The following is a 142,338-nucleotide window of genomic DNA, read 5'->3' as shown; positions in this document are numbered from 1 at the left end:
GAAATACACAGGGCACAGTATAATATTGGTAGTGTGGGACCTGCGGATAGGGTGTAACCGTGACATGGTGACAGAGGGGGAAATACACAGGGCACAGTATAATATTGGTAGTGTGGGACCTGCGGATAGGGTGTAACCGTGACATGGTGACAGAGGGGGAAATACACAGGGCACAGTATAATATTGGTAGTGTGGGACCTGCGGATAGGGTGTAACCGTGACATGGTGACAGAGGGGGAAATACACAGGGCACAGTATAATATTGGTAGTGTGGGACCTGCGGATAGGGTGTAACCGTGACATGGTGACAGAGGGGGAAATACACAGGGCACAGTATAATATTGGTAGTGTGGGACCTGCGGATAGGGTGTAACCGTGACATGGTGACAGAGGGGGAAATACACAGGGCACAGTATAATATTGGTAGTGTGGGACCTGCGGATAGGGTGTAACCGTGACATGGTGACAGAGGGGGAAATACACAGGGCACAGTATAATATTGGTAGTGTGGGACCTGCGGATAGGGTGTAACCGTGACATGGTGACAGAGGGGGAAATACACAGGGCACAGTATAATATTGGTAGTGTGGGACCTGCGGATAGGGTGTAACCGTGACATGGTGACAGAGGGGGAAATACACAGGGCACAGTATAATATTGGTAGTGTGGGACCTGCGGATAGGGTGTAACCGTGACATGGTGACAGAGGGGGAAATACACAGGCACAGTATAATATTGGTAGTGTGGGACCTGCGGATAGGGTGTAACCGTGACATGGTGACAGAGGGGGAAATACACAGGGCACAGTATAATATTGGTAGTGTGGGACCTGCGGATAGGGTGTAACCGTGACATGGTGACAGAGGGGGAAATACACAGGGCACAGTATAATATTGGTAGTGTGGGACCTGCGGATAGGGAGTAACCGTGACATGGTGACAGAGGGGGAAATACACAGGGCACAGTATAATATTGGTAGTGTGGGACCTGCGGATAGGGTGTAACCGTGACATGGTGACAGAGGGGGAAATACACAGGGCACAGTATAATATTGGTAGTGTGGGACCTGCGGATAGGGTGTAACCGTGACATGGTGACAGAGGGGGAAATACACAGGGCACAGTATAATATTGGTAGTGTGGGACCTGCGGATAGGGTGTAACCGTGACATGGTGACAGAGGGGGAAATACACAGGCACAGTATAATATTGGTAGTGTGGGACCTGCGGATAGGGTGTAACCGTGACATGGTGACAGAGGGGGAAATACACAGGGCACAGTATAATATTGGTAGTGTGGGACCTGCGGATAGGGTGTAACCGTGACATGGTGACAGAGGGGGAAATACACATGGCACAGTATAATATTGGTAGTGTGGGACCTGCGGATAGGGTGTAACCGTGACATGGTGACAGAGGGGGAAATACACAGGGCACAGTATAATATTGGTAGTGTGGGACCTGCGGATAGGGTGTAACCGTGACATGGTGACAGAGGGGGAAATACACAGGCACAGTATAATATTGGTAGTGTGGGACCTGCGGATAGGGTGTAACCGTGACATGGTGACAGAGGGGGAAATACACAGGCACAGTATAATATTGGTAGTGTGGGACCTGCGGATAGGGTGTAACCGTGACATGGTGACAGAGGGGGAAATACACAGGACACAGTATAATATTGGTAGTGTGGGACCTGCGGATAGGGTGTAACCGTGACATGGTGACAGAGGGGGAAATACACAGGACACAGTATAATATTGGTAGTGTGGGACCTGCGGATAGGGAGTAACCGTGACATGGTGACAGAGGGGGAAATACACAGGACACAGTATAATATTGGTAGTGTGGGACCTGCGGATAGGGAGTAACCGTGACATGGTGACAGAGGGGGAAATACACAGGGCACAGTATAATATTGGTAGTGTGGGACCTGCGGATAGGGTGTAACCGTGACATGGTGACAGAGGGGGAAATACACAGGACACAGTATAATATTGGTAGTGTGGGACCTGCGGATAGGGAGTAACCGTGACATGGTGACAGAGGGGGAAATACACAGGCACAGTATAATATTGGTAGTGTGGGACCTGCGGATAGGGTGTAACCGTGACATGGTGACAGAGGGGGAAATACACAGGGCACAGTATAATATTGGTAGTGTGGGACCTGCGGATAGGGTGTAACCGTGACATGGTGACAGAGGGGGAAATACACAGGACACAGTATAATATTGGTAGTGTGGGACCTGCGGATAGGATGTAACCGTGACATGGTGACAGAGGGGAAATACACAGGGCACAGTATAATATTGGTAGTGTGGGACCTGCGGATAGGGTGTAACCGTGACATGGTGACAGAGGGGGAATACACAGGGCACAGTATAATATTGGTAGTGTGGGACCTGCGGATAGGGTGTAACCGTGACATGGTGACAGAGGGGGAAATACACAGGCACAGTATAATATTGGTAGTGTGGGACCTGCGGATAGGGTATAACCGTGACATGGTGACAAAGGGGGAAATACACAGGGCACAGTATAATATTGGTAGTGTGGGACCTGCGGATAGGGTGTAACCGTGACATGGTGACAGAGGGAGAAATACACAGGGCACAGTATAATATTGGTAGTGTGGGACCTGCGGATAGGGTGTAACCGTGACATGGTGACAGAGGGGGAAATACACAGGGCACAGTATAATATTGGTAGTGTGGGACCTGCGGATAGGGTGTAACCGTGACATGGTGACAGAGGGGGAAATACACAGGCACAGTATAATATTGGTAGTGTGGGACCTGCGGATAGGGTGTAACCGTGACATGGTGACAGAGGGGGAAATACACAGGACACAGTATAATATTGGTAGTGTGGGACCTGCGGATAGGGTGTAACCGTGACATGGTGACAGAGGGGGAAATACACAGGGCACAGTATAATATTGGTAGTGTGGGACCTGCGGATAGGGTGTAACCGTGACATGGTGACAGAGGGGGAAATACACAGGCACAGTATAATATTGGTAGTGTGGGACCTGCGGATAGGGTGTAACCGTGACATGGTGACAGAGGGGGAAATACACAGGGCACAGTATAATATTGGTAGTGTGGGACCTGCGGATAGGGTGTAACCGTGACATGGTGACAGAGGGGGAAATACACAGGACACAGTATAATATTGGTAGTGTGGGACCTGCGGATAGGGTGTAACCGTGACATGGTGACAGAGGGGGAAATACACAGGGCACAGTATAATATTGGTAGTGTGGGACCTGCGGATAGGGTGTAACCGTGACATGGTGACAGAGGGGGAATACACAGGGCACAGTATAATATTGGTAGTGTGGGACCTGCGGATAGGGTGTAACCGTGACATGGTGACAGAGGGGGAAATACACAGGGCACAGTATAATATTGGTAGTGTGGGACCTGCGGATAGGGTGTAACCGTGACATGGTGACAGAGGGGGAAATACACAGGGCACAGTATAATATTGGTAGTGTGGGACCTGCGGATAGGGTGTAACCGTGACATGGTGACAGAGGGGAAATACACAGGGCACAGTATAATATTGGTAGTGTGGGACCTGCGGATAGGGTGTAACCGTGACATGGTGACAGAGGGGGAAATACACAGGGCACAGTATAATATTGGTAGTGTGGGACCTGCGGATAGGGAGTAACCGTGACATGGTGACAGAGGGGGAAATACACAGGCACAGTATAATATTGGTAGTGTGGACCTGCGGATAGGGTGTAACCGTGACATGGTGACAGAGGGGGAAATACACAGGGCACAGTATAATATTGGTAGTGTGGGACCTGCGGATAGGGTGTAACCGTGACATGGTGACAGAGGGGGAAATACACAGGGCACAGTATAATATTGGTAGTGTGGGACCTGCGGATAGGGTGTAACCGTGACATGGTGACAGAGGGGGAAATACACAGGGCACAGTATAATATTGGTAGTGTGGGACCTGCGGATAGGGTGTAACCGTGACATGGTGACAGAGGGGGAAATACACAGGACACAGTATAATATTGGTAGTGTGGGACCTGCGGATAGGGTGTAACCGTGACATGGTGACAGAGGGGGAAATACACAGGACACAGTATAATATTGGTAGTGTGGGACCTGCGGATAGGGTGTAACCGTGACATGGTGACAGAGGGGGAAATACACAGGACACAGTATAATATTGGTAGTGTGGGACCTGCGGATAGGGTGTAACCGTGAGATGGTGACAGAGGGGGAAATACACAGGGCACAGTATAATATTGGTAGTGTGGGACCTGCGGATAGTGTGTAACCGTGACATGGTGACAGAGGGGGAAATACACAGGGCACAGTATAATATTGGTAGTGTGGGACCTGCGGATAGGGTGTAACCGTGACATGGTGACAGAGGGGGAAATACACAGGCACAGTATAATATTGGTAGTGTGGGACCTGCGGATAGGGTGTAACCGTGACATGGTGACAGAGGGGGAAATACACAGGGCACAGTATAATATTGGTAGTGTGGGACCTGCGGATAGGGTGTAACCGTGACATGGTGACAGAGGGGGAAATACACAGGCACAGTATAATATTGGTAGTGTGGGACCTGCGGATAGGGTGTAACCGTGACATGGTGACAGAGGGGGAAATACACAGGACACAGTATAATATTGGTAGTGTGGGACCTGCGGATAGGGTGTAACCGTGACATGGTGACAGAGGGGGAAATACACAGGGCACAGTATAATATTGGTAGTGTGGGACCTGCGGATAGGGTGTAACCGTGACATGGTGACAGAGGGGGAAATACACAGGGCACAGTATAATATTGGTAGTGTGGGACCTGCGGATAGGGAGTAACCGTGACATGGTGACAGAGGGGGAAATACACAGGGCACAGTATAATATTGGTAGTGTGGGACCTGCGGATAGGGTGTAACCGTGACATGGTGACAGAGGGGGAAATACACAGGGCACAGTATAATATTGGTAGTGTGGGACCTGCGGATAGGGTGTAACCGTGACATGGTGACAGAGGGAGAAATACACAGGCACAGTATAATATTGGTAGTGTGGGACCTGCGGATAGGGTGTAACCGTGACATGGTGACAGAGGGGGAAATACACAGGCACAGTATAATATTGGTAGTGTGGGACCTGCGGATAGGGTGTAACCGTGACATGGTGACAGAGGGGAAATACACAGGCACAGTATAATATTGGTAGTGTGGGACCTGCGGATAGGGTGTAACCGTGACATGGTGACAGAGGGGGAAATACACAGGGCACAGTATAATATTGGTAGTGTGGGACCTGCGGATAGGGTGTAACCGTGACATGGTGACAGAGGGGGTAATACACAGGCACAGTATAATATTGGTAGTGTGGGACCTGCGGATAGGGTGTAACCGTGACATGGTGACAGAGGGGAAATACACAGGAAATACACAGCACAGTATAATATTGGTAGTGTGGGACCTGCGGATAGGGTGTAACCGTGACATGGTGACAGAGGGGGAAATACACAGGGCACAGTATAATATTGGTAGTGTGGGACCTGCGGATAGGGTGTAACCGTGACATGGTGACAGAGGGGGAAATACACAGGGCACAGTATAATATTGGTAGTGTGGGACCTGCGGATAGGGTGTAACCGTGACATGGTGACAGAGGGGGAAATACACAGGGCACAGTATAATATTGGTAGTGTGGGACCTGCGGATAGGGAGTAACCGTGACATGGTGACAGAGGGGGAAATACACAGGGCACAGTATAATATTGGTAGTGTGGGACCTGCGGATAGGGTGTAACCGTGACATGGTGACAGAGGGGGAAATACACAGGCACAGTATAATATTGGTAGTGTGGGACCTGCGGATAGGGTGTAACCGTGACATGGTGACAGAGGGGAAATACACAGGCACAGTATAATATTGGTAGTGTGGGACCTGCGGATAGGGTGTAACCGTGACATGGTGACAGAGGGGGAAATACACAGGACACAGTATAATATTGGTAGTGTGGGACCTGCGGATAGGATGTAACCGTGACATGGTGACAGAGGGGGAAATACACAGGCACAGTATAATATTGGTAGTGTGGGACCTGCGGATAGGGTGTAACCGTGACATGGTGACAGAGGGGGAAATACACAGGGCACAGTATAATATTGGTAGTGTGGGACCTGCGGATAGGGTGTAACCGTGACATGGTGACAGAGGGGGAAATACACAGGCACAGTATAATATTGGTAGTGTGGGACCTGCGGATAGGGTGTAACCGTGACATGGTGACAGAGGGGAAATACACAGGGCACAGTATAATATTGGTAGTGTGGGACCTGCGGATAGGGAGTAACCGTGACATGGTGACAGAGGGGGAAATACACAGGGCACAGTATAATATTGGTAGTGTGGGACCTGCGGATAGGGTGTAACCGTGACATGGTGACAGAGGGGGAAATACACAGGGCACAGTATAATATTGGTAGTGTGGGACCTGCGGATAGGGTGTAACCGTGACATGGTGACAGAGGGGGAAATACACAGGCACAGTATAATATTGGTAGTGTGGGACCTGCGGATAGGGTGTAACCGTGACATGGTGACAGAGGGGGAAATACACAGGCACAGTATAATATTGGTAGTGTGGGACCTGCGGATAGGGAGTAACCGTGACATGGTGACAGAGGGGAAATACACAGGCACAGTATAATATTGGTAGTGTGGGACCTGCGGATAGGGTGTAACCGTGACATGGTGACAGAGGGGGAAATACACAGGCACAGTATAATATTGGTAGTGTGGGACCTGCGGATAGGGTGTAACCGTGACATGGTGACAGAGGGGGAAATACACAGGCACAGTATAATATTGGTAGTGTGGGACCTGCGGATAGGGTGTAACCGTGACATGGTGACAGAGGGGGAAATACACAGGGCACAGTATAATATTGGTAGTGTGGGACCTGCGGATAGGGTGTAACCGTGACATGGTGACAGAGGGGAAATACACAGGGCACAGTATAATATTGGTAGTGTGGGACCTGCGGATAGGGTGTAACCGTGACATGGTGACAGAGGGGGAAATACACAGGGCACAGTATAATATTGGTAGTGTGGGACCTGCGGATAGGGTGTAACCGTGACATGGTGACAGAGGGGGAAATACACAGGCACAGTATAATATTGGTAGTGTGGGACCTGCGGATAGGGTGTAACCGTGACATGGTGACAGAGGGGAAATACACAGGGCACAGTATAATATTGGTAGTGTGGGACCTGCGGATAGGGTGTAACCGTGACATGGTGACAGAGGGGGAAATACACAGGGCACAGTATAATATTGGTAGTGTGGGACCTGCGGATAGGGTGTAACCGTGACATGGTGACAGAGGGGGAAATACACAGGCACAGTATAATATTGGTAGTGTGGGACCTGCGGATAGGGTGTAACCGTGACATGGTGACAGAGGGGGAAATACACAGGCACAGTATAATATTGGTAGTGTGGGACCTGCGGATAGGGTGTAACCGTGACATGGTGACAGAGGGGGAAATACACAGGGCACAGTATAATATTGGTAGTGTGGGACCTGCGGATAGGGTGTAACCGTGACATGGTGACAGAGGGGGAAATACACAGGCACAGTATAATATTGGTAGTGTGGGACCTGCGGATAGGGTTGTAACCGTGACATGGTGACAGAGGGGAAATACACAGGCACAGTATAATATTGGTAGTGTGGGACCTGCGGATAGGGTGTAACCGTGACATGGTGACAGAGGGGGAAATACACAGGCACAGTATAATATTGGTAGTGTGGGACCTGCGGATAGGGTGTAACCGTGACATGGTGACAGAGGGGGAAATACACAGGGCACAGTATAATATTGGTAGTGTGGACCTGCGGATAGGGTGTAACCGTGACATGGTGACAGAGGGGAAATACACAGGGCACAGTATAATATTGGTAGTGTGGGACCTGCGGATAGGGTGTAACCGTGACATGGTGACAGAGGGGAAATACACAGGACACAGTATAATATTGGTAGTGTGGGACCTGCGGATAGGGTGTAACCGTGACATGGTGACAGAGGGGAAATACACAGGGCACAGTATAATATTGGTAGTGTGGGACCTGCGGATAGGGTGTAACCGTGACATGGTGACAGAGGGGGAAATACACAGGGCACAGTATAATATTGGTAGTGTGGGACCTGCGGATAGGGTGTAACCGTGACATGGTGACAGAGGGGGAAATACACAGGCACAGTATAATATTGGTAGTGTGGGACCTGCGGATAGGGTGTAACCGTGACATGGTGACAGAGGGGGAAATACACAGGCACAGTATAATATTGGTAGTGTGGGACCTGCGGATAGGGTGTAACCGTGACATGGTGACAGAGGGGGAAATACACAGGGCACAGTATAATATTGGTAGTGTGGGACCTGCGGATAGGGTGTAACCGTGACATGGTGACAGAGGGGGAAATACACAGGCACAGTATAATATTGGTAGTGTGGGACCTGCGGATAGGGTGTAACCGTGACATGGTGACAGAGGGGGAAATACACAGGGCACAGTATAATATTGGTAGTGTGGGACCTGCGGATAGGGAGTAACCGTGACATGGTGACAGAGGGGAAATACACAGGCACAGTATAATATGGTAGTGTGGGACCTGCGGATAGGGTGTAACCGTGACATGGTGACAGAGGGGGAAATACACAGGGCACAGTATAATATTGGTAGTGTGGGACCTGCGGATAGGGTGTAACCGTGACATGGTGACAGAGGGGGAAATACACAGGGCACAGTATAATATTGGTAGTGTGGGACCTGCGGATAGGGAGTAACCGTGACATGGTGACAGAGGGGGAAATACACAGGCACAGTATAATATTGGTTGTGTGGGACCTGCGGATAGGGTGTAACCGTGACATGGTGACAGAGGGGAAATACACAGGGCACAGTATAATATTGGTAGTGTGGGACCTGCGGATAGGGTGTAACCGTGACATGGTGACAGAGGGGGAAATACACAGGGCACAGTATAATATTGGTAGTGTGGGACCTGCGGATAGGGTGTAACCGTGACATGGTGACAGAGGGGAAATACACAGGCACAGTATAATATTGGTAGTGTGGGACCTGCGGATAGGGTGTAACCGTGACATGGTGACAGAGGGGGAAATACACAGGGCACAGTATAATATTGGTAGTGTGGGACCTGCGGATAGGGTGTAACCGTGACATGGTGACAGAGGGGGAAATACACAGGGCACAGTATAATATTGGTAGTGTGGGACCTGCGGATAGGGTGTAACCGTGACATGGTGACAGAGGGGGAAATACACAGGACACAGTATAATATTGGTAGTGTGGGACCTGCGGATAGGGAGTAACCGTGACATGGTGACAGAGGGGAAATACACAGGGCACAGTATAATATTGGTAGTGTGGGACCTGCGGATAGGGTGTAACCGTGACATGGTGACAGAGGGGGAAATACACAGGACACAGTATAATATTGGTAGTGTGGGACCTGCGGATAGGGAGTAACCGTGACATGGTGACAGAGGGGAAATACACAGGCACAGTATAATATTGGTAGTGTGGGACCTGCGGATAGGGTGTAACCGTGACATGGTGACAGAGGGGGAAATACACAGGGCACAGTATAATATTGGTAGTGTGGGACCTGCGGATAGGGTGTAACCGTGACATGGTGACAGAGGGGGAAATACACAGGCACAGTATAATATTGGTAGTGTGGGACCTGCGGATAGGGAGTAACCGTGACATGGTGACAGAGGGGAAATACACAGGGCACAGTATAATATTGGTAGTGTGGGACCTGCGGATAGGGAGTAACCGTGACATGGTGACAGAGGGGGAAATACACAGGGCACAGTATAATATTGGTAGTGTGGGACCTGCGGATAGGGTGTAACCGTGACATGGTGACAGAGGGGGAAATACACAGGGCACAGTATAATATTGGTAGTGTGGGACCTGCGGATAGGGTGTAACCGTGACATGGTGACAGAGGGGAAATACACAGGCACAGTATAATATTGGTAGTGTGGGACCTGCGGATAGGGTGTAACCGTGACATGGTGACAGAGGGGGAAATACACAGGCACAGTATAATATTGGTAGTGTGGGACCTGCGGATAGGGTGTAACCGTGACATGGTGACAGAGGGGAAATACACAGGGCACAGTATAATATTGGTAGTGTGGGACCTGCGGATAGGGTGTAACCGTGACATGGTGACAGAGGGGAAATACACAGGGCACAGTATAATATTGGTAGTGTGGGACCTGCGGATAGGGTGTAACCGTGACATGGTGACAGAGGGGAAATACACAGGGCACAGTATAATATTGGTAGTGTGGGACCTGCGGATAGGGTAGTAACCGTGACATGGTGACAGAGGGGGAAATACACAGGGCACAGTATAATATTGGTAGTGTGGGACCTGCGGATAGGGTGTAACCGTGACATGGTGACAGAGGGGAAATACACAGGCACAGTATAATATTGGTAGTGTGGGACCTGCGGATAGGGTGTAACCGTGACATGGTCACAGAGGGGAAATACACAGGGCACAGTATAATATTGGTAGTGTGGGACCTGCGGATAGGGTGTAACCGTGACATGGTGACAGAGGGGGAAATACACAGGGCACAGTATAATATTGGTAGTGTGGGACCTGCGGATAGGTATAACCGTGACATGGTGACAGAGGGGGAAATACACAGGCACAGTATAATATTGGTAGTGTGGGACCTGCGGATAGGGTGTAACCGTGACATGGTGACAGAGGGGAAATACACAGGGCACAGTATAATATTGGTAGTGTGGGACCTGCGGATAGGGTGTAACCGTGACATGGTGACAGAGGGGGAAATACACAGGGCACAGTATAATATTGGTAGTGTGGGACCTGCGGATAGGGTGTAACCGTGACATGGTGACAGAGGGGGAAATACACAGGCACAGTATAATATTGGTAGTGTGGGACCTGCGGATAGGGTGTAACCGTGACATGGTGACAGAGGGGAAATACACAGGCACAGTATAATATTGGTAGTGTGGGACCTGCGGATAGGGTGTAACCGTGACATGGTGACAGAGGGGGAAATACACAGGGCACAGTATAATATTGGTAGTGTGGGACCTGCGGATAGGGTGTAACCGTGACATGGTGACAGAGGGGGAAATACACAGGCACAGTATAATATTGGTAGTGTGGGACCTGCGGATAGGGTGTAACCGTGACATGGTGACAGAGGGGAAATACACAGGCACAGTATAATATTGGTAGTGTGGGACCTGCGGATAGGGTGTAACCGTGACATGGTGACAGAGGGGGAAATACACAGGGCACAGTATAATATTGGTAGTGTGGGACCTGCGGATAGGGTGTAACCGTGACATGGTGACAGAGGGGAAATACACAGGACACAGTATAATATTGGTAGTGTGGGACCTGCGGATAGGGTGTAACCGTGACATGGTGACAGAGGGGGAAATACACAGGGCACAGTATAATATTGGTAGTGTGGGACCTGCGGATAGGGTGTAACCGTGACATGGTGACAGAGGGGAAATACACAGGCACAGTATAATATTGGTAGTGTGGGACCTGCGGATAGGGTGTAACCGTGACATGGTGACAGAGGGGAAATACACAGGGCACAGTATAATATTGGTAGTGTGGGACCTGCGGATAGGGAGTAACCGTGACATGGTGACAGAGGGGGAAATACACAGGGCACAGTATAATATTGGTAGTGTGGGACCTGCGGATAGGGAGTAACCGTGACATGGTGACAGAGGGGAAATACACAGGGCACAGTATAATATTGGTAGTGTGGGACCTGCGGATAGGGTGTAACCGTGACATGGTGACAGAGGGGGAAATACACAGGGCACAGTATAATATTGGTAGTGTGGGACCTGCGGATAGGGTGTAACCGTGACATGGTGACAGAGGGGGAAATACACAGGACACAGTATAATATTGGTAGTGTGGGACCTGCGGATAGGGTGTAACCGTGACATGGTGACAGAGGGGGAAATACACAGGACACAGTATAATATTGGTAGTGTGGGACCTGCGGATAGGGTGTAACCGTGACATGGTGACAGAGGGGGAAATACACAGGGCACAGTATAATATTGGTAGTGTGGGACCTGCGGATAGGGTGTAACCGTGACATGGTGACAGAGGGGAAATACACAGGACACAGTATAATATTGGTAGTGTGGGACCTGCGGATAGGGTGTAACCGTGACATGGTGACAGAGGGGAAATACACAGGCACAGTATAATATTGGTAGTGTGGGACCTGCGGATAGGGTGTAACCGTGACATGGTGACAGAGGGGGAAATACACAGGACACAGTATAATATTGGTAGTGTGGGACCTGCGGATAGGGTGTAACCGTGACATGGTGACAGAGGGGGAAATACACAGGGCACAGTATAATATTGGTAGTGTGGGACCTGCGGATAGGGTGTAACCGTGACATGGTGACAGAGGGGGAAATACACAGGCACAGTATAATATTGGTAGTGTGGGACCTGCGGATAGGGTGTAACCGTGACATGGTGACAGAGGGGGAAATACACAGGGCACAGTATAATATTGGTAGTGTGGGACCTGCGGATAGGGTGTAACCGTGACATGGTGACAGAGGGGGAAATACACAGGGCACAGTATAATATTGGTAGTGTGGGACCTGCGGATAGGGTGTAACCGTGACATGGTGACAGAGGGGGAAATACACAGGGCACAGTATAATATTGGTAGTGTGGGACCTGCGGATAGGGAGTAACCGTGACATGGTGACAGAGGGGAAATACACAGGGCACAGTATAATATTGGTAGTGTGGGACCTGCGGATAGGGTGTAACCGTGACATGGTGACAGAGGGGAAATACACAGGTACAGTATAATATTGGTAGTGTGGGACCTGCGGATAGGGTGTAACCGTGACATGGTGACAGAGGGGGAATACACAGGGCACAGTATAATATTGGTAGTGTGGGACCTGCGGATAGGGTGTAACCGTGACATGGTGACAGAGGGGGAAATACACAGGGCACAGTATAATATTGGTAGTGTGGGACCTGCGGATAGGGTGTAACCGTGACATGGTGACAGAGGGGGAAATACACAGGCACAGTATAATATTGGTAGTGTGGGACCTGCGGATAGGGTGTAACCGTGACATGGTGACAGAGGGGAAATACACAGGACACAGTATAATATTGGTAGTGTGGGACCTGCGGATAGGGTGTAACCGTGACATGGTGACAGAGGGGGAAATACACAGGGCACAGTATAATATTGGTAGTGTGGGACCTGCGGATAGGGTGTAACCGTGACATGGTGACAGAGGGGGAAATACACAGGACACAGTATAATATTGGTAGTGTGGGACCTGCGGATAGGGAGTAACCGTGACATGGTGACAGAGGGGGAAATACACAGGGCACAGTATAATATTGGTAGTGTGGGACCTGCGGATAGGGTGTAACCGTGACATGGTGACAGAGGGGGAAATACACAGGGCACAGTATAATATTGGTAGTGTGGGACCTGCGGATAGGGTGTAACCGTGACATGGTGACAGAGGGGGAAATACACAGGGCACAGTATAATATTGGTAGTGTGGGACCTGCGGATAGGGTGTAACCGTGACATGGTGACAGAGGGGGAAATACACAGGGCACAGTATAATATTGGTAGTGTGGACCTGCGGATAGGGAGTAACCGTGACATGGTGACAGAGGGGGAAATACACAGGGCACAGTATAATATTGGTAGTGTGGGACCTGCGGATAGGGTGTAACCGTGACATGGTGACAGAGGGGGAAATACACAGGGCACAGTATAATATTGGTAGTGTGGGACCTGCGGATAGGGTGTAACCGTGACATGGTGACAGAGGGGGAAATACACAGGCACAGTATAATATTGGTAGTGTGGGACCTGCGGATAGGGTGTAACCGTGACATGGTGACAGAGGGGAAATACACAGGGCACAGTATAATATTGGTAGTGTGGGACCTGCGGATAGGGTGTAACCGTGACATGGTGACAGAGGGGGAATACACAGGGCACAGTATAATATTGGTAGTGTGGGACCTGCGGATAGAGAGTAACTGTGACATGGTGACAGAGGGGGAAATACACAGGCACAGTATAATATTGGTAGTGTGGGACCTGCGGATAGGGAGTAACCGTGACATGGTGACAGAGGGGAAATACACAGGCACAGTATAATATTGGTAGTGTGGGACCTGCGGATAGGGTGTAACCGTGACATGGTGACAGATGGGGAAATACACAGGCACAGTATAATATTGGTAGTGTGGGACCTGCGGATAGGGTGTAACCGTGACATGGTGACAGAGGGGGAAATACACAGGACACAGTATAATATTGGTAGTGTGGGACCTGCGGATAGGGTGTAACCGTGACATGGTGACAGAGGGGAAATACACAGGGCACAGTATAATATTGGTAGTGTGGGACCTGCGGATAGGGAGTAACCGTGACATGGTGACAGAGGGGGAAATACACAGGGCACAGTATAATATTGGTAGTGTGGGACCTGCGGATAGTGTGTAACCGTGACATGGTGACAGAGGGGAAATACACAGGACACAGTATAATATTGGTAGTGTGGGACCTGCGGATAGGGTGTAACCGTGACATGGTGACAGAGGGGGAAATACACAGGCACAGTATAATATTGGTAGTGTGGGACCTGCGGATAGGGTGTAACCGTGACATGGTGACAGAGGGGATAATATTGGTAGTGTGGGACCTGCGGATAGGGTGTAACCGTGACATGGTGACAGAGGGGGAAATACACAGGGCACAGTATAATATTGGTAGTGTGGGACCTGCGGATAGGGTGTAACCGTGACATGGTGACAGAGGGGGAAATACACAGGGCACAGTATAATATTGGTAGTGTGGGACCTGCGGATAGGGTGTAACCGTGACATGGTGACAGAGGGGGAAATACACAGGCACAGTATAATATTGGTAGTGTGGGACCTGCGGATAGGGTGTAACCGTGACATGGTGACAGAGGGGGAAATACACAGGGCACAGTATAATATTGGTAGTGTGGGACCTGCGGATAGGGTGTAACCGTGACATGGTGACAGAGGGGGAAATACACAGGGCACAGTATAATATTGGTAGTGTGGGACCTGCGGATAGGGTGTAACCGTGACATGGTGACAGAGGGGGAAATACACAGGGCACAGTATAATATTGGTAGTGTGGGACCTGCGGATAGGGTGTAACCGTGACATGGTGACAGAGGGGGAAATACACAGGACACAGTATAATATTGGTAGTGTGGGACCTGCGGATAGGGTGTAACCGTGACATGGTGACAGAGGGGGAAATACACAGGGCACAGTATAATATTGGTAGTGTGGGACCTGCGGATAGGGTGTAACCGTGACATGGTGACAGAGGGGGAAATACACAGGGCACAGTATAATATTGGTAGTGTGGGACCTGCGGATAGGGTGTAACCGTGACATGGTGACAGAGGGGGAAATACACAGGCACAGTATAATATTGGTAGTGTGGGACCTGCGGATAGGGTGTAACCGTGACATGGTGACAGAGGGGGAAATACACAGGGCACAGTATAATATTGGTAGTGTGGGACCTGCGGATAGGGTGTAACCGTGACATGGTGACAGAGGGGGAAATACACAGGGCACAGTATAATATTGGTAGTGTGGGACCTGCGGATAGGGTGTAACCGTGACATGGTGACAGAGGGGGAAATACACAGGGACACAGTATAATATTGGTAGTGTGGGACCTGCGGATAGGGTGTAACCGTGACATGGTGACAGAGGGGGAAATACACAGGGCACAGTATAATATTGGTAGTGTGGGACCTGCGGATAGGGTGTAACCGTGACATGGTGACAGAGGGGGAAATACACAGGGCACAGTATAATATTGGTAGTGTGGGACCTGCGGATAGGGTGTAACCGTGACATGGTGACAGAGGGGGAAATACACAGGGCACAGTATAATATTGGTAGTGTGGGACCTGCGGATAGGGTGTAACCGTGACATGGTGACAGAGGGGGAAATACACAGGGCACAGTATAATATTGGTAGTGTGGGACCTGCGGATAGGGTGTAACCGTGACATGGTGACAGAGGGGGAATACACAGGCACAGTATAATATTGGTAGTGTGGGACCTGCGGATAGGGTGTAACCGTGACATGGTGACAGAGGGGGAAATACACAGGCACAGTATAATATTGGTAGTGTGGGACCTGCGGATAGGGTGTAACCGTGACATGGTGACAGAGGGGGAAATACACAGGGCACAGTATAATATTGGTAGTGTGGGACCTGCGGATAGGGAGTAACCGTGACATGGTGACAGAGGGGGAAATACACAGGCACAGTATAATATTGGTAGTGTGGGACCTGCGGATAGGGTGTAACCGTGACATGGTGACAGAGGGGGAAATACACAGGGCACAGTATAATATTGGTAGTGTGGGACCTGCGGATAGGGTGTAACCGTGACATGGTGACAGAGGGGAAATACACAGGCACAGTATAATATTGGTAGTGTGGGACCTGCGGATAGGGTGTAACCGTGACATGGTGACAGAGGGGGAAATACACAGGGCACAGTATAATATTGGTAGTGTGGGACCTGCGGATAGGGTGTAACCGTGACATGGTGACAGAGGGGGAAATACACAGGGCACAGTATAATATTGGTAGTGTGGGACCTGCGGATAGGGAGTAACCGTGACATGGTGACAGAGGGGGAAATACACAGGGCACAGTATAATATTGGTAGTGTGGGACCTGCGGATAGGGTGTAACCGTGACATGGTGACAGAGGGGGAAATACACAGGGCACAGTATAATATTGGTAGTGTGGGACCTGCGGATAGGGTGTAACCGTGACATGGTGACAGAGGGGGAAATACACAGGGCACAGTATAATATTGGTAGTGTGGGACCTGCGGATAGGGTGTAACCGTGACATGGTGACAGAGGGGGGAAATACACAGGGCACAGTATAATATTGGTAGTGTGGGACCTGCGGATAGGGTGTAACCGTGACATGGTGACAGAGGGGGAAATACACAGGGCACAGTATAATATTGGTAGTGTGGGACCTGCGGATAGGGTGTAACCGTGACATGGTGACAGAGGGGGAAATACACAGGCACAGTATAATATTGGTAGTGTGGGACCTGCGGATAGGGTGTAACCGTGACATGGTGACAGAGGGGGAAATACACAGGCACAGTATAATATTGGTAGTGTGGGACCTGCGGATAGGGTGTAACCGTGACATGGTGACAGAGGGGGAAATACACAGGCACAGTATAATATTGGTAGTGTGGGACCTGCGGATAGGGTGTAACCGTGACATGGTGACAGAGGGGGAAATACACAGGGCACAGTATAATATTGGTAGTGTGGGACCTGCGGATAGGGTGTAACCGTGACATGGTGACAGAGGGGGAAATACACAGGACACAGTATAATATTGGTAGTGTGGGACCTGCGGATAGGGTGTAACCGTGACATGGTGACAGAGGGGGTGAAATACACAGGGCACAGTATAATATTTGGTAGTGTGGGACCTGCGATAGGGGGTAACCGTGACATGGTGACAGAGGGGGAAATACACAGGGCACAGTATAATATTGTAGTGTGGGGACCTGCGGATAGGGTGTAACCGTGACATGGTGACAGAGGGGGAAATACACAGGGCACAGTATAATATTGGTAGTGTGGGACCTGCGGATAGGGTGTAACCGTGACATGGTGACAGAGGGGGAAATACACAGGCACAGTATATATTGGTAGTGTGGGACCTGCGGATAGGGTGTAACCGTGACATGGTGACAGAGGGGGAAATACACAGGGCACAGTATAATATTGGTAGTGTGGGACCTGCGGATAGGGTGTAACCGTGACATGGTGACAGAGGGGGAAATACACAGGGCACAGTATAATATTGGTAGTGTGGGACCTGCGGATAGGGAGTAACCGTGACATGGTGACAGAGGGGGAAATACACAGGCACAGTATAATATTGGTAGTGTGGGACCTGCGGATAGGGTGTAACCGTGACATGGTGACAGAGGGGAAATACACAGGGCACAGTATAATATTGGTAGTGTGGGACCTGCGGATAGGGTGTAACCGTGACATGGTGACAGAGGGGGAAATACACAGGACACAGTATAATATTGGTAGTGTGGGACCTGCGGATAGGATGTAACCGTGACATGGTGACAGAGGGGGAAATACACAGGGCACAGTATAATATTGGTAGTGTGGGACCTGCGGATAGGGTGTAACCGTGACATGGTGACAGAGGGGGAGATACACAGGGCACAGTATAATATTGGTAGTGTGGGACCTGCGGATAGGGAGTAACCGTGACATGGTGACAGAGGGGAAATACACAGGGCACAGTATAATATTGGTAGTGTGGGACCTGCGGATAGGGTGTAACCGTGACATGGTGACAGAGGGGGAAATACACAGGCACAGTATAATATTGGTAGTGTGGGACCTGCGGATAGGGTGTAACCGTGACATGGTGACAGAGGGGGAAATACACAGGCACAGTATAATATTGGTAGTGTGGGACCTGCGGATAGGGTGTAACCGTGACATGGTGACAGAGGGGGAGATACACAGGGCACAGTATAATATTGGTAGTGTGGGGACCTGCGGATAGGGTGTAACCGTGACATGGTGACAGAGGGGGAAATACACAGGGCACAGTATAATATTGGTAGTGTGGGACCTGCGGATAGGGTGTAACCGTGACATGGTGACAGAGGGGGAAATACACAGGGCACAGTATAATATTGGTAGTGTGGGACCTGCGGATAGGGTGTAACCGTGACATGGTGACAGAGGGGGAAATACACAGGACACAGTATAATATTGGTAAGTGTGGGACCTGCGGATAGGGTGTAACCGTGACATGGTGACAAAGGGGGAAATACACAGGGCACAGTATAATATTGGTAGTGTGGGACCTGCGGATAGGGTGTAACCGTGACATGGTGACAGAGGGGGAAATACACAGGCACAGTATAATATTGGTAGTGTGGGACCTGCGGATAGGGAGTAACCGTGACATGGTGACAGAGGGGGAAATACACAGGCACAGTATAATATTGGTAGTGTGGGACCTGCGGATAGGGTGTAACCGTGACATGGTGACAGAGGGGGAAATACACAGGGCACAGTATAATATTGGTAGTGTGGGACCTGCGGATAGGGTGTAACCGTGACATGGTGACAGAGGGGGAAATACACAGGACACAGTATAATATTGGTAGTGTGGGACCTGCGGATAGGGTGTAACCGTGACATGGTGACAGAGGGGGAAATACACAGGGCACAGTATAATATTGGTAGTGTGGGACCTGCGGATAGGGTGTAACCGTGACATGGTGACAGAGGGGGAAATACACAGGGCACAGTATAATATTGGTAGTGTGGGACCTGCGGATAGGGTGTAACCGTGACATGGTGACAGAGGGGGAGATACACAGGGCACAGTATAATATTGGTAGTGTGGGACCTGCGGATAGGGTGTAACCGTGACATGGTGACAGAGGGGGAAATACACAGGCACAGTATAATATTGGTAGTGTGGGACCTGCGGATAGGGTGTAACCGTGACATGGTGACAGAGGGGGAAATACACAGGACACAGTATAATATTGGTAGTGTGGGACCTGCGGATAGGGTGTAACCGTGACATGGTGACAGAGGGGGAAATACACAGGACACAGTATAATATTGGTAGTGTGGGACCTGCGGATAGGGTGTAACCGTGACATGGTGACAGAGGGGGAAATACACAGGGCACAGTATAATATTGGTAGTGTGGGACCTGCGGATAGGGTGTAACCGTGACATGGTGACAGAGGGGGAAATACACAGGGCACAGTATAATATTGGTAGTGTGGGACCTGCGGATAGGGTGTAACCGTGACATGGTGACAGAGGGGGAAATACACAGGGCACAGTATAATATTGGTAGTGTGGGACCTGCGGATAGGGTGTAACCGTGACATGGTGACAGAGGGGGAAATACACAGGGCACAGTATAATATTGGTAGTGTGGACCTGCGGATAGGGTGTAACCGTGACATGGTGACAGAGGGGGAAATACACAGGGCACAGTATAATATTGGTAGTGTGGGACCTGCGGATAGGGTGTAACCGTGACATGGTGACAGAGGGGGAAATACACAGGCACAGTATAATATTGGTAGTGTGGGACCTGCGGATAGGGTGTAACCGTGACATGGTGACAGAGGGGGAAATACACAGGCACAGTATAATATTGGTAGTGTGGGACCTGCGGATAGGGTGTAACCGTGACATGGTGACAGAGGGGGAAATACACAGGGCACAGTATAATATTGGTAGTGTGGACCTGCGGATAGGGTGTAACCGTGACATGGTGACAGAGGGGGAAATACACAGGGCACAGTATAATATTGGTAGTGTGGGACCTGCGGATAGGGTGTAACCGTGACATGGTGACAGAGGGGGAAATACACAGGACACAGTATAATATTGGTAGTGTGGGACCTGCGGATAGGGTGTAACCGTGACATGGTGACAGAGGGGGAAATACACAGGACACAGTATAATATTGGTAGTGTGGGACCTGCGGATAGGGTGTAACCGTGACATGGTGACAGAGGGGGAAATACACAGGACACAGTATAATATTGGTAGTGTGGGACCTGCGGATAGGGTGTAACCGTGACATGGTGACAGAGGGGGGAAATACACAGGCACAGTATAATATTGGTAGTGTGGGACCTGCGGATAGGGTGTAACCGTGACATGGTGACAGAGGGGGAAATACACAGGGCACAGTATAATATTGGTAGTGTGGGACCTGCGGATAGGGAGTAACCGTGACATGGTGACAGAGGGGGAAATACACAGGCACAGTATAATATTGGTAGTGTGGGACCTGCGGATAGGGAGTAACCGTGACATGGTGACAGAGGGGGAAATACACAGGCACAGTATAATATTGGTAGTGTGGGACCTGCGGATAGGGAGTAACCGTGACATGGTGACAGAGGGGGAAATACACAGGCACAGTATAATATTGGTAGTGTGGGACCTGCGGATAGGGAGTAACCGTGACATGGTGACAGAGGGGAGATACACAGGCACAGTATAATATTGGTAGTGTGGGACCTGCGGATAGGGTGTAACCGTGACATGGTGACAGAGGGGGAAATACACAGGGCACAGTATAATATTGGTAGTGTGGGACCTGCGGATAGGGAGTAACCGTGACATGGTGACAGAGGGGGAAATACACAGGCACAGTATAATATTGGTAGTGTGGGACCTGCGGATAGGGTGTAACCGTGACATGGTGACAGAGGGGGAAATACACAGGGCACAGTATAATATTGGTAGTGTGGGACCTGCGGATAGGGTGTAACCGTGACATGGTGACAGAGGGGGAAATACACAGGGCACAGTATAATATTGGTAGTGTGGGACCTGCGGATAGGGTGTAACCGTGACATGGTGACAGAGGGGGAAATACACAGGCACAGTATAATATTGGTAGTGTGGGACCTGCGGATAGGGTGTAACCGTGACATGGTGACAGAGGGGGAAATACACAGGGCACAGTATAATATTGGTAGTGTGGGACCTGCGGATAGGGTGTAACCGTGACATGGTGACAGAGGGGGAAATACACAGGCACAGTATAATATTGGTAGTGTGGGACCTGCGGATAGGGTGTAACCGTGACATGGTGACAGAGGGGAAATACACAGGGCACAGTATAATATTGGTAGTGTGGGACCTGCGGATAGGGTGTAACCGTGACATGGTGACAGAGGGGAAATACACAGGACACAGTATAATATTGGTAGTGTGGGACCTGCGGATAGGGAGTAACCGTGACATGGTGACAGAGGGGGAAATACACAGGGCACAGTATAATATTGGTAGTGTGGGACCTGCGGATAGGGTGTAACCGTGACATGGTGACAGAGGGGGAAATACACAGGGCACAGTATAATATTGGTAGTGTGGGACCTGCGGATAGTGTGTAACCGTGACATGGTGACAGAGGGGGAAATACACAGGGCACAGTATAATATTGGTAGTGTGGACCTGCGGATAGGGTGTAACCGTGACATGGTGACAGAGGGGAAATACACAGGGCACAGTATAATATTGGTAGTGTGGGACCTGCGGATAGGGAGTAACCGTGACATGGTGACAGAGGGGGAAATACACAGGCACAGTATAATATTGGTAGTGTGGGACCTGCGGATAGGGTGTAACCGTGACATGGTGACAGAGGGGAAATACACAGGGCACAGTATAATATTGGTAGTGTGGGACCTGCGGATAGGGTGTAACCGTGACATGGTGACAGAGGGGGAAATACACAGGGCACAGTATAATATTGGTAGTGTGGGACCTGCGGATAGGGAGTAACCGTGACATGGTGACAGAGGGGGAAATACACAGGCACAGTATAATATTGGTAGTGTGGGACCTGCGGATAGGGTGTAACCGTGACATGGTGACAGAGGGGGAAATACACAGGGCACAGTATAATATTGGTAGTGTGGGACCTGCGGATAGGGTGTAACCGTGACATGGTGACAGAGGGGGAAATACACAGGGCACAGTATAATATTGGTAGTGTGGGACCTGCGGATAGGGTGTAACCGTGACATGGTGACAGAGGGGGAAATACACAGGACACAGTATAATATTGGTAGTGTGGGACCTGCGGATAGGGTGTAACCGTGACATGGTGACAGAGGGGGAAATACACAGGGCACAGTATAATATTGGTAGTGTGGGACCTGCGGATAGGGTGTAACCGTGACATGGTGACAGAGGGGGAAATACACAGGACACAGTATAATATTGGTAGTGTGGGACCTGCGGATAGGGTGTAACCGTGACATGGTGACAGAGGGAGAAATATACACAGGCACAGTATAATATTGGTAGTGTGGGACCTGCGGATAGGGTGTAACCGTGACATGGTGACAGAGGGGGAAATACACAGGCACAGTATAATATTGGTAGTGTGGGACCTGCGGATAGGGTGTAACCGTGACATGGTGACAGAGGGGGAAATACACAGGCACAGTATAATATTGGTAGTGTGGGACCTGCGGATAGGGTGTAACCGTGACATGGTGACAGAGGGGGAAATACACAGGCACAGTATAATATTGGTAGTGTGGGACCTGCGGATAGGGTGTAACCGTGACATGGTGACAGAGGGGGAAATACACAGGCACAGTATAATATTGGTAGTGTGGGACCTGCGGATAGGGTGTAACCGTGACATGGTGACAGAGGGGGAAATACACAGGGCACAGTATAATATTGGTAGTGTGGGACCTGCGGATAGGGAGTAACCGTGACATGGTGACAGAGGGGGAAATACACAGGGCACAGTATAATATTGGTAGTGTGGGACCTGCGGATAGGGAGTAACCGTGACATGGTGACAGAGGGGGAAATACACAGGCACAGTATAATATTGGTAGTGTGGGACCTGCGGATAGGGTGTAACCGTGACATGGTGACAGAGGGGGAAATACACAGGCACAGTATAATATTGGTAGTGTGGGACCTGCGGATAGGGTGTAACCGTGACATGGTGACAGAGGGGGAAATACACAGGGCACAGTATAATATTGGTAGTGTGGGACCTGCGGATAGGGTGTAACCGTGACATGGTGACAGAGGGGGAAATACACAGGCACAGTATAATATTGGTAGTGTGGGACCTGCGGATAGGGTGTAACCGTGACATGGTGACAGAGGGGAAATACACAGGGCACAGTATAATATTGGTAGTGTGGGACCTGCGGATAGGGAGTAACCGTGACATGGTGACAGAGGGGGAAATACACAGGGCACAGTATAATATTGGTAGTGTGGGACCTGCGGATAGGGTGTAACCGTGACATGGTGACAGAGGGGGAAATACACAGGGCACAGTATAATATTGGTAGTGTGGGACCTGCGGATAGGGTGTAACCGTGACATGGTGACAGAGGGGGAAATACACAGGGCACAGTATAATATTGGTAGTGTGGGACCTGCGGATAGGGTGTAACCGTGACATGGTGACAGAGGGGGAAATACACAGGCACAGTATAATATTGGTAGTGTGGGACCTGCGGATAGGGTTGGGTTTGATGAAAGAGAATTGGAAGATGTGTTTTGGATGTGACTCCGATTACAGTCTCTGTGGAGTTGGTACATGATTGCTGAGCTTGTCTCCTGTTCACAGGTAATATTGAAGTACGTACGTATATTATATATTTCTATATGTGACACGACTTTTTCAGCTGCCCAGGTGGAGACCCCTACAGATCCTCTTCGTGATGAAGGCGCCCCCTCTGCTCTAGGTAACCTAACTCTGCATGCACCCCACGTGGCTCCTATTTACAGCAACAAACGCCCGGTTTGGTTAACAAAATGTTCATTGTTCTGGTAACGGAACATATTATTTTATATCTATTATTATTTTCCTTTCATTTGTATGCAGAGATTTCTATGTTTCTAGCCTGCATTTGGGATAAGACATATAGAGTCTTCTGCTTCTGTTGCGGGGTGGAGGTTCTGTTGGGGGGGATTTAGATTCTGTTCGGGGGGTGGAGGTTCTGTTCGGGGGGATGGAGATTCTGTTCGGGGGTGGAGGTTCTGTTTGGGAGGATGGAGGTTCTGTTCGGGGTGTGGAGGTTCTGTTCGGGGGGATGGAGGTTCTGTTTGGGGGATGGAGGTTCTGTTCAGGGGGATGGAGGTTCTTGTCGGGGGGATGGAGGTTCTGTTCGGGGGGTGGAGGTTCTGTCCAGGGGGGTGGAGGTTCTGTTTGGGGGGATGGAGGTTCTCTGTTTGGGGGGATGGAGGTTCTGTTCGGGGGAGTGGATGTTCTCTTCGGGAGTGGAGGTTCTGTTCGGGGGATGGAGGTTCTGTTCAGGGGGATGGAGGTTCTGTTCGGGGGGATGGAGGTTCTGTTCGGGGGGATGGAGGTTCTGTTCGGGGGGATGGAGGTTCTGTTCGGGGGGATGGAGGTTCTGTTCGGGGGGATGGAGGTTCTGTTCGGGGGGATGGAGGTTCTTTTCGATGGATGGAGGTTCTGTTTGGGGGATGGAGGTTCTGTTTGGGGGGATGGAGGTTCTGTTTGGGGGGGGTAGAGGTTCTGTTGGGCGGGGTAGAGGTTCTGTTGGGCGGGGTAGAGGTTCTGGGTGGCGGGGTAGAGGTTCTGTTGGGCGGGGTAGAGGTTCTGTTGGTCGAGGTAGAGGTTCTGTTGGTCGGGGTAGAGGTTCTATTCGGGGGGATGGAGGTTCTGTTCGGGGGGATGGAGGTTCTGTTCGGGGGGTGGAGGTTCTGTTCGGGGGGGGGGAAATGTTCTGTTCGGGGGGGTGGAGGTTCTGTTGGGGGGGTGGAGGTTCTGTTGAGGGGTGGAGATTCTGTTGGGGGTGGAGGTTCTGTTGGGGGGTGGAGGTTCTGTTCGGGGGGATGGAGGTTCTTTTCGATGGATGGAGGTTCTGTTGGGGGGGGGTGGAGGTTCTGTTCGGGGGGGATCGAGGTTCTGTTCGGGGGGATTTAGATTCTGTTCGGGGGTGGAGGTTCTGTTCGGGGGGATGGAGATTCTGTTCGGGGGTGGAGGTTCTGTTTGGGGGGATGGAGGTTCTGTTCGGGGTGTGGAGGTTCTGTTCGGGGGGATGGAGGTTCTGTTTGGGGGATGGAGGTTCTGTTCAGGGGGATGGAGGTTCTTGTCGGGGGGATGGAGGTTCTGTTCGGGGGGTGGAGGTTCTGTCCAGGGGGGTGGAGGTTCTGTTTGGGGGGATGGAGGTTCTCTGTTTGGGGGGATGGAGGTTCTGTTCGGGGGAGTGGATGTTCTCTTCGGGAGTGGAGGTTCTGTTCGGGGGATGGAGGTTCTGTTCAGGGGGATGGAGGTTCTGTTCGGGGGGATGGAGGTTCTGTTCGGGGGGATGGAGGTTCTGTTCGGGGGGATGGAGGTTCTGTTCGGGGGGATGGAGGTTCTGTTCGGGGGGATGGAGGTTCTTTTCGATGGATGGAGGTTCTGTTTGGGGGATGGAGGTTCTGTTTGGGGGGGTGGAGGTTCTGTTTGGGGGGGTGGAGGTTCTGTTGGGCGGGGTAGAGGTTCTGTTGGGCGGGGTAGAGGTTCTGGGTGGCGGGGTAGAGGTTCTGTTGGGCGGGGTAGAGGTTCTGTTGGTCGAGGTAGAGGTTCTGTTGGTCGGGGTAGAGGTTCTATTCGGGGGGATGGAGGTTCTGTTCGGGGGGATGGAGGTTCTGTTCGGGGGGTGGAGGTTCTGTTCGGGGGGGGGGGAAATGTTCTGTTCGGGGGGGTGGAGGTTCTGTTGGGGGGGTGGAGGTTCTGTTGGGGGGTGGAGATTCTGTTGGGGGTGGAGGTTCTGTTGGGGGGTGGAGGTTCTGTTCGGGGGGATGGAGGTTCTTTTCGATGGATGGAGGTTCTGTTTGGGGGGTGGAGGTTCTGTTCGGGGGTGGAGGTTCTGTTCGGGGGTGGAGGTTCTGTTGGGGGGGTGGAGGTTCTGTTCGGGGGTGGAGGTGGTGCTGTGACACATTGCACACAGATGAGTTTCTCCATCACCGCTGGGAAAGACAGAGGGAGGAATGGAGACGAGAGACGAGAGAGCGGGAGACGAGTCCTATCTGTGAGGCTGTTACACGGAGAGTGACACCCACTGGCCTCGGATAGGGCAATCAGGCCCCCACCCCAGCGGCTTGTGCTGAGGGGGTTCAGACAACTTGTAGAACGGGGGGTGGGGGAGGGTACCTACTGGCAGCTTGTTTGGCGGGGGAGGGTACTTACTGGCAGCTTGTTTGGCGGGGGGAGGGTACTTACTGACAGATTGTTTGGCGGGGGGAGGGTACTTACTGGCAGCTTGTTTGGCGGGGGGAGGGTACTTACTGGCAGCTTGTTTGGCGGGGGGAGGGTACTTACTGGCAGCTTGTTTGGCGGGGTGAGGGTACTGACTGGCAGCTTGTTTGGCGGGCGGGGAGGGTACTTACTGGCAGCTTGTTTGGCGGGGGGGAGGGTACTTACTGGTTGCTTGTTTGGCGGGGGAGGGTACTTACTGGCAGCTTGTTTGGTGGGGGGGGAGGGTACTTACTGGCAGCTTGTTTGGCGGGGGAGGGTACTTAATGGCAGCTTGTTTGGTGGGGGGAGGGTACTTACTGGTTGCTTGTTTGGCGGGGGAGGGTACTTACTGGCAGCTTGTTTGGCGGGGGAGGGTACTTACTGGCAGCGTGTTTGGCGGGGGGAGGATACTTACTGGCAGCTTGTTTGGCGGGGTGAGGGTACTGACTGGCAGCTTGTTTGGCGGGCGGGGAGGATACTTACTGGCAGCTTGTTTGGCGGGGGGGAGGGTACTTACTGGTTGCTTGTTTGGCGGGGGAGGGTACTTACTGGCAGCTTGTTTGGTGGGGGGGGAGGGTACTTACTGGCAGCTTGTTTGGCGGGGGAGGGTACTTAATGGCAGCTTGTTTGGTGGGGGGAGGGTACTTACTGGTTGCTTGTTTGGCGGGGGAGGGTACTTACTGGCAGCTTGTTTGGCGGGGGAGGGTACTTACTGGAAGCTTGTTTGGCGGGGGAGGGTACTTACTGGCAGCTTGTTTGGCGGGGGGAGGGTACTTACTGGCAGTTTGTTTGGTGGGGGGAGGGTACTTACTGGCAGCTTGTTTGGCGGGGGGAGGGTACTTACTGGCAGCTTGTTTGGCGGGGGGAGGGTACTTACTGGCAGCTTGTTTGGCGGGGGGAGGGTACTTACTGGCAGCTTGTTTGGCGGGGGGGAGGGTACTTACTGGAAGCTTGTTTGGCGGGGGGAGGGTACTTACTGGCAGCTTGTTTGGCGGGAGGAGGGTACTTACTGGAAGCTTGTTTGGCGGGGGAGGGTACTTACTGGCAGCTTGTTTGGCGGGGGGAGGGTACTTACTGGTTGCTTGTTTGTCGGGGGGGAGGGTACTTACTGGCAGCTTGTTTGGCGGGGGAGGGTACTTACTGGAAGCTTGTTTGTCGGGAGGGAGGGTACTTACTGGCAGCTTGGTTGGCGGGGAGGGTACTTACTGGCAGCTTGTTTGGCGGGGGGAGGGTACTTACTGGCAGCTTGTTTGGCGGGGGAGGGTACTTACTGGCAGCTTGTTTGGCGGGGGGAGGGTACTTACTGGCAGCTTGTTTGGCGGGGGGAGGGTACTTACTGGCAGCTTGTTTGGTGGGGGGAGGGTACTTACTGGCAGCTTGTTTGGCGGGGGAGGGTACTTACTGGCAGCTTATTTGGCGGGGGGAGGGTACTTACTGGCAGCTTGTTTGGCGGGGGGAGGGTACTTACTGGCAGCTTGTTTGGCGGGGGGAGGGGTACTTACTGGCAGCTTGTTTGGCGGGGGAGGGTACTTACTGGCAGCTTGTTTGGTGGGGGAGGGTACTTACTGGCAGCTTGTTTGGCAGGGGGAGGGTACTTACTGGCAGCTTGTTTGGCGGGGGGAGGGTACTTACTGGCAGCTTTTTTGGCGGGGGAGGGTACTTACTGGCAGCTTGTTTGGCGGGGGAGGGTATTTACTGGCAGCTTGTTTGGCGGGGGGAGGCTACTTACTGGCAGCTTGTTTGGCGGGGGGAGGCTACTTACTGGCAGCTTGTTTGGCGGGGGAGGGTACTTACTGGCAGCTTGTTTGGCGGGGGAGGGTACTTACTGGTTGCTTGTTTGGCGGGGGAGGGTACTTACTGGCAGCTTGTTTGGCGGGGGAGGGTACTTACTGGCAGCTTGTTTGACGGGGGGAGGGTACTTACTGGCAGCTTGTTTGGCGGGGGGAGGGTACTTACTGGCAGCTTGTTTGGCGGGGGAGGGTACTTACTGGCAGCTTGTTTGGTGGGGGAGGGTACTTACTGGCAGCTTGTTTGGCGGGGGAGGGTACTTACTGGCAGCTTGTTTGGCGGGGAGGGTACTTACTGGCAGCTTGTTTGGCGGGGGAGGGTACTTACTGGCAGCTTGTTTGGCGGGGGGAGGGTACTTACTGGCAGCATGTTTGGCGGGGGAGGGTACTTACTGGCAGCTTGTTTGGCGGGGGGAGTGTACTTACTGGCAGCTTGTTTGGCGGGGGGTAGGGTACTTACTGGCAGCTTGTTTGGTGGGGGAGGGTACTTACTGGCAGCTTGTTTGGTGGGGGGAGGGTACTTACTGGCAGCTTGTTTGGCGGGGGAGGGTACTTACTGGCAGCTTGTTTGGCGGGGGAGGGTACTTACTGGCAGCTTGTTTGGCGGGGGAGGGTACTTACTGGCAGCTTGTTTGGCGGGGGGAGGGTACTTACTGGCAGCTTGTTTGGTGGGGTGAGGGTACTTACTGGCAACTTGTTTGGCGGGGGGGGTACTTACTGGCAGCTTGTTTGGAGGGGGGAGGGTACTTACTGGCAGCTTGTTTGGCGGGGGAGGGTACTTACTGGCAGCTTGTTTGGCGGGGGGAGGGTACTTACTGGCAGCTTGTTTGGCGGGGGAGGGTACTTACTGGCAGCTTGTTTGGCGGGGGGAGGGTACTTACTGGCAGCTTGTTTGGCGGGGGGAGGGTACTTACTGGCACCTTGTTTGGCGGGGAGGAGGGGTACTTACTGGCAGCTTGTTTGGGGGGGGGGAGGGTACTTCCTGGCAGCTTGTTGGCGGGGGAGGGTACTTACTGGCACCTTGTTTGGCGGGGGAGGGTACTTACTGGCAGCTTGTTTGGCGGGGGGGTACTTACTGGCAGCTTGTTTGGCGGGGGGAGGGTACTTACTGGCAGCTTGTTTGGCGGGGGAGGAGGGTACTTACTGGCAGCTTGTTTGGCGGCGGGAGGGTACTTACTGGCAGCTTGTTTGGCGGGGGGAGGGTACAACCTGGCAGCTTGTTTGGCAGGGGAGGGTACTTACTGGCAGCTTGTTTGGCGGGGAAGGGTACTTACTGGCAGCTTGTTTGGCGGGGGGGGGGTACTTACTGGCAGCTTGTTTGGCGGGGGAGGGTACTTACTGGCAGCTTGTTTGGCGGGGGGAGGGTACTTACTGGCAGCTTGTTTGGCGGGGGAGGGTACTTACTGGCAGCTTGTTTAGCGGGGGGAGGGGTACTTACTGGCAGCTTGTTTGGCGGGGGAGGGTACTTACTGGCAGCTTGTTTGGTGGGGGAGGGTACTTACTGGCAGCTTGTTTGGCGGGGGGAGGGTACTTACTGGCAGCTTGTTTGGCGGGGGAGGGTACTTACTGGCAGCTTGTTTGGCGGGGGGAGGGTACTTACTGGCAGCTTGTTTGGCGGGGGGGAGGGTACTTACTGGCAGCTTGTTTGGCAGGGGAGGGTACTTACTGGCAGCTTGTTTGGCGGGGGAGGGTACTTACTGGTTGCTTGTTTGGCGTGGGAGGGTACTTACTGGCAGATTGTTTGGCGGGGGAGGGTACTTACTGGCAGCTTGTTTGACGGGGGGAGGGTACTTACTGGCAGCTTGTTTGGCGGGGGGAGGGTACTTACTGGCAGCTTGTTTGGCGGGGGAGGGTACTTACTGGCAGCTTGTTTGGCGGGGGAGGGTACTTACTGGCAGCTTGTTTGGCGGGGGGAGGGTACTTACTGACAGATTGTTTGGCGGGGGAGGGTACTTACTGGCAGCTTGTTTGGCGGGGGGAGGGTACTTACTGGCAGCTTGTTTGGCGGGGGGAGGGTACTTACTGGCAGCTTGTTTGGCGGGGTGAGGGTACTGACTGGCAGCTTGTTTGGCGGGCGGGGAGGGTACTAACTGGCAGCTTGTTTGGCGGGGGGGAGGGTACTTACTGGTTGCTTGTTTGGCGGGGGAGGGTACTTACTGGCAGCTTGTTTGGTGGGGGGAGGGTACTTACTGGCAGCTTGTTTGGCGGGGGAGGGTACTTAATGGCAGCTTGTTTGGTGGGGGGAGGGTACTTACTGGTTGCTTGTTTGTCGGGGGAGGGTACTTACTGGCAGCTTGTTTGGCGGGGGAGGGTACTTACTGGCAGCTTGTTTGGCGGGGTGACGGTACTGACTGGCAGCTTGTTTGGCGGGCGGGGAGGGTACTTACTGGCAGCTTGTTTGGCGGGGGGGAGGGTACTTACTGGTTGCTTGTTTGGCGGGGGAGGGTACTTACTGGCAGCTTGTTTGGTGGGGGGGGAGGGTACTTACTGGCAGCTTGTTTGGCGGGGGAGGGTACTTAATGGAAGCTTGTTTGGTGGGGGGAGGGTACTTACTGGTTGCTTGTTTGGCGGGGGAGGGTACTTACTGGCAGCTTGTTTGGCGGGGGAGGGTACTTACTGGAAGCTTGTTTGGCGGGGGAGGGTACTTACTGGCAGCTTGTTTGGCGGGGGGAGGGTACTTACTGGCAGCTTGTTTGGTGGGGGGAGGGTACTTACTGGCAGCTTGTTTGGCGGGGGGAGGGTACTTACTGGCAGCTTGTTTGGCGGGGGGAGGGTACTTACTGGCAGCTTGTTTGGCGGGGGGAGGGTACTTACTGGCAGCTTGTTTGGCGGGGGGAGGGTACTTACTGGAAGCTTGTTTGGCGGGGGGAGGGTACTTACTGGCAGCTTGTTTGGCGGGAGGAGGGTACTTACTGGAAGCTTGTTTGGCGGGGGAGGGTACTTACTGGCAGCTTGTTTGGTGGGGGGAGGGTACTTACTGGTTGCTTGTTTGTCGGGGGGGAGGGTACTTACTGGCAGCTTGTTTGGCGGGGGAGGGTACTTACTGGAAGCTTGTTTGTCGGGAGGGAGGGTACTTACTGGCAGCTTGGTTGGCGGGGAGGGTACTTACTGGCAGCTTGTTTGGCGGGGGGAGGGTACTTACTGGCAGCTTGTTTGGCGGGGGAGGGTACTTACTGGCAGCTTGTTTGGCGGGGGGAGGGTACTTACTGGCAGCTTGTTTGGCGGGGGGAGGGTACTTACTGGCAGCTTGTTTGGTGGGGGGAGGGTACTTACTGGCAGCTTGTTTGGCGGGGGAGGGTACTTACTGGCAGCTTGTTTGGCGGGGGGAGGGTACTTACTGGCAGCTTGTTTGGCGGGGGAGGGTACTTACTGGCAGCTTGTTTGGCGGGGGGAGGGGTACTTACTGGCAGCTTGTTTGGCGGGGGAGGGTACTTACTGGCAGCTTGTTTGGTGGGGGAGGGTACTTACTGGCAGCTTGTTTGGCGGGGGGAGGGTACTTACTGGCAGCTTGTTTGGCGGGGGGAGGCTACTTACTGGCAGCTTGTTTGGCGGGGGAGGGTACTTACTGGCAGCTTGTTTGGCGGGGGGAGGGTACTTACTGGCAGCTTGTTTGGCGGGGGAGGGTACTTACTGGCAGCTTGTTTGGCGGGGGAGGGTACTTACTGGTTGCTTGTTTGGCGGGGGAGGGACTTACTGGCAGCTTGTTTGGCGGGGGAGGGTACTTACTGGCAGCTTGTTTGACGGGGGGAGGGTACTTACTGGCAGCTTGTTTGGCGGGGGGAGGGTACTTACTGGCAGCTTGTTTGGCGGGGGAGGGTACTTACTGGCAGCTTGTTTGGTGGGGGAGGGTACTTACTGGCAGCTTGTTTGGCGGGGGAGGGTACTTACTGGCAGCTTGTTTGGCGGGGGAGGGTACTTACTGGCAGCTTGTTTGGCGGGGGAGGGTACTTACTGGCAGCTTGTTTGGCGAGGGGAGGGTACTTACTGGCAGCATGTTTGGCGGGGGAGGGTACTTACTGGCAGCTTGTTTGGCGGGGGGGAGTGTGCTTACTGGCAGCTTGTTTGGCGGGGGGTAGGGTACTTACTGGCAGCTTGTTTGGTGGGGGAGGGTACTTACTGGCAGCTTGTTTGGCGGGGGGAGGGTACTTACTGGCAGCTTGTTTGGCGGGGGAGGGTACTTACTGGCAGCTTGGTTGGCGGGGGAGGGTACTTACTGGCAGCTTGTTTGGCGGGGGAGGGTACTTACTGGCAGCTTGTTTGGCGGGGGGAGGGTACTTACTGGCAGCTTGTTTGGTGGGGTGAAGGTACTTACTGGCAACTTGTTTGGCAGGGGGGGGTACTTACTGGCAGCTTGTTTGGCGGGGGGAGGGTACTTACTGGCAGCTTGTTTGGCGGGGGAGGGTACTTACTGGCAGCTTGTTTGGCGGGGGGAGGGTACTTACTGGCAGCTTGTTTGGCGGGGGGAGGGTACTTACTGGCAGCTTGTTTGGCGGGGGGAGGGTACTTACTGGCAGCTTGTTTGGCGGGGGGAGGGTACTTACTGGCACCTTGTTTGGCGGGGAGGAGGGGTACTTACTGGCAGCTTGTTTGGCGGGGGGGAGGGTACTTCCTGGCAGCTTGTTGGCGGGGGAGGGTACTTACTGGCAGCTTGTTTGGCGGGGGAGGGTACTTACTGGCAGCTTGTTTGGCGGGGGGGGTACTTACTGGCAGCTTGTTTGGCGGGGGGAGGGTACTTACTGGCAGCTTGTTTGGCGGGGGAGGAGGGTACTTACTGGCAGCTTGTTTGGCGGCGGGAGGGTACTTACTGGCAGCTTGTTTGGCGGGGGGAGGGTACAACCTGGCAGCTTGTTTGGCAGGGGAGGGTACTTACTGGCAGCTTGTTTGGTGGGGAAGGGTACTTACTGGCAGCTTGTTTGGCGGGGGAGGGTACTTACTGGCAGCTTGTTTGGCGGGGGGAGGGTACTTACTGGCAGCTTGTTTGGCGGGGGAGGGTACTTACTGGCAGCTTGTTTAGCGGGGGGAGGGGTACTTACTGGCAGCTTGTTTGGCGGGGAGGGTACTTACTGGCAGCTTGTTTGGTGGGGGAGGGTACTTACTGGCAGCTTGTTTGGCGGGGGGAGGGTACTTACTGGCAGCTTGTTTGGCGGGGGGAGGGTACTTACTGGCAGCTTGTTTGGCGGGGGGAGGGTACTTACTGGCAGCTTGTTTGGCGGGGGGGAGGGTACTTACTGGCAGCTTGTTTGGCGGGGGAGGGTACTTACTGGCAGCTTGTTTGGCGGGGGAGGGTACTTACTGGTTGCTTGTTTGGCGTGGGAGGGTACTTACTGGCAGCTTGTTTGGCGGGGGGAGGGTACTTACTGGCAGCTTGTTTGGCGGGGGGAGGGTACTTACTGGCAGCTTGTTTGGCGGGGGAGGGTACTTACTGGCAGCTTGTTTGGCGGGGGAGGGTACTTACTGGCAGCTTGTTTAGCGGGGGGAGGGGTACTTACTGGCAGCTTGTTTGGCGGGGGAGGGTACTTACTGGCAGCTTGTTTGGTGGGGGAGGGTACTTACTGGCAGCTTGTTTGGCGGGGGGAGGGTACTTACTGGCAGCTTGTTTGGCGGGGGGAGGGTACTTACTGGCAGCTTGTTTGGCGGGGGGAGGGTACTTACTGGCAGCTTGTTTGGCGGGGGGAGGGTACTTACTGGCAGCTTGTTTGGCGGGGGAGGGTACTTACTGGCAGCTTGTTTGGCGGGGGAGGGTACTTACTGGTTGCTTGTTTGGCGTGGGAGGGTACTTACTGGCAGCTTGTTTGGCGGGGGAGGGTACTTACTGGCAGCTTGTTTGACGGGGGGAGGGTACTTACTGGCAGCTTGTTTGGCGGGGGGATGGTACTTACTGGCAGCTTGTTTGGCGGGGGAGGGTACTTACTGGCAGCTTGTTTGGCGGGGGAGGGTACTTACTGGCAGCTTGTTTGGCGGGGGGAGGGTACTTACTGACAGATTGTTTGTCGGGGGAGGGTACTTACTGGCAACTTGTTTGGCGGGGGGAGGGTACTTACTGGCAGCTTGTTTGGCGGGGGGAGGGTACTTACTGGCAGCTTGTTTGGCGGGGTGAGGGTACTGACTGGCAGCTTGTTTGGCGGGCGGGGAGGGTACTTACTGGCAGCTTGTTTGGCGGGGGGGAGGGTACTTACTGGTTGCTTGTTTGGCAGGGGAGGGTACTTACTGGCAGCTTGTTTGGTGGGGGGGGAGGGTACTTACTGGCAGCTTGTTTGGCGGGGGAGGGTACTTACTGGCAGCTTGTTTGGCGGGGTGAGGGTACTGACTGGCAGCTTGTTTGGCGGGCGGGGAGGGTACTTACTGGCAGCTTGTTTGCGGGGGGGAGGGTACTTACTGGTTGCTTGTTTGGCGGGGGAGGGTACTTACTGGCAGCTTGTTTGGTGGGGGGGGAGGGTACTTACTGGCAGCTTGTTTGGCGGGGAGGGTACTTAATGGAAGCTTGTTTGGTGGGGGGAGGGTACTTACTGGTTGCTTGTTTGGCGGGGGAGGGTACTTACTGGCAGCTTGTTTGTCGGGGGAGGGTACTTACTGGAAGCTTGTTTGGCGGGGGAGGGTACTTACTGGCAGCTTGTTTGGCGGGGGGAGGGTACTTACTGGCAGCTTGTTTGGTGGGGGGAGGGTACTTACTGGCAGCTTGTTTGGCGGGGGGAGGGTACTTACTGGCAGCTTGTTTGGCGGGGGGAGGGTACTTACTGGCAGCTTGTTTGGCGGGGGGAGGGTACTTACTGGCAGCTTGTTTGGCGGGGGGAGGGTACTTACTGGAAGCTTGTTTGGCGGGGGGAGGGTACTTACTGGCAGCTTGTTTGGCGGGAGGAGGGTACTTACTGGAAGCTTGTTTGGCGGGGGAGGGTACTTACTGGCAGCTTGTTTGGCGGGGGGAGGGTACTTACTGGTTGCTTGTTTGTCGGGGGGGAGGGTACTTACTGGCAGCTTGTTTGGCGGGGGAGGGAACTTACTGGAAGCTTGTTTGTCGGGAGGGAGGGTACTTACTGACAGCTTGGTTGGCGGGGAGGGTACTTACTGGCAGCTTGTTTGGCGGGGGGAGGGTACTTACTGGCAGCTTGTTTGGCGGGGGAGGGTACTTACTGGCAGCTTGTTTGGCGGGGGGAGGGTACTTACTGGCAGCTTGTTTGGCGGGGGGAGGGTACTTACTGGCAGCTTGTTTGGTGGGGGGAGGGTACTTACTGGCAGCTTGTTTGGCGGGGGAGGGTACTTACTGGCAGCTTGTTTGGCGGGGGGAGGGTACTTACTGGCAGCTTGTTTGGCGGGGGGAGGGTACTTACTGGCAGCTTGTTTGGCGGGGGGAGGGGTACTTACTGGCAGCTTGTTTGGCGGGGGAGGGTACTTACTGGCAGCTTGTTTGGTGGGGGAGGGTACTTACTGGCAGCTTGTTTGGCGGGCGGGGAGGGTACTTACTGGCAGCTTGTTTGGCGGGGGGGAGGGTACTTACTGGTTGCTTGTTTGGCGGGGGAGGGTACTTACTGGCAGCTTGTTTGGTGGGGGGGGGAGGGTACTTACTGGCAGCTTGTTTGGCGGGGGAGGGTACTTAATGGCAGCTTGTTTGGTGGGGGGAGGGTACTTACTGGTTGCTTGTTTGGCGGGGGAGGGTACTTACTGGCAGCTTGTTTGGCGGGGGAGGGTACTTACTGGCAGCTTGTTTGGCGGGGTGAGGGTACTGACTGGCAGCTTGTTTGGCGGGCGGGGAGGGTACTTACTGGCAGCTTGTTTGGCGGGGGGGAGGGTACTTACTGGTTGCTTGTTTGGCGGGGGAGGGTACTTACTGGCAGCTTGTTTGGTGGGGGGGGAGGGTACTTACTGGCAGCTTGTTTGGCGGGGAGGGTACTTAATGGAAGCTTGTTTGGTGGGGGGAGGGTACTTACTGGTTGCTTGTTTGGCGGGGGAGGGTACTTACTGGCAGCTTGTTTGGCGGGGGAGGGTACTTACTGGAAGCTTGTTTGGCGGGGGAGGGTACTTACTGGCAGCTTGTTTGGCGGGGGGAGGGTACTTACTGGCAGCTTGTTTGGTGGGGGGAGGGTACTTACTGGCAGCTTGTTTGGCGGGGGGAGGGTACTTACTGGCAGCTTGTTTGGCGGGGGGAGGGTACTTACTGGCAGCTTGTTTGGCGGGGGGAGGGTACTTACTGGCAGCTTGTTTGGCGGGGGGAGGGTACTTACTGGAAGCTTGTTTGGCGGGGGGAGGGTACTTACTGGCAGCTTGTTTGGCGGGAGGAGGGTACTTACTGGAAGCTTGTTTGGCGGGGGAGGGTACTTACTGGCAGCTTGTTTGGCGGGGGGAGGGTACTTACTGGTTGCTTGTTTGTCGGGGGGGAGGGTACTTACTGGCAGCTTGTTTGGCGGGGGAGGGTACTTGCTGGAAGCTTGTTTGTCGGGAGGGAGGGTACTTACTGGCAGCTTGGTTGGCGGGGAGGGTACTTACTGGCAGCTTGTTTGGCGGGGGGAGGGTACTTACTGGCAGCTTGTTTGGCGGGGGAGGGTACTTACTGGCAGCTTGTTTGGCGGGGGGAGGGTACTTACTGGCAGCTTGTTTGGCGGGGGGAGGGTACTTACTGGCAGCTTGTTTGGTGGGGGGAGGGTACTTACTGGCAGCTTGTTTGGCGGGGGAGGGTACTTACTGGCAGCTTGTTTGGCGGGGGGAGGGTACTTACTGGCAGCTTGTTTGGCGGGGGGAGGGTACTTACTGGCAGCTTGTTTGGCGGGGGGAGGGGTACTTACTGGCAGCTTGTTTGGCGGGGGAGGGTACTTACTGGCAGCTTGTTTGGTGGGGGAGGGTACTTACTGGCAGCTTGTTTGGCGGGGGAGGGTACTTACTGGCAGCTTGTTTGGCGGGGGGAGGGTACTTACTGGCAGCTTGTTTGGCGGGGGAGGGTACTTACTGGCAGCTTGTTTGGCGGGGGAGGGTACTTACTGGCAGCTTGTTTGGCGGGGGGAGGGTACTTACTGGCAGCTTGTTTGGTGGGGGAGGGTACTTACTGGCAGCTTGTTTGGCGGTGGGGAGGGTACTTACTGGCAGATTGTTTGGCGGGGGGAGGGTACTTACTGGCAGCTTGTTTGGCGGGGGAGGAGGGTACTTACTGGCAGCTTGTTTGGTGGGGGGAGGGTACTTACTGGCAGCTTGTTTGGCGGGGGGATGGTACTTACTGGCAGCTTGTTTGGCAGGGGAGGGTACTTACTGGCAGCTTGTTTGGCGGGGGAGGGTACTTACTGGCAGCTTGTTTGGCGGGGGGGGGTACTTACTGGCAGCTTGTTTGGTGGGGGAGGGTACTTACTGGCAGCTTGTTTGGCGAGGGGGGAGGGTACTTACTGGCAGATTGTTTGGCGGGGGGAGGGTACTTACTGGCAGCTTGTTTGGCGGGGGAGGAGGGTACTTACTGGCAGCTTGTTTGGCGGGGGAGGGTACTTACTGGCAGCTTGTTTGGCGGGGGGAGGGGAAAATAACTGGCAGCTTGTTTGGCGGGGGAGGGTACTTACTGGCAGCTTGTTTGGCGGGGGAGGGTACTTACTGGCTGCTTGTTTGGCGGGGGGAGGGTACTTACTGGCAGCTTGTTTGGCGGGGGGAGGGTACTTACTGGCAGCTTGTTTGGCGGGGGGAGGGTACTTACTGGCAGCTTGTTTGGCGGGGGGAGGGTACTTACTGGCAGCTTGTTTGGTGGGGGAGGGTACTTACTGGCAGCTTGTTTGGCGGGGGGAGGGTACTTACTGGCAGCTTGTTTGGCGGGGGGAGGGTACTTACTGGCAGCTTGTTTGGCGGGGGAGGGTACTTACTGGTTGCTTGTTTGGTGGGGGAGGGTACTTACTGGCAGCTTGTTTGGCGGGGGGAGGGTACTTACTGGTTGCTTGTTTGGTGGGGGAGGGTACTTACTGGCAGCTTGTTTGGCGGGGGGAGGGTACTTACTGGCAGCTTGTTTGGCGGGGGGAGGGTACTTACTGGCAGCTTGTTTGGCGGGGGGAGGGTACTTACTGGCAGCTTGTTTGGCGGGGGGAGGGTACTTACTGGCAGCTTGTTTGGCGGGGGGAGGGTACTTACTGGCAGCTTGTTTGGCGGGGGAGGGTACTTACTGGCAGCTTGTTTGGCGGGGGGAGGGGAAAATAACTGGCAGCTTGTTTGGCGGGGGAGGGTACTTACTGGCAGCTTGTTTGGCGGGGGGAGGGTACTTACTGGCAGCTTGTTTGGCGGGGGGGTACTTACTGGCATCTTGTTTGGCGAGGGAGGGTACCTACTGGCAGCTTGTTTGGCGGGGGGAGGGTACTTACTGGCAGCTTGTTTGGCGGGGGAGGGTACTTACTGGCAGCTTGTTTGGCGGGGGGAGGGTACTTACTGGCAGCTTGTTTGGTGGGGGAGGGTACTTACTGGCAGCTTGTTTGGCGGGGGAGGGTACTTACTGGCAGCTTGTTTGGCGGGGGGAGGGTACTTACTGGTTGCTTGTTTGGCGGGGGGAGGGGTACATACTGGCAGCTTGTTTGGCGGGGAGGGTACTTACTGGCAGCTTGTTTGGCGGGGGAGGGTACTTACTGGCAGCTTGTTTGGCGGGGGGAGGGTACTTACTGGCAGCTTGTTTGGCGGGGGGAGGGTACTTACTGGCAGCTTGTTTGGCGGGGGAGGGTACTTACTGGCTGCTTGTTTGGCGGGGGGAGGGTACTTACTGGCAGCTTGTTTGGCGGGGGGAGGGTACTTACTGGCAGCTTGTTTGGCGGGGGGAGGGTACTTACTGGCAGCTTGTTTGGCGGGGGGAGGGTACTTACTGGCAGCTTGTTTGGCGGGGGAGGGTACTTACTGGCAGCTTGTTTGGCGGGGGGAGGGTACTTACTGGCAGCTTGTTTGGCAGGGGGGAGGGTACTTACTGGCAGCTTGTTTGGCGGGGGGAGGGTACTTACTGGCAGCTTGTTTGGCGGGGGGAGGGTACTTACTGGCAGCTTGTTTGGCGGGGGGAGGGTACTTATTGGCAGCTTGTTTTGCGGGGGGAGGGTACTTACTGGCAGCTTGTTTGGCGGGGGGAGGGTACTTACTGGTTGCTTGTTTGGCGGAGGGAGGGTACTTACTGGCAGCTTGTTTGGCGGGGGGAGGGTACTTACTGGCAGCTTGTTTGGCGGGGGGAGGGTACTTACTGGCAGCTTGTTTGGCGGGGGAGGGTACTTACTGGCTGCTTGTTTGGCGGGGGGAGGGTACTTACTGGCAGCTTGTTTGGCGGGGGGAGGGTACTTACTGGCAGCTTGTTTGGCGGGGGGAGGGTACTTACTGGCAGCTTGTTTGGCGGGGGGAGGGTACTTACTGGCAGCTTGTTTGGCGGGGGAGGGTACTTACTGGCAGCTTGTTTGGCGGGGGGAGGGTACTTACTGGCAGCTTGTTTGGCAGGGGGGAGGGTACTTACTGGCAGCTTGTTTGGCGGGGGGAGGGTACTTACTGGCAGCTTGTTTGGCGGGGGGAGGGTACTTACTGGCAGCTTGTTTGGCGGGGGGAGGGTACTTATTGGCAGCTTGTTTTGCGGGGGGAGGGTACTTACTGGCAGCTTGTTTGGCGGGGGGAGGGTACTTACTGGTTGCTTGTTTGGCGGAGGGAGGGTACTTACTGGCAGCTTGTTTGGCGGGGGAGGAGGGTACTTACTGGCAGCTTGTTTGGCGGGGGAGGGTACTTACTGGCAGCTTGTTTGGCGGGGAGGGTACTTACTGGCAGCTTGTTTGGCGGGGGAGGGTACTTACTGGCAGCTTGTTTGGCGGGGGGGAGGGTACTTACTGGCAGCTTGTTTGGCGGGGGGAGGGTACTTACTGGCAGCTTGTTTGGCGAGGGGAGGGTACTTACTGGCAGCTTGTTTGGCGGGGGAGGGTACTTACTGGCAGCTTGTTTGGCGGGGGGAGGGTACTTACTGGCAGCTTGTTTGGCGAGGGGAGGGTACTTACTGGCAGCTTGTTTGGCGGGGGAGGGTACTTACTGGCAGCTTGTTTGGCGGGGGGAGGGGTACTTACTGGCAGCTTGTTTGGCGGGGGAGGGTACTTACTGGCAGCTTGTTTGGCGGGGGGAGGGGAAAATAACTGGCAGCTTGTTTGGCGGGGGGAGGGTACTTACTGGCAGCTTGTTTGGCGGGGGAGGGTACTTACTGGCAGCTTGTTTGGCGGGGGGGAGGGTACTTACTGGCAGCTTGTTTGGCGGGGGGAGGGTACTTACTGGCAGCTTGTTTGGCGAGGGGAGGGTACTTACTGGCAGCTTGTTTGGCGGGGGAGGGTACTTACTGGCAGCTTGTTTGGCGGGGGGAGGGGTACTTACTGGCAGCTTGTTTGGCGGGGGAGGGTACTTACTGGCAGCTTGTTTGGCGGGGGGAGGGTACTTTCTGGCAGCTTGTTTGGCGGGGGGAGAGTACTTACTGGCAGCTTGTTTGGCGGGGGGAGGGTACTTACTGGCAGCTTGTTTGGCGGGGGGAGGGGAAAATAACTGGCAGCTTGTTTGGCGGGGGGAGGGTACTTACTGGCAGCTTGTTTGGCGGGGGAGGGTACTTACTGGCAGCTTGTTTGGCGGGGGGAGGGTACTTACTAGCAGCTTGTTTGGCGGGGGAGGGTACTTTCTGGCAGCTTGTTTGGCGGGGGGAGGGTACTTACTGGCAGCTTGTTTGGCGGGGGGAGGGTACTTACTGGTTGCTTGTTTGGCGGGGGGAGGGTACTTACTGGCAGCTTGTTTGCGGGGGGAGGGTACTTACTGGCAGCTTGGTTGGCGGGGGAGGGTACTTACTGGCAGCTTGTTTGGCGGGGGGAGGGTACTTACTGGCAGCTTGTTTGGCGGGGGGAGGGTACTTACTGGCAGCTTGTTTGGCGGGGGGAGGGTACTTACTGGCAGCTTGTTTGGCGGGGGGAGGGTACTTACTGGCAGCTTGTTTGGCGGGGGGAGGATACGTACTGGCAGCTTGTTTGGCGGGGGAGGGTACTTACTGGCAGCTTGTTTGGCGGGGGGAGGGTACTTACTGGCAGCTTGTTTGGCGGGGGGAGGGTACTTACTGGCAGCTTGTTTGGCAGGGGGAGGGTACTTACTGGCAGCTTGTTTGGCGGGTGGGAGGGTACTTACTGGCAGCTTGTTTGGCGGGGGAGGGTACTTACTAGCAGCTTGTTTGGCGGGGGGAGGTTACTTACTGGCAGCTTGTTTGGCGGGGGGAGGGTACTTACTGGCAGCTTGTTTGGCGGGGGGAGGGTACTTACTGGCAGCTTGTTTGGCGGGGGAGGGTACTTACTGGCAGCTTGTTTGGCGGGGGAGGGTACTTACTGGCAGCTTGTTTGGCGGGGGAGGCTACTTACTGGCAGCTTGTTTGGTGGGGGAGGGTACTTACTGGCAGCTTGTTTGGCGGGGGCAGGGTACTTACTGGCAGCTTGTTTGGCGGGGGGAGGGTACTTACTGGCAGCTTGTTTGGCGGGGGAGGGTACTTACTGGCAGCTTGTTTGGCGGGGGGGGGGGTACTTACTGGCAGCTTGTTTGGCGGGGGGAGGGTTCTTACCGGCTGCTTGTTTTGCGGGGGGAGGGTACTTACTGGCAGCTTGTTTGGCGGGGGAGGGTACTTACTGGCAGCTTGTTTGGCGGGGGAGGGTAATTACTGGCAGCTTGTTTGGCGGGGGGGAGGGTACTTACTGGCAGCGTGTTTGGCGGGGGAGGGTACTTACTGGCAGCTTGTTTGGCGGGGGGAGGGTACTTACTGGCAGCTTGTTTGGCGGGGGAGGCTACTTACTGGCAGCTTGTTTGGCGGGGGGAGGGTACTTACTGGCAGCTTGTTTGGCGGGGGGAGGGTACTTACTGGCAGCTTGTTTGGCGGGGGAGGGTACTTACTGGCAGCTTGTTTGGCGGGGGAGGGTACTTACTGGCAGCTTGTTTGGCGGGGGGAGGGTACTTACTGGCCACTTGTTTGGCGGGGGAGGGGTACTTACTGGCAGCTTGTTTGGCGGGGAGGCTACTTACTGGCAGCTTGTTTGGTGGTTGAGGGTACTTACTGGCAGCTTGTTTGGCGGGGGGAGGGTACTTACTGGCAGCTTGTTTGGTGGGGGAGGGTACTTACTGGCAGCTTGTTTGGTGGGGGAGGGTACTTACTGGCAGCTTGTTTGGTGGGGGGAGGGTACTTACTGGCAGCTCTTTTGGCGGGGGGAGGGTTCTTATTGGCAGCTTATTTGGCGGGGAGGGTACTTACTGGCAGCTTGTTTGGCGGGGGGGGGGGTACTTACTGGTAGCTTGTTTGGCGGGGGGAGGGTACTTACTGGCAGCTTGTTTGGCGGGGGGAGGGTACTTACTGGCAGCTTGTTTGGTGGGGGGAGGGTACTTACTGGCAGCTTGTTTGGCGGGGGAGGGTACTTACTGGCAGCTTGTTTGGCGGGGGAGGCTACTTACTGGCAGCTTGTTTGGTGGGGGGAGGGTACTTACTGGCAGCTTGTTTGGTGGGGGGAGGGTACTTACTGGCAGCTTGTTTGGTGGGGGGAGGGTACTTACTGGCAGCTTGTTTGTCGGGGGGAGGGTACTTACTGGCAGCTTGTTTGGCGGGGGGAGGGTACTTACTGGCAGCTTGTTTGGCGGGGGGAGGGTACTTACTGGCAGCTTGTTTGGCGGGGGAGGCTACTTACTGGCAGCTTGTTTGGTGGGGGAGGGTACTTACTGGCAGCTTGTTTGGCGGGGGAGGCTACTTACTGGCAGCTTGTTTGGCGGGGGAGGCTACTTACTGGCAGCTTGTTTGGCGGGGGAGGCTACTTACTGGCAGCTTGTTTGGCGGGGAGGGTACTTACTGGCAGCTTGTTTGGCGGGGGGAGGGTACTTACTGGCAGCTTGTTTGGCGGGGGAGGGTACTTACTGGCAGCTTGTTTGGCGGGGGGAGGGTACTTACTGGCAGCTTGTTTGGCGGGGGAGGCTACTTACTGGCAGCTTGTTTGGCGGGGGAGGGTACTTACTGGTAGCTTGTTTGGCGGGGGGAGGGTACTTACTGGCAGCTTGTTTGGCGGGGGGAGGGTACTTACTGGCAGCTTGTTTGGCGGGGGAGGGTACTTACTGGCAGCTTGTTTGGCGGGGGGAGGGTACTTACTGGCAGCTTGTTTGGCGGGGGGAGGGTACTTACCGGCTGCTTGTTTTGCGGGGGGAGGGTACTTACTGGCAGCTTGTTTGGCGGGGGAGGGTACTTACTGGCAGCTTGTTTGGCGGGGGAGGGTAATTACTGGCAGCTTGTTTGGCGGGGGGGAGGGTACTTACTGGCAGCGTGTTTGGCGGGGGAGGGTACTTACTGGCAGCTTGTTTGGCGGGGGGAGGGTACTTACTGGCAGCTTGTTTGGCGGGGGAGGCTACTTACTGGCAGCTTGTTTGGCGGGGGAGGGTACTTACTGGCAGCTTGTTTGGCGGGGGAGGGGTACTTACTGGCAGCTTGTTTGGCGGGGGGAGGGTACTTACTGGCAGCTTGTTTGGCGGGGGAGGGTACTTACTGGCCGCTTGTTTGGCGGGGGAGGCTACTTACTGGCAGCTTGTTTGGTGGTTGAGGGTACTTACTGGCAGCTTGTTTGGCGGGGGGAGGGTACTTACTGGCAGCTTGTTTGGTGGGGGGAGGGTACTTACTGGCAGCTTGTTTGGCGGGGGAGGGTACTTACTGGCAGCTTGTTTGGCGGGGTGAGGGTACTTACTGGCAGCTTGTTTGGTGGTGGAGGGTACTTACTGGCAGCTTGTTTGGTGGGGGAGGGTACTTACTGGCAGCTTGTTTGGCGGGGGGAGGGGTACTTACTGGCAGACTGTTTGGCGGGGGAGGGTACTTACTGGCAGCTTGTTTGGCGGGGGAGGGTACTTGCTGGCAGCTTGTTTGGCGGGGGGAGGGTACTTACTGGCAGCTTGTATGGTGGGGGAGGGTACTTACTGGCAGCTTGTTTGGCGGGGGGAGGGGTACTTACTGGCAGACTGTTTGGCGGGGGAGGGTACTTACTGGAAGCTTGTTTGGCGGGGGAGGGTACTTACTGGCTGCTTGTTTGGCGGGGGAGGGTACTTACTGGCAGCTTGTTTGGCGGGGGAGGGTACTTACTGGCAGCTTGTTTGGCGGGGGGAGGGTACTTACTGGCAGCTTGTTTGGTGGGGGGAGAGTACTTACTAGCAGCTTGTTTGGCGGGGGGAGGGTACTTACTGGCAGCTTGTTTGGTGGGGGAGGGTACTTACTGGCAGCTTGTTTGGCGGGGGGGAGGGTACTTACTGGCAGCTCTTTTGGCGGGGGGAGGGTACTTATTGGCAGCTTATTTGGCGGGGGGAGGGTACTTACTGGCAGCTTGTTTGGCGGGGGGAGGGTACTTACTGGTAGCTTGTTTGGCGGGGGGAGGGTACTTACTGGCAGCTTGTTTGGCGGGGGGAGGGTACTTACTGGCAGCTTGTTTGGTGGGGGGAGGGTACTTACTGGCAGCTTGTTTGGCGGGGGGGAGGGTACTTACTGGCAGCTTGTTTGGTGGGGGGAGGGTACTTACTGGCAGCTTGTTTGGCGGGGGGAGGGTACTTACTGGCAGCTTGTTTGGTGGGGGGAGGGTACTTACTGGCAGCTTGTTTGGCGGGGGGAGGGTACTTACTGGCAGCTTGTTTGGCGGGGGGAGGGTACTTACTGGCAGCTTGTTTGGCGGGGGGGAGGGTACTTACTGGCAGCTTGTTTGGCGGGGGAGGGTACTTACTGGCAGCATGTTTGGCGGGTGGAGAGTACTTACTGGCAGCTTGTTTGGCGGGGGGAGGGTACTTACTGGCAGCTTGTTTGGCGGGGGGAGGGTACTTACTGGCAGCTTGTTTGGCGGGGGGAGGGGTACTTACTGGCAGCTTGTTTGGTGTGGGAGGGTACTTACTGGCAGCTTGTTTGGCGGGGGGAGGGTACTTACTGGCAGCTTGTTTGGCGGGGGGAGGGTAATTACTGGCAGCTTGTTTGGTGGGGGGAGGGTACTTACTGGCAGCTTGTTTGGCGGGGGGAGGGTACTTACTGGCAGCTTGTTTGGTGGGGGGGGTACTTACTGGCAGCTTGTTTGGCGGGGGGAGGGTACTTACTGGCAGCTTGTTTGGTGGGGGGAGGGTACTTACTGGCAGCTTGTTTGGCGGGGGGAGGGTACTTACTGGCAGCTTGTTTGGCGGGGGGAGGGTACTTACTGGCAGCTTGTTTGGCGGGGGGGAGGGTACTTACTGGCAGCTTGTTTGGCGGGGGGGAGGGTACTTACTGGCAGCTTGTTTGGCGGGGGAGGGTACTTACTGGCAGCTTGTTTGGCAGGGGGAGGGTACTTACTGGCAGTGTGTTTGGCGGGGGTAGGGTACTTACTGGCAGCTTGTTTGGCGGGGGGTACTTACTGGCAGCTTGTTTGGCGGGGGGAGGGTACTTACTGGAAGCTTGTTTGGCGGGGGGAGGGTACTTACTGGCAGCTTGTTTGGCGGGGGAGGGTAGTTACTGACTCTTGTTTGGCGGGGGGGTACTTACTGGCAGCTTGTTTGGCGGGGGAGGGTACTTACTGGCAGCTTGTTTGGCGGGGGGAGGGTACTTACTGGCAGCTTGTTTCGTGGGGGAGGGTACTTACTGGCAGCTTGTTTGGCGGGGGAGGGTACTTACTGGCAGCTTGTTGGGCGGGGGGAGGGTACTTACTGGCAGCTTGTTTGGCGGGGGGAGGGTACTTACTGGCAGCTTGTTTGGCGGGGGGAGGGTACTTACTGGCAGCTTGTTTTTTACCGGGGTGGGGAGGGGTACTTACTGGCAGCTTGTTTGGCAGGGGGAGGGTACTTACTGGCAGCTTGTTTGGTGGGGGGAGGGTACTTTCTGGCAGCTTGTTTGGCGGGGGGGGGTACTTACTGGCAGCTTGTTTGGCGGGGAGGGAGGGTACTTACTGGCAGCTTGTTTGGTGGGGGGAGGGTACTTTCTGGCAGCTTGTTTGGCGGGGGAGGGTACTTTCTGGCAGCGTGTTTGGCGGGGGAGGGTACTTACTGGCAGCTTGTTTGGCGGGGGGAGGGTACTTACTGGCAGCTTGTTTGGCGGGGGGATGGTACTTACTGGCAGCTTGTTTGGCAGGGGGAGGGTACTTACTGGCAGCTTGTTTGGCAGGGGGAGGGTACTTACTGGCAGCTTGTTTGGTGGGGGAGGGTACTTACTGGCAGCTTGTTTGGCATGGGGAGGGTACTTACTGGCAGCTTGTTTGGCGGGGGGGAGGGTACTTACTGGCAGCTTGTTTGGCGGGGGGAGGGTACTTACTGGCAGCTTGTTTGGCGGGGGATGGTACTTACTGGCAGCTTGTTTGGCGGGGGAGGCTACTTACTGGCAGCTTGTTTGGTGGGGGAGGGTACTTACTGGCAGCTTGTTTGGCGGGGGCAGGGTACTTACTGGCAGCTTGTTTGGCGGGGGGAGGGTACTTACTGGCAGCTTGTTTGGCGGGGGAGGGTACTTACTGGCAGCTTGTTTGGCGGGGGGAGGGTACTTACTGGCAGCTTGTTTGGCGGGGGGAGGGTACTTACCGGCTGCTTGTTTTGCGGGGGGAGGGTACTTACTGGCAGCTTGTTTGGCGGGGGAGGGTACTTACTGGCAGCTTGTTTGGCGGGGGAGGGTAATTACTGGCAGCTTGTTTGGCGGGGGGAGGGTACTTACTGGCAGCGTGTTTGGCGGGGGAGGGTACTTACTGGCAGCTTGTTTGGCGGGGGGGAGGGTACTTACTGGCAGCTTGTTTGGCGGGGGAGGGTAATTACTGGCAGCTTGTTTGGCGGGGGGAGGGTACTTACTGGCAGCGTGTTTGGCGGGGGAGGGTACTTACTGGCAGCTTGTTTGGCGGGGGGGAGGGTACTTACTGGCAGCTTGTTTGGCGGGGGAGGCTACTTACTGGCAGCTTGTTTGGCGGGGGAGGGTACTTACTGGCAGCTTGTTTGGCGGGGGAGGGGTACTTACTGGCAGCTTGTTTGGCGGGGGGAGGGTACTTACTGGCAGCTTGTTTGGCGGGGGGAGGGTACTTACTGGCCGCTTGTTTGGCGGGGGGAGGCTACTTACTGGCAGCTTGTTTGGTGGTTGAGGGTACTTACTGGCAGCTTGTTTGGCGGGGGGAGGGTACTTACTGGCAGCTTGTTTGGTGGGGGGAGGGTACTTACTGGCAGCTTGTTTGGCGGGGGAGGGTTCTTACTGGCAGCTTGTTTGGCGGGGGAGGGTACTTACTGGCAGCTTGTTTGGTGTGGGAGGGTACTTACTGGCAGCTTGTTTGGTGGGGGAGGGTACTTACTGGCAGCTTGTTTGGCGGGGGGAGGGGTACTTACTGGCAGACTGTTTGGCGGGGGAGGGTACTTACTGGCAGCTTGTTTGGCCTGGGAGGGTACTTACTGGCAGCTTGTTTGGCGGGGAGGGTACTTACTGGCAGCTTGTTTGGCGGGGGAGGGTACTTACTGGCAGCTTGTTTGGCGGGGGGAGGCTACTTACTGGCAGCTTGTTTGGTGGGGGAGGGTACTTACTGGCAGCTTGTTTGGCGGGGGGAGGGTACTTACTGGCAGCTTGTTTGGCGGGGGGGAGGGTACTTACTGGCTGCTTGTTTGGCGGGGGATTGTACTTACTGGCAGCTTGTTTGGCGGGGGAGGGTACTTACTGGCAGCTTGTTTGGCGGGGGGAGGGTACTTACTGGCAGCTTGTTTGGCGGGGGGGAGGGTACTTACTGGCTGCTTGTTTGGCGGGGGAGGGTACTTACTGGCAGCTTGTTTGGCGGGGGAGGGTACTTACTGGCAGCTTGTTTGGCGGGGGTGGGTACTTACTGGCAGCGTGTTTGGCGGGGGAGGGTACTTACTGGCAGCTTGTTTGGCGGGGGAGGGTACTTACTGGCAGCTTGTTTGGCGGGGGAGGCTACTTACTGGCAGCTTGTTTGGCGGGGGAGGGTACTTACTGGCAGCTTGTTTGGCGGGGGGAGGGGTACTTACTGGCAGCTTGTTTGGCGGGGGGAGGGTACTTACTGGCAGCTTGTTTGGCGGGGGGAGGGTACTTACTGGCCGCTTGTTTGGCGGGGGAGGCTACTTACTGGCAGCTTGTTTGGTGGTTGAGGGTACTTACTGGCAGCTTGTTTGGCGGGGGGGAGTGTACTTACTGGCAGCTTGTTTGGCGGGGGGAGGGTACTTACTGGCAGCTTGTTTGGCGGGGGGAGGGTTCTTACTGGCAGCTTGTTTGGTGGGGGAGGGTACTTACTGGCAGCTTGTTTGGTGGGGGAGGGTACTTACTGGCAGCTTGTTTGGCGGGGGAGGGTACTTACTGGCAGCTTGTTTGGCGGGGGGAGGGTTCTTACTGGCAGCTTGTTTGGTGGGGGAGGGTACTTACTGGCAGCTTGTTTGGTGGGGGAGGGTACTTACTGGCAGCTTGTTTGGCGGGGGAGGGTACTTACTGGCAGCTTGTTTGGCGGGGGGAGGGTTCTTACTGGCAGCTTGTTTGGTGGGGGAGGGTACTTACTGGCAGCTTGTTTGGTGGGGGAGGGTACTTACTGGCAGCTTGTTTGGCGGGGGAGGGGTACTTACTGGCAGACTGTTTGGCTGGGGAGGGTACTTACTGGAAGCTTGTTTGGCGGGTAAGGGTACTTACTGGCAGCTTGTTTGGCGGGGGAGGGTACTTACTGGCAGCTTGTTTGGCGGGGGGGGAGGGTACTTACTGGCAGCTTGTTTGGCGGGGGGAGGGTACTTACTGGCAGCTTGTTTGGTGGGGGAGGGTACTTACTGGCATCTTGTTTGGCGGGGGGGAGGGTACTTACTGGCAGCTCTTTTGGCGGGGGGAGGGTACTTATTGGCAGCTTATTTGGCGGGGGGAGGGTACTTACTGGCAGCTTGTTGGCGGGGGGAGGGTACTTACTGGCAGCTTGTTTGGCGGGGGGAGGGTACTTACTGGCAGCTTGTTTGGCGGGGGGAGGGTACTTACTGGCAGCTTGTTTGGCGGGGGGAGGGTACTTACTGGCAGCTTGTTTGGTGGGGGGAGGGTACTTACTGGCAGCTTGTTTGGTGGGGGGAGGGTACTTACTGGCAGCTTGTTTGGCGGGGGGAGGGTACTTACTGGCAGCTTGTTTGGCGGGGGGAGGGTACTTACTGGCAGCTTGTTTGGCGGGGGGAGGGTACTTTCTGGCAGCTTGTTTGGCGGGGGAGGGTACTTTCTGGCAGCGTGTTTGGCGGGGGGAGGGTACTTACTGGCAGCATGTTTGGCGGGGGGGAGGGTACTTACTGGCAGCTTGTTTGGCGGGGGAGGGTACTTACTGGCAGCTTGTTTGGCAGGGGGAGGGTACTTACTGGCAGCGTGTTTGGCGGGGGTAGGGTACTTACTGGCAGCTTGTTTGGCGGGGGTAGGGTACTTACTGGCAGCTTGTTTGGCGGGGGGAGGGTACTTACTGGAAGCTTGTTTGGCGGGGGGGAGGGTACTTACTGGCAGCTTGTTTGGCGGGGGAGGGTACTTACTGGCAGCTTGTTTGGCAGGGGGAGGGTACTTACTGGCAGCGTGTTTGGCGGGGGTAGGGTACTTACTGGCAGCTTGTTTGGCGGGGGTAGGGTACTTACTGGCAGCTTGTTTGGCGGGGGGAGGGTACTTACTGGAAGCTTGTTTGGCGGGGGGGAGGGTACTTACTGGCAGCTTGTTTGGCGGGGGGAGGGTACTTACTGGCAGCTTGTTTGGCGGGGGGAGGGTACTTACTGGCAGCTTGTTTTTTACCGGGGTGGGGAGGGATACTTACTGGCAGCTTGTTTGGCGGGGGGAGGTTACTTACTGGCAGCTTGTTTGGCGGGGGGAGGGTACTTTCTGGCAGCTTGTTTGGCAGGGGGGGGGTACTTACTGGCAGCTTGTTTGGCGGGGAGGGAGGGTACTTACTGGCAGCTTGTTTGGCGGGGGGAGGGTACTTTCTGGCAGCTTGTTTGGCGGGGGAGGGTACTTTCTGGCAGCGTGTTTGGTGGGGGAGGGTACTTACTGGCAGCTTGTTTGGCGGGGGGAGGTTACTTACTGGCAGCTTGTTTGGCGGGGGGAGGGTACTTACTGGCAGCTTGTTTGGCAGGGGGAGGGTACTTACTGGCAGCTTGTTTGGCAGGGGGAGGGTACTTACTGGCAGCTTGTTTGGTGGGGGAGGGTACTTACTGGCAGCTTGTTTGGCGGGGGGGAGGGTACTTACTGGCAGCTTGTTTGGCGGGGGAGGGTACTTACTGGCAGCTTGTTTGGCAGGGGGAGGGTACTTACTGGCAGCTTGTTTGGCGGGGGTAGGGTACTTACTGGCAGCTTGTTTGGCGGGGGTAGGGTACTTACTGGCAGCTTGTTTGGCGGGGGGAGGGTACTTACTGGAAGCTTGTTTGGCGGGGGTAGGGTACTTACTGGCAGCTTGTTTGGCGGGGGGAGGGTACTTACTGGCAGCTTGTTTCGTGGGGGAGGGTACTTACTGGCAGCTTGTTTGGCGGGGGAGGGTACTTACTGGCAGCTTGTTGGGCGGGGGGAGGGTACTTACTGGCAGCTTGTTTGGCGGGGGGAGGGTACTTACTGGCAGCTTGTTTGGCGGGGGGAGGGTACTTACTGGCAGCTTGTTTTTTACCGGGGTGGGGAGGGGTACTTACTGGCAGCTTGTTTGGCAGGGGGAGGGTACTTACTGGCAGCTTGTTTGGTGGGGGGAGGGTACTTTCTGGCAGCTTGTTTGGCGGGGGGGGTACTTACTGGCAGCTTGTTTGGCGGGGAGGGAGGGTACTTACTGGCAGCTTGTTTGGCGTGGGGAGGGTACTTTCTGGCAGCTTGTTTGGCGGGGGAGGGTACTTTCTGGCAGCGTGTTTGGCGGGGGAGGGTACTTACTGGCAGCTTGTTTGGCGGGGGGAGGGTACTTACTGGCAGCTTGTTTGGCGGGGGGATGGTACTTACTGGCAGCTTGTTTGGCAGGGGGAGGGTACTTACTGGCAGCTTGTTTGGCAGGGGAGGGTACTTACTGGCAGCTTGTTTGGTGGGGGAGGGTACTTACTGGCAGCTTGTTTGGCATGGGGAGGGTACTTACTGGCAGCTTGTTTGGCGGGGGGGAGGGTACTTACTGGCAGCTTGTTTGGCGGGGGGAGGGTACTTACTGGCAGCTTGTTTGGCGGGGGAGGGTACTTACTGGCAGCTTGTTTGGCGGGGGAGGGTACTTACTGGCAGCTCTTTTGGCGGGGGAGGGTACTTACTGGCAGCTTGTTTGGCGGGGGCAGGGTACTTACTGGCAGCTTGTTTGGCGGGGGAGGGTACTTACTGGCAGCTTGTTTGGTGGGGGAGGGTACTTACTGGCAGCTTGTTTGGCGGGGGAGGGTACTTACTGGCAGCTCTTTTGGCGGGGGAGGGTACTTACTGGCAGCTTGTTTGGCGGGGGCAGGGTACTTACTGGCAGCTTGTTTGGCGGGGGAGGGTACTTACTGGCAGCTTGTTTGGCGGGGGAGGGTACTTACTGGCAGCTTGTTTGGCGGGGGGGAGGATACGTACTGGCAGCTTGTTTGGCGGGGGAGGGTACTTACCGGCTGCTTGTTTTGCGGGGGGAGGGTACTTACTGGCAGCTTGTTTGGCGGGGGAGGGTACTTACTGGCAGCTTGTTTGGCGGGGGAGGGTAATTACTGGCAGCTTGTTTGGCGGGGGGGAGGGTACTTACTGGCAGCGTGTTTGGCGGGGGAGGGTACTTACTGGCAGCTTGTTTGGCGGGGGGGAGGGTACTTACTGGCAGCTTGTTTGGCGGGGGAGGCTACTTACTGGCAGCTTGTTTGGCGGGGGAGGGTACTTACTGGCAGCTTGTTTGGCGGGGGAGGGGTACTTACTGGCAGCTTGTTTGGCGGGGGAGGGTACTTACTGGCAGCTTGTTTGGCGGGGGGAGGGTACTTACTGGCCGCTTGTTTGGCGGGGGGAGGCTACTTACTGGCAGCTTGTTTGGTGGTTGAGGGTACTTACTGGCAGCTTGTTTGGCGGGGGGAGGGTACTTACTGGCAGCTTGTTTGGTGGGGGGAGGGTACTTACTGGCAGCTTGTTTGGCGGGGGAGGGTTCTTACTGGCAGCTTGTTTGGCGGGGGAGGGTACTTACTGGCAGCTTGTTTGGTGGGGGAGGGTACTTACTGGCAGCTTGTTTGGTGGGGGAGGGTACTTACTGGCAGCTTGTTTGGCGGGGGGAGGGGTACTTACTGGCAGACTGTTTGGCGGGGGAGGGTACTTACTGGCAGCTTGTTTGGCGGGGGAGGGTACTTACTGGCAGCTTGTTTGGCGGGGAGGGTACTTACTGGCAGCTTGTTTGGCGGGGGAGGGTACTTACTGGCAGCTTGTTTGGCGGGGGGAGGCTACTTACTGGCAGCTTGTTTGGTGGGGGAGGGTACTTACTGGCAGCTTGTTTGGCGGGGGGAGGGTACTTACTGGCAGCTTGTTTGGCGGGGGATTGTACTTACTGGCAGCTTGTTTGGCGGGGGAGGGTACTTACTGGCAGCTTGTTTGGCGGGGGGAGGGTACTTACTGGCAGCTTGTTTGGCGGGGGGGAGGGTACTTACTGGCTGCTTGTTTGGCGGGGGAGGGTACTTACTGGCAGCTTGTTTGGCGGGGGAGGGTACTTACTGGCAGCTTGTTTGGCGGGGGAGGGTACTTACTGGCAGCTTGTTTGGCGGGGGTGGGTACTTACTGGCAGCGTGTTTGGCGGGGGAGGGTACTTACTGGCAGCTTGTTTGGCGGGGGAGGGTACTTACTGGCAGCTTGTTTGGCGGGGGGAGGCTACTTACTGGCAGCTTGTTTGGCGGGGGAGGGTACTTACTGGCAGCTTGTTTGGCGGGGGGAGGGGTACTTACTGGCAGCTTGTTTGGCGGGGGGAGGGTACTTACTGGCAGCTTGTTTGGCGGGGGGAGGGTACTTACTGGCCGCTTGTTTGGCGGGGGAGGCTACTTACTGGCAGCTTGTTTGGTGGTTGAGGGTACTTACTGGCAGCTTGTTTGGCGGGGGGGAGGGTACTTACTGGCAGCTTGTTTGGCGGGGGGAGGGTACTTACTGGCAGCTTGTTTGGCGGGGGAGGGTACTTACTGGCAGCTTGTTTGGCGGGGGGAGGGTACTTACTGGCAGCTTGTTTGGCGGGGGAGGGTACTTACTGGCAGCTTGTTTGGCGGGGGGAGGGTTCTTACTGGCAGCTTGTTTGGTGGGGGAGGGTACTTACTGGCAGCTTGTTTGGTGGGGGAGGGTACTTACTGGCAGCTTGTTTGGCGGGGGAGGGTACTTACTGGCAGCTTGTTTGGCGGGGGGAGGGTTCTTACTGGCAGCTTGTTTGGTGGGGGAGGGTACTTACTGGCAGCTTGTTTGGTGGGGGAGGGTACTTACTGGCAGCTTGTTTGGTGGGGGAGGGTACTTACTGGCAGCTTGTTTGGTGGGGGAGGGTACTTACTGGCAGCTTGTTTGGCGGGGGAGGGGTACTTACTGGCAGACTGTTTGGCTGGGGAGGGTACTTACTGGAAGCTTGTTTGGCGGGTGAGGGTACTTACTGGCAGCTTGTTTGGCGGGGGAGGGTACTTACTGGCAGCTTGTTTGGCGGGGGGGGAGGGTACTTACTGGCAGCTTGTTTGGCGGGGGGAGGGTACTTACTGGCAGCTTGTTTGGTGGGGGAGGGTACTTACTGGCATCTTGTTTGGCGGGGGGGAGGGTACTTACTGGCAGCTCTTTTGGCGGGGGGAGGGTACTTATTGGCAGCTTATTTGGCGGGGGGAGGGTACTTACTGGCAGCTTGTTGGCGGGGGGAGGGTACTTACTGGCAGCTTGTTTGGCGGGGGGAGGGTACTTACTGGCAGCTTGTTTGGCGGGGGGAGGGTACTTACTGGCAGCTTGTTTGGTGGGGGGAGGGTACTTACTGGCAGCTTGTTTGGTGGGGGGAGGGTACTTACTGGCAGCTTGTTTGGCGGGGGGAGGGTACTTACTGGCAGCTTGTTTGGCGGGGGGAGGGTACTTACTGGCAGCTTGTTTGGCGGGGGGAGGGTACTTTCTGGCAGCTTGTTTGGCGGGGGAGGGTACTTTCTGGCAGCGTGTTTGGCGGGGGGAGGGTACTTACTGGCAGCATGTTTGGCGGGGGGGAGGGTACTTACTGGCAGCTTGTTTGGCGGGGGAGGGTACTTACTGGCAGCTTGTTTGGCAGGGGGAGGGTACTTACTGGCAGCGTGTTGGCGGGGGTAGGGTACTTACTGGCAGCTTGTTTGGCGGGGGTAGGGTACTTACTGGCAGCTTGTTTGGCGGGGGGAGGGTACTTACTGGAAGCTTGTTTGGCGGGGGGGAGGGTACTTACTGGCAGCTTGTTTGGCGGGGGAGGGTACTTACTGGCAGCTTGTTTGGTGGGGGAGGGTACTTACTGGCAGCTTGTTTGGCGGGGGAGGGTACTTACTGGCAGCTTGTTGGGCGGGGGGAGGGTACTTACTGGCAGCTTGTTTGGCGGGGGGGAGGGTACTTACTGGCAGCTTGTTTTTTACCGGGGTGGGGAGGGGTACTTACTGGCAGCTTGTTTGGCGGGGGGAGGTTACTTACTGGCAGCTTGTTTGGCGGGGGGAGGGTACTTTCTGGCAGCTTGTTTGGCAGGGGGGGGTACTTACTGGCAGCTTGTTTGGCGGGGAGGGAGGGTACTTACTGGCAGCTTGTTTGGCGGGGGGAGGGTACTTTCTGGCAGCTTGTTTGGCGGGGGAGGGTACTTTCTGGCAGCGTGTTTGGTGGGGGAGGGTACTTACTGGCAGCTTGTTTGGCGGGGGAGGGTACTTACTGGCAGCTTGTTTGGCGGGGGGAGGGTACTTACTGGCAGCTTGTTTGGCAGGGGGAGGGTACTTACTGGCAGCTTGTTTGGCAGGGGGAGGGTACTTACTGGCAGCTTGTTTGGTGGGGGAGGGTACTTACTGGCAGCTTGTTTGGCAGGGGGAGGGTACTTACTGGCAGCTTGTTTGGTGGGGGAGGGTACTTACTGGTTGCTTGTTTGGTGGGGGGAGGGTACTTACTGGCAGCTTGTTTGGTGGGGGGAGGGTACTTACTGGCAGCTTGTTTGGTGGGGGAGGGTACTTACTGGCAGCTTGTTTGGCGGGGGAGGGTACTTACTGGCAGCTTGTTTGGTGGGGGAGGGTACTTACTGGCAGCTTGTTTGGTGGGGGAGGGTACTTACTGGCAGCTTGTTTGGCGGGGGGAGGGTACTTACTGGCATCTTGTTTGGCGGGGGGAGGGTACTTAATGGCAGATTGTTTGGCGGGGGGAAGGTACTTACTGGCAGATTGTTTGGCGGGGGAGGGTACTTTCTGGCAGCTTGTTTGGCGGGGGAGGGTACTTACTGGCAGCTTGTTTGGCGGGGGGGAGGGTACTTACTGGCAGATTGTTTGGCGGTGGGGAGGGTACTTATTGGCAGCTTGTTTGGCGGGGGGAGGGTACTTACTGGCAGCTTGTTTGGCGAGGGGATGGTACTTACTGGCAGATTGTTTGGCGGGGAGGGTACTTACTGGCAGCTTGTTTGGCGGGGGGAGGGTACTTACTGGCAGATTGTTTGGCGGGGGGAGGGTACTTACTGGCAGATTGTTTGGCAGGGGAGGGTACTTACTGGCAGCTTGTTTGGTGGGGGGGAGGGTACTTACTGGCAGCTTGTTTGGCGGGGGAGGGTACTTACTGGCAGCTTGTTTGGCGGGGGGTTGGTTCTTACTGGCAGATTGTTTGGTGGGGGGGAGGGTACTTACTGGCAGCTTGTTTGGCGGGGGGAGGGTACTTACTGGCAGCTTGTTTGGCGGGGGGGTGGGTACTTAATGGCAGATTGTTTGGCGGGGGGAGGGTACTTACTGGCAGCTTGTTTGGCGGGGGGAGGGTACTTACTGGCAGCTTGTTTGGCGGGGGGAGGGTACTTACTGGCAGCTTGTTTGGCGGGGGATTGTACTTACTGGCAGCTTGTTTGGCGGGGGAGGGTACTTACTGGCAGCTTGTTTGGCGGGGGGAGGGTACTTACTGGCAGCTTGTTTGGCGGGGGGGAGGGTACTTACTGGCTGCTTGTTTGGCGGGGGAGGGTACTTACTGGCAGCTTGTTTGGCGGGGGAGGGTACTTACTGGCAGCTTGTTTGGCGGGGGAGGGTACTTACTGGCAGCTTGTTTGGCGGGGGTGGGTACTTACTGGCAGCGTGTTTGGCGGGGGAGGGTACTTACTGGCAGCTTGTTTGGCGGGGGAGGGTACTTACTGGCAGCTTGTTTGGCGGGGGGAGGCTACTTACTGGCAGCTTGTTTGGCGGGGGAGGGTACTTACTGGCAGCTTGTTTGGCGGGGGGAGGGGTACTTACTGGCAGCTTGTTTGGCGGGGGGAGGGTACTTACTGGCAGCTTGTTTGGCGGGGGGAGGGTACTTACTGGCCGCTTGTTTGGCGGGGGAGGCTACTTACTGGCAGCTTGTTTGGTGGTTGAGGGTACTTACTGGCAGCTTGTTTGGCGGGGGGGAGGGTACTTACTGGCAGCTTGTTTGGCGGGGGGAGGGTACTTACTGGCAGCTTGTTTGGCGGGGGAGGGTACTTACTGGCAGCTTGTTTGGCGGGGGGAGGGTACTTACTGGCAGCTTGTTTGGCGGGGGAGGGTACTTACTGGCAGCTTGTTTGGCGGGGGGAGGGTTCTTACTGGCAGCTTGTTTGGTGGGGGAGGGTACTTACTGGCAGCTTGTTTGGTGGGGGAGGGTACTTACTGGCAGCTTGTTTGGCGGGGGAGGGTACTTACTGGCAGCTTGTTTGGCGGGGGGAGGGTTCTTACTGGCAGCTTGTTTGGTGGGGGAGGGTACTTACTGGCAGCTTGTTTGGTGGGGGAGGGTACTTACTGGCAGCTTGTTTGGTGGGGGAGGGTACTTACTGGCAGCTTGTTTGGTGGGGGAGGGTACTTACTGGCAGCTTGTTTGGCGGGGGAGGGGTACTTACTGGCAGACTGTTTGGCTGGGGAGGGTACTTACTGGAAGCTTGTTTGGCGGGTGAGGGTACTTACTGGCAGCTTGTTTGGCGGGGGAGGGTACTTACTGGCAGCTTGTTTGGCGGGGGGGGAGGGTACTTACTGGCAGCTTGTTTGGCGGGGGGAGGGTACTTACTGGCAGCTTGTTTGGTGGGGGAGGGTACTTACTGGCATCTTGTTTGGCGGGGGGGAGGGTACTTACTGGCAGCTCTTTTGGCGGGGGGAGGGTACTTATTGGCAGCTTATTTGGCGGGGGGAGGGTACTTACTGGCAGCTTGTTGGCGGGGGGAGGGTACTTACTGGCAGCTTGTTTGGCGGGGGGAGGGTACTTACTGGCAGCTTGTTTGGCGGGGGGAGGGTACTTACTGGCAGCTTGTTTGGTGGGGGGAGGGTACTTACTGGCAGCTTGTTTGGTGGGGGGAGGGTACTTACTGGCAGCTTGTTTGGCGGGGGGAGGGTACTTACTGGCAGCTTGTTTGGCGGGGGGAGGGTACTTACTGGCAGCTTGTTTGGCGGGGGGAGGGTACTTTCTGGCAGCTTGTTTGGCGGGGGAGGGTACTTTCTGGCAGCGTGTTTGGCGGGGGGAGGGTACTTACTGGCAGCATGTTTGGCGGGGGGGAGGGTACTTACTGGCAGCTTGTTTGGCGGGGGAGGGTACTTACTGGCAGCTTGTTTGGCAGGGGGAGGGTACTTACTGGCAGCGTGTTGGCGGGGGTAGGGTACTTACTGGCAGCTTGTTTGGCGGGGGTAGGGTACTTACTGGCAGCTTGTTTGGCGGGGGGAGGGTACTTACTGGAAGCTTGTTTGGCGGGGGGGAGGGTACTTACTGGCAGCTTGTTTGGCGGGGGAGGGTACTTACTGGCAGCTTGTTTGGTGGGGGAGGGTACTTACTGGCAGCTTGTTTGGCGGGGGAGGGTACTTACTGGCAGCTTGTTGGGCGGGGGGAGGGTACTTACTGGCAGCTTGTTTGGCGGGGGGGAGGGTACTTACTGGCAGCTTGTTTTTTACCGGGGTGGGGAGGGGTACTTACTGGCAGCTTGTTTGGCGGGGGGAGGTTACTTACTGGCAGCTTGTTTGGCGGGGGGAGGGTACTTTCTGGCAGCTTGTTTGGCAGGGGGGGGTACTTACTGGCAGCTTGTTTGGCGGGGAGGGAGGGTACTTACTGGCAGCTTGTTTGGCGGGGGGAGGGTACTTTCTGGCAGCTTGTTTGGCGGGGGAGGGTACTTTCTGGCAGCGTGTTTGGTGGGGGAGGGTACTTACTGGCAGCTTGTTTGGCGGGGGAGGGTACTTACTGGCAGCTTGTTTGGCGGGGGGAGGGTACTTACTGGCAGCTTGTTTGGCAGGGGGAGGGTACTTACTGGCAGCTTGTTTGGCAGGGGGAGGGTACTTACTGGCAGCTTGTTTGGTGGGGGAGGGTACTTACTGGCAGCTTGTTTGGCAGGGGGAGGGTACTTACTGGCAGCTTGTTTGGTGGGGGAGGGTACTTACTGGTTGCTTGTTTGGTGGGGGGAGGGTACTTACTGGCAGCTTGTTTGGTGGGGGGAGGGTACTTACTGGCAGCTTGTTTGGTGGGGGAGGGTACTTACTGGCAGCTTGTTTGGCGGGGGAGGGTACTTACTGGCAGCTTGTTTGGTGGGGGAGGGTACTTACTGGCAGCTTGTTTGGTGGGGGAGGGTACTTACTGGCAGCTTGTTTGGCGGGGGGAGGGTACTTACTGGCATCTTGTTTGGCGGGGGGAGGGTACTTAATGGCAGATTGTTTGGCGGGGGGAAGGTACTTACTGGCAGATTGTTTGGCGGGGGAGGGTACTTTCTGGCAGCTTGTTTGGCGGGGGAGGGTACTTACTGGCAGCTTGTTTGGCGGGGGGGAGGGTACTTACTGGCAGATTGTTTGGCGGTGGGGAGGGTACTTATTGGCAGCTTGTTTGGCGGGGGGAGGGTACTTACTGGCAGCTTGTTTGGCGAGGGGATGGTACTTACTGGCAGATTGTTTGGCGGGGAGGGTACTTACTGGCAGCTTGTTTGGCGGGGGGAGGGTACTTACTGGCAGATTGTTTGGCGGGGGGAGGGTACTTACTGGCAGATTGTTTGGCAGGGGAGGGTACTTACTGGCAGCTTGTTTGGTGGGGGGGAGGGTACTTACTGGCAGCTTGTTTGGCGGGGGAGGGTACTTACTGGCAGCTTGTTTGGCGGGGGGTTGGTTCTTACTGGCAGATTGTTTGGTGGGGGGGAGGGTACTTACTGGCAGCTTGTTTGGCGGGGGGAGGGTACTTACTGGCAGCTTGTTTGGCGGGGGGGTGGGTACTTAATGGCAGATTGTTTGGCGGGGGGAGGGTACTTACTGGCAGCTTGTTTGGCGGGGGGAGGGTACTTACTGGCAGCTTGTTTGGCGGGGGGAGGGTACTTACTGGCAGATTGTTTGGCGGGGGGGAGGGTACTTACTGGCAGCTTGTTTGGCGGGGGGAGGGTACTTACTGGCAGATTGTTTGGCGGGGGAGGGTACTTACTGGCAGATTGTTTGGCGGGGGGAGGGTACTTACTGGCAGATTGTTTGGCGGGGGGAGGGTACTTACTGGCAGATTGTTTGGCGGGGGAGGGTACTTACTGGCAGCTTGTTTGGCGGGGGGGTACTTACTGGCAGCTTGTTTGGCGGGGGGAGGGTACTTACTGGCAGCTTGTTTGGTGGCGGGGAGGGTACTTACTGGCAGCTTGTTTGGCGGGGGGAGGGTACTTACTGGCAGCTTGTTTGGCGGGGGGTTGGTACTTTCTGGTTGCTTGTTTGGCGGGGGTGGGTACTTACTGGCAGCTTGTTTGGCGGGGAGGGTACTTACTGGCAGCTTGTTTGGCGGGGAGGGTACTTACTGGCAGCGTGTTTGGTGGGGGAGGGTACTTACTGGCAGCTTGTTTGGTGGGGGGAGGGTACTTACTGGTAGCTTGTTTGGCGGGGGGAGGGTACTTACTGGTTGCTTGTTTGGTGGGGGGAGGGTACTTACTGGCAGCTTGTTTGGTGGGGGAGGGTACTTACTGGCAGCTTGTTTGGCGGGGGAGGGTACTTACTGGCAGCTTGTTTGGCGGGGGGAGGGTACTTACTGGCAGCTTGTTTGGCGGGGGGAGGGTACTTACTGGCAGCTTGTTTGGCGGGGGGGAGGGTACTTACTGGCAGCTTGTTTGCCGGGGGGGGAGGCTACTTACTGGCAGCTTGTTTGGCGGGGGGAGGGTACTTACTGGCAGCTTGTTTGGCGGGGGGAGGGTACTTACTGGCAGCTTGTTTGGCGGGGGAGGGTACTTACTGGCAGCTTGTTTGGCGGGGGAGGGTACTTTCTGGTTGCTTGTTTGGCGGGGGGAGGGTACTTACTGGCAGCTTGTTTGGCGGGGGGAGGGTACTTACTGGCAGCTTGTTTGGCGGGGGGAGGGTACTTACTGGCAGCTTGTTTGGCTGGGGGAGGGTACTTACTGGCAGCTTGTTTGGCGGGGGGATGGTACTTACTGGCAGCTTGTTTGGCGGGGGAGGGTACTTACTGGCAGCTTGTTTGGTGGGGTAGGGTACTTACTGGCAGCCTGTTTGGCGGGGGAGGGTACTTACTGGCAGCTTGTTTGGCGGGGGGAGGGTACTTACTGGCAGCTTGTTTGGCGGGGGAGGGTACTTACTGGCAGCTTGTTTGGCGGGGGAGGGTACTTACTGGCAGCTTGTTTGGCGGGGGAGGGTACTTACTGGCAGCTTGTTTGGCGGGGGGAGGGGTACTTACTGGCAGCTTGTTTGGCGGGCGAAGGGGTACTTACTGGCAGCTTGTTTGGCGGGCGGGTAGCGTACTTACTGGCAGCTTGTTTGGCGGGGCGGGGAGGGTACTTACTGGCAGCTTGTTTGGCGGGCGGGGAGGGTACTTACTGGCAGCTTGTTTGGCGGGGGGAGGGTACTTACTGGCAGCTTGTTTGGCGGGGGAGGGTACTTACTGGCAGCTTGTTTGGCGGGGGAGGGTACTTACTGGCAGCTTGTTTGGCGGGGGGAGGGTACTTACTGGCAGCTTGTTTGGCGGGGGGGAGGGTACTTACTGGCAGATTGTTTGGCGGGGGGGAGGGTACTTACTGGCAGCTTGTTTGGCGGGGGGAGGGTACTTACTGGCAGCTTGTTTGGCGGGGGAGGGTACTTACTGGCAGATTGTTTGGCGGGGGGAGGGTACTTACTGGCAGATTGTTTGGCGGGGAGGGTACTTACTGGCAGATTGTTTGGCGGGGGAGGGTACTTACTGGCAGCTTGTTTGGCGGGGGGGGTACTTACTGGCAGCTTGTTTGGCGGGGGGAGGGTACTTACTGGCAGCTTGTTTGGTGGCGGGGAGGGTACTTACTGGCAGCTTGTTTGGCGGGGGGAGGGTACTTACTGGCAGCTTGTTTGGCGGGGGGTTGGTACTTTCTGGTTGCTTGTTTGGCGGGGGAGGGTACTTACTGGCAGCTTGTTTGGCGGGGGAGGGTACTTACTGGCAGCTTGTTTGGCGGGGGAGGGTACTTACTGGCAGCGTGTTTGGTGGGGGAGGGTACTTACTGGCAGCTTGTTTGGTGGGGGGAGGGTACTTACTGGTAGCTTGTTTGGCGGGGGGAGGGTACTTACTGGTTGCTTGTTTGGTGGGGGGAGGGTACTTACTGGTAGCTTGTTTGGCGGGGGGAGGGTACTTACTGGCAGCTTGTTTGGTGGGGGAGGGTACTTACTGGCAGCTTGTTTGGCGGGGAGGGAGGGTACTTACTGGCAGCTTGTTTGGCGGGGGGAGGGTACTTTCTGGCAGCTTGTTTGGCGGGGGAGGGTACTTTCTGGCAGCGTGTTTGGTGGGGGAGGGTACTTACTGGCAGCTTGTTTGGCGGGGGAGGGTACTTACTGGCAGCTTGTTTGGCGGGGGGAGGGTACTTACTGGCAGCTTGTTTGGCAGGGGGAGGGTACTTACTGGCAGCTTGTTTGGCAGGGGGAGGGTACTTACTGGCAGCTTGTTTGGTGGGGGAGGGTACTTACTGGCAGCTTGTTTGGCAGGGGGAGGGTACTTACTGGCAGCTTGTTTGGTGGGGGAGGGTACTTACTGGTTGCTTGTTTGGTGGGGGGAGGGTACTTACTGGCAGCTTGTTTGGTGGGGGGAGGGTACTTACTGGCAGCTTGTTTGGTGGGGGAGGGTACTTACTGGCAGCTTGTTTGGCGGGGGAGGGTACTTACTGGCAGCTTGTTTGGTGGGGGAGGGTACTTACTGGCAGCTTGTTTGGTGGGGGAGGGTACTTACTGGCAGCTTGTTTGGCGGGGGGAGGGTACTTACTGGCATCTTGTTTGGCGGGGGGAGGGTACTTAATGGCAGATTGTTTGGCGGGGGGAAGGTACTTACTGGCAGATTGTTTGGCGGGGGAGGGTACTTTCTGGCAGCTTGTTTGGCGGGGGAGGGTACTTACTGGCAGCTTGTTTGGCGGGGGGGAGGGTACTTACTGGCAGATTGTTTGGCGGTGGGGAGGGTACTTATTGGCAGCTTGTTTGGCGGGGGGAGGGTACTTACTGGCAGCTTGTTTGGCGAGGGGATGGTACTTACTGGCAGATTGTTTGGCGGGGAGGGTACTTACTGGCAGCTTGTTTGGCGGGGGGAGGGTACTTACTGGCAGATTGTTTGGCGGGGGGAGGGTACTTACTGGCAGATTGTTTGGCAGGGGAGGGTACTTACTGGCAGCTTGTTTGGTGGGGGGGAGGGTACTTACTGGCAGCTTGTTTGGCGGGGGAGGGTACTTACTGGCAGCTTGTTTGGCGGGGGGTTGGTTCTTACTGGCAGATTGTTTGGTGGGGGGGAGGGTACTTACTGGCAGCTTGTTTGGCGGGGGGAGGGTACTTACTGGCAGCTTGTTTGGCGGGGGGGTGGGTACTTAATGGCAGATTGTTTGGCGGGGGGAGGGTACTTACTGGCAGCTTGTTTGGCGGGGGGAGGGTACTTACTGGCAGCTTGTTTGGCGGGGGGAGGGTACTTACTGGCAGATTGTTTGGCGGGGGGGAGGGTACTTACTGGCAGCTTGTTTGGCGGGGGGAGGGTACTTACTGGCAGATTGTTTGGCGGGGGAGGGTACTTACTGGCAGATTGTTTGGCGGGGGGAGGGTACTTACTGGCAGATTGTTTGGCGGGGGGAGGGTACTTACTGGCAGATTGTTTGGCGGGGGAGGGTACTTACTGGCAGCTTGTTTGGCGGGGGGGTACTTACTGGCAGCTTGTTTGGCGGGGGGAGGGTACTTACTGGCAGCTTGTTTGGTGGCGGGGAGGGTACTTACTGGCAGCTTGTTTGGCGGGGGAGGGTACTTACTGGCAGCTTGTTTGGCGGGGGGTTGGTACTTTCTGGTTGCTTGTTTGGCGGGGGTGGGTACTTACTGGCAGCTTGTTTGGCGGGGGAGGGTACTTACTGGCAGCTTGTTTGGCGGGGAGGGTACTTACTGGCAGCGTGTTTGGTGGGGGAGGGTACTTACTGGCAGCTTGTTTGGTGGGGGGAGGGTACTTACTGGTAGCTTGTTTGGCGGGGGGAGGGTACTTACTGGTTGCTTGTTTGGTGGGGGGAGGGTACTTACTGGCAGCTTGTTTGGTGGGGGAGGGTACTTACTGGCAGCTTGTTTGGCGGGGGAGGGTACTTACTGGCAGCTTGTTTGGCGGGGGGAGGGTACTTACTGGCAGCTTGTTTGGCGGGGGGAGGGTACTTACTGGCAGCTTGTTTGGCGGGGGGGAGGGTACTTACTGGCAGCTTGTTTGCCGGGGGGGGAGGCTACTTACTGGCAGCTTGTTTGGCGGGGGGAGGGTACTTACTGGCAGCTTGTTTGGCGGGGGGAGGGTACTTACTGGCAGCTTGTTTGGCGGGGGAGGGTACTTACTGGCAGCTTGTTTGGCGGGGGAGGGTACTTTCTGGTTGCTTGTTTGGCGGGGGGAGGGTACTTACTGGCAGCTTGTTTGGCGGGGGGAGGGTACTTACTGGCAGCTTGTTTGGCGGGGGGAGGGTACTTACTGGCAGCTTGTTTGGCTGGGGGAGGGTACTTACTGGCAGCTTGTTTGGCGGGGGGATGGTACTTACTGGCAGCTTGTTTGGCGGGGGAGGGTACTTACTGGCAGCTTGTTTGGTGGGGTAGGGTACTTACTGGCAGCCTGTTTGGCGGGGGAGGGTACTTACTGGCAGCTTGTTTGGCGGGGGGAGGGTACTTACTGGCAGCTTGTTTGGCGGGGGAGGGTACTTACTGGCAGCTTGTTTGGCGGGGGAGGGTACTTACTGGCAGCTTGTTTGGCGGGGGAGGGTACTTACTGGCAGCTTGTTTGGCGGGGGGAGGGGTACTTACTGGCAGCTTGTTTGGCGGGCGAAGGGGTACTTACTGGCAGCTTGTTTGGCGGGCGGGTAGCGTACTTACTGGCAGCTTGTTTGGCGGGGCGGGGAGGGTACTTACTGGCAGCTTGTTTGGCGGGCGGGGAGGGTACTTACTGGCAGCTTGTTTGGCGGGGGGAGGGTACTTACTGGCAGCTTGTTTGGCGGGGGAGGGTACTTACTGGCAGCTTGTTTGGCGGGGGAGGGTACTTACTGGCAGCTTGTTTGGCGGGGGGAGGGTACTTACTGGCAGCTTGTTTGGCGGGGGGGAGGGTACTTACTGGCAGATTGTTTGGCGGGGGGGAGGGTACTTACTGGCAGCTTGTTTGGCGGGGGGAGGGTACTTACTGGCAGCTTGTTTGGCGGGGGAGGGTACTTACTGGCAGATTGTTTGGCGGGGGGAGGGTACTTACTGGCAGATTGTTTGGCGGGGAGGGTACTTACTGGCAGATTGTTTGGCGGGGGAGGGTACTTACTGGCAGCTTGTTTGGCGGGGGGGGTACTTACTGGCAGCTTGTTTGGCGGGGGGAGGGTACTTACTGGCAGCTTGTTTGGTGGCGGGGAGGGTACTTACTGGCAGCTTGTTTGGCGGGGGGAGGGTACTTACTGGCAGCTTGTTTGGCGGGGGGTTGGTACTTTCTGGTTGCTTGTTTGGCGGGGGAGGGTACTTACTGGCAGCTTGTTTGGCGGGGGAGGGTACTTACTGGCAGCTTGTTTGGCGGGGGAGGGTACTTACTGGCAGCGTGTTTGGTGGGGGAGGGTACTTACTGGCAGCTTGTTTGGTGGGGGGAGGGTACTTACTGGTAGCTTGTTTGGCGGGGGGAGGGTACTTACTGGTTGCTTGTTTGGTGGGGGGAGGGTACTTACTGGTAGCTTGTTTGGCGGGGGGAGGGTACTTACTGGCAGCTTGTTTGGTGGGGGAGGGTACTTACTGGCAGCTTGTTTGGCGGGGGAGGGTACTTACTGGCAGCTTGTTTGGCGGGGGGAGGGTACTTACTGGCAGCTTGTTTGGCGGGGGGAGGGTACTTACTGGCAGCATGTTTGGCGGGGGGAGGGTACTTACTGGCAGTTTGTTTGCCGGGGGGGGAGGCTACTTACTGGCAGCTTGTTTGGCGGGGGGAGGGTACTTACTGGCAGCTTGTTTGGCGGGGGGAGGGTACTTACTGGCAGCTTGTTTGGCGGGGGGGGTACTTACTGGCAGCTTGTTTGGCGGGGGAGGGTACTTTCTGGTTGCTTGTTTGGCGGGGGGAGGGTACTTACTGGCAGCTTGTTTGGCGGGGGGAGGGTACTTACTGGCAGCTTGTTTGGCGGGGGGAGGGTACTTACTGGCAGCTTGTTTGGCTGGGGGAGGGTTCTTACTGGCAGCTTGTTTGGCGGGGGGGATGGTACTTACTGGCAGCTTGTTTGGCGGGGGAGGGTACTTACTGGCAGCTTGTTTGGTGGGGTAGGGTACTTACTGGCAGCTTGTTTGGCGGGGGAGGGTACTTACTGGCAGCTTGTTTGGCGGGGGAGGGTACTTACTGGCAGCTTGTTTGGCGGGGGAGGGTACTTACTGGCAGCTTGTTTGGTGGGGGAGGGTACTTACTGGCAGCTTGTTTGGCGGGGGAGGGTACTTACTGGCAGCTTGTTTGGCGGGGGGAGGGGTACTTACTGGCAGCTTGTTTGGCGGGCGAAGGGGTACTTACTGGCAGCTTGTTTGGCGGGCGGGTAGCGTACTTACTGGCAGCTTGTTTGGCGGGGGCGGGGAGGGTACTTACTGGCAGCTTGTTTGGAGGGCGGGGAGGGTACTTACTGGCAGCTTGTTTGGCGGGGGGAGGGTACTTACTGGCAGCTTGTTTGGCGGGGGAGGGTACTTACTGGCAGCTTGTTTGGCGGGGGAGGGTACTTACTGGCAGCTTGTTTGGCGGGGGAGGGGTACTTACTGGCAGCTTGTTTGGCGGGGGAGGGTACTTACTGGCAGCTTGTTTGGCGGGGGGAGGGTACTTACTGGCAGCTTGTTTGGCGGGGAGGGTACTTACTGGCAGCTTGTTTGGCGGGGGGGAGTGTACTTACTGGCAGCTTGTTTGGCGGGGGAGGGTACTTACTGGCAGCTTGTTTGGTGGGGGGAGGGTACTTACTGGCAGCTTGTGACTTACTGGCAGCTTGTTTGGCGGGGGGAGGGTACTTACTGTCAGCTTGTTTGGCGGGGGGGAGAGTACTTACTGGCAGCTTGTTTGGCGGGGGGAGGGTACTTACTGGCAGCTTGTTTGGTGGGAGGAGGGTACTTACAGGCAGCTTGTTTGGCGGGGGAGGGTACTTACTGGCAGCTTGTTTGGCGGGGGGAGGGTACTTACTGGCAGCTTGTTTGGCAGGGGGAGGGTACTTACTGACAGCTTGTTTGGCGGGGGGAGGGTGCTTACTGGCAGCTTGTTTGGCAGGGAGGGTACTTACTGGCAGCTTTTTTGGCAGGGGGGGGGTACTTACTGGCAGCTTGTTTGGTGGGGGAGGAGGGGTACTTACTGGCAGCTTGTTTGGCGGGGGGAGGGGTACTTACTGGCAGCTTGTTTGGCGGGGGAGGGTACTTACTGGAATCTTGTTTGGCGGGGGGAGGGTACTTACTGGCAGCTTGTTTGGCGGGGGGAGGGTACTCACTGGCAGCTTGTTTGGCGGGCGGGGAGGGTACTTACTGGCAGCTTGTTTGGCGGGGGGAGGGTACTTACTGGCAGCTTGTTTGGCGGGGGAGGGTACTTACTGGCAGCTTGTTTGGCGGGGGAGGGTACTTACTTGCAGCTTGTTTGGCGGGTGAGGGTACTTACTGGCAGCTTGTTTGGCGGGGGAGGGTACTTACTGGCAGCTTGTTTGGCAGGGAGGGTACTTACTGGCAGCTTGTTTGGCGGGGGAGGGTACTTACTGGCAGCTTGTTTGGCGGGGGAGGGTACTTACTGGCAGCTTGTTTGGCGGGGGGAGGGGTACTTACTGGCAGCTTGTTTGGCGGGGGGAGGGTACTTACTGGCAGCTTGTTTGGCGGGGGAGGGTACTTACTGGCAGCTTGTTTGGCGGGGGGAGGGTACTTACTGGCAGCTTGTTTGGCGGGGGGGAGGGTACTTACTGGCAGCTTGTTTGGCGGGGGAGGGTACTTACTGGCAGCTTGTTTGGCGGGGGGGAGGGTACTTATTGGCAGCTTGTTTGGCGGGGGGAGGGTACTTGTTGGCAGCTTGTTTGGCGGGGGGGGGTACTTACTGGCAGCTTGTTTGGCGGGGGGAGCGTACTTACTGGCAGCTTGTTTGGCGGGGGAGGGTACTTACTGGCAGCTTGTTTGGCGGGGGAGGGTACTTACTGGCAGCTTGTTTGGCGGGGGGAGAGTACTTACTGGCAGCTTGTTTGGCGGGGGAGGGTACTTACTGGCAGCTTGTTTGGCGGGGGGAGGGTACTTAATGGCAGCTTGTTTGGCGGGGGGGAGGGTACTTACTGGCAGCTTGTTTGGCAGGGGAGGGTACTTACTGGCAGCTTGTTTGGCGGGGGGAGGGTACTTACTGGCAGCTTGTTTGGCGGGGGGCGGGTACTTATTGGCAGCTTGTTTGGCGGGGGGAGGGTACTTATTGCCAGCTTGTTTGGCGGGGGTAGGGTATTTGTTGGCAGCTTGTTTGGCGGGGGGTACTTACTGGCAGCTTGTTTGGCGGGGGGAGGGTTCTTACTGGCAGCTTGTTTGGCGGGGGAGGGTACTTATTGGCAGTTTGTTTGGCGGGGGAGGGTACTTATTGGCAGCTTGTTTGGCGGGGGGAGGGTACTTGTTGGCAGCTTGTTTGGCGGGGGTACTTACTGGCAGCTTGTTTGGCGGGGGGAGGGTACTTACTGGCAGCTTGTTTGGCGGGGGGAGGGTACTTACTGGCAGCTTGTTTGGCGGGGGAGGGTACTTACTGGCAGCTTGTTTGGCGGGGGGAGGGTACTTACTGGCAGCTTGTTTGGCGGGGGAGGGTACTTACTGGCAGCTTGTTTGGCGGGGGAGGGTACTTACTGGCAGCTTGTTTGGCGGGGGAGGGTACTTATTGGCAGCTTGTTTGGCGGGGGAGGGGTACTTACTGGCAGCTTGTTTGGCGGGGGGAGGGTACTTACTGGCAGCTTGTTTGGCGGGGGAGGGTACTTACTGGCAGCTTGTTTGGCGGGGGGAGAGTACTTACTGGCAGCTTCTTTGGCGGGGGGAGGGTACTTACTGGCAGCTTGTTTGGCGGGGGGAGGGTACTTACTGGCAGCTTGTTTGGCGGGGGGAGGGTACTTACTGGCAGCTTGTTTGGTGGGGGAGGGTACTTACTGGCAGCTTGTTTGGCGGGGGGAGGGTACTTACTGGCAGCTTGTTTGGCGGGGGAGGGTACTAATTGGCAGCTTGTTTGGCGGGGGAGGGTACTTATTGGCAGCTTGTTTGGCGGGGGGGTACTTGTTGGCAGCTTGTTTGGCGGGGGGTACTTACTGGCAGCTTGTTTGGCGGGGGGAGGGTACTTACTGGCAGCTTGTTTGGCGGGGGAGGGTACTTACTGGCAGCTTGTTTGGCGGGGGGAGGGTACTTATTGGCAGCTTGTTTGGCGGGGGGTACTTACTGGCAGCTTGTTTGGCGGGGGGAGGGTACTTACTGGCAGCTTGTTTGGCGGGGGAGGGTACTTACTGGCAGCTTGTTTGGTGGGGGAGGGTACTTACTGGCAGCTTGTTTGGCGGGGGAGGGTACTTACTGGCAGCTTGTTTGGCGGGGGGAGGGTACTTACTGGCAGCTTGTTTGGCGGGGGGAGGGTATTTACTGGCAGCTTGTTTGGCGGGGACAGGGTACTTACTAGCAGCTTGTTTGGCGGGGGGAGGGTACTTACTGGCAGCTTGTTTGGCGGGGGAGGGTACTTACTGGCAGCTTGTTTGGCGGGGGAGGGTACTCACTGGCAGCTTGTTTGGCGGGGGAGGGTACTTACTGGCAGCTTGTTTGGCGGGGGGAGGGTACTTACTGGTTGCTTGTTTGGCGGGGGGAGGGTACTTACTGGTTGCTTGTTTGGCGGGGGAGGGTACTTACTGGCAGCTTGTTTGGCGGGGGGTACTTACTGGCAGCTTGTTTGGGGGAGGGTACTTACTGGCAGCTTGTTTGGCGGGGGGAGGGTACTTACTGGTTGCTTGTTTGGCGGGGGGAGGTTACTTACTGGCAGCTTGTTTGGCGGGGGGAGGGTACTTACTGGCAGCTTGTTTGGCGGGCTGGAGGGTACTTACTGGTTGCTTGTTTGGCGGGGGGAGGGTACTTACTGGTTGCTTGTTTGGCGGGGGGGAGCGTACTGACTGGCAGCTTGTTTGGCGGGGGGAGGGTACTTACTGGCAGCTTGTTTGGCGGGGGGAGGGTACTTACTGGCAGCTTGTTTGGCGGGGGAGGGTACTTACTGGCAGCTTGTTTGGCGGGGGAGGGTACTTACTGGCAGCTTGTTTGGCGGGGGGAGGGTACTTACTGGCAGCTTGTTTTGTGGGGGAGGAGGGGTACTTACTGGCAGCTTGTTTGGCGGGGGAGGGGTACTTACTGGTTGCTTGTTTGGCGGGGGGAGGGTACTTACTGGCAGCTTGTTTGGCGGGGGAGGGTACTTACTGGCAGCTTTTTTGGCAGGGGAGGGTACTTACTGGCAGCTTGTTTGGCGGGGGGAGGGGTACTTACTGGCAGCTTGTTTGGCGGGGGAGGGTACTTACTGGCAGCTTGTTTAGCGGGGGAGGGGTACTTACTGGCAGCTTGTTTGGCGGGGGAGGGTACTTACTGGCAGCTTGTTTGGCGGGGGGAGGGGTACTTACTGGCAGCTTGTTTGGTGGGGGGAGGGTACTTACTGGCAGCTTGTTTGGCAGGGGGGAGGGGTACTTACTGGCAGCTTGTTTGGCGGGGGGAGGGTACTTACTGGCAGCTTGTTTGGCGGGGGAGGGTACTTACTGGCAGCTTGTTTGGCGGGGGGAGGGTACTTACTGGCAGCTTGTTTGGCGGGGGGAGGGTACTTACTGGCAGCTTGTTTGGCGGGGGGAGGGTACTTACTGGCATCTTGTTTGGCGGGGGGGAGGGTACTTACTGGCAGCTTGTTTGGCGGGGGGAGGGTACTTACTGGCAGCTTGTTTGGCGGGGGAGGGTACTTACTGGCAGCTTTTTTGGCAGGGGAGGGTACTTACTGGCAGCTTGTTTGGCGGGGGGAGGGGTACTTACTGGCAGCTTGTTTGGCGGGGGAGGGTACTTACTGGCAGCTTGTTTGGCGGGGGAGGGGTACTTACTGGCAGCTTGTTTGGCGGGGGAGGGTACTTACTGGCAGCTTGTTTGGCGGGGGGAGGGGTACTTACTGGCAGCTTGTTTGGTGGGGGGAGGGTACTTACTGGCAGCTTGTTTGGCAGGGGGAGGGGTACTTACTGGCAGCTTGTTTGGCGGGGGGAGGGTACTTACTGGCAGCTTGTTTGGCGGGGGAGGGTACTTACTGGCAGCTTGTTTGGCGGGGGGAGGGTACTTACTGGCAGCTTGTTTGGCGGGGGGAGGGTACTTACTGGCAGCTTGTTTGGCGGGGGGGAGGGTACTTACTGGCAGCTTGTTTGGCGGGGGGGAGGGTACTTACTGGCAGCTTGTTTGGCGGGGGGAGGGTACTTACTGGCAGCTTGTTTGGTGGGGGGAGGGTACTTACTGGCAGCTTGTTTGGCGGGCGGGGAGGGTACTTACTGGCAGCTTGTTTGGCGGGGGGAGGGTACTTACTGGCAGCTTGTTTGGCGGGGGAGGGTACATACTGGCAGCTTGTTTGGCGGGGGAGGGTACTTACTGGCAGCTTGTTTGGCGGGGGAGGGTACTTACTGGCAGCTTGTTTGGCGGGGGGGAGGGTACTTACTGGCAGCTTGTTTGGCGGGGGGAGGGTACTTATTGGCAGCTTGTTTGGCGGGGGGAGGGTACTTATTGGCAGCTTGTTTGGCGGGGGGAGGGTACTTGTTGGCAGCTTGTTTGGCGGGGGGTACTTACTGGCAGCTTGTTTGGCGGGGGGTACTTACTGGCAGCTTGTTTGGCGGGGGGAGGGTACTTACTGGCAGCTTGTTTGGCAGGGGAGGGTACTTACTGGCAGCTTGTTTGGCGGTGGGAGGGTACTTACTGGCAGCTTGTTTGGCGGGGGGAGGGTACTTACTGGCAGCTTGTTTGGCGGGGGGGAGGGTACTTACTGGCAGCTTGTTTGGCGGGGGGGAGGGTACTTACTGGCAGCTTGTTTGGCGGGGGGAGGGTACTTATTGGCAGCTTGTTTGGCGGGGGGAGGGGTACTTACTGGCAGCTTGTTTGGCGGGGGGAGGGTACTTACTGGCAGCTTGTTTGGCGGGGGAGGGTACTTACTGGCAGCTTGTTTGGCGGGGGGAGAGTACTTACTGGCAGCTTGTTTGGCGGGGGGAGGGTACTTACTGGCAGCTTGTTTGGCGGGGGGAGGGTACTTACTGGCAGCTTGTTTGGCGGGGGGAGGGTACTTACTGGCAGCTTGTTTGGCGGGGGGAGGGTACTTACTGGCAGCTTGTTTGGCGGGGGAGGGTACTTACTGGCAGCTTGTTTGGCGGGGGGAGGGTACTTACTGGCAGCTTGTTTGGCGGGGGGAGGGTACTTATTGGCAGCTTGTTTGGCGGGGGGAGGGTACTTATTGGCAGCTTGTTTGGCGGGGGGAGGGTACTTGTTGGCAGCTTGTTTGGCGGGGGGTACTTACTGGCAGCTTGTTTGGCGGGGGAGGGTACTTACTGGCAGCTTGTTTGGCGGGGGAGGGTACTTACTGGCAGCTTGTTTGGCGGGGGGAGGGTACTTATTGGCAGCTTGTTTGGCGGGGGGTACTTACTGGCAGCTTGTTTGGCGGTTGGAGGGTACTTACTGGCAGCTTGTTTGGCGGGGTAGGGTACTTACTGGCAGCTTGTTTGGTGGGGGAGTGTACTTACTGGCAGCTTGTTTGGCGGAGGAGGGTACTTACTGGCAGCTTGTTTGGCGGGGGGAGGGTACTTACTGGCAGCTTGTTTGGCGGGGGGAGGGTATTTACTGGCAGCTTGTTTGGCGGGGGCAGGGTACTTACTGGCAGCTTGTTTGGCGGGGGGAGGGTACTTACTGGCAGCTTGTTTGGCGGGGGAGGGTACTTACTGGCAGCTTGTTTGGCGGGGGGAGGGTACTTACTGGCAGCTTGTTTGGCGGGGGAGGGTACTTACTGGCAGCTTGTTTGGCGGGGGGAGGGTACTTACTGGTTGCTTGTTTGGCGGGGGAGGGTACTTACTGGTTGCTTGTTTGGCGGGGGAGGGTACTTACTGGCAGCTTGTTTGGCGGGGGAGGGTACTTACTGGTTGCTTGTTTGGCGGGGGAGGGTACTTACTTTCAGCTTGTTTGGCGGGGGAGGGGTACTTACTGGCAGCTTGTTTGGTGGGGGGAGGGTACTTACTGGCAGCTTGTTTGGCGGGGGGGAGGGGTACTTACTGGCAGCTTGTTTGGCGGGGGAGGGTACTTACTGGCAGCTTGTTTGGCGGGGGAAGGTACTTACTGGCAGCTTGTTTGGCGGGGGGAGGGTACTTACTGGCAGCTTGTTTGGTGGGGGGAGGGGTACTTACTGGCAGCTTGTTTGGCGGGCGGAGGGGTACTTACTGGCAGCTCGTTTGGCGGGTGGGTAGGGTACTTACTGGCAGCTTGTTTGGCGGGGGCGGGGAGGGTACTTACTGGCAGCTTGTTTGGCGGGCGGGGAGGGTACTTACTGGCAGCTTGTTTGGCGGGGGGAGGGTACTTACTGGCAGCTTGTTTGGCGGGGGGAGGGTACATACTGGCAGCTTGTTTGGCGAGGGAGGGTACTTACTGGCAGCTTGTTTGGCGGGGGAGGGTACTTACTGGCAGCTTGTTTGGCGGGGGAGGGGTACTTACTGGCAGCTTGTTTGGCGAGGGAGGGTACTTACTGGCAGCTTGTTTGGCGGGGGAGGGTACTTACTGGCAGCTTGTTTGGTGGGGAGGGTACTTACTGGCAGCTTGTTTGGCGGGGGGAGTGTACTTACTGGCAGCTTGTTTGGCGGGGGAGGGTACTTACTGGCAGCTTGTTTGGTGGGGGGAGGGTACTTACTGGCAGCTTGTTTGGCGGGGGGGAGGGTACTTACTGGCAGCTTGTTTGGCGGGGGGAGGGTAGTTACTGGCAGCTTGTTTGGCGGGGGGAGAGTACTTACTGGCAGCTTGTTTGGCGGGGGGAGGGTACTTACTGGCAGCTTGTTTGGTGGGAGGAGGGTACTTACAGGCAGCTTGTTTGGCGGGGGAGGGTACTTACTGGCAGCTTGTTTGGCGGGGGGAGGGTACTTACTGGCAGCTTGTTTGGCAGGGGGAGGGTACTTACTGACAGCTTGTTTGGCGGGGGGAGGGTGCTTACTGGCAGCTTGTTTGGCAGGGAGGGTACTTACTGGCAGCTTTTTTGGCGGGGGGAGGGTACTTACTGGCAGCTTGTTTGGTGGGGGAGGAGGGGTACTTACTGGCAGCTTGTTTGGCGGGGGGAGGGGTACTTACTGGCAGCTTGTTTGGCGGGGGGAGGGTACTTACTGGCAGCTTGTTTGGCGGGGGGAGGGTACTTACTGGCAGCTTGTTTGGCGGGGGGAGGGTACTTACTGGCAGCTTGTTTGGCGGGCGGGGAGGGTACTTACTGGCAGCTTGTTTGGCGGGGGGAGGGTACTTACTGGCAGCTTGTTTGGCGGGGGAGGGTACTTACTGGCAGCTTGTTTGGCGGGGGAGGGTACTTACTTGCAGCTTGTTTGGCGGGTGAGGGTACTTACTGGCAGCTTGTTTGGCGGGGGAGGGTACTTACTGGCAGCTTGTTTGGCGGGGAGGGTACTTACTGGCAGCTTGTTTGGCGGGGGAGGGTACTTACTGGCAGCTTGTTTGGCGAGGGAGGGTACTTACTGGCAGCTTGTTTGGCGGGGGGAGGGGTACTTACTGGCAGCTTGTTTGGCGGGGGGAGGGTACTTACTGGCAGCTTGTTTGGCGGGGGAGGGTACTTACTGGCAGCTTGTTTGGCGGGGGGAGAGTACTTACTGGCAGCTTGTTTGGCGGGGGGAGGGTACTTACTGGCAGCTTGTTTGGCGGGGGAGGGTACTTACTGGCAGCTTGTTTGGCGGGGGGAGGGTACTTACTGGCAGTTTGTTTGGCGGGGGAGGGTACTTACTGGCAGCTTGTTTGGCGGGGGGGAGGGTACTTACTGGCAGCTTGTTTGGCGGGGGGAGGGTACTTATTGGCAGCTTGTTTGGCGGGGGGAGGGTACTTATTGGCAGCTTGTTTGGCGGGGGAGGGTACTTGTTGGCAGCTTGTTTGGCGGGGGGTACTTACTGGCAGCTTGTTTGGCGGGGGGTACTTACTGGCAGCTTGTTTGGCGGGGGGAGGGTACTTACTGGCAGCTTGTTTGGCAGGGGAGGGTACTTACTGGCAGCTTGTTTGGCGGGGGGAGGGTACTTACTGGCAGCTTGTTTGGCGGGGGGAGGGTACTTACTGGCAGCTTGTTTGGCGGGGGAGGGTACTTACTGGCAGCTTGTTTGGCGGGGGGAGGGGTACTTACTGGCAGCTTGTTTGGCGGGGGGAGGGTACTTATTGGCAGCTTGTTTGGCGGGGGGAGGGGTACTTACTGGCAGCTTGTTTGGCGGGGGAGGGTACTTACTGGCAGCTTGTTTGGCGGGGGAGGGTACTTACTGGTTGCTTGTTTGGCGGGGGAGGGTACTTACTGGCAGCTTGTTTGGCGGGGGAGGGGTACTTACTGGCAGCTTGTTTGGTGGGGGGAGGGTACTTACTGGCAGCTTGTTTGGCGGTGGAGGGTACTTACTGGCAGCTTGTTTGGCGGGGGGAGGGTACTTATTGGCAGCTTGTTTGGCGGGGGGTACTTACTGGCAGCTTGTTTGGCGGTTGGAGGGTACTTACTGGCAGCTTGTTTGGCGGGGGAGGGTACTTACTGGCAGCTTGTTTGGTGGGGGAGTGTACTTACTGGCAGCTTGTTTGGCGGAGGAGGGTACTTACTGGCAGCTTGTTTGGCGGGGGGAGGGTACTTACTGGCAGCTTGTTTGGCGGGGGGAGGGTATTTACTGGCAGCTTGTTTGGCGGGGGCAGGGTACTTACTGGCAGCTTGTTTGGCGGGGGGAGGGTACTTACTGGCAGCTTGTTTGGCGGGGAGGGTACTTACTGGCAGCTTGTTTGGCGGGGGGAGGGTACTTTCTGGCAGCTTGTTTGGCGGGGGAGGGTACTTACTGGCAGCTTGTTTGGCGGGGGGAGGGTACTTACTGGTTGCTTGTTTGGCGGGGGGAGGGTACTTACTGGTTGCTTGTTTGGCGGGGGAGGGTACTTACTGGCAGCTTGTTTGGCGGGGGAGGGTACTTACTGGTTGCTTGTTTGGCGGGGGAGGGTACTTACTGGCAGCTTGTTTGGCGGGGGAGGGGTACTTACTGGCAGCTTGTTTGGTGGGGGGAGGGTACTTACTGGCAGCTTGTTTGGCGGGGGGGAGGGGTACTTACTGGCAGCTTGTTTGGCGGGGGAGGGTACTTACTGGCAGCTTGTTTGGCGGGGGAGGGTACTTACTGGCAGCTTGTTTGGCGGGGGAGGGTACTTACTGGCAGCTTGTTTGGCGGGGGGAGGGTACTTACTGGCAGCTTGTTTGGTGGGGGAGGGTACTTACTGGCAGCTTGTTTGGCGGGGGAGGGTACTTACTGGCAGCTTGTTTGGCGGGGGGAGGGTACTTACTGGCAGCTTGTTTGGTGGGGGGAGGGTACTTACTGGCAGCTTGTTTGGTGGGGGAGGGTACTTACTGGCAGCTTGTTTGGCGGGGGGAGGGTACTTACTGGCAGCTTGTTTGGTATCCTACATGATCAGCTTCTTCGCCAACATGTTAGCAGGCTCGGGGCCGCTGGCCCGTCACTCGCCCCCTGATGGTGGCCCTCGTGTTAATGGCCGTGCCCCGTATGGGAGGATACCGAGTGGCTCGGTATATAAGTGCGACGGACGTCTGTGCCCTGCGTGCAGCATACACTGTGTCACACGTACACATGGTGTGCAGAATAACGCCATGAGCAGGCACTTCCATCACCTGGGAATGTGGGGGGGGGGGTGTGTGCCCCCCCCCAGCCGTGTAAGTAATGCCGTGTGCTTAATCAGGGGTTACCCAACTGCCGAGGTGCTCTCTGTCAGAGAAGTCCGTGCTAATCCTTACTCTCTCTCCGAGCAGCATCCCCTCCCCCACAAGGGAGCAGCTTCTGCTGGCCACCCCCCTTCCACAGACCTGCGGGCAGCAGCAGAGGTGGGTACCGAGTATTACTGTATCTGGGGCTTTCCGAGGATTTGCAGTGGGTGTGTTGATGGGATTAGTGGGGGCCTGTCCTGTTTTAGCGCCACTTTCTCTGTCACGGAGTAAGACGTCCCCAGGTGTGCGTCCGGGAATGGATTACAGACTGTGCCACATTATTCATGGCCTCACTGGGGGCGGAAGTGTTATCTGTAGTACAGAACGAGCACAGTGCTTTAAATAGCAAAACGTGCAGGGCGTCAGTGAGCCCAGAAGCTTGCAATTTATTTTTGAAGCATTCAAAATAGAGAGACGACTGCAAACACCGTGTTAACTACGTCAGCGGTATCGTACCCCAATAATTTATCCAGCCCCCCACGCAGGGACAAAACCAGCCACAGTGTTTCAGGGGGGCCCCCTCCCCCCACCCTGGGGACCCCCCACCCTGGGGACAACCCTGGGGACCCCCGCACCCTTCGCATATTGAACTTTGAATCTGATTTTGAGGAACAAGAGAAATTCGATTTCATGGGGCACAGAGGCAACATAACAAGGAACCTCTTTCTCTGTGTACAGACACAGAGAGTGCAGCGAGGTGCCTAGTCCGGAACCTTCTCCAGCCTGTGTACAGACACAGAGAGTGCAGCGAGGTGCTTAGTCCGGAACCTTCTCCAGCCTGTGTACAGACACAGAGTGTGCAGCGAGGTGCCTAGTCTGGAACCTTCTCCAGCCTGTGTACAGACAGAGAGTGCAGCGAGGTGCCTAGTCCGGAACCTTCTCCAGCCTGTGTACAGACACAGAGTGTGCAGCGAGGTGCCTAGTCTGGAACCTTCTCCAGCCTGTGTACAGACAGAGAGTGCAGCGAGGTGCCTAGTCCGGAACCTTCTCCAGCCTGTGTACAGACACAGAGTGTGCACCGAGGTGCCTAGTCCAGAACCTTCTCCAGCCTGTGTACAGACACAGAGAGTGCAGCGAGGTGCCTAGTCCGGAACCTTCTCCAGCCTGTGTACAGACACAGAGAGTGCAGCGAGGTGCCTAGTCCGGAACCTTCTCCAGCCTGTGTACAGACACAGAGAGTGCAGCGAGGTGCCTAGTCCGGAACCTTCTCCAGCCTGTGTACAGACACAGAGTGTGCAGCGAGGTGCCTAGTCCGGAACCTTCTCCAGCCTGTGTACAGACACAGAGTGTGCAGCGAGGTGCCTAGTCCGGAACCTTCTCCAGCCTGTGTACAGACACAGAGAGTGCAGCGACGTACCTAGTCTGGAACCTTCTCCAGCCTGTGTACAGACACAGAGAGTGCAGCGAGGTGCTTAGTCCGGAACCTTCTCCAGCCTGTGTACAGACACAGAGTGCGCAGCGAGGTGCCTAGTCCGGAACCTTCTCCAGTCTGTGTACAGACACAGAGAGTGCAGCGACGTACCTAGTCTGGAACTTTCTCCAGCCTGTGTACAGACACAGAGAGTGCAGCGAGGTGCTTAGTCCGGAACCTTCTCCAGCCTGTGTACAGACACAGAGTATGCAGCGAAGTGCCTAGTCCGGAACCTTCTCCAGCCTGTGTACAGACACAGAGTGTGCACCTTCTCCAGCCTGTGTTTGGTACATCACACACAGGGACATGACACCATATTCCAGGGACATGACACCATATTCCGGGGACATGACACCATATTCTTTGACATGTCACCATATTCCAGGGATTTTACACCATATCCCACGGACATGACACCGTATCCCGGGGACGTGACACCATATTCCGGGGACGTGACACCATATTCCGGGGACATGACACCATATTCTAGGGACATGACACCATATTCCGGGGACGTGACACCATATTCCGGGGACATGACACCGTATTCCGGGGCATGACACCGTATTCCAGGGACATGACACCATATGCCACGGACATGACACCATATCCCAGGGACATGACACCATATCCCAGGGACATGACACCATATTCCAGGGACATGACACCATATTCCGGGGACATGACACCATATTCCGGGGACATGACACTGTATTCCGGGGACATAACACCATATTCCGGGGACATGACACCATATCCCAGGGACATGACACCATATTCTTTGACATGTCACCATATTCCAGGGATTTTACACCATATTCCGGGCCATGACACCATATTTCAGGGACATGACACCATATCCCAGGGACATGACACCATATTCCAGGGATTTTACACCATATTCCGGGCCATGACACCATATTTCAGGGACATGACACCATATTCCGGGGACATGACACCATATTCCGGGGACGTGACACCATATTCCGGGGACATGACACCATGTTTCGGGGACATGACACCATATTCCGGGGACATGATACCAATTCCCAGGGACATGACACCATATCCCAGGGACATGACACCGTATCCCAGGATGACACCATATCCCAGGGACATGACACCATATTCCGGGGACATGACACCATATTCCGGGGACATGACACCATATTCCGGGGACATGATACCAATTCCCAGGGACATGACACCGTATCCCAGGGACATTATACCGTATCCCAGGATGACACCATATCCCAGGGAAATGACACCATATTCCGGGGACATGACACCATATTCCGGGGACATGACACCATATTCCGGGGACATGACACCATATTCCGGGGACATGACACCATATTCCGGGGACATGACACCATATTCCGGGGACATGATACCATATCCCGGGGACATGACACCATATCCCGGGGACATGACACCATATTCCGGGGACATGACACCATATTCCGGGGACGTGACACCATATTCCGGGGATGTGACACCATATTCCGGGGACGTAACACCATATCCCGAGGACGTGACACCATATCCCGGGGACGTGACACCATATTCCGGGGACATGACACCATATTCCGGGGACATGACACCATATTCCGGGGACATGATACCATATCCCGGGGACATGACACCATATCCCGGGGACATGACACCATATTCCGGGGACATGATACCAATTCCCAGGGACATGACACCGTATCCCAGGGACATGACACCGTATCCCAGGATGACACCATATTCCAGGATGACACCATATTCCAGGGACGTGACACCATATCCCAGGGACATGACACCATATTCCAGGGACGTGACACCATATTCCGGGGACATGACACCATATTCCGGGGACATGACACCATATCCCATGGACATGACACCGTATTCCGGGGACATGACACCATATTCCAGGGACATGACACCATATCCCGGGGACATGACACCATATCCCAGGATGACACCATATCCCAGGGACATGACACCATATCCCAGGATGACACCGTATCCCAGGATGACGACACCGTATTCCAGGGACATGACACCATATCCCGGGGACATGACACCATATCCCGGGGACATGACACCATATCCCGGGGACATGACACCATATCCCGGGGACATGACACCATATCCCGGGACATGACACCATATTCCGTGGACATGACACCATATTCCGGGGACATGATACCATATCCCGGGGACATGACACCATATCCCGGGGACATGACACCATATTCCGGGGACATGACACCATATTCCGGGGACATGATACCAATTCCCAGGGACATGACACCGTATCCCAGGGACATGACACCGTATCCCAAGATGACACCATATCCCAGGGACATGACACCATATTCCAGGGACATGACACCATATTCCAGGATGACACCATATCCCAGGGACATGACACCATATTCCGGGGACATGACACCATATTCCAGGGACGTGACACCATATCCCGGGGACATGACACCATATTCCGGGGACGTGACACCATATTCCAGGATGACACCATATCCCAGGGACATGACACCATATTCCAGGGACGTGACACCATATCCCGGGGACATGACACCATATTCCGGGGACGTGACACCATATTCCGGGACATGACACCATATCCCAGGGACATGACACCGTATTCCGGGGACATGACACCGTATTCCGGGGACATGACACCATATTCCGGGACATGACACCATATTCCGGGGACATGACACCATATTCCGAGGACATGACACCATATTCCGGGGACGTGACACCATATTCCAGGGACGTGACACCATATCCCAGGGACGTGACACCATATCCCGGGGACATGACACCATATTCCAGGGACATCACACCATATTCCGGGGACATGACACCGTATTCCGGGGACATGACACCGTATTCCAGGACATGACACCATATTCCGGGACATTACACCATATTCCAGGACATGACACCATATTCCTGGGACATGACTCCATATTCCAGGGGACATGACACCGTATTCCCAGGACATGACACCGTATTCCGGGGACATGACACCATATTCCAGGGACATGACACCATATCCCGGGGACATGACACTATATTCCGGGGACATCACACCATATTCCGGGGACATGACACCGTATTCCGGGGACATGACACCGTATTCCAGGACATGACACCATATTCCGGGACATGACACCATATTCCGGGGACATGACACCATATTCCGGGGACATGACACCATATTCCGGGGACATGACACCATATCCCGGGGACATGACACCATATCCCGGGGACAAGACACCATATTCCGGAGACATGACACCATATCCCGGGGACATGACACCATATCCCGGGGACAAGACACCATATTCCGGAGACATGACACCATATCCCGGGGACATGACACCATATCCCACGGACATGACACCATATTCTGGGGACATGACACCATATTCTGGCGACATGACACCGTATTCCGGGGACATGACACCGTATTCCGGGGACATGGCACCATATCCCACGGACATGACACCATATTCCGGGGACATGACACCATATCCCGGGGACATGACACCATATCCCACGGACATGACTCCATATTCCGGGGACATGACACCATATTCCGGAGACATGACACCATATTCCGGGGACATGACACCATATTCCGGGGACATGACACCATATTCCGGGGACATGACACCATATTCCGGGACATGACACCATATTCCGGGGACATGACACCATATTCCGGGACATGACACCATATTCCGGAGACATGACACCATATTCCGGGACATGACACATATCCCAGGGACATGACACCGTATTCCGGGGACATGACACCGTATTCCGGGGACATGACACCATATTCCCTGACATGACACCATATTCCGGGGGCATGACACCATATTCCGGGGACATGACACCATATCCCGGGGACATGACACCATATCCCGGGGACAAGACACCATATTCCGGGGACATGACACCATATCCCGGGGACATGACACCATATCCCACGGACATGACACCATATTCTGGGGACATGACACCATATTCTGGCGACATGACACCGTATTCCGGGGACATGACACCGTATTCCGGGGACATGACACCATATCCCACGGACATGACACCATATTCCAGGGACATGACACCATATTCCGGGGACATGGCACCATATTCGGGGGACATGACACCATATTCCGGGGACATGACACCATATTCCGGGGACATGACACCATATTCCGGGGACATGACACCATATTCCGGGACATGACACCATATTCCGGGGACATGACACCATATTCCGGGGACATGACACCATATTCCGGGGACATGACACCATATTCCGGGACATGACACCATATTCCGGGGACATGACACCATATTCCGGGACATGACACCATATTCCGGGACATGACACGTATCCCGGGGACATGACACCGTATCCCGGGACATGACACCATATTCCGGGGACATGACACCATATTCCGGGGACATGACACCATATTCCGGGGACATGACACCATATCCCACGGACATGACACCATATCCAACAGACATGACACCATATCCCACGGACATGACACCATATCCCACGGACATGACACCATATCCCGGGGACATGACACCATATTCCGGGGACATGACACCATATTCCGGGGACATGACACCATATTCCGGGGACATGACACCATATTCCGGGGACATGACACCATATTCCGGGGACATGACACCATATTCCGGGGACATGACACCATATCCCACGGACATGACACCATATCCCACGGACATGACACCATATCCCAGGGACATGACACCATATCCCAGGGACATGACACCATATCCCAGGGACATGACACCATATTCCAGGGACATGACACCATATTCCGAGGACATGACACCATATCCCACGGACATGACACCATATTCCGAGGACATGACACCATATTCCGGGGACATGACACCATATCCCAGTGCTGTTACTTGGAGGTTATTTGGCCTGTGTGAATCCATCTTAGAGAGGCGCTTGCAGGCGAGCGGTCAGTCTGTTCCTAAACACCTGCCCCGTGTAAGTGGCTTCCTCGGACAGATTGCAACTCACAACGTTACTGGCTTACTTATTTGTAACTTGTTAAAACGGTCTCATCTCCAAAAGACATTATAACAAGATTGTACAAACCCTCCAGAGATTTTGTATACCAAGAAAATGTGAATTGTGTGAACCGTTATTTAAATAAAGTGAACAATCTGCGCGTGTCACTTGCGTCACTCGTGTCACTCTCCTCAGGTTATGTTCTTGCCCTTTACTGACTGATGAGAATGTTCCGTGACATATCCGTGTGGTTTGCAGGGTTACACCTGCGGGTATACTGGCGTCCTTTCCGTGCTTAATCCTTTATTTGTTGACGTTGCCACTTATTGTATCATATATCCTCGTATTCCTATGTCTGTGTGATATTCTCATCCCTTAAGGTTGGAGGAAAGGAGATTTCACCAGCAACAAAGGAAAGGGTTCTTTACAGTAAGGGCAATTAGGATTCATTACCCATGGAGACTGTAATGGCAGATACAATAGATTTGTTCAAAAAAAGGTTGGCGTCTTTTTAGATGGGAAAGGTATACAGGGATATACCAAAAAAGTATACATGGGAAGGATGTTGATCCAGGGATTAATCCAATTGCCAATTCTTGGAGTCAGGAAGGAATTTATTTTTCCCCTTATGAGATATCATTAGATGATATGACTCTGGGGTTTTGTGTTTGCCTTCCTCTGGATCAATAAGTAAGTACAGATATAGGATAAAGTATCTGTTGTCTAAATTTAGCGTAGGTTGAACTTGATGGACGTACGTCTTTTTTCAGGCTCATCTACTATGTAATATGTAACTATATGTAACTATGTAACTATATGTAACTATATGTAACTATGTACCTATAAGCTGCAGAACGAGCAGAAATTGCACTCGGGATAGTAGTGTAAAATAAAGCAAGTGTTTTCTTATCTGCTTCAACCTCAGGGAGAAGATGGAGGCGCAGACGTTCTCGCCCACAGCCCCTCTCTCAAGCGGAGGTCAAAGTGGAACAAAAGCCCGAGAAGCGCCATCTCAAGCTGGAGCCCGAGGAGTGGGAGGACCAGCCGTCGCACAGGGCCCCCGGTCACTGCACGGCTCCGGCCAAATGGAAGAACTCTTCTTCAGTGGCTCGTCTCAAGCTGGAGCCCGAGGGATGGGAGGAGCAGCCGTCGCACAGGGCCCCCCATCACCGCACGGCTCCGGCCAAATGGAAGAACTCTTCTTCAGTGGCTCGTCTCAAGAGGAAGCGCCACCTGGCGCTCCACATCCTGCGGATAGAGAGGTTACTCCGGCGGGTGGACCACCGCCAGGAGCTGCTGCTGCAGAAGGCTGGTATTAGTCTGGATAAGAAGCCGGCTGGCACGTGAGGCAGCCTCATTGCTAAACACCATCCTCCTTTTACTCTGCAGGAAGGTCCGGCTGTGATAACTCGCTGCCAGGCAATGTCCCTGTGATGATAGCTTCCACAGGCTTATTAATATTACACAAAAATAACTGGGTTTGAACTGAACGAGGCTTAAGATATAATAAAGTGATTTTATTCCTTAGGATAGGTGAACACACGAGATAATACAGTAACAAACAAGAGGTACACTTACTTAGGGGTTGGGGAATGAGAAGTATGATGTAGCATTTCTCTCAGCAATCAGGTAATCATTCAGGTGATATCAGGTAACCATATCAGCAAACGAAGACAAAGGATAGAGGGTGGACAGCTAGTTTATAAACCTTTTGTCCCTCTATCTGTAACATTAAGTACCTGTGATTGGTTTTCAATTACCTCCAGCCAATCTTTAACATGGGAACACATTTCAACACATGCCCCCTGCTAGCTGGCACAGGCGCAGTAGAACTCTGGGGTCTCATTTTTGTAGCCCCACATATGCAAATGGAATGCCAGCCGGTCTACCCATTTGGAGTTCTGGCAGGAAAACCTTTGTTGGAAGGTGTTAAATTGAACACTTAAAAACTGCTCTGGTCTGAGCCTTCTCCGCCCACAGGTAAATAGTGGGGGTGACAAAACCCTTTGAACAATACTTAAGTCCTAGACATTGGGTCGCCTCTAGGGCCATCTGCTATCCTGGTATGCAAAAGAATTTCCTCTGGGTCTTTGTCCATACCTTGGGACACAGTATTAAACATAAAACATAAACGTATTAAAATATCCGGTTCCGTTGGGTCTAGCAGGTCCAAACTTCCCAGTTCTCATTGCCAGAACTGGGACACCATATGGTCCAAACAGCGACTTGCTACGACCTTTGGAGCCGGAGATACACAAATGCACAGTAAATCATTTTTCATTTTAATACAGAAATCTCCGCTAAAAGAAATCTCAGCTTTTCACTAAATCTCCATTGAAAACAACGGGCTTCGCCGCCATAGACTCTCAATGGCAAACAGCCGCCGCTGGCGGCTATGGGAATCCCCGCCATAGACTTTCAACGGGGCGATGCCGCCGTTGAAGTCAATGGGAGTTTTCCGCCGTAGCCGGTCAATGGGGTTTGGCTGCCATTGAAGTCTATGGGAAAAATCCAGAACTTTCAAGGGGGTCCATACTCCGTCGGGTTGGTCCAAGCGGGTCAAGGATGGTTCTGCAGCGATGCCGGAGCAGTGGCTACAGATACCCCAAACCCTGATCCGCTGGGCCCTCCGGAACCGGAGCTATGGAATACCAAAATACAACATTTCACACTTAGTCATTTTCCGGAGCCGTTTCTGCCGCCACCGGCAAAGCCTATGGCGCGACCCGCTCTATCTGGTTCGACCCTTATCGGGGGTCCAGGATTCAGGGACCCGGTTGTGGTCGAGTGGGGGGAAGCCTAGGAACTAGGGGCAAAAAGAATTTTATTTCTCGGTGCCCTAGAACTGTTTATTCCCACGCTAATTGACGTTGAATTTGACTCAAGTGATTTTAACTCTTTTAAAGGACATTGTATCCGCTTTGCGGTTTGCGGTCTGGACGGCAGCCAACTCGTTCTTCGAAAGGGTACCTCGAGGAATCTCCATTGAAGTCAATGGGCCCATTGACTTTCAATGGGAAACCGCCGCTCTCCCTCTCGGACGCCACCTGCTGGTCTTTACAGGAAACAGGACTAAAACAGCACAATCTTCCATTGGAATGCATTGAGCCCTAATGGCGGCCAATGGGGACCTGCAAAATGGTGCCTGAAAAGGCGGGAAAACTACACAAAGAGCTATAATCATTAAAGGACTATTAACCCTTGTGCTCCCGGATGGATTCTAGTGTGTGTGTGATGCAGACACTGATTAAACCAGACATTACAATGGAACAGGGGAACAGGGGAAAATACATTTACATGTTATAACAAGGGTTAAATCACAGTTCTGGGCCTCAGCCTAGTTAACCCCTTGTCTCCCTGGTGAGGTCAGGGGATGGCCAAATGGGGTCAACCCCTTTAATACCGGGCCACCCCCTTTCTCCCTCTACAGTCCGCCAGAGATCTTTCCAGTTATCCAGCCGTGCACCAACATTAGTATTACAGTACGTGAGCGCTCTTATTAATAACTCTACAGCCAGGGTCACAGCCCCACACCCCTCTATTACTAACTCTACAGCCAGGGTAACAGTCCCACACCCCTCTATTACTAACTCTACAGCCAGGGTCACAGTCCCACATCCCTCTATTACTAACTCTACAGCCAGGGTCACAGCCCCACACCCCTCTATTACTAACTCTACAGCCAGGGTCACAGTCCCACACCCCTCTATTACTAACTCTACAGCCAGGGTCACAGTCCCACACCCCTCTATTACTAACTCTACAGCCAGGGTCACAGTCCCACACCCCTCTATTAATAACTCTACAGCCAGGGACACAGTCCCACACCCCTCTATTAATAACTCTACAGCCAGGGTCACAGTCCCACACCCCTCTATTACTAACTCTACAGCCAGGGTCACAGTCCCACACCCCTCTATTAATAACTCTACAGCCAGGGTCACAGTCCCACACCCCTCTATTAATAACTCTACAGCCAGGGTCACAGTCCCACACCCCTCTATTACTAACTCTACAGCCAGGGTCACATTCCCACACCCCTCTATTACTAACTCTACAGCCAGGGTCACAGTCCCACACCCCTCTATTAATAACTCTACAGCCAGGGTCACAGTCCCACACCCCTCTATTACTAACTCTACAGCCAGGATCACAGTCCCACACCCCTCTATTAATAACTCTACAGCCAGGGTCACAGCCCCACACCCCTCTATTAATAACGCTACAGCCAGGGTCACAGCCCCACACCCCTCTATTACTAACTCTACAGCCAGGGTCACAGTCCCACACCCCTCTATTACTAACTCTACAGCCAGGGTCACAGCCCCACACCCCTCTATTAATAACTCTACAGCCAGGGACACAATCCCACACCCCTCTATTAATAACTCTACAGCCAGGGTCACAGTCCCACACCCCTCTATTACTAACTCTACAGCCAGGGTCACAGTCCCACACCCCTCTATTAATAACTCTACAGCCAGGGTCACAGTCCCACACCCCTCTATTAATAACTCTACAGCCAGGGTCACAGTCCCACACCCCTCTATTACTAACTCTACTGCCAGGGTCACAGTCCCACACCCCTCTATTACTAACTCTACAGCCAGGGTCACAGTCCCACACCCCTCTATTACTAACTCTACAGCCAGGGTCACAGTCCCACACCCCTCTATTACTAACTCTACAGCCAGGGTCACAGTCCCACACCCCTCTATTAATAACTCTACAGCCAGGGTCACAGCCCCACACCCCTCTATTAATAACTCTACAGCCAGGGTCACAGTCCCACACCCCTCTATTACTAACTCTACAGCCAGGGTCACAGTCCCACACCCCTCTATTACTAACTCTACAGCCAGGGTCACAGTCCCACACCCCTCTATTAATAACTCTACAGCCAGGGTCACAGTCCCACACCCCTCTATTAATAACTCTACAGCCAGGGTCACAGTCCCACACCCCTCTATTAATAACTCTACAGCCAGGGTCACAGTCCCACACCCCTCTATTACTAACTCTACAGCCAGGGTCACAGTCCCACACCCCTCTATTACTAACTCTACAGCCAGGGACACAGCCCCACACCCCTCTAATAATAACTCTACAGCCAGAGTCACAGCCCCACACCCCTCTATTACTAACTCTACAGCCATGGTCACAGTCCCACACCCCTCTATTAATAACTCTACAGCCAGGGTCACAATCCCACACCCCTCTATTACTAACTCTACAGCCAGGGTCACAGTCCCACACCCCTCTATTACTAACTCTACAGCCAGGGTCACAGTCCCACACCCCTCTATTACTAACTCTACAGCCAGGGTCACAGTCCCACACCCCTCTATTAATAACTCTACAGCCAGGGTCACAGCCCCACACCTCTCTATTACTAACTCTACAGCCAGGGTCACAGCCCCACACCCCTCTATTAATAACTCTACAGCCAGGGTCACAGTCCCACACCCCTCTATTAATAACTCTACAGCCAGGGTCACAGCCCCACACCCCTCTATTACTAACTCTACAGCCAGGGTCACAGCCCCACACCCCTCTATTACTAACTCTACAGCCAGGGTCACAGTCCCACACCCCTCTATTACTAACTCTACAGCCAGGGTCACATTCCCACACCCCTCTATTACTAACTCTACAGCCAGGGTCACAGTCCCACACCCCTCTATTACTAACTCTACAGCCAGGGTCACAGTCCCACACCCCTCTATTAATAGCTCTACAGCCAGGGTCACAGTCCCACACCCCTCTATTAATAACTCTACAGCCAGGGTCACAGTCCCACACCCCTCTATTACTAACTCTACAGCCAGGGTCACATTCCCACACCCCTCTATTACTAACTCTACAGCCAGGGTCACAGTCCCACACCCCTCTATTACTAACTCTACAGCCAGGGTCACAGTCCCACACCCCTCTATTAATAACTCTACAGCCAGGGTCACAGTCCCACACCCCTCTATTAATAACTCTACAGCCAGGGTCACAGTCCCACACCCCTCTATTACTAACTCTACAGCAAGGGTCACAGTCCCACACCCCTCTATTAATAACTCTACAGCCAGGGTCACAGTCCCACACCCCTCTATTAGTAACTCTACAGCCAGGGTCACAGTCCCACACCCCTCTATTACTAACTCTACAGCCAGGGTCACATTCCCACACCCCTCTATTACTAACTCTACAGCCAGGGTCACAGTCCCACACCCCTCTATTACTAACTCTACAGCCAGGGTCACAGTCCCACACCCCTCTATTAATAACTCTACAGCCAGGGTCACAGTCCCACACCCCTCTATTAATAACTCTACAGCCAGGGTCACAGTCCCACACCCCTCTATTAATAACTCTACAGCCAGGGTCACAGTCCCACACCCCTCTATTACTAACTCTACAGCCAGGGTCACAGTCCCACACCCCTCTATTACTAACTCTACAGCCAGGGACACAGCCCCACACCCCTCTAATAATAACTCTACAGCCAGAGTCACAGCCCCACACCCCTCTATTACTAACTCTACAGCCATGGTCACAGTCCCACACCCCTCTATTAATAACTCTACAGCCAGGGTCACAATCCCACACCCCTCTATTACTAACTCTACAGCCAGGGTCACAGTCCCACACCCCTCTATTACTAACTCTACAGCCAGGGTCACAGTCCCACACCCCTCTATTACTAACTCTACAGCCAGGGTCACAGCCCCACACCCCTCTATTACTAACTCTACAGCCAGGGTCACAGCCCCACACCCCTCTAATAATAACTCTACAGCCAGGGTCACAATCCCACACCCCTCTATTACTAACTCTACAGCCAGGGTCACAGTCCCACACCCCTCTATTACTAACTCTACAGCCAGGGTCACAATCCCACACCCCTCTATTACTAACTCTACAGCCAGGGTCACAGTCCCACACCCCTCTATTAATAACTTTACAGCCAGGGTCACAGTCCCACACCCCTCTATTACTAACTCTACAGCCAGGGTCACAGTCCCACACCCCTCTATTAATAACTATACAGCCAGGGTCACAGTCCCACACCCCTCTATTAATAACTCTACAGCCAGGGACACAGTCCCACACCCCTCTATTAATAACTCTACAGCCAGGGTCACAGTCCCACACCCCTCTATTACTAACTCTACAGCCAGAGTCACAGCCCCACACCCCTCTATTAATAACTCTACAGCCAGGGTCACAGTCCCACACCCCTCTATTAATAACTCTACAGCCAGGGTCACAGCCCCACACCCCTCTATTACTAACTCTACAGCCAGGGTCACAGTCCCACACCCCTCTATTAATAACTCTACAGCCAGGGTCACAGTCCCACACCCCTCTATTACTAACTCTACAGCCAGAGTCACAGTCCCACACCCCTCTATTAATAACTCTACAGCCAGGGTCACAATCCCACACCCCTCTATTACTAACTCTACAGCCAGGGTCACAGTCCCACACCCCTCTATTAATAACTCTACAGCCAGGGTCACAGTACCACACCCCTCTATTACTAACTCTACAGCCAGGGTCACAGTCCCACACCCCTCTATTAATAACTATACAGCCAGGGTCACAGTCCCACACCCCTCTATTAATAACTCTACAGCCAGGGTCACAGTCCCACACCCCTCTATTAATAACTCTACAGCCAGGGTCACAGTCCCACACCCCTCTATTAATAACTCTAAAGCCAGAGTCACAGTCCCACACCCCTCTATTAATAACTCTACAGCCAGGGTCACAATCACACCCCTCTATTACTAACTCTACAGCCAGGGTCACAGTCCCACACCCCTCTATTAATATCTCTACAGCCAGGGTCACAGTCCCACACCCCTTTATTAATAACTCTACAGCCAGGGTCACAGCCCCACACCCCTCTATTAATAACTCTACAGCCAGGGTCACAGTCCCACACCCCTCTATTAATAACGCTACAGCCAGGGTCACAGCCCCACACCCCACTATTAATAACTCTACAGCCAGGGTCACAGTCCCACACCCCTCTATTACTAACTCTACAGCCAGGGACACAGTCCCACACCCCTCTATTACTAACTCTACAGCCATGGTCACAGTCCCACACCCCTCTATTACTAACTCTACAGCCAGGGTCACAGTCCCACACCCCTCTATTAGTAACTCTACAGCCAGGGTCACAGTCCCACACCCCTCTATTACTAACTCTACAGCCATGGTCACAGTCCCACACCCCTCTATTAGTAACTCTACAGCCAGGGTCACAGTCCCACACCCCTCTATTAATAACTCTACAGCCATGGTCACAGTCCCACACCCCTCTATTAATAACTCTACAGCCAGGGTCACAGTCCCACACCCCTCTATTAATAACTCTACAGCCAGGGTCACAGTCCCACACCCCTCTATTAATAACTCTACAGCCAGGGTCACAGTCCCACACCCCTCTATTAATAACTCTACAGCCAGGGTCACAATCCTACACCCCTCTATTAATAACTCTACAGCCAGGGTCACAGCCCCACACCCCTCTATTAATAACTCTACAGCCAGGGTCACAGTCCCACACCCCTCTATTACTAACTCTACAGCCAGGGTCACAGTCCCACACCCCTCTATTACTAACTCTACAGCCAGGGTCACAGTCCCACACCCCTCTATTACTAACTCTACAGCCAGGGTCACAGTCCCACACCTCTCTATTAATAACTCTACAGCCAGGGTCACAGTCCCACACCCCTCTATTAATAACTCTACAGCCAGGGTCACAGCCCCACACCCCTCTATTAATAACTCTACAGCCAGGGTCACAATCCCACACCCCTCTATTAATAACTCTACAGCCAGGGTCACAGTCCCACACCCCTCTATTACTAACTCTACAGCCAGGGTCACAGTCCCACACCCCTCTATTAATAACTCTACAGCCAGGGTCACAACCCCACACCCCTCTATTAATAACTCTACTGCCAGGGTCACAATCCCACACCCCTCTATTAATAACTCTACAGCCAGGGTCACAGTCCCACACCCCTCTATTAATAACTCTACAGCCAGGGTCACAACCCCACACCCCTCTATTAATAACTCTACTGCCAGGGTCACAGTCCCACACCCCTCTATTACTAACTCTACAGCCAGGGTCACAGTCCCACACCCCTCTATTAATAACTCTACAGCCAGGGTCACAGTCCCACACCCCTCTATTATTAACTTTACAGCCAGGGTCACAGCCCCACACCCCTCTATTACTAACTCTACAGCCAGGGTCACAGCCCCACACCACTCTATTACTAACTCTACAGCCAGGGTCACAGTCCCACACCCCTCTATTAATAACTCTACAGCCAGGGTCACAATCCCACACCCCTCTATTAATAACTCTACAGCCAGGGTCACAGTCCCACACCCCTCTATTAATAACTCTACAGCCAGGGTCACAGTCCCACACCCCTCTATTACTAACTCTACAGCCAGGGTCACAGCCCCACACCCCTCTATTACTAACTCTACAGCCAGGGTCACAATCCCACACCCCTCTATTACTAACTCTACAGCCACGGTCACAGTCCCACACCTCTCTATTAATAACTCTACAGCCAGGGTCACAGTCCCACACCCCTCTATTACTAACTCTACAGCCAGGGTCACACTCCCACACCCCTCTATTACTAACTCTACAGCCAGGGTCACAGCCCCACACCCCTCTATTAATAACTCTACAGCCAGAGTCACAATCCCACACCCCTCTATTAATAACTCTACAGCCAGAGTCACAATCCCACACCCCTCTATTAATAACTCTACAGCCAGGGTCACAGTCCCACACCCCTCTATTACTAACTCTACAGCCAGGGTCACAGTCCCACACCCCTCTATTAATAACTCTACAGCCAGGGTCACAGTCCCACACCCCTCTATTACTAACTCTACAGCCAGGGTCACAGTCCCACACCCCTCTATTAATAACTCTACAGCCAGGGTCACTGTCCCACACCCCTCTATTAATAACTCTACAGCCAGGGTCACAGTCCCACACCCCTCTATTACTAACTCTACAGCCAGGGTCACAGTCCCACACCCCTCTATTACTAACTCTACAGCCAGGGTCACAGTCCCACACCCCTCTATTAACAACTCTACAGCCAGAGTCACAGTCCCACACCCCTCTATTACTAACTCTACAGCCAGGGTCACAGTCCCACACCCCTCTATTACTAACTCTACAGCCAGGGTCACAGTCCCACACCCCTCTATTAATAACTCTACAGCCAGGGTCACAACCCCACACCCCTCTATTAATAACTCTACTGCCAGGGTCACAGTCCCACACCCCTCTATTAATAACTCTACAGCCAGGGTCACAATCCCACACCCCTCTATTAATAACTCTACAGCCAGGGTCACAGTCCCACACCCCTCTATTAATAACTCTACAGCCAGGGTCACAGTCCCACACCCCTCTATTAATAACTTTACAGCCAGGGTCACAGTCCCACACCCCTCTATTAATAACTCTACAGCCAGGGTCACAGTCCCACACCCCTCTATTAATAACTCTACAGCCAGGGTCACAGTCCCACACCCCTCTATTAATAACTCTACAGCCAGAGTCACAGCCCCACACCCCTCTATTAATAACTCTACAGCCAGGGACACAGTCCCACACCCCTCTATTACTAACTCTACAGCCAGGGTCACAGTCCCACACCCCTCTATTACTAACTCTACAGCCAGGGTCAAAGTCCCACACCCCTCTATTAGTAACTCTACAGCCAGGGTCACAGTCCCACACCCCTCTATTAATAACTCTACAGCCAGGGTCACAGTCCCACACCCCTCTATTAATAACTCTACAGCCAGGGTCACAGTCCCACACCCCTCTATTAATAACTTTACAGCCAGGGTCACAGTCCCACACCCCTCTATTAATAACTCTACAGCCAGGGTCACAGTCCCACACCCCTCTATTAATAACTCTGCAGCCAGGGTCACAGTCCCACACCCCTTTATTAATAACTCTACAGCCAGGGTCACAGTCCCACACCCCTCTATTAATAACTCTACAGCCAGGGTCACAATCCCACACCCCTCTATTAATAACTCTACAGCCAGGGTCACAGTCCCACACCCCTCTATTACTAACTCTACAGCCAGGGTCACAGTCCCACACCCCTCTATTAATAACTCTACAGCCAGGGTCACTGTCCCACACCCCTCTATTAATAACTCTACAGCCAGGGTTACAGTCCCACACCCCTCTATTAATAACTCTACAGCCAGAGTCACAGTCCCACACCCCTCTATTAATAACTCTACAGCCAGAGTCACAATCCCACACCCCTCTATTAATAACTCTACAGCCAGGGTCACAGTCCCACACCCCTCTATTAATAACTCTACAGCCAGGGTCACAGTCCCACACCCCTCTATTAATAACTTTACAGCCAGGGTCACAGTCCCACACCCCTCTATTAATAACTCTACAGCCAGGGTCACAGTCCCACACCCCTCTATTAATAACTCTACAGCCAGGGTCACAGTCCCACACCCCTCTATTAATAACTCTACAGCCAGAGTCACAGCCCCACACCCCTCTATTAATAACTCTACAGCCAGGGACACAGTCCCACACCCCTCTATTACTAACTCTACAGCCAGGGTCACAGTCCCACACCCCTCTATTAATAACTCTACAGCCAGGGTCACAGTCCCACACCCCTCTATTAATAACTCTACAGCCAGGGACACAGTCCCACACCCCTCTATTAATAACTCTACAGCCAGGGTCACAGTCCCACACCCCTCTATTAATAACTCTACAGCCAGGGTCACAGTCCCACACCCCTCTATTAATAACTCTACAGCCAGGGTCACAGCCCCACACCCCTCTATTACTAACTCTACAGCCAGGGTCACAGCCCCACACCCCTCTATTACTAACTCTACAGCCAGGGTCACAGTCCCACACCCCTCTATTACTAACTCTACAGCCAGGGTCACAGTCCCACACCCCTCTATTACTAACTCTACAGCCAGAGTCACAGTCCCACACCCCTCTATTACTAACTCTACAGCCAGGGTCACAGTCCCACACCCCTCTATTAATAACTCTACAGCCAGGGTCACAGTCCCACACCCCTCTATTAATAACTCTACAGCCAGGGTCACAATCCCACACCCCTCTACAGTATTAATAACTCTACAGCCAGGGTCACAGTCCCACACCCCTCTATTACTAACTCTACAGCCAGGGTCAAAGTCCCACACCCCTCTATTAGTAACTCTACAGCCAGGGTCACAGTCCCACACCCCTCTATTAATAACTCTACAGCCAGGGTCACAGTCCCACACCCCTCTATTAATAACTCTACAGCCAGGGTCACAGTCCCACACCCCTCTATTAATAACTCTACAGCCAGGGTCACAATCCCACACCCCTCTATTAATAACTCTACAGCCAGGGTCACAGCCCCACACCCCTCTATTAATAACTCTACAGCCAGGGTCACAACCCCACACCCCTCTATTAATAACTCTACAGCCAGAGTCACAATCCCACACCCCTCTATTACTAACTCTACAGCCAGGGTCACAGTCCCACACCCCTCTATTAATAACTCTACAGCCAGGGTCACAGTCCCACATCCCTCTATTAATAACTTTACAGCCAGGGTCACAGTCCCACACCCCTCTATTAATAACTCTACAGCCAGGGTCACAGTCCCACACCCCTCTATTAATAACTCTACAGCCAGGGTCACAGTCCCACACCCCTCTATTAATAACTCTACAGCCAGGGTCACAGTCCCACACCCCTCTATTAATAACTCTACAGCCAGGGTCACAATCCCACACCCCTCTATTAATAACTCTACAGCCAGGGTCACAGTCCCACACCCCTCTATTACTAACTCTACAGCCAGGGTCACAGTCCCACACCCCTCTATTAATAACTCTACAGCCAGGGTCACTGTCCCACACCCCTCTATTAATAACTCTACAGCCAGGGTTACAGTCCCACACCCCTCTATTAATAACTCTACAGCCAGAGTCACAGTCCCACACCCCTCTATTAATAACTCTACAGCCAGGGTCACAGTCCCACACCCCTCTATTAATAACTCTACAGCCAGGGTTACAGTCCCACACCCCTCTATTAATAACTCTACAGCCAGGGTCACAGTCCCACACCCCTCTATTAATAACTCTACAGCCAGGGTCACAGTCCCACACCCCTCTATTAATAACTCTACAGCCAGGGTCACAGTCCCACACCCCTCTATTAATAACTTTACAGCCAGGGTCACAGTCCCACACCCCTCTATTACTAACTCTACAGCCAGGGTCACAGTCCCACACCCCTCTATTAATAACTCTACAGCCAGGGTTACAGTCCCACACCCCTCTATTAATAACTCTACAGCCAGGGTCACAGTCCCACACCCCTCTATTAATAACTCTACAGCCAGGGACACAGTCCCACACCCCTCTATTACTAACTCTACAGCCAGGGTCACAGCCCCACACCCCTCTATTACTAACTCTACAGCCAGGGTCACAGTCCCACACCCCTCTATTACTAACTCTACAGCCAGGGTCACAGTCCCACACCCCTCTATTACTAACTCTACAGCCAGGGTCACAGCCCCACACCCCTCTATTACTAACTCTACAGCCAGGGTCACAGTCCCACACCCCTCTATTAATAACTCTACAGCCAGGGTCACAGTCCCACACCCCTCTATTACTAACTCTACAGCCAGGGTCACAGTCCCACACCCCTCTATTACTAACTCTACAGCCAGGGTCACAGCCCCACACCCCTCTATTACTAACTCTACAGCCAGGGTCACAGCCCCACACCCCTCTATTAATAACTCTACAGCCAGGGTCACAGCCCCACACCCCTCTATTACTAACTCTACAGCCAGGGTCACAGCCCCACACCCCTCTATTAATAACTCTACAGCCAGGGTCACAGTCCCACACCCCTCTATTAATAACTCTACAGCCAGGGTCACAGCCCCACACCCCTCTATTAATAACTCTACAGCCAGGGTCACAGTCCCACACCCCTCTATTAATAACTCTACAGCCAGGGTCACAGTCCCACACCCCTCTATTACTAACTCTACAGCCAGTGTCACAGTCCCACACCCCTCTATTACTAACTCTACAGCCAGGGTCACAGTCCCACACCCCTCTATTACTAACTCTACAGCCAGGGTCACAGCCCCACGCCCCTCTATTAATAACTCTACAGTCAGGGTCACAGTCCCACACCCCTCTATTAGTAACTCTACAGCCAGGGTCACAGTCCCACACCCCTCTATTACTAACTCTACAGCCAGGGTCACAGCCCCACACCCCTCTATTACTAACTCTACAGCCAGGGTCACAGTCCCACACCCCTCTATTACTAACTCTACAGCCAGGGTCACAGTCCCACACCCCTCTATTAATAACTCTACAGCCAGGGTCACAGTCCCACACCCCTCTATTATTAACTCTACAGCCAGGGTCACAGTCCCACACCCCTCTATTACTAACTCTACAGCCAGGGTCACAGTCCCACACCCCTCTATTAATAACTCTACAGCCAGGGTCACAGCCCCACACCCCTCTATTAATAACTCTACAGCCAGGGTCACAGTCCCACACCCCTCTATTACTAACTCTACAGCCAGTGTCACAGTCCCACACCCCTCTATTACTAACTCTACAGCCAGGGTCACAGTCCCACACCCCTCTATTAATAACTCTACAGCCAGGGTCACAGTCCCACACCCCTCTATTAATAACTCTACAGCCAGGGTCACAGTCCCACACCCCTCTATTACTAACTCTACAGCCAGGGTCACAGTCCCACACCCCTCTATTAATAACTCTACAGCCAGGGTCACAGTCCCACACCCCTCTATTACTAACTCTACAGCCAGGGTCACAGTCCCACACCCCTCTATTACTAACTCTACAGCCAGGGTCACAGTCCCACACCCCTCTATTAATAACTCTACAGCCAGGGTCACAGTCCCACACCCCTCTATTATTAACTCTACAGCCAGGGTCACAGTCCCACACCCCTCTATTACTAACTCTACAGCCAGGGTCACAGTCCCACACCCCTCTATTACTAACTCTACAGCCAGGGTCACAGTCCCACACCCCTCTATTAATAACTCTACAGCCAGGGTCACAGTCCCACACCCCTCTATTACTAACTACAGCCAGGGTCACAGTCCCACACCCCTCTATTAATAACTCTACAGCCAGGGTCACAGTCCCACACCCCTCTATTAATAACTCTACAGCCAGGGTCACAGTCCCACACCCCTCTATTATTAACTCTACAGCCAGGGTCACAGTCCCACACCCCTCTATTACTAACTCTACAGCCAGGGTCACAGCCCCACACCCCTCTATTAATAACTCTACAGCCAGGGTCACAGTCCCACACCCCTCTATTAATAACTCTACAGCCAGGGTCACAGTCCCACACCCCTCTATTAATAACTCTACAGCCAGGGTCACAGTCCCACACCCCTCTATTACTAACTCTACAGCCAGGGTCACAGTCCCACACCCCTCTATTACTAACTCTACAGCCAGGGTCACAGTCCCACACCCCTCTATTACTAACTCTACAGCCAGGGTCACAGTCCCACACCCCTCTATTACTAACTCTACAGCCAGGGTCACAGTCCCACACCCCTCTATTACTAACTCTACAGCCAGAGTCACAGTCCCACACCCCTCTATTACTAACTCTACAGCCAGGGTCACAGTCCCACACCCCTCTATTAATAACTCTACAGCCAGGGTCACAATCCTACACCCCTCTATTACTAACTCTACAGCCAGGGTCACAGCCCCACACCCCTCTATTAATAACTCTACAGCCAGGGTCACAGTCCCACACCCCTCTATTAATAACTCTACAGCCAGGGTCACAGCCCCACACCCCTCTATTAATAACTCTACAGTCAGGGTCACAGTCCCACACCCCTCTATTACTAACTCTACAGCCAGTGTCACAGTCCCACACCCCTCTATTACTAACTCTACAGCCAGGGTCACAGTCCCACACCCCTCTATTAATAACTCTACAGCCAGGGTCACAGTCCCACACCCCTCTATTAATAACTCTACAGCCAGGGTCACAGTCCCACACCCCTCTATTAATAACTTTACAGCCAGGGTCACAGTCCCACACCCCTCTATTACTAACTCTACAGCCAGGGTCACAGTCCCACACCCCTCTATTAATAACTCTACAGCCAGGGTTACAGTCCCACACCCCTCTATTAATAACTCTACAGCCAGGGTCACAGCCCCACACCCCTCTATTAATAACTCTACAGCCAGGGTCACAGTCCCACACCCCTCTATTACTAACTCTACAGCCAGGGTCACAGTCCCACACCCCTCTATTACTAACTCTACAGCCAGGGTCACAGTCCCACACCCCTCTATTACTAACTGTACAGCCAGGGTCACAGCCCCACACCCCTCTATTACTAACTCTACAGCCAGGGTCACAGTCCCACACCCCTCTATTAATAACTCTACAGCCAGGGTCACAGTCCCACACCCCTCTATTACTAACTCTACAGCCAGGGTCACAGTCCCACACCCCTCTATTACTAACTCTACAGCCAGGGTCACAGCCCCACACCCCTCTATTACTAACTCTACAGCCAGGGTCACAGCCCCACACCCCTCTATTAATAACTCTACAGCCAGGGTCACAGCCCCACACCCCTCTATTACTAACTCTACAGCCAGGGTCACAGCCCCACACCCCTCTATTAATAACTCTACAGCCAGGGTCACAGTCCCACACCCCTCTATTAATAACTCTACAGCCAGGGTCACAGCCCCACACCCCTCTATTAATAACTCTACAGCCAGGGTCACAGTCCCACACCCCTCTATTAATAACTCTACAGCCAGGGTCACAGTCCCACACCCCTCTATTACTAACTCTACAGCCAGTGTCACAGTCCCACACCCCTCTATTACTAACTCTACAGCCAGGGTCACAGTCCCACACCCCTCTATTACTAACTCTACAGCCAGGGTCACAGTCCCACACCCCTCTATTACTAACTCTACAGCCAGGGTCACAGTCCCACACCCCTCTATTAATAACTCTACAGCCAGGGTCACAGTCCCACACCCCTCTATTACTAACTCTACAGCCAGGGTCACAGCCCCACACCCCTCTATTACTAACTCTACAGCCAGGGTCACAATCCCACACCCCTCTATTAATAACTCTACAGCCAGGGTCACAGTCCCACACCCCTCTATTACTAACTCTACAGCCAGGGTCACAGTCCCACACCCCTCTATTACTAACTCTACAGCCAGGGTCACAGTCCCACACCCCTCTATTACTAACTCTACAGCCAGGGTCACAGTCCCACACCCCTCTATTAATAACTCTACAGCCAGGGTCACAGTCCCACACCCCTCTATTACTAACTCTACAGCCAGGGTCACAGTCCCACACCCCTCTATTAATAACTCTACAGCCAGGGTCACAGTCCCACACCCCTCTATTACTAACTCTACAGCCAGGGTCACAGTCCCACACCCCTCTATTACTAACTCTACAGCCAGGGTCACAGTCCCACACCCCTCTATTACTAACTCTACAGCCAGGGTCACAGTCCCACACCCCTCTATTACTAACTCTACAGCCAGGGTCACAGTCCCACACCCCTCTATTACTAACTCTACAGCCAGGGTCACAGTCCCACACCCCTCTATTAATAACTCTACAGCCAGGGTCACAGTCCCACACCCCTCTATTATTAACTCTACAGCCAGGGTCACAGTCCCACACCCCTCTATTACTAACTCTACAGCCAGGGTCACAGTCCCACACCCCTCTATTACTAACTCTACAGCCAGGGTCACAGTCCCACACCCCTCTATTAATAACTCTACAGCCAGGGTCACAGCCCCACACCCCTCTATTAATAACTCTACAGCCAGGGTCACAGTCCCACACCCCTCTATTACTAACTCTACAGCCAGTGTCACAGTCCCACACCCCTCTATTACTAACTCTACAGCCAGGGTCACAGTCCCACACCCCTCTATTAATAACTCTACAGCCAGGGTCACAGTCCCACACCCCTCTATTACTAACTCTACAGCCAGGGTCACAGTCCCACACCCCTCTATTACTAACTCTACAGCCAGGGTCACAGTCCCACACCCCTCTATTAATAACTCTACAGCCAGGGTCACAGTCCCACACCCCTCTATTACTAACTCTACAGCCAGGGTCACAGCCCCACACCCCTCTATTACTAACTCTACAGCCAGGGTCACAATCCCACACCCCTCTATTACTAACTACAGCCAGTGTCACAGTCCCACACCCCTCTATTAATAACTCTACAGCCAGAGTCACAATCCCACACCCCTCTATTACTAACTCTACAGCCAGGGACACAGTCCCACACCCCTCTATTAATAACTCTACAGCCAGAGTCACAATCCCACACCCCTCTATTAATAACTCTACAGCCAGGGTCACAGTCCCACACCCCTCTATTAATAACTCTACAGCCAGGGTCACAGTCCCACACCCCTCTATTACTAACTCTACAGCCAGGGTCACAGTCCCACACCCCTCTATTACTAACTCTACAGCCAGGGTCACAGTCCCACACCCCTCTATTAATAACTCTACAGCCAGGGTCACAGTCCCACACCCCTCTATTAATAACTCTACAGCCAGGGTCACAGTCCCACACCCCTCTATTATTAACTCTACAGCCAGGGTCACAGCCCCACACCCCTCTATTACTAACTCTACAGCCAGGGTCACAGTCCCACACCCCTCTATTAATAACTCTACAGCCAGGGTCACAATCCCACACCCCTCTATTAATAACTCTACAGCCAGGGTCACAGTCCCACACCCCTCTATTAATAACTCTACAGCCAGGGTCACAATCCCACACCCCTCTATTAATAACTCTACAGCCAGGGTCACAGTCCCACACCCCTCTATTAATAACTCTACAGCCAGGGTCACAGTCCCACACCCCTCTATTAGTAACTCTACAGCAAGGGTCACAGTCCCACACCCCTCTATTAATAACTCTACAGCCAGGGTCACAGTCCCACACCCCTCTATTAATAACTCTACAGCCAGGGTCACAGTCCCACACCCCTCTATTAGTAACTCTACAGCAAGGGTCACAGTCCCACACCCCTCTATTAATAACTCTACAGCCAGGGTCACAGTCCCACACCCCTCTATTAATAACTCTACAGCCAGGGTCACAGTCCCACACCCCTTTATTAATAACTCTACAGCCAGGGTCACAGCCCCACACCCCTCTATTAATAACTCTACAGCCAGGGTCACAGTTCCACACCCCTCTATTAATAACGCTACAGCCAGGGTCACAGCCCCACACCCCTCTATTAATAACTCTACAGCCAGGGTCACAGTCCCACACCCCTCTATTACTAACTCTACAGCCAGGGACACAGTCCCACACCCCTCTATTACTAACTCTACAGCCAGGGTCACAGTCCCACACCCCTCTATTAATAACTCTACAGCCAGGGTCACAGTCCCACACCCCTCTATTAATAACTCTACAGCCAGGGTCACAGTCCCACACCCCTCTATTAATAACTCTACAGCCAGGGTCACAGTCCCACACCTCTCTATTAATAACTCTACAGCCAGGGTCACAGTCCCACACCTCTCTATTAATAACTCTACAGCCAGGGTCACAGTCCCACACCCCTCTATTACTAACTCTACAGCCAGGGTCACAGTCCCACACCCCTCTATTACTAGCTCTACAGCCAGGGTCACAGCCCCACACCCCTCTATTAATAACTCTACAGCCAGGGTCACAGCCCCACACCCCTCTATTAATAACTCTACAGCCAGGGTCACAGTCCCACACCCCTCTATTAATAACTCTACAGCCAGGGTCACAGCCCCACACCCCTCTATTAATAACTCTACAGCCAGGGTCACAGTCCCACACCCCTCTATTACTAACTCTACAGCCAGTGTCACAGTCCCACACCCCTCTATTACTAACTCTACAGCCAGGGTCACAGTCCCACACCCCTCTATTAATAACTCTACAGCCAGGGTCACAGTCCCACACCCCTCTATTAATAACTCTACAGCCAGGGTCACAGTCCCACACCCCTCTATTAATAACTTTACAGCCAGGGTCACAGTCCCACACCCCTCTATTACTAACTCTACAGCCAGGGTCACAGTCCCACACCCCTCTATTAATAACTCTACAGCCAGGGTTACAGTCCCACACCCCTCTATTAATAACTCTACAGCCAGGGTCACAGTCCCACACCCCTCTATTACTAACTCTACAGCCAGGGACACAGTCCCACACCCCTCTATTACTAACTCTACAGCCAGGGTCACAGCCCCACACCCCTCTATTACTAACTCTACAGCCAGGGTCACAGTCCCACACCCCTCTATTACTAACTCTACAGCCAGGGTCACAGTCCCACACCCCTCTATTACTAACTCTACAGCCAGGGTCACAGCCCCACACCCCTCTATTACTAACTCTACAGCCAGGGTCACAGTCCCACACCCCTCTATTAATAACTCTACAGCCAGGGTCACAGTCCCACACCCCTCTATTACTAACTCTACAGCCAGGGTCACAGTCCCACACCCCTCTATTACTAACTCTACAGCCAGGGTCACAGCCCCACACCCCTCTATTACTAACTCTACAGCCAGGGTCACAGCCCCACACCCCTCTATTAATAACTCTACAGCCAGGGTCACAGCCCCACACCCCTCTATTACTAACTCTACAGCCAGGGTCACAGCCCCACACCCCTCTATTAATAACTCTACAGCCAGGGTCACAGTCCCACACCCCTCTATTAATAACTCTAAACCCAGGGTCACAGCCCCACACCCCTCTATTAATAACTCTACAGCCAGGGTCACAGTCCCACACCCCTCTATTAATAACTCTACAGCCAGGGTCACAGTCCCACACCCCTCTATTACTAACTCTGCAGCCAGTGTCACAGTCCCACACCCCTCTATTACTAACTCTACAGCCAGGGTCACAGTCCCACACCCCTCTATTACTAACTCTACAGCCAGGGTCACAGTCCCACACCCCTCTATTAATAACTCTACAGCCAGGGTCACAGTCCCACACCCCTCTATTACTAACTCTACAGCCAGTGTCACAGTCCCACACCCCTCTATTACTAACTCTACAGCCAGGGTCACAGTCCCACACCCCTCTATTACTAACTCTACAGCCAGGGTCACAGTCCCACACCCCTCTATTAATAACTCTACAGCCAGGGTCACAGTCCCACACCCCTCTATTACTAACTCTACAGCCAGGGTCACAGCCCCACACCCCTCTATTACTAACTCTACAGCCAGGGTCACAATCCCACACCCCTCTATTAATAACTCTACAGCCAGGGTCACAGTCCCACACCCCTCTATTACTAACTCTACAGCCAGGGTCACAGTCCCACACCCCTCTATTACTAACTCTACAGCCAGGGTCACAGTCCCACACCCCTCTATTACTAACTCTACAGCCAGGGTCACAGTCCCACACCCCTCTATTAATAACTCTACAGCCAGGGTCACAGTCCCACACCCCTCTATTACTAACTCTACAGCCAGGGTCACAGTCCCACACCCCTCTATTAATAACTCTACAGCCAGGGTCACAGTCCCACACCCCTCTATTACTAACTCTACAGCCAGGGTCACAGTCCCACACCCCTCTATTACTAACTCTACAGCCAGGGTCACAGCCCCACACCCCTCTATTACTAATTCTACAGCCAGGGTCACAGTCCCACACCCCTCTATTACTAACTCTACAGCCAGGGTCACAGTCCCACACCCCTCTATTACTAACTCTACAGCCAGGGTCACAGTCCCACACCCCTCTATTAATAACTCTACAGCCAGGGTCACAGTCCCACACCCCTCTATTATTAACTCTACAGCCAGGGTCACAGTCCCACACCCCTCTATTACTAACTCTACAGCCAGGGTCACAGTCCCACACCCCTCTATTACTAACTCTACAGCCAGGGTCACAGTCACACACCCCTCTATTAATAACTCTACAGCCAGGGTCACAGCCCCACACCCCTCTATTAATAACTCTACAGCCAGGGTCACAGCCCCACACCCCTCTATTACTAACTCTACAGCCAGGGTCACAGTCCCACACCCCTCTATTAATAACTCTACAGCCAGGGTCACAGTCCCACACCCCTCTATTACTAACTCTACAGCCAGGGTCACAGTCCCACACCCCTCTATTACTAACTCTACAGCCAGTGTCACAGTCCCACACCCCTCTATTACTAACTCTACAGCCAGGGTCACAGTCCCACACCCCTCTATTAATAACTCTACTGCCAGGGTCACAGTCCCACACCCCTCTATTACTAACTCTACAGCCAGGGTCACAGTCCCACACCCCTCTATTACTAACTCTACAGCCAGGGTCACAGTCCCACACCCCTCTATTAATAACTCTACAGCCAGGGTCACAGTCCCACACCCCTCTATTACTAACTCTACAGCCAGGGTCACAGCCCCACACCCCTCTATTACTAACTCTACAGCCAGGGTCACAATCCCACACCCCTCTATTACTAACTACAGCCAGTGTCACAGTCCCACACCCCTCTATTAATAACTCTACAGCCAGAGTCACAATCCCACACCCCTCTATTACTAACTCTACAGCCAGGGTCACAGTCCCACACCCCTCTATTAATAACTCTACAGCCAGGGTCACAGCCCCACACCCCTCTATTACTAACTCTACAGCCAGGGTCACAATCCCACACCCCTCTATTACTAACTACAGCCAGTGTCACAGTCCCACACCCCTCTATTAATAACTCTACAGCCAGAGTCACAATCCCACACCCCTCTATTACTAACTCTACAGCCAGGGACACAGTCCCACACCCCTCTATTAATAACTCTACAGCCAGAGTCACAATCCCACACCCCTCTATTAATAACTCTACAGCCAGGGTCACAGTCCCACACCCCTCTATTAATAACTCTACAGCCAGGGTCACAGTCCCACACCCCTCTATTACTAACTCTACAGCCAGGGTCACAGTCCCACACCCCTCTATTACTAACTCTACAGCCAGGGTCACAGTCCCACACCCCTCTATTAATAACTCTACAGCCAGGGTCACAGTCCCACACCCCTCTATTAATAACTCTACAGCCAGGGTCACAGTCCCACACCCCTCTATTATTAACTCTACAGCCAGGGTCACAGCCCCACACCCCTCTATTACTAACTCTACAGCCAGGGTCACAGTCCCACACCCCTCTATTAATAACTCTACAGCCAGGGTCACAATCCCACACCCCTCTATTAATAACTCTACAGCCAGGGTCACAGTCCCACACCCCTCTATTAATAACTCTACAGCCAGGGTCACAATCCCACACCCCTCTATTAATAACTCTACAGCCAGGGTCACAGTCCCACACCCCTCTATTAATAACTCTACAGCCAGGGTCACAGTCCCACACCCCTCTATTAGTAACTCTACAGCAAGGGTCACAGTCCCACACCCCTCTATTAATAACTCTACAGCCAGGGTCACAGTCCCACACCCCTCTATTAATAACTCTACAGCCAGGGTCACAGTCCCACACCCCTCTATTAGTAACTCTACAGCAAGGGTCACAGTCCCACACCCCTCTATTAATAACTCTACAGCCAGGGTCACAGTCCCACACCCCTCTATTAATAACTCTACAGCCAGGGTCACAGTCCCACACCCCTTTATTAATAACTCTACAGCCAGGGTCACAGCCCCACACCCCTCTATTAATAACTCTACAGCCAGGGTCACAGTTCCACACCCCTCTATTAATAACGCTACAGCCAGGGTCACAGCCCCACACCCCTCTATTAATAACTCTACAGCCAGGGTCACAGTCCCACACCCCTCTATTACTAACTCTACAGCCAGGGACACAGTCCCACACCCCTCTATTACTAACTCTACAGCCAGGGTCACAGTCCCACACCCCTCTATTAATAACTCTACAGCCAGGGTCACAGTCCCACACCCCTCTATTAATAACTCTACAGCCAGGGTCACAGTCCCACACCCCTCTATTAATAACTCTACAGCCAGGGTCACAGTCCCACACCTCTCTATTAATAACTCTACAGCCAGGGTCACAGTCCCACACCTCTCTATTAATAACTCTACAGCCAGGGTCACAGTCCCACACCCCTCTATTACTAACTCTACAGCCAGGGTCACAGTCCCACACCCCTCTATTACTAGCTCTACAGCCAGGGTCACAGCCCCACACCCCTCTATTAATAACTCTACAGCCAGGGTCACAGTCCCACACCCCTCTATTAATAACGCTACAGCCAGGGTCACAGCCCCACACCCCTCTATTAATAACTCTACAGCCAGGGTCACAGTCCCACACCCCTCTATTACTAACTCTACAGCCAAGGACACAGTCCCACACCCCTCTATTACTAACTCTACAGCCAGGGTCACAGTCCCACACCCCTCTATTAATAACTCTACAGCCAGGGTCACAGTCCCACACCCCTCTATTACTAACTCTACAGCCAGGGTCACAGTCCCACACCCCTCTATTAATAACTCTACAGCCAGGGTCACAGTCCCACACCCCTCTATTACTAACTCTACAGCCAGGGTCACAGTCCCACACCTCTCTATTAATAACTCTACAGCCAGGGTCACAGTCCCACACCCCTCTATTACTAACTCTACAGCCAGGGTCACAGTCCCACACCCCTCTATTACTAACTCTACAGCCAGGGTCACAGTCCCACACCCCTCTATTACTAACTCTACAGCCAGGGTCACAGTCCCACACCCCTCTATTAATAACTCTACAGCCAGGGTCACAGTCCCACACCCCTCTATTACTAACTCTACAGCCATGGTCACAGTCCCACACCCCTCTATTAGTAACTCTACAGCCAGGGTCACAGTCCCACACCCCTCTATTAATAACTCTACAGCCAGGGTCACAGTCCCACACCCCTCTATTAATAACTCTACAGCCAGGGTCACAATCCCACACCCCTCTATTAATAACTCTACAGCCAGGGTCACAGCCCCACACCCCTCTATTAATAACTCTACAGCCAGGGTCACAGTCCCACACCCCTCTATTAATAACTCTACAGCCAGGGTCACAGTCCCACACCCCTCTATTACTAACTCTACAGCCAGGGTCACAGTCCCACACCCCTCTATTACTAACTCTACAGCCAGGGTCACAGTCCCACACCCCTCTATTAATAACTCTACAGCCAGAGTCACAGCCCCACACCCCTCTATTAATAACTCTACAGCCAGGGACACAGTCCCACACCCCTCTATTAATAACTCTACAGCCAGGGTCACAGTCCCACACCCCTCTATTACTAACTCTACAGCCAGGGTCACAGTCCCACACCCCTCTATTACTAACTCTACAGCCAGAGTCACAGTCCCACACCCCTCTATTAATAACTCTACAGCCAGGGTCACAGTCCCACACCCCTCTATTACTAACTCTACAGCCAGGGTCACAGTCCCACACCCCTCTATTAATAACTCTACAGCCAGGGTCACAGTCCCACACCCCTCTATTACTAACTCTACAGCCAGGGTCACAGTCCCACACCCCTCTATTAATAACTCTACAGCCAGGGTCACAGTCCCACACCCCTCTATTACTAACTCTACAGCCAGGGTCACAGCCCCACACCCCTCTATTAATAACTCTACAGCCAGGGTCACAGTCCCACACCCCTCTATTACTAACTCTACAGCCAGGGTCACAGTCCCACACCCCTCTATTACTAACTCTACAGCCAGGGTCACAGCCCCACACCCCTCTATTACTAACTCTACAGCCAGGGTTACAGCCCCACACCCCTCTATTAATAACTCTACAGCCAGGGTCACAATCCCACACCCCTCTATTAATAACTCTACAGCCAGGGTCACAGCCCCACACCCCTCTATTAATAACTCTACAGCCAGGGTCACAGTCCCACACCCCTCTATTAATAACTCTACAGTCAGGGTCACAGTCCCACACCCCTCTATTACTAACTCTACAGCCAGGGTCACAGCCCCACACCCCTCTATTAATAACTCTACAGCCAGGGTCACAGTCCCACACCCCTCTATTACTAACTCTACAGCCAGGGTCACAGTCCCACACCCCTCTATTACTAACTCTACAGCCAGGGTCACAGCCCCACACCCCTCTATTACTAACTCTACAGCCAGGGTCACAGCCCCACACCCCTCTATTACTAACTCTACAGCCAGGGTCACAGTCCCACACCCCTCTATTACTAACTCTACAGCCAGGGTCACAGCCCCACACCCCTCTATTACTAACTCTACAGCCAGGGTCACAGTCCCACACCCCTCTATTACTAACTCTACAGCCAGGGTCACAGTCCCACACCCCTCTATTACTAACTCTACAGCCAGAGTCACAGTCCCACACCCCTCTATTACTAACTCTACAGCCAGGGTCACAGTCCCACACCCCTCTATTAATAACTCTACAGCCAGGGTCACAGTCCCACACCCCTCTATTAATTACTCTACAGCCAGGGTCACAATCCCACACCCCTCTATTAATAACTCTACAGCCAGGGTCACAGTCCCACACCCCTCTATTAATAACCCTACAGCCAGGGTCACAGTCCCACACCCCTCTATTAATAACTCTACAGCCAGGGTCACAGTCCCACACCCCTCTATTAATAACTCTACAGCCAGGGTCACAGTCCCACACCCCTCTATTACTAACTCTACAGCCAGGGTCACAGTCCCACACCCTTCTATTAATAACTCCACAGCCAGGGTCACAGTCCCACACCCCTCTATTAGTAACTCTACAGCAAGGGTCACAGTCCCACACCCCTCTATTAATAACTCTACAGCCAGGGTCACAGTCCCACACCCCTCTATTAATAACTCTACAGCCAGGGTCACAGTCCCACACCCCTTTATTAATAACTCTACAGCCAGGGTCACAGCCCCACACCCCTCTATTAATAACTCTACAGCCAGGGTCACAGTCCCACACCCCTCTATTAATAACGCTACAGCCAGGGTCACAGCCCCACACCCCTCTATTAATAACTCTACAGCAAGGGTCACAGTCCCACACCCCTCTATTACTAACTCTACAGCCAGGGTCACAGTCCCACACCCCTCTATTAATAACTCTACAGCCAGGGTCACAGTCCCACACCCCTCTATTACTAACTCTACAGCCAGGGACACAGTCCCACACCCCTCTATTACTAACTCTACAGCCATGGTCACAGTCCCACACCCCTCTATTACTAACTCTACAGCCAGGGTCACAGTCCCACACCTCTCTATTAATAACTCTACAGCCAGGGTCACAGTCCCACACCCCTCTATTAATAACTCTACAGCCAGGGTCACAGTCCCACACCCCTCTATTACTAACTCTACAGCCATGGTCACAGTCCCACACCCCTCTATTAATAACTCTACAGCCAGGGTCACAGTCCCACACCCCTCTATTACTAACTCTACAGCCAGGGTCACAGCCCCACACCCCTCTATTAGTAACTCTACAGCCAGGGTCACAGTCCCACACCCCTCTATTAATAACTCTACAGCCAGGGTCACAGTCCCACACCCCTCTATTAATAACTCTACAGCCAGGGTCACAGTCCCACACCCCTCTATTAATAACTCTACAGCCAGGGTCACAATCCCACACCCCTCTATTAATAACTCTACAGCCAGGGTCACAGCCCCGCACCCCTCTATTACTAACTCTACAGCCAGAGTCACAGTCCCACACCCCTCTATTAATAACTCTACAGCCAGGGTCACAGTCCCGCACCCCTCTATTAATAACTCTACAGCCAGGGTCACAGTCCCACACCCCTCTATTAATAACTCTACAGCCAGGGTCACAGTCCCACACCCCTCTATTAATAACTCTACAGCCAGGGTCACAGTCCCACACCCCTCTATTAATAACTCTACAGCCAGGGTCACAGTCCCACACCCCTCTATTAATAACTCTACAGCCAGGGTCACAGTCCCACACCCCTCTATTAATAACTCTACAGCCAGGGTCACAATCCCACACCCCTCTATTAATAACTCTACAGCCAGAGTCACAATCCCACACCCCTCTATTACTAACTCTACAGCCAGGGTCACAGCCCCACACCCCTCTATTAATAACTCTACAGCCAGAGTCACAGCCCCACACCCCTCTATTAATAACTCTACAGCCAGGGACACAGTCCCACACCCCTCTATTAATAACTCTACAGCCAGAGTCACAGCCCCACACCCCTCTATTAATAACTCTACAGCCAGGGACACAGTCCCACACCCCTCTATTACTAACTCTACAGCCAGGGTCACAGTCCCACACCCCTCTATTAATAACTCTACAGCCAGGGTCAAAGTCCCACACCCCTCTATTATTAACTCTACAGCCAGGGTCACAGCCCCACACCCCTCTATTACTAACTCTACAGCCAGGGTCACAGCCCCACACCCCTCTATTACTAACTCTACAGCCAGGGTCACAGTCCCACACCCCTCTATTACTAACTCTACAGCCAGGGTCACAGCCCCACACCCCTCTATTAATAACTCTACAGCCAGGGACACAGTCCCACACCCCTCTATTACTAACTCTACAGCCAGGGTCACAGTCCCACACCCCTCTATTAATAACTCTACAGCCAGGGTCACAGTCCCACACCCCTCTATTACTAACTCTACAGCCAGGGTCACAGTCCCACACCCCTCTATTACTAACTCTACAGCCAGGGTCACAGTCCCACACCCCTCTATTAATAACTCTACAGCCAGGGTCACAGTCCCACACCCCTCTATTACTAACTCTACAGCCAGGGTCACAGTCCCACACCCCTCTATTAATAACTCTACAGCCAGGGTCACAGTCCCACACCCCTCTATTAATAACTCTACAGCCAGGGTCACAGTCCCACACCCCTCTATTAATAACTCTACAGCCAGGGTCACAGTCCCACACCCCTCTATTACTAACTCTACAGCCAGGGTCACAGTCCCACACCCCTCTATTAATAACTCTACAGCCAGGGTCACAGCCCCACACCCCTCTATTACTAACTCTACAGCCAGGGTCACTGTCCCACACCCCTCTATTACTAACTCTACAGCCAGGGTCACAGTCCCACACCCCTCTATTAATAACTCTACAGCCAGGGTCACAATCCCACACCCCTCTATTACTAACTCTACAGCCAGGGTCACAGTCCCACACCCCTCTATTAATAACTCTACAGCCAGGGTCACAGTCCCACACCCCTCTATTACTAACTCTACAGCCAGGGTCACAGCCCCACACCCCTCTATTACTAACTCTACAGCCAGGGTCACAGCCCCACACCCCTCTATTAATAACTCTACAGCCAGGGTCACAGTCCCACACCCCTCTATTATTAACTCTACAGCCAGGGTCACAGCCCCACACCCCTCTATTACTAACTCTACAGCCAGGGTCACAGTCCCACACCCCTCTATTAATAACTCTACAGCCAGGGTCACAGTCCCACACCCCTCTATTAATAACTCTACAGCCAGGGTCACAATCCCACACCCCTCTATTAATAACTCTACAGCCAGGGTCACAGTCCCACACCCCTCTATTACTAACTCTACAGCCAGGGTCACAGTCCCACACCCCTCTATTAATAACTCTACAGCCAGAGTCACAATCCCACACCCCTCTATTAATAACTCTACAGCCAGGGTCACAGTCCCACACCCCTCTATTAATAACTCTACAGCCAGGGTCACAGTCCCACACCCCTCTATTAATAACTCTACAGCCAGGGTCACAATCCCACACCCCTCTATTAATAACTCTACAGCCAGGGTCACAGTCCCACACCCCTCTATTAATAACTCTACAGCCAGGGTCACTGTCCCACACCCCTCTATTAATAACTCTACAGCCAGGGTCACAGTCCCACACCCCTCTATTAATAACTCTACAGCCAGGGTCACAGTCCCACACCCCTCTATTACTAACTCTACAGCCAGGGTCACTGTCCCACACCCCTCTATTACTAACTCTACAGCCAGGGTCACAGTCCCACACCCCTCTATTAATAACTCTACAGCCAGAGTCACAATCCCACACCCCTCTATTACTAACTCTACAGCCAGGGTCACAGTCCCACACCCCTCTATTACTAACTCTACAGCCAGGGTCACAGTCCCACACCCCTCTATTACTAACTCTACAGCCAGGGTCACAGCCCCACACCCCTCTATTAGTAACTCTACAGCCAGGGTCACAGTCCCACACCCCTCTATTACTAACTCTACAGCCAGGGTCACAGTCCCACACCCCTCTATTACTAACTCTACAGCCAGGGTCACAGCCCCACACCCCTCTATTACTAACTCTACAGCCAGGGTCACAGTCCCACACCCCTCTATTACTAACTCTACAGCCAGGGTCACAGCCCCACACCCCTCTATTACTAACTCTACAGCCAGGGTCACAGTCCCACACCCCTCTATTACTAACTCTACAGCCAGGGTCACAGTCCCACAGCCCTCTATTACTAACTCTACAGCCAGGGTCACAGCCCCACACCCCTCTATTAGTAACTCTACAGCCAGGGTCACAGCCCCACACCCCTCTATTACTAACTCTACAGCCAGGGTCACAGTCCCACACCCCTCTATTAATAACTCTACAGCCAGGGTCACAATCCCACACCCCTCTATTAATAACTCTACAGCCAGGGTCACAGTCCCACACCCCTCTATTAATAACTCTACAGCCAGGGTCACAGTCCCACACCCCTCTATTAATAACTCTACAGCCAGGGTCACAGTCCCACACCCCTCTATTAATAACTCTACAGCCAGGGTCACAGTCCCACACCCCTCTATTAATAACTCTACAGCCAGGGTCACAATCCCACACCCCTCTATTAATAACTCTACAGCCAGGGTCACAGTCCCACACCCCTCTATTAATAACTCTACAGCCAGGGTCACAGTCCCACACCCCTCTATTAATAACTCTACAGCCAGGGTCACAGTCCCACACCCCTCTATTAATAACTCTACAGCCAGGGTCACAGCCCCACACCCCTCTATTACTAACTCTACAGCCAGGGACACAGTCCCACACCCCTCTATTAATAACTCTACAGCCAGGGTCACAGTCCCACACCCCTCTATTAATAACTCTACAGCCAGGGTCACAATCCCACACCCCTCTATTACTAACTCTACAGCCAGGGACACAGTCCCACACCCCTCTATTACTAACTCTACAGCCAGGGTCACAGTCCCACACCCCTCTATTAATAACTCTACAGCCAGGGTCACAGTCCCACACCCCTCTATTAATAACTCTACAGCCAGGGTCAAAGTCCCACACCCCTCTATTAATAACTCTACAGCCAGAGTCACAATCCCACACCCCTCTATTAATAACTCTACAGCCAGGGTCACAGTCCCACACCCCTCTATTACTAACTCTACAGCCAGGGTCACAGTCCCACGCCCCTCTATTACTAACTCTACAGCCAGGGTCACAGTCCCACACCCCTCTATTAATAACTCTACAGCCAGGGTCACAGTCCCACACCCCTCTATTACTAACTCTACAGCCAGGGTCACAGCCCCACACCCCTCTATTAATAACTCTACAGCCAGGGTCACAGTCCCACACCCCTCTATTAATAACTCTACAGCCAGAGTCACAATCCCACACCCCTCTATTAATAACTCTACAGCCAGGGTCACAGTCCCACACCCCTCTATTAATAACTCTACAGCCAGGGTCACAGTCCCACACCCCTCTATTAATAACTCTACAGCCAGTGTCACAACCCCACACCCCTCTATTAATAACTCTACAGCCAGGGTCACTGTCCCACACCCCTCTATTAATAACTCTACAGCCAGGGTTACAGTCCCACACCCCTCTATTAATAACTCTACAGCCAGGGTCACAGTCCCACACCCCTCTATTACTAACTCTACAGCCAGGGTCACAGTCCCACACCCCTCTATTACTAACTCTACAGCCAGGGTCAGAGTCCCACACCCCTCTATTACTAACTCTACAGCCAGGGTCACAGTCCCACACCCCTCTATTATTAACTCTACAGCCAGGGTCACAGCCCCACACCCCTCTATTACTAACTCTACAGCCAGGGTCACAGCCCCACACCCCTCTATTACTAACTCTACAGCCAGGGACACAGTCCCACACCCCTCTATTAATAACTCTACAGCCAGAGTCACAATCCCACACCCCTCTATTAATAACTCTACAGCCAGGGTCACAGCCCCACACCCCTCTATTACTAACTCTACAGCCAGGGTCACAGTCCCACACCCCTCTATTAATAACTCTACAGCCAGGGTCACAACCCCACACCCCTCTATTAATAACTCTACAGCCAGAGTCACAATCCCACACCCCTCTATTAATAACTCTACAGCCAGGGTCACAGTCCCACACCCCTCTATTACTAACTCTACAGCCAGGGTCACAGTCCCACACCCCTCTATTAATAACTCTACAGCCAGGGTCACAGCCCCACACCCCTCTATTACTAACTCTACAGCCAGGGTCACAGCCCCACACCCCTCTATTAATAACTCTACAGCCAGGGTCACAGTCCCACACCCCTCTATTAATAACTCTACAGCCAGAGTCACAGTCCCACACACCTCTATTAATAACTCTACAGCCAGGGTCACAATCCCACACCCCTCTATTAATAACTCTACAGCCAGGGTCACAGTCCCACACCCCTCTATTACTAACTCTACAGCCAGGGTCACAGTCCCAAACCCCTCTATTAATAACTCTACAGCCAGGGTCACAGTCCCACACCCCTCTATTACTAACTCTACAGCCAGGGTCACAGTCCCACACCCCTCTATTAATAACTCTACAGCCAGGGTCACTGTCCCACACCCCTCTATTAATAACTCTACAGCCAGGGTTACAGTCCCACACCCCTCTATTAATAACTCTACAGCCAGAGTCACAGTCCCACACCCCTCTATTAATAACTCTACAGCCAGAGTCACAGTCCCACACCCCTCTATTAATAACTCTACAGCCAGGGTCACAGTCCCACACCCCTCTATTACTAACTCTACAGCCAGGGTCACAGTCCCACACCCCTCTATTAATAACTCTACAGCCAGGGTCACAGTCCCACACCCCTCTATTAATAACTCTACAGCCAGGGTCACAGTCCCACACCCCTCTATTAATAACTCTACAGCCAGGGACACAGTCCCACACCCCTCTATTAATAACTCTACAGCCAGGGTCACAGTCCCACACCCCTCTATTAATAACTCTACAGCCAGGGTCACAGTCCCACACCCCTCTATTAATAACTCTACAGCCAGGGTCACAGTCCCACACCCCTCTATTAATAACTCTACAGCCAGGGTCACAGTCCCACACCCCTCTATTAATAACTCTACAGCCAGAGTCACAATCCCACACCTCTCTATTACTAACTCTACAGCCAGGGTCACTGTCCCACACCCCTCTATTAATAACTCTACAGCCAGGGTCACTGTCCCACACCCCTCTATTAATAACTCTACAGCCAGGGTCACTGTCCCACACCCCTCTATTAATAACTCTACAGCCAGGGTCACTGTCCCACACCCCTCTATTAATAACTCTACAGCCAGGGTCACTGTCCCACACCCCTCTATTAATAACTCTACAGCCAGGGTCACTGTCCCACACCCCTCTATTAATAACTCTACAGCCAGGGTTACAGTCCCACACCCCTCTATTAATAACTCTACAGCCAGAGTCACAGTCCCACACCCCTCTATTAATAACTCTACAGCCAGAGTCACAGTCCCACACCCCTCTATTAATAACTCTACAGCCAGGGTCACAGTCCCACACCCCTCTATTACTAACTCTACAGCCAGGGTCACAGTGCCACACCCCTCTATTAATAACTCTACAGCCAGAGTCACAATCCCACACCTCTCTATTACTAACTCTACAGCCAGGGTCACTGTCCCACACCCCTCTATTAATAACTCTACAGCCAGGGTCACTGTCCCACACCCCTCTATTAATAACTCTACAGCCAGGGTCACTGTCCCACACCCCTCTATTAATAACTCTACAGCCAGGGTCACAGTCCCACACCCCTCTATTAATAACTCTACAGCCAGGGTCACAGTCCCACACCCCTCTATTAATAACTCTACAGCCAGGGTCACAGTCCCACACCCCTCTATTAATAACTCTACAGCCAGGGTCACAGTCCCACACCCCTCTATTAATAACTTTACAGCCAGGGTCACAGTCCCACACCCCTCTATTAATAACTCTACAGCCAGGGTCACAGTCCCACACCCCTCTATTAATAACTCTACAGCCAGGGTCACAATCCCACACCCCTCTATTAATAACTCTACAGCCAGGGTCACAGCCCCACACCCCTCTATTACTAACTCTACAGCCAGAGTCACAGCCCCACACCCCTCTATTACTAACTCTACAGCCAGGGTCACAGCCCCACACCCCTCTATTACTAACTCTACAGCCAGGGTCACAGCCCCACACCCCTCTATTACTAACTCTACAGCCAGGGTCACAATCCCACACCCCTCTATTACTAACTCTACAGCCAGGGTCACAGCCCCACACCCCTCTATTACTAACTCTACAGCCAGGGTCACAGCCCCACACCCCTCTATTAATAACTCTACAGCCAGGGTCACAGCCCCACACCCCTCTATTACTAACTCTACAGCCAGGGACACAGTCCCACACCCCTCTATTACTAACTCTACAGCCAGGTCACAGTCCCACACCCCTCTATTAATAACTCTACAGCCAGGGTCACAGTCCCACACCCCTCTATTACTAACTCTACAGCCAGGGTCACAGTCCCACACCCCTCTATTACTAACTCTACAGCCAGGGTCACAGTCCCACACCCCTCTATTACTAACTCTACAGCCAGGGTCACAGTCCCACACCCCTCTATTATTAACTCTACAGCCAGGGTCACAGCCCCACACCCCTCTATTACTAACTCTACAGCCAGGGTCACAGTCCCACACCCCTCTATTAATAACTCTACAGCCAGGGTCACAGTCCCACACCCCTCTATTAATAACTCTACAGCCAGGGTCACAGTCCCACACCCCTCTATTACTAACTCTACAGCCAGGGTCACAGCCCCACACCCCTCTATTAATAACTCTACAGCCAGGGTCACAGCCCCACACCCCTCTATTAATAACGCTACAGCCAGGGTCACAGTCCCACACCCCTCTATTAATAACTCTACAGCCAGGGTCACAGTCCCACACCCCTCTATTACTAACTCTACAGCCGGGGTCACAGCCCCACACCCCTCTATTACTAACTCTACAGCCAGGGTCACAGTCCCACACCCCTCTATTATTAACTCTACAGCCAGGGTCACAGTCCCACACCCCTCTATTAATAACTCTATAGCCAGGGTCACAGTCCCACACCCCTCTATTAATAACTCTACAGCCAGGGTCACAGTCCCGCACCCCTCTATTACTAACTCTACAGCCAGGGTCACAGTCCCACGCCCCTCTATTAATAACTCTACAGCGAGGGTCACAGTCCCACACCCCTCTATTACTAACTCTACAGCCAGGGTCACAGTCCCACACCCCTCTATTACTAACTCTACAGCCAGGGTCACAGCCCCACACCCCTCTATTAATAACTCTACAGCCAGGGTCACAGTCCCACACCCCTCTATTAATAACTCTACAGCCAGGGTCACAGTCCCACACCCCTCTATTAATAACTCTACAGCCAGGGTCACAGTCCCACACCCCTCTATTAATAACTCTACAGCCAGGGTCACAGTCCCACACCCCTCTATTACTAACTCTACAGCCAGGGTCACAGTCCCACACCCCTCTATTACTAACTCTACAGCCAGGGACACAGCCCCACACCCCTCTATTACTAACTCTACAGCCAGGGTCACAGTCCCACACCCCTCTATTAATAACTCTACAGCCAGGGTCACAGTCCCACACCCCTCTATTAATAACTCTACAGCCAGGGTCACAGTCCCACACCCCTCTATTACTAACTCTACAGCCATGGTCACAGCCCCACACCCCTCTATTAATAACTCTACAGCCAGAGTCACAATCCCACACCCCTCTATTAATAACTCTACAGCCAGGGTCACAGCCCCACACCCCTCTATTACTAACTCTACAGCCAGGGTCACATTCCCACACCCCTCTATTAATAACTCTACAGCCAGGGTCACAGTCCCACACCCCTCTATTAATAACTCTACAGCCAGGGTCACAGCCCCACACCCCTCTATTACTAACTCTACAGCCAGGGTCACAGTCCCACACCCCTCTATTACTAACTCTACAGCCAGGGTCACAGTCCCACACCCCTCTATTAATAACTCTACAGCCAGGGTCACAGTCCCACACCCCTCTATTACTAACTCTACAGCCAGGGTCACAGTCCCACACCCCTCTATTAATAACTATACAGCCAGGGTCACAGTCCCACACCCCTCTATTACTAACTCTACAGCCAGGGTCACAGTCCCACACCCCTCTATTACTAACTCTACAGCCAGGGTCACAGTCCCACACCCCTCTATTAATAACTCTACAGCCAGGGTCACAGTCCCACACCCCTCTATTAATAACTCTACAGCCAGGGTCACAGCCCCACACCCCTCTATTAATAACTCTACAGCCAGGGTCACAATCCCACACCCCTCTATTACTAACTCTACAGCCAGGGTCACAGCCCCACACCCCTCTATTACTAACTCTACAGCCAGGGTCACAGTCCCACACCCCTCTATTACTAACTCTACAGCCAGGGTCACAGTCCCACACCCCTCTATTACTAACTCTACAGCCAGGGTCACAATCCCACACCCCTCTATTACTAACTCTACAGCCAGGGACACAGTCCCACACCCCTCTATTACTAACTCTACAGCCAGGGTCACAGTCCCAAACCCCTCTATTAATAACTCTACAGCCAGGGTCACAGTCCCACACCCCTCTATTACTAACTCTACAGCCAGGGTCACAGCCCCACACCCCTCTATTACTAACTCTACAGCCAGGGTCACAGCCCCACACCCCTCTATTAATAACTCTACAGCCAGGGTCACAGTCCCACACCCCTCTATTAATAACTCTACAGCCAGGGTCACAGTCCCACACCCCTCTATTACTAACTCTACAGCCAGGGTCACAGTCCCACACCCCTCTATTAATAACTCTACAGCCAGGGTCACAATCCCACTCCCCTCTATTAATAACTCTACAGCCAGGGTCACAGTCCCACACCCCTCTATTAATAACTCTACAGCCAGGGTCACAGTCCCACACCCCTCTATTACTAACTCTACAGCCAGGGTCACAATCCCACACCCCTCTATTAATAACTCTACAGCCAGGGTTACAGTCCCACACCCCTCTATTAATAACTCTACAGCCAGAGTCACAATCCCACACCCCTCTATTAATAACTCTACAGCCAGGGTCACAGTCCCACACCCCTCTATTAATAACTCTACAGCCAGGGTCACAGTCCCACACCCCTCTATTAATAACTCTACAGCCAGGGTCACAGTCCCACACCCCTCTATTAGTAACTCTACAGCCAGGGTCACAGTCCCACACCCCTCTATTAATAACTCTACAGCCAGGGTCACAGTCCCACACCCCTCTATTAATAACTCTACAGCCAGGGTCACAGTCCCACACCCCTTTATTAATAACTCTACAGCCAGGGTCACAGCCCCACACCCCTCTATTAATAACTCTACAGCCAGGGTCACAGTCCCACACCCCTCTATTAATAACGCTACAGCCAGGGTCACAGCCCCACACCCCTCTATTAATAACTCTACAGCCAGGGTCACAGTCCCACACCCCTCTATTACTAACTCTACAGCCAGGGACACAGTCCCACACCCCTCTATTACTAACTCTACAGCCATGGTCAGAGTCCCACACCCCTCTATTAATAACTCTACAGCCAGGGTCACAGACCCACACCCCTCTATTACTAACTCTACAGCCAGGGTCACAGTCCCACACCCCTCTATTAATAACTCTACAGCCAGGGTCACAGTCCCACACCCCTCTATTAATAACTCTACAGCCAGGGTCACAGTCCCACACCCCTCTATTACTAACTACAGCCAGGGTCACAGTCCCACACCCCTCTATTAATAACTCTACAGCCAGAGTCACAGTCCCACACCCCTCTATTACTAACTCTACAGCCAGGGTCACAGTCCCACACCCCTCTATTAATAACTCTACAGCCAGGGTCACAGTCCCACACCCCTCTATTAATAACTCTACAGCCAGGGACACAGTCCCACACCCCTCTATTAATAACTCTACAGCCAGGGTCACAGTCCCACACCCCTCTATTAATAACTCTACAGCCAGGGTCACAGTCCCACACCCCTCTATTAATAACTCTACAGCCAGGGTCACAGTCCCACACCCCTCTATTACTAACTCTACAGCCAGGGTCACAGCCCCACACCCCTCTATTACTAACTCTACAGCCAGGGTCACAGCCCCACACCCCTCTATTACTAACTCTACAGCCAGGGTCACAGTCCCACACCCCTCTATTAATAACTCTACAGCCAGGGTCACAGTCCCACACCCCTCTATTAATAACTCTACAGCCAGGGTCACAGTCCCACACCCCTCTATTACTAACTACAGCCAGGGTCACAGTCCCACACCCCTCTATTAATAACTCTACAGCCAGGGTCACAGTCCCACACCCCTCTATTAATAACTCTATAGCCAGGGTCACAGTCCCACGCCCCTCTATTACTAACTCTACAGCCAGGGTCACAGTCCCACACCCCTCTATTACTAACTCTACAGCCAGGGTCACAGTCCCACACCCCTCTATTACTAACTCTACAGCCAGGGACACAGTCCCACACCCCTCTATTACTAACTCTACAGCCAGAGTCACAGTCCCACACCCCTCTATTACTAACTCTACAGCCAGGGTCACAGTCCCACGCCCCTCTATTACTAACTCTACAGCCAGAGTCACAGCCCCACACCCCTCTATTAATAACTCTACAGCCAGGGTCACAGCCCCACACCCCTCTATTAATAACTCTACAGCCAGGGTCACAGCCCCACACCCCTCTATTACTAACTCTACAGCCAGGGTCACAGTCCCACACCCCTCTATTAATAACTCTACAGCCAGGGTCACAGTCCCACACCCCTCTATTACTAACTCTACAGCCAGGGTCACAGTCCCACACCCCTCTATTACTAACTCTACAGCCAGGGTCACAGCCCCACACCCCTCTATTAATAACTCTACAGCCAGGGTCACAGCCCCACACCCCTCTATTACTAACTCTACAGCCAGGGTCACAGTCCCACACCCCTCTATTAATAACTCTACAGCCAGGGTCACAATCCCACACCCCTCTATTAATAACTCTACAGCCAGGGTCACAATCCCACACCCCTCTATTAATAACTCTACAGCCAGGGTCACAGTCCCACACCCCTCTATTAATAACTCTACAGCCAGAGTCACAATCCCACACCCCTCTATTAATAACTCTACAGCCATGGTCACAGTCCCACACCCCTCTATTAATAACTCTACAGCCAGAGTCACAGTCCCACACCCCTCTATTAATAACTCTACAGCCAGGGTCACAATCCCACACCCCTCTATTAATAACTCTACAGCCAGGGTCACAGCCCCACACCCCTCTATTAATAACTCTACAGCCAGGGTCACAGTCCCACACCCCTCTATTACTAACTCTACAGCCAGGGTTACAACCCCACACCCCTCTATTAATAACTCTACAGCCAGGGTCACAGTCCCACACCCCTCTATTACTAACTCTACAGCCAGGGTCACAACCCCACACCCCTCTATTAATAACTCTACAGCCAGGGTCACAGTCCCACACCCCTCTATTAATAACTCTACAGCCAGGGTCACAGTCCCACACCCCTCTATTAATAACTCTACAGCCAGGGACACAGTCCCACACCCCTCTATTAATAACTCTACAGCCAGGGTCACAGTCCCACACCCCTCTATTAATAACTCTACAGCCAGGGTCACAGTCCCACACCCCTCTATTACTAACTCTACAGCCAGGGTCACAGTCCCACACCCCTCTATTAATAACTCTACAGCCAGGGTCACAGTCCCACACCCCTCTATTACTAACTCTACAGCCAGGGTCACAGTCCCACACCCCTCTATTAATAACTCTACAGCCAGGGTCACAGCCCCACACCCCTCTATTACTAACTCTACAGCGAGGGTCACACTCCCACACCCCTCTATTAATAACTCTACAGCCAGGGTCACAGTCCCACACCCCTCTATTAATAACTCTACAGCCAGGGTCACAGTCCCACACCCCTCTATTACTAACTCTACAGCCAGAGTCACAGTCCCTCACCCCTCTATTACTAACTCTACAGCCAGAGTCACAGTCCCTCACCCCTCTATTACTAACTCTACAGCCAGGGTCACAGTCCCACACCCCTCTATTACTAACTCTACAGCCAGAGTCACAGTCCCTCACCCCTCTATTACTAACTCTACAGCCAGGGTCACAGTCCCACACCCCTCTATTACTAACTCTACAGCCGGGGTCACAGTCCCACACCCCTCTATTACTAACTCTACAGCCAGGGTCACAGTCCCACACCCCTCTATTAATAACTCTACAGCCAGGGTCACAGTCCCACACCCCTCTATTACTAACTCTACAGCCAGAGTCACAGTCCCACACCCCTCTATTAATAACTCTACAGCCAGGGTCACAGTCCCACACCCCTCTATTAATAACTCTACAGCCAGGGTCACAGCCCCACACCCCTCTATTAATAACTCTACAGCCAGGGTCACAGTCCCACACCCCTCTATTAATAACTCTACAGCCAGGGTCACAGTCCCACACCCCTCTATTACTAACTCTACCTTCAGAGTCACAGTCCCACACCCCTCTATTAATAACTCTACAGCCAGGGTCACAGTCCCACACCCCTCTATTAATAACTCTACAGCCAGGGTCACAGTCCCACACCCCTCTATTACTAACTCTACAGCCAGTGTCACAGTCCCTCACCCCTCTATTACTACATTAACTACAGCCAGGGACACAGTCCCACACCCCTCTATTAATAACTCTACAGCCAGGGTCACAGCCCCACACCCCTCTATTACTAACTCTATAGCCAGGGTCACAGTCCCACACCCCTCTATTACTAACTCTACAGCCAGGGTCACAGTCCCACACCCCTCTATTAATAACTCTACAGCCAGGGTCACAGTCCCACACCCCTCTATTAATAACTCTACAGCCAGGGTCACAGTCCCACACCCCTCTATTACTAACTCTACAGCCAGGGTCACAGTCCCACACCCCTCTATTACTAACTCTACAGCCAGGGACACAGCCCCACACCCCTCTATTAATAACTCTACAGCCAGGGTCACAGTCCCACACCCCTCTATTACTAACTCTACAGGCAGAGTCACAGCCCCACACCCCTCTATTAATAACTCTACAGCCAGGGTCACAGTCCCGCACCCCTCTATTACTAACTCTACAGCCAGGGTCACAGCCCCACACCCCTCTATTACTAACTCTACAGCCAGGGTCACAATCCCACACCCCTCTATTACTAACTCTACAGCCAGGGTCACAATCCCACACCCCTCTATTACTAACTCTACAGCCAGGGTCACAGTCCCACACCCCTCTATTATTAACTCTACAGCCAGGGTCACAGCCCCACACCCCTCTATTAATAACTCTACAGCCAGGGACACAGTCCCACACCCCTCTATTACTAACTCTACAGCCAGGGTCACAGTCCCACACCCCTCTATTACTAACTCTACAGCCAGGGTCACAGTCCCACACCCCTCTATTACTAACTCTACAGCCAGGGTCACAGCCCCACACCCCTCTATTACTAACTCTACAGCCAGGGACACAGTCCCACACCCCTCTATTACTAACTCTACAGCCAGGGACACAGTCCCACACCCCTCTATTACTAACTCTACAGCCAGGGTCACAGTCCCACACCCCTCTATTACTAACTCTACAGCCAGGGTCACAGTCCCACGCCCCTCTATTAATAACTCTACAGCCAGGGTCACAATCCCACACCCCTCTATTACTAACTCTACAGCCAGGGTCACAGTCCCACACCCCTCTATTACTAACTCTACAGCCAGGGTCACAGTCCCACACCCCTCTATTACTAACTCTACAGCCAGGGTCACAGTCCCACACCCCTCTATTACTAACTCTACAGCCAGGGTCACAGTCCCACACCCCTCTATTAATAACTCTACAGCCAGGGTCACAGTCCCACACCCCTCTATTACTAACTCTACAGCCAGGGTCACAGCCCCACACCCCTCTATTACTAACTCTACAGCCAGGGTTACAGTCCCACACCCCTCTATTAATAACTCTACAGCCAGGGTCACAGTCCCACACCCCTCTATTAATAACTCTACAGCCAGGGACACAGTCCCACACCCCTCTATTACTAACTCTACAGCCAGGGTCACAGCCCCACACCCCTCTATTAATAACTCTACAGCCAGGGTCACAGTCACACACCCCTCTATTAATAACTCTACAGCCAGGGTCACAGTCCCACACCCCTCTATTACTAACTCTACAGCCAGGGTCACAGTCCCACACCCCTCTATTACTAACTCTACAGCCAGGGTCACAGTCCCACACCCCTCTATTACTAACTCTACAGCCAGGGTCACAGTCCCACACCCCTCTATTACTAACTCTACAGCCAGGGACACAGTCCCACACCCCTCTATTACTAACTCTACAGCCAGAGTCACAGTCCCACACCCCTCTATTACTAACTACAGCCAGGGTCACAGTCCCACACCCCTCTATTAATAACTCTACAGCCAGGGTCACAGTCCCACACCCCTCTATTAATAACTCTATAGCCAGGGTCACAGTCCCACGCCCCTCTATTACTAACTCTACAGCCAGGGTCACAGTCCCACACCCCTCTATTACTAACTCTACAGCCAGGGTCACAGTCCCACACCCCTCTATTACTAACTCTACAGCCAGGGACACAGTCCCACACCCCTCTATTACTAACTCTACAGCCAGAGTCACAGTCCCACACCCCTCTATTACTAACTCTACAGCCAGGGTCACAGTCCCACGCCCCTCTATTACTAACTCTACAGCCAGAGTCACAGCCCCACACCCCTCTATTAATAACTCTACAGCCAGGGTCACAGCCCCACACCCCTCTATTAATAACTCTACAGCCAGGGTCACAGCCCCACACCCCTCTATTACTAACTCTACAGCCAGGGTCACAGTCCCACACCCCTCTATTAATAACTCTACAGCCAGGGTCACAGTCCCACACCCCTCTATTACTAACTCTACAGCCAGGGTCACAGTCCCACACCCCTCTATTACTAACTCTACAGCCAGGGTCACAGCCCCACACCCCTCTATTAATAACTCTACAGCCAGGGTCACAGCCCCACACCCCTCTATTACTAACTCTACAGCCAGGGTCACAGTCCCACACCCCTCTATTAATAACTCTACAGCCAGGGTCACAATCCCACACCCCTCTATTAATAACTCTACAGCCAGGGTCACAATCCCACACCCCTCTATTAATAACTCTACAGCCAGGGTCACAGTCCCACACCCCTCTATTAATAACTCTACAGCCAGAGTCACAATCCCACACCCCTCTATTAATAACTCTACAGCCATGGTCACAGTCCCACATCCCTCTATTAATAACTCTACAGCCAGAGTCACAGTCCCACACCCCTCTATTAATAACTCTACAGCCAGGGTCACAATCCCACACCCCTCTATTAATAACTCTACAGCCAGGGTCACAGCCCCACACCCCTCTATTAATAACTCTACAGCCAGGGTCACAGTCCCACACCCCTCTATTACTAACTCTACAGCCAGGGTTACAACCCCACACCCCTCTATTAATAACTCTACAGCCAGGGTCACAGTCCCACACCCCTCTATTACTAACTCTACAGCCAGGGTCACAACCCCACACCCCTCTATTAATAACTCTACAGCCAGGGTCACAGTCCCACACCCCTCTATTAATAACTCTACAGCCAGGGTCACAGTCCCACACCCCTCTATTAATAACTCTACAGCCAGGGACACAGTCCCACACCCCTCTATTAATAACTCTACAGCCAGGGTCACAGTCCCACACCCCTCTATTAATAACTCTACAGCCAGGGTCACAGTCCCACACCCCTCTATTACTAACTCTACAGCCAGGGTCACAGTCCCACACCCCTCTATTAATAACTCTACAGCCAGGGACACAGTCCCACACCCCTCTATTACTAACTCTACAGCCAGGGTCACACTCCCACACCCCTCTATTACTAACTCTACAGCCAGGGTCACAGTCCCACACCCCTCTATTACTAACTCTACAGCCAGGGTCACAGTCCCACACCCCTCTATTAATAACTCTACAGCCAGGGTCACAGCCCCACACCCCTCTATTACTAACTCTACAGCGAGGGTCACAGTCCCACACCCCTCTATTAATAACTCTACAGCCAGGGTCACAGTCCCACACCCCTCTATTAATAACTCTACAGCCAGGGTCACAGTCCCACACCCCTCTATTACTAACTCTACAGCCAGAGTCACAGTCCCTCACCCCTCTATTACTAACTCTACAGCCAGAGTCACAGTCCCTCACCCCTCTATTACTAACTCTACAGCCAGGGTCACAGTCCCACACCCCTCTATTACTAACTCTACAGCCAGAGTCACAGTCCCTCACCCCTCTATTACTAACTCTACAGCCAGGGTCACAGTCCCACACCCCTCTATTACTAACTCTACAGCCGGGGTCACAGTCCCACACCCCTCTATTACTAACTCTACAGCCAGGGTCACAGTCCCACACCCCTCTATTAATAACTCTACAGCCAGGGTCACAGTCCCACACCCCTCTATTACTAACTCTACAGCCAGAGTCACAGTCCCACACCCCTCTATTAATAACTCTACAGCCAGGGTCACAGTCCCACACCCCTCTATTAATAACTCTACAGCCAGGGTCACAGCCCCACACCCCTCTATTAATAACTCTACAGCCAGGGTCACAGTCCCACACCCCTCTATTAATAACTCTACAGCCAGGGTCACAGTCCCACACCCCTCTATTACTAACTCTACAGCCAGAGTCACAGTCCCACACCCCTCTATTAATAACTCTACAGCCAGGGTCACAGTCCCACACCCCTCTATTAATAACTCTACAGCCAGGGTCACAGTCCCACACCCCTCTATTACTAACTCTACAGCCAGTGTCACAGTCCCTCACCCCTCTATTACTAACTACAGCCAGGGACACAGTCCCACACCCCTCTATTAATAACTCTACAGCCAGGGTCACAGCCCCACACCCCTCTATTACTAACTCTATAGCCAGGGTCACAGTCCCACACCCCTCTATTACTAACTCTACAGCCAGGGTCACAGTCCCACACCCCTCTATTAATAACTCTACAGCCAGGGTCACAGTCCCACACCCCTCTATTAATAACTCTACAGCCAGGGTCACAGTCCCACACCCCTCTATTACTAACTCTACAGCCAGGGTCACAGTCCCACACCCCTCTATTACTAACTCTACAGCCAGGGACACAGCCCCACACCCCTCTATTAATAACTCTACAGCCAGGGTCACAGTCCCACACCCCTCTATTACTAACTCTACAGCCAGGGTCACAGTCCCACACCCCTCTATTACTAACTCTACAGCCAGGGACACAGCCCCACACCCCTCTATTAATAACTCTACAGCCAGGGTCACAGTCCCACACCCCTCTATTAATAACTCTACAGCCAGAGTCACAGCCCCACACCCCTCTATTAATAACTCTACAGCCAGGGTCACAGTCCCACACCCCTCTATTACTAACTCTACAGCCAGGGTCACAGTCCCACACCCCTCTATTACTAACTCTACAGCCAGGGTCACAGTCCCACACCCCTCTATTACTAACTCTACAGCCAGGGTCACAATCCCACACCCCTCTATTACTAACTCTACAGCCAGGGTCACAATCCCACACCCCTCTATTACTAACTCTACAGCCAGGGTCACAGTCCCACACCCCTCTATTATTAACTCTACAGCCAGGGTCACAGCCCCACACCCCTCTATTAATAACTCTACAGCCAGGGACACAGTCCCACACCCCTCTATTACTAACTCTACAGCCAGGGTCACAGTCCCACACCCCTCCTTTACTAACTCTACAGCCAGGGTCACAGTCCCACACCCCTCTATTACTAACTCTACAGCCAGGGTCACAGTCCCACACCCCTCTATTACTAACTCTACAGCCAGGGTCACAGTCCCACACCCCTCTATTAATAACTCTACAGCCAGGGTCACAGCCCCACACCCCTCTATTACTAACTCTACAGCCAGGGTCACAGTCCCACACCCCTCTATTACTAACTCTACAGCCAGGGTCACAGCCCCACACCCCTCTATTACTAACTCTACAGCCAGGGACACAGTCCCACACCCCTCTATTACTAACTCTACAGCCAGGGACACAGTCCCACACCCCTCTATTACTAACTCTACAGCCAGGGTCACAGTCCCACACCCCTCTATTACTAACTCTACAGCCAGGGTCACAGTCCCACGCCCCTCTATTAATAACTCTACAGCCAGGGTCACAATCCCACACCCCTCTATTACTAACTCTACAGCCAGGGTCACAGTCCCACACCCCTCTATTACTAACTCTACAGCCAGGGTCACAGTCCCACACCCCTCTATTACTAACTCTACAGCCAGGGTCACAGTCCCACACCCCTCTATTACTAACTCTACAGCCAGGGTCACAGTCCCACACCCCTCTATTACTAACTCTACAGCCAGGGTCACAGTCCCACACCCCTCTATTAATAACTCTACAGCCAGGGTCACAGTCCCACACCCCTCTATTACTAACTCTACAGCCAGGGTCACAGCCCCACACCCCTCTATTACTAACTCTACAGCCAGGGTTACAGTCCCACACCCCTCTATTAATAACTCTACAGCCAGGGTCACAGTCCCACACCCCTCTATTAATAACTCTACAGCCAGGGACACAGTCCCACACCCCTCTATTACTAACTCTACAGCCAGGGTCACAGCCCCACACCCCTCTATTAATAACTCTACAGCCAGGGTCACAGTCACACACCCCTCTATTAATAACTCTACAGCCAGGGTCACAGTCCCACACCCCTCTATTACTAACTCTACAGCCAGGGTCACAGTCCCACACCCCTCTATTACTAACTCTACAGCCAGGGTCACAGTCCCACACCCCTCTATTACTAACTACAGCCAGGGTCACAGCCCCACACCCCTCTATTAATAACTCTACAGCCAGGGTCACAGTCCCACACCCCTCTATTAATAACTCTACAGCCAGGGTCACAGCCCCACACCCCTCTATTACTAACTCTACAGCCAGGGTTACAGTCCCACACCCCTCTATTAATAACTCTACAGCCAGGGTCACAGTCCCACACCCCTCTATTAATAACTCTACAGCCAGGGACACAGTCCCACACCCCTCTATTACTAACTCTACAGCCAGGGTCACAGCCCCACACCCCTCTATTAATAACTCTACAGCCAGGGTCACAGTCACACACCCCTCTATTAATAACTCTACAGCCAGGGTCACAGTCCCACACCCCTCTATTACTAACTCTACAGCCAGGGTCACAGTCCCACACCCCTCTATTACTAACTCTACAGCCAGGGTCACAGCTCCACACCCCTCTATTACTAACTCTACAGCCAGGGTCACAGCCCCACACCCCTCTATTACTAACTCTACAGCCAGGGTCACAGCCCCACACCCCTCTATTACTAACTCTACAGCCAGGGTCACAGCCCCACACCCCTCTATTACTAACTCTACAGCCAGGGTCACAGCCCCACACCCCTCTATTACTAACTCTACAGCCAGGGTCACAGTCCCACACCCCTCTATTACTAACTCTACAGCCAGGGTTACAGTCCCACACCCCTCTATTACTAACTCTACAGCCAGGGTCACAGCCCCACACCCCTCTATTACTAACTCTAAAGCCAGAGTCACAGCCCCACACCCCTCTATTAATAACTCTACAGCCAGGGTCACAGCCCCACACCCCTCTATTAATAACTCTACAGCCAGAGTCACAGCCCCACACCCCTCTATTAATAACTCTACAGCCATGGTCACAGCCCCACACCCCTCTATTAATAACTCTACAGCCAGGGTCACAGCCCCACACCCCTCTATTACTAACTCTACAGCCAGGGTCACAGTCCCACACCCCTCTATTAATAACTCTACAGCCAGGGTCACAGTCCCACACCCCTCTATTACAAACTCTACAGCCAGGGTCACAGTCCCACACCCCTCTATTACTAACTCTACAGCCAGGGACACAGTCCCACACCCCTCTATTACTAACTCTACAGCCAGGGTCACAGCCCCACACCCCTCTATTAATAACTCTACAGCCAGGGTCACAGTCCCACACCCCTCTATTAATAACTCTACAGCCAGGGTCACAGTCCCACACCCCTCTATTAATAACTCTACAGCCAGGGTCACAATCCCACACCCCTCTATTACTAACTCTACAGCCAGGGTCACATTCCCACACCCCTCTATTACTAACTCTACAGCCAGGGTCACAGTCCCACGCCCCTCTATTACTAACTCTACAGCCAGAGTCACAGCCCCACACCCCTCTATTAATAACTCTACAGCCAGGGTCACAGCCCCACACCCCTCTATTAATAACTCTACAGCCAGGGTCACAGCCCCACACCCCTCTATTACTAACTCTACAGCCAGGGTCACAGTCCCACACCCCTCTATTAATAACTCTACAGCCAGGGTCACAGTCCCACACCCCTCTATTACTAACTCTACAGCCAGGGTCACAGCCCCACACCCCTCTATTACTAACTCTACAGCCAGGGTCACAGCCCCACACCCCTCTATTACTAACTCTACAGCCAGGGTCACAGTCCCACACCCCTCTATTAATAACTCTACAGCCAGGGTCACAATCCCACACCCCTCTATTAATAACTCTACAGCCAGGGTCACAGTCCCACACCCCTCTATTAATAACTCTACAGCCAGGGTCACAATCCCACACCCCTCTATTAATAACTCTACAGCCAGGGTCACAGTCCCACACCCCTCTATTAATAACTCTACAGCCAGAGTCACAATCCCACACCCCTCTATTAATAACTCTACAGCCAAGGTCACAGTCCCACACCCCTCTATTAATAACTCTACAGCCAGAGTCACAGTCCCACACCCCTCTATTAATAACTCTACAGCCAGGGTCACAATCCCACACCCCTCTATTAATAACTCTACAGCCAGGGTCACAGCCCCACACCCCTCTATTAATAACTCTACAGCCAGGGTCACAGTCCCACACCCCTCTATTACTAACTCTACAGCCAGGGTCACAACCCCACACCCCTCTATTAATAACTCTACAGCCAGGGTCACAGTCCCACACCCCTCTATTACTAACTCTACAGCCAGGGTCACAACCCCACACCCCTCTATTAATAACTCTACAGCCAGGGTCACAGTCCCACACCCCTCTATTAATAACTCTACAGCCAGGGTCACAGTCCCACACCCCTCTATTAATAACTCTACAGCCAGGGACACAGTCCCACACCACTCTATTAATAACTCTACAGCCAGGGTCACAGTCCCACACCCCTCTATTAATAACTCTACAGCCAGGGTCACAGTCCCACACCCCTCTATTACTAACTCTACAGCCAGGGTCACAGTCCCACACCCCTCTATTAATAACTCTACAGCCAGGGTCACAGTCCCACACCCCTCTATTACTAACTCTACAGCCAGGGTCACAGTCCCACACCTCTCTATTACTAACTCTACAGCCAGGGTCACAGTCCCACACCCCTCTATTAATAACTCTACAGCCAGGGTCACAGTCCCACACCCCTCTATTAATAACTCTACAGCCAGGGTCACAGTCCCACACCCCTCTATTACTAACTCTACAGCCGGGGTCACAGTCCCACACCCCTCTATTACTAACTCTACAGCCAGGGTCACAGTCCCACACCCCTCTATTAATAACTCTACAGCCAGGGTCACAGTCCCACACCCCTCTATTACTAACTCTACAGCCAGAGTCACAGTCCCACACCCCTCTATTACTAACTCTACAGCCAGGGTCACAGTCCCACACCCCTCTATTACTAACTCTACAGCCAGGGTCACAGTCCCACACCTCTCTATTACTAACTCTACAGCCAGGGTCACAGTCCCACACCCCTCTATTAATAACTCTACAGCCAGGGTCACAGTCCCACACCCCTCTATTAATAACTCTACAGCCAGGGTCACAGTCCCACACCCCTCTATTACTAACTCTACAGCCGGGGTCACAGTCCCACACCCCTCTATTACTAACTCTACAGCCAGGGTCACAGTCCCACACCCCTCTATTAATAACTCTACAGCCAGGGTCACAGTCACACACCCCTCTATTACTAACTCTACAGCCAGAGTCACAGTCCCACACCCCTCTATTACTAACTCTACAGCCATGGTCACAGTCCCACACCCCTCTATTACTAACTCTACAGCCAGGGTCACAGTCCCACACCCCTCTATTAATAACTCTACAGCCAGGGTCACAGTCCCACACCCCTCTATTAATAACTCTACAGCCAGGGACACAGTCCCACACCCCTCTATTAATAACTCTACAGCCAGGGTCACAGTCCCACACCCCTCTATTAATAACTCTACAGCCAGGGTCACAGTCCCACACCCCTCTATTAATAACTCTACAGCCAGGGTCACAGTCCCACACCCCTCTATTACTAACTCTACAGCCAGGGTCACAGCCCCACACCCCTCTATTAATAACTCTACAGCCAGGGTCACAGCCCCACACCCCTCTATTACTAACTCTACAGCCAGGGTCACAGTCCCACACCCCTCTATTACTAACTCTACAGCCAGGGTCACAGTCCCACACCCCTCTATTAATAACTCTACAGCCAGGGTCACAGTCCCGCACCCCTCTATTAATAACTCTACAGCCAGGGTCACAGTCCCACACCCCTCTATTAATAACTCTACAGCCAGGGTCACAGTCCCGCACCCCTCTATTAATAACTCTACAGCCAGGGTCACAGTCCCACACCCCTCTATTAATAACTCTACAGCCAGGGTCACAATCCCACTCCCCTCTATTACTAACTCTACAGCCAGGGTCACAGTCCCACACCCCTCTATTAATAACTCTACAGCCAGGGTCACAGTCCCACACCCCTCTATTACTAACTCTACAGCCAGGGTCACAGTCCCACACCCCTCTATTACTAACTCTACAGCCAGGGTCACAATCCCACACCCCTCTATTACTAACTCTACAGCCAGGGTCACAGTCCCACACCCCTCTATTACTAACTCTACAGCCAGGGTCACAGTCCCACACCCCTCTATTACTAACTCTACAGCCAGGGTCACAATCCCACACCCCTCTATTACTAACTCTACAGCCAGGGTCACAGTCCCACACCCCTCTATTACTAACTCTACAGCCAGGGTCACAGTCCCACACCCCTCTATTACTAACTCTACAGCCAGGGTCACAATCCCACACCCCTCTATTACTAACTCTACAGCCGGGGTCACAGTCCCACACCCCTCTATTACTAACTCTACAGCCAGGGTCACAGTCCCACACCCCTCTATTAATAACTCTACAGCCAGGGTCACAGTCCCACACCCCTCTATTACTAACTCTACAGCCAGAGTCACAGTCCCACACCCCTCTATTACTAACTCTACAGCCAGGGTCACAGTCCCACACCCCTCTATTACTAACTCTACAGCCAGGGTCACAGTCCCACACCTCTCTATTACTAACTCTACAGCCAGGGTCACAGTCCCACACCCCTCTATTAATAACTCTACAGCCAGGGTCACAGTCCCACACCCCTCTATTAATAACTCTACAGCCAGGGTCACAGTCCCACACCCCTCTATTACTAACTCTACAGCCGGGGTCACAGTCCCACACCCCTCTATTACTAACTCTACAGCCAGGGTCACAGTCCCACACCCCTCTATTAATAACTCTACAGCCAGGGTCACAGTCCCACACCCCTCTATTACTAACTCTACAGCCAGAGTCACAGTCCCACACCCCTCTATTACTAACTCTACAGCCATGGTCACAGTCCCACACCCCTCTATTACTAACTCTACAGCCAGGGTCACAGTCCCACACCCCTCTATTAATAACTCTACAGCCAGGGTCACAGTCCCACACCCCTCTATTAATAACTCTACAGCCAGGGACACAGTCCCACACCCCTCTATTAATAACTCTACAGCCAGGGTCACAGTCCCACACCCCTCTATTAATAACTCTACAGCCAGGGTCACAGTCCCACACCCCTCTATTAATAACTCTACAGCCAGGGTCACAGTCCCACACCCCTCTATTACTAACTCTACAGCCAGGGTCACAGCCCCACACCCCTCTATTAATAACTCTACAGCCAGGGTCACAGCCCCACACCCCTCTATTACTAACTCTACAGCCAGGGTCACAGTCCCACACCCCTCTATTACTAACTCTACAGCCAGGGTCACAGTCCCGCACCCCTCTATTAATAACTCTACAGCCAGGGTCACAGTCCCGCACCCCTCTATTAATAACTCTACAGCCAGGGTCACAGTCCCACACCCCTCTATTAATAACTCTACAGCCAGGGTCACAGTCCCGCACCCCTCTATTAATAACTCTACAGCCAGGGTCACAGTCCCACACCCCTCTATTACTAACTCTACAGCCAGGGTCACAATCCCACACCCCTCTATTACTAACTCTACAGCCAGGGTCACAGTCCCACACCCCTCTATTAATAACTCTACAGCCAGGGTCACAGTCCCACACCCCTCTATTACTAACTCTACAGCCAGGGTCACAGTCCCACACCCCTCTATTACTAACTCTACAGCCAGGGTCACAATCCCACACCCCTCTATTACTAACTCTACAGCCAGGGTCACAGTCCCACACCCCTCTATTAATAACTCTACAGCCAGGGTCACAGTCCCACACCCCTCTATTACTAACTCTACAGCCAGGGTCACAGTCCCACGCCCCTCTATTACTAACTCTACAGCCAGGGTCACACTCCCACACCCCTCTATTACTAACTCTACAGCCAGGGTCACAGTCCCACACCCCTCTATTACTAACTCTACAGCCAGGGTCACAGTCCCACACCCCTCTATTACTAACTACAGCCAGGGTCACAGTCCCACACCCCTCTATTACTAACTCTACAGCCAGGGTCACAGACCCACACCCCTCTATTAATAACTCTACAGCCAGGGTCACAGTCCCACACCCCTCTATTACTAACTCTACAGCCAGGGTCACAGTCCCACACCCCTCTATTAATAACTCTACAGCCAGAGTCACAGTCCCACACCCCTCTATTACTAACTCTACAGCCAGGGTCACAGTCCCACACCCCTCTATTACTAACTCTACAGCCAGGGTCACAGTCCCACACCCCTCTATTACTAACTCTACAGCCAGGGTCACAGCCCCACACCCCTCTATTACTAACTCTACAGCCAGGGTCACAGTCCCACACCCCTCTCTTAATAACTCTACAGCCAGGGTCACAGTCCCACACCCCTCTATTAATAACTCTACAGCCAGGGACACAGTCCCACACCCCTCTATTAATAACTCTACAGCCAGGGTCACAGTCCCACACCCCTCTATTAATAACTCTACAGCCAGGGTCACAGTCCCACACCCCTCTATTACTAACTCTACAGCCAGGGTCACAGTCCCACACCCCTCTATTACTAACTCTACAGCCAGGGTCACAGTCCCACACCCCTCTATTAATAACTCTACAGCCAGGGTCACAGTCCCACACCCCTCTATTAATAACTCTACAGCCAGGGTCACAGTCCCACACCCCTCTATTAATAACTCTACAGCCAGGGTCACAGTCCCACACCCCTCTATTACTAACTCTACAGCCAGGGTCACAGCCCCACACCCCTCTATTACTAACTCTACAGCCAGGGTCACAGCCCCACACCCCTCTATTACTAACTCTACAGCCAGGGTCACAGTCCCACACCACTCTATTACTAACTCTACAGCCAGGGTCACAGTCCCACACCCCTCTATTAATAACTCTACAGCCAGGGTCACAGCCCCACACCCCTCTATTACTAACTCTACAGCCAGGGTCACAGTCCCACACCCCTCTATTAATAACTCTACAGCCAGGGTCACAGCCCCACACCCCTCTATTACTAACTCTACAGCCAGGGTCACAGTCCCACACCCCTCTATTAATAACTCTACAGCCAGGGTCACAGTCCCACACCCCTCTATTACTAACTCTACAGCCAGGGTCACAGTCCCGCACCCCTCTATTAATAACTCTACAGCCAGGGTCACAGTCCCACACCCCTCTATTACTAACTCTACAGCCAGGGTCACAGCCCCACACCCCTCTATTAATAACTCTACAGCCAGGGTCACAATCCCACACCCCTCTATTAATAACTCTACAGCCAGGGTCACAGTCCCACACCCCTCTATTAATAACTCTACAGCCAGTGTCACAGTCCCACACCCCTCTATTACTAACTCTACAGCCAGGGTCACAGTCCCACACCCCTCTATTACTAACTCTACAGCCAGGGTCACAGCCCCACACCCCTCTATTAATAACTCTACAGCCAGGGACACAGTCCCACACCCCTCTATTACTAACTCTACAGCCAGGGTCACAGCCCCACACCCCTCTATTAATAACTCTACAGCCAGGGACACAGTCCCACACCCCTCTATTAATAACTCTAAAGCCAGGGTCACAGTCCCACACCCCTCTATTACTAACTCTACAGCCAGGGTCACAGTCCCACACCCCTCTATTACTAACTCTACAGCCAGGGTCACAGTCCCACAACCCTTTATTAATAACTCTACAGCCAGGGTCACAGTCCCACACCCCTCTATTAATAACTCTACAGCCAGGGTCACAGCCCCACACCCCTCTATTACTAACTCTACAGCCAGGGTCACAGTCCCACACCCCTCTATTACTAACTACAGCCAGGGTCACAGTCCCACACCCCTCTATTAATAACTCTACAGCCAGGGTCACAGTCCCACACCCCTCTATTACTAACTCTACAGCCAGGGTCACAGCCCCACACCCCTCTATTACTAACTCTACAGCCAGGGTCACAGTCCCACACCCCTCTATTACTAACTCTACAGCCAGGGTCACAGTCCCACACCCCTCTATTAATAACTCTACAGCCAGGGTCACAGCCCCACACCCCTCTATTACTAACTCTACAGCCAGGGTCACAGTCCCACACCCCTCTATTACTAACTCTACAGCCAGGGTCACAGCCCCACACCCCTCTATTAATAACTCTACAGCCAGGGTCACAGTCCCACACCCCTCTATTAATAACTCTACAGCCAGGGTCACAGTCCCACACCCCTCTATTACTAACTCTACAGCCAGGGTCACAGTCCCACACCCCTCTATTACTAACTCTACAGCCAGGGTCACAATCCCACACCCCTCTATTACTAACTCTACAGCCAGGGTCACAGCCCCACACCCCTCTATTACTAACTCAACAGCCAGGGTCACAGCCCCACACCCCTCTATTACTAACTCTACAGCCAGGGTCACAGTCCCACACCCCTCTATTACTAACTCTACAGCCAGGGTCACAGTCCCACACCCCTCTATTAATAACTCTACAGCCAGGGTCACAGCCCCACACCCCTCTATTACTAACTCTACAGCCAGGGTCACAGCCCCACACCCCTCTATTAATAACTCTACAGCCAGGGTCACAGTCCCACACCCCTCTATTACTAACTCTACAGCCAGGGTCACAGTCCCACACCCCTCTATTAATAACTCTACAGCCAGGGTCACAGTCCCACACCCCTCTATTAATAACTCTACAGCCAGGGTCACAGCCCCACACCCCTCTATTACTAACTCTACAGCCAGGGTCACAGTCCCACACCCCTCTATTAATAACTCTACAGCCAGGGTCACAGCCCCACACCCCTCTATTACTAACTCTACAGCCAGGGTCACAGTCCCACACCCCTCTATTACTAACTCTACAGCCAGGGTCACAGTCCCACACCCCTCTATTACTAACTCTACAGCCAGGGTCACAGTCCCGCACCCCTCTATTAATAACTCTACAGCCAGGGTCACAGTCCCACACCCCTCTATTACTAACTCTACAGCCAGGGTCACAATCCCACACCCCTCTATTACTAACTCTACAGCCAGGGTCACAGTCCCACACCCCTCTATTAATAACTCTACAGCCAGGGTCACAGCCCCACACCCCTCTATTACTAACTCTACAGCCAGGGACACAGTCCCACACCCCTCTATTACTAACTCTACAGCCAGGGTCACAGTCCCACACCCCTCTATTACTAACTCTACAGCCAGGGTCACAATCCCACACCCCTCTATTAGTAACTCTACAGCCAGGGTCACAGTCCCACACCCCTCTATTAATAACTCTACAGCCAGGGTCACAGTCCCACACCCCTCTATTAATAACTCTACAGCCAGGGTCACAGTCCCACACCCCTCTATTAATAACTCTACAGCCAGGGTCACAGTCCCACACCCCTCTATTAATAACTCTACAGCCAGGGTCACAATCCCACACCCCTCTATTAATAACTCTACAGCCAGGGTCACAATCCCACACCCCTCTATTACTAACTCTACAGCCAGGGTCACAGTCCCACACCCCTCTATTAATAACTCTACAGCCAGGGTCACAGTCCCACACCCCTCTATTAATAACTCTACAGCCAGGGTCACAGTCCCACACCCCTCTATTAATAACTCTACAGCCAGGGTCACAATCCCACACCCCTCTATTAATAACTCTACAGCCAGGGTCACAGCCCCACACCCCTCTATTACTAACTCTACAGCCAGAGTCACAGCCCCACACCCCTCTATTACTAACTCTATAGCCAGGGTCACAGTCCCACGCCCCTCTATTACTAACTCTACAGCCAGGGTCACAGTCCCACACCCCTCTATTACTAACTCTACAGCCAGGGTCACAGTCCCACACCCCTCTATTACTAACTCTACAGCCAGGGTCACAGTCCCACACCCCTCTATTAATAACTCTACAGCCAGGGTCACAGTCCCACACCCCTCTATTACTAACTCTACAGCCAGGGACACAGTCCCACACCCCTCTATTACTAACTACAGCCAGGGTCACAGTCCCACACCCCTCTATTAATAACTCTACAGCCAGGGTCACAGTCCCACACCCCTCTATTACTAACTCTACAGCCAGGGACACAGTCCCACACCCCTCTATTACTAACTCTACAGCCAGGGTCACAGTCCCACACCCCTCTATTAATAACTCTACAGCCAGGGTCACAGTCCCACACCCCTCTATTACTAACTCTACAGCCAGGGTCACAGCCCCACACCCCTCTATTACTAACTCTACAGCCAGGGTCACAGCCCCACACCCCTCTATTACTAACTCTACAGCCAGGGTCACAGTCCCACACCCCTCTATTAATAACTCTACAGCCAGGGTCACAATCCCACACCCCTCTATTAATAACTCTACAGCCAGGGTCACAGTCCCACACCCCTCTATTAATAACTCTACAGCCAGGGTCACAATCCCACACCCCTCTATTAATAACTCTACAGCCAGGGTCACAGCCCCACACCCCTCTATTAATAACTCTACAGCCAGGGTCACAGTCCCACACCCCTCTATTACTAACTCTACAGCCAGGGTCACAACCCCACACCCCTCTATTAATAACTCTACAGCCAGGGTCACAGTCCCACACCCCTCTATTACTAACTCTACAGCCAGGGTCACAACCCCACACCCCTCTATTAATAACTCTACAGCCAGGGTCACAGTCCCACACCTCTCTATTAATAACTCTACAGCCAGGGTCACAGTCCCACACCCCTCTATTAATAACTCTACAGCCAGGGACACAGTCCCACACCCCTCTATTAATAACTCTACAGCCAGGGTCACAGTCCCACACCCCTCTATTAATAACTCTACAGCCAGGGTCACAGTCCCACACCCCTCTATTACTAACTCTACAGCCAGGGTCACAGTCCCACACCCCTCTATTAATAACTCTACAGCCAGGGTCACAGTCCCACACCCCTCTATTACTAACTCTACAGCCAG

At 53.8% G+C, this 142,338-nt stretch overlaps 1 long non-coding RNA gene across 1 annotated transcript; it reads left to right on the top strand.

The window, feature by feature from the left end:
• Window positions 1-24,467: 24,467 nt before the first annotated feature.
• LOC142473262 (uncharacterized) lies at window positions 24,468-87,031 on the top strand. Its single transcript, XR_012790015.1, has 3 exons — window positions 24,468-24,529; window positions 77,233-77,304; window positions 84,619-87,031. It is a non-coding gene; the product is annotated as an uncharacterized LOC142473262 (long non-coding RNA).
• Window positions 87,032-142,338: the final 55,307 nt, after the last annotated feature.

The sequence above is a fragment of the Ascaphus truei genome (genome assembly GCF_040206685.1).
Source record: "Ascaphus truei isolate aAscTru1 chromosome 2 unlocalized genomic scaffold, aAscTru1.hap1 SUPER_2_unloc_2, whole genome shotgun sequence".
In the NCBI taxonomy this organism is placed as follows: domain Eukaryota; kingdom Metazoa; phylum Chordata; class Amphibia; order Anura; family Ascaphidae; genus Ascaphus; species Ascaphus truei.
The sequence above is the reverse complement of the archived record's forward strand: the minus strand, read 5'-3'. Positions and strand labels throughout refer to the sequence as shown.